Source organism: Medicago sativa, chromosome 8, assembly GCF_051527215.1.
Source record: "Medicago sativa cultivar Bolivia chromosome 8, Bolivia_mono, whole genome shotgun sequence".
Taxonomy (NCBI): domain Eukaryota; kingdom Viridiplantae; phylum Streptophyta; class Magnoliopsida; order Fabales; family Fabaceae; genus Medicago; species Medicago sativa.
Window position 1 is genome coordinate 21,447,663 of NC_140756.1, and position 144,179 is coordinate 21,591,841.

Genomic DNA, 144,179 nt, shown 5'->3' on the forward strand with positions numbered 1-144,179 from the left:
TAAAGTTGTGTCCTTTTAGTTATTCAAATGTGTTTCTTCCTACATTTTTTGTCGCAAAAAATTTGTTTATAAATAAGATTCTCTAAAAATCATTTTCAATAAAATTAATCAAAGCGAGTTAAAAAGGAATATATATATATATATATATATATATATATATATATATATATATATTACACACTACTAAATAAAATAATAATGTCCTCGTGAGTTTAGCTCAGTTGGTAGTGACAATGCATGAAATATGCAGGGTTCGGGGTTCGAACATCGGCCACCGCAAAAACAAAAAAAAATAATGTTACAAAAAAAATAATGTTGCTTCTTCAAAAAAAATAAATAATGTTGTTGCCCCTAAAAAAAGTGATGCCCTGTACGGCTTACCCATGCTCAGGGCCAACCTCGAATACAACCCTTCCCACATAATTCAAATTTAAAAACTAAATAAATAAAGAAGAATGAAGTTGCCAGCTCTGCTCTTTATTGATGAAACAATCTAAATTTACAAAAATGTAGTTAAATATTCTTTACTTGACAAAAAAATAATCTTCCAATTAAGAACTTTTCAATTACACTTTAACATGCTTCATTTGTTCCACTAAGACTAATTATTAATTAGAATTAGAATGACATGCAAGTTTTCTTGAGAGTGTGTGTGTGTGTGTGATATATCTGCATCTACAACAAATGCCACTATAACTCTTTATTCATGGCCCTTGTCTTCACTTGCCGTATTAAATTCTCCTTTTCTTGTAGAAATTCTTTACTTGACAAAAAAATAATCTTCCAATTAAGAACTTTTCAATTACACTTTAACATGCTTCATTTGTTCCACTAAGACTAATTATTAATTAGAATTAGAATGACATGCAAGTTTTCTTGAGAGTGTGTGTGTGTGTGTGTGTGATATATCTGCATCTACAACAAATGCCACTATAACTCTTTATTCATGGCCCTTGTCTTCACTTGCCGTATTAAATTCTCCTTTTCTTGTAGAAATTGATGAAGAGTTTGAGTTGTATAAGGAGAAGGCATTGTGCATGGAGGTGTATCACTTGGTGACATCACCATGCCCTCAACCATGAAATGTTTCCTTGCACCACGCAAGGAACATGCCATACTTTCAGAACAAATCTCAACTGCTCCTTCTGGTATTTTTGGTTTGAATCTCAAAAGCTTAGCATAACTATTTAATAGATGAAACATGTAATCATAAACAAACTTCATCTTCAAATTATCTATTATGTAGTTGGTTCCTCCTTCTCCAATTTTTTGTGCCTGCAGTTAATATTTACTGGTTAATACGGCAAGTGAAGACAAGGGCCATGAATAAAGAGTTATAGTGGCATTTAAATGTTTTAGGAAAAAAAGATTAGCGAAAGTAATTAACCAGTAAATATTGGCTAGAATGTAATTGAGTCCAATTAAACTAAGGTTATGTTTGTGTATGTAGGAACAAAGTGCATGGTTCAACCTCATTGTGGAACAAAACTTTTTTTTTTAAACTACGTATTCGATCTATGAACAGACTAATCCGAGTGTACCAATCCCACCGCCCACTTGTAGGTGCCCCATTAAAAGCCCGAGCAGGGCTTTGTATGGACTTGACCACTGAAATTGACACTAGAGGGAATCGAAACTGAGATCTTGAGAGAAGCAAACTCCAAGATCTCAAACCAACCACTAGGCCAACCCCAAATTGGTTATTGTGGAAGAAAACAATATTTTTTTTGAAGAAGTTAAATTAGCCCACCTAAATTGGCACCGGAGAGAATCGAACTTGAGACCTCAAGGAGGAGCACACTCCCAGATCCCAAACCAATACCACACTCCCAGAACAAAACTATATTATCAGCTATAAATAATGTTTTTTTTTAATCAAGCTATAAATAATGTGCAACAAAACTAGCATATGTTTAACTTAACACAAAGTATTTTCCTTCTAAATAAATAAATAATTTAGTAGAAAATTGAGAGAGAAGATGATTACTTTGTCAAGGTGAGCATTTCCCCAATCCACTGCAAACTTAATCTCTTCACACATGTTTTTGGCACTGATAGGCCAATAGTGGTGCAAAGGTAGCAAGCTTCTTGTAAAGAAATCATAGTACTTTGGCTCTATGAACATAGTCATGGAGTCACATGCTATTATGTACTTTTCACTCACAGACCATGTTGCCCCTTCTGCATAAATCTTGTACCTTAACATAAAACATGACACATAAATTTCATAGTTAAGCAAATAAAAATCTCAAACATTATGCAGCAAATTTAAAAATGAAATAAAATAATTCAAAAAATTTATGAATTTCGTCTTTGAAAAATTATTTGCATACCTATAGGTACATTGATTTTCCAATTTTGTGTCTTGGAAATTTTTTGATCTCTCCTGTTGCCATTGCTGAGAAGGAGCGAAAAAAAAAATATGAATTTCGTCTTTGAAAAATGGATGCAATTACTCGAAACAAAAGCGAGAGGCATAAGTTTATGTATTTACGATGTCATATATTCGAGCATTCCAATCATGTTCTTCAGTGGCGTTACACTTTTCGAGTTCTTTTCTAATGGGAGATACTGCTGGATTGCCCTTCCAAAATGCATAAGGTATTCTATCCTTCCATTTGACATTCTTGTTGCCTTCTTGTATATTGCGTAATGTTGTTTCCCATGGTCTTATGTGGAGCTCAGCCCTAACAAGAAAAAAAAAATGTAAACTATAAGTTTTGTTTTCCTTTTATTTCACTTTAATTAGATGAAACAACAATGACATAAGTACTTGCATGATAATTATGCTTCCATGCACAAATAATCATAAAAATTCAAGATTTATTAAAAAAATTAATAAAAAAAATACAAAGTTTGTGTTGAAATTATTTATGGTTATGCAATACAAATAATCCAAATTTTAAAATATTATATATTATTTAGTTCATTCTTCTTGTATTTGTGTGCCTGATCATTTTGATTTTAGGTGGTGACCGAGCAAATCTTAACTGCTTCTACACATCAAGATATTATAGTTTTTATTGTAACTAATATGACTTGCTAGTGTTGTACTAAAAAAAAAAAATATGACTTGCTAGTGATGCATTTAATTCCAATTAAAGGGAATAGAAGCTTTACCAACCCCAGAAGGTCCAATCAGGAAAAACAATGTCAATTGTATCTTCATCTCCACAATAATGAAAAATAGGTGGAGGTGACACATTTTCTGGCCCTTGAAATTTTTTCTTGTCCACCACATTTTTATCACCACATTGAAACATTAGCTCTAAATCAGGTATTTTTCCAGGGTATAACCTTAAAAGTTGTAAAATTCCCCATATTGTGAACACATCCCTTGTTTGATAAGATTTTGCATATTTATCTATGTATGCTTTTCCATCCACAACCACAAGCCTAAAATGTGACATGTTTTTTCCTCTTTCAACCATTTCTCTTGTGATTCCTGTTTTCTCCCATGGTTTAAGATCTTCATGGATCCATTTGAAGTAATGTGGACATGATGAGGATGGTGAATCATCATTGAGATGGATTGTTGTTGGGTAGGAAGATGGACAAGTTGAGTTTGAGGTTTCATTGTTGCAATCAAGTGGGAATTGAGGTTGTTGTTTAATGTTGTTGAAGACTTCTATTGTCTTGAAAATAGTAGTGCTTGTTACCTTGGACTGAAAGAACAAAAATAACACCGATTAGATTGATCAATCTCAAGAGAAATGCTAGCAACACTCATTTTTCAATACATACTTAGATTAAGTATATTTTGACAAAAAATGTTGAACTTACAAAATAATTGTTGAAAATTAAAAATTTAAGACTTGACTGAAATGCCACATCAAAAGGTAATGCTAATTTGAATTCAACCTTCGATCTATATATAGGTTACCATACTAATTAATAATCGCAACCATGACGAAATGGAAATAAAGAAATTGTAAATTTTGATGACAATTTTGTTTTTTTGTTTTTTTTTTTTTGGTAAATTTAGAACCTCTTATCTCTATCTCAGGGTTAGCCCGATCCCCACTCTCTGTTGGCCGTGAGATTTTTCAATCTGGTATCTGAAATACCCTCTCAGATTCCCCCAATAATATAATTCATCATTTCAATGGAGTAAAATGTAACATTAATTTTTAACACCTTCACTCTCTCTTCATCAATATGTCACATACTAATGGGAGAATTATGACAATTGAGGGAAAGGAAAGGACAAACCAACCAAGAAAAAGAATGTTAAAGATATGAATGAAGGGATAAAGTGAATAGAAACAAAAACAACCATGACCAAAGTGTTTAACATCTATAACAAGTACACATTTTAAATACACGAATTAATAGATATGTTTTGTGAAATATGATAGACTTACAAGGTCAATTTCCAAGATGAAAGAGCTTGCAACAAATATAATGAGGATGATAATGGAGAAGGCAATCCATCTCGTCATTATGTTCAACACAACTCATAATAGCCTCAGTGAATTGAATATGCGAAAGGTTAGCCTTAGAATTCTACAAGCTAATGGTGTGCCAATTGCATGATGTAACTGTTTTTATTTGTTTATTAGTTATTGGATTATTAAAAATTACTATTTTCAAAGGAAACTAAATATAGAATCTCTCTTTATCTTTCACTATTATCCTAACCCCAATGGTACTAATTGCTATGCATTCTTTATGGTGATATCACGGAGGTTGATTTACATATATATTATCTAAAAAGTTATTTCTAACACTAACATCTATTGAAATAAGTAATGAGGAGATAAATTTTTTTTTGAAGAGACTAAAATGAAATATATTACCACAACAAAAGGTCCTCCTAGCACAAGGTGTGCTAAAATAAGTGATAGATTTTGTTATAGTTTTAAAAACCTAAGGATGAAGAGAGGTTTGTGGGCTCGAAGTCGCATCAAAATACAACAAGCTCTTTATAGACTTATATCGTTTCAGCTTATGCAAAGACTCGACCAAAAGTGGGCTCCAGCCATCTTTGTAATAATAATAAAAAAAGAATCGATTCAAATTAATCAAATTTTAATATAAAAAAAAAAAAGATTCAACTCAAATTAATTAGAATTTAATTTAATTTGTAAATATCCATATTACAAATGAAAAAGTATTATTTTAAAAATAGCTTGGATGTCTCGTGAGCTTAAATCAATTATGAACAATGCATAATATATACAAGGTTTGAGGTACTGTTAGCCAATATATTTTACTAGCTGTAATAAATGTGGTCAAAGTATAGTTGACCTAGATTTAAAGAAGATTCGAACAGAGTGTTGTGTTGAAAGCAAATATGGGTTCGAAGATGGTAGAAGACTTCGATAAGGCAGTTTTCGAAGGTGGTTATCAGCAGTTATTCTTTAAGTCAGTTTTTATTTTAAGTTTGTTTTCAAATAAGTAAAACTGTCGACTTGTGGCAGTTGTAGTTTGAATTTCAAAGAAGTGTAGTTATTTCTAGACTTAGTATAAATAGTAGTTTTTCATAGGAAAAACCGGTCACAATTCCGTCATACAAACTTACACTCAAAGTATCCGTATGGAAGCGAGAAACGAGTCACAAGTTGCAATGTATGAATCTGTGTACCAACCTTTGTTTAATCAATGCAATTTACCCTTTGTTCTTTAAGTGTTCTTGCACTTTACTTTATTAAGTTCGATTGAGTTCAAGTGGATTGAATTCGATTGTTTTTATCATATTTCTTATATTTTTGACATCAAAAACGCAGAATTTCTAACAACAAGAACAAACACAATATGTCCTAAGATTTACTGGTTGATCTTGCAAGTTACCATTTGTAAACCAGCGGTTGTTTACGAAAATCCAACGTAAACAAATTGGCACGCCCAGTGGGACAGTTTGTGTTTTTTGTTTATAGTTTTTGTTAGAATTTCTTTTAATTCTGGTTTGTTTTGTTGTGTATGCAATTAAGAAACAAGAAATTGCTTCTTAATATGACACGCGCTAACAACCAAAAGAAAACAAATCCAACATCTTCAAATGAAGATGTGGATCAAGTGACGGTTGAAGATGATGTTTCATCCCCAGGGAATGTTAGAACATCACAGGCTGTTCCAACCAGTAATACAGTCACTCAAACATCGTCTCAGGCCATGCCTTCGATGGCCACAGTAATTTCTCAAGCCATGCCTTCGATGGTTACCCAAACTTCCCATGATTATCCAAATAATACTTCTATTCAAGGAGTTTGGGATCATAGATCAATGCCATATGGTATGCCATCATCATTGATGCAAGGCTTACAAACTAGTGGTAATATGTTTTCAGAGAATTTAAATGTTTCATTACCACAACTTTTTGGTCCTGGGGTATCTACAACATATAGAAGTCCCCAACAAAATTTAACCAACGCTTCTATGGCTGCCATTAGGCAAACTATGGAAGAAACTAATCATGATATGGTTAATATGATGACCCAACAAATTGGTACTGTCATAAATCCTTTAATTCGAGACACCAACACTAGTTATCAACGGTTGTCTGATCAAATGGAAAGAATTGCCAATTTCTTTGGCGCTCCACCAATCCAAAATAACCCATTGCCTCAAAATCGAAATGTGAGGGCAATTGAAATAATTGCTGATGAACCAGTGGTTCGAAATCATGAAAATATTGTCCAACCACAAGTAATACAACCACAAATTCAGGCAGAACCTGAAAGACAACCCATTTTGGTTAACAGAAACCAAGATGCCGATCAAGTAGTTTTACAAGCCCGTCGGAACAATTTCGATGGTCAGAATAATATAGCAGGTATTGTCGAGGCTTTGTTAGCCCAAAATGGTTTTAATATGGGTTTACATAGACCAAATTTTGTGTCTCCTTTGTCTGAGTATGTTTTAGATGCTGAATTGCCTAGAAATTGGAAAATTCCAAAGTTTACCAAATTTGCTGGAGAAACTGATGAATCTACTGTCGAACACATTGCTAGGTTTCTCGTGGAAGCAGGAAATATTGCAGAAAATGAAAATTTGAGAATGAAATATTTCCCAAGTTCTTTGACAAAAAATGCTTTTACTTGGTTTACAACTTTACCTCCTCATTCAATTTATAGTTGGAACCAATTAGAAAAAGCTTTTCATGAACAATTTTACATGGGTCAATCTAAGATTAGTTTGAAAGAATTGACCAGTGTTCGACGTAAAAGTCATGAGTCAATCGATGATTATCTCAATAGGTTTCGTCTCCTTAAGGCTAGATGTTTTACTTCTGTTCCAGAATATGAATTAGTCGAAATGGCTGCTGGTGGCCTCGATTATTCTGTTCGAAAGAAATTAGATACCCAGTACTTGAGAGACATGGCCCAATTGGCAGACAGAGTTCGACAAGTTGAAAGACTTAAAGCTGAAAAAACTAGAACTCATAACAAATTTTCTAAAAAAGAAAAAATTGCCTATATAGAAACAGGAGATAGTGAACCCGAATTCGATTGGGGTTTAGATATCGTTGAAGACAATGATATAAACCTGGCAGAATTAAAAGACGGACCTCCATATGCTTGTAAAATGTTGAGGCCATCCAATGGAAAAAATCCTGAAGATCCCAAGAGTGACAAATATCCTTCTAAAACTTATACTTTTGATATTACTAAAAGTGAAGAAATTTTTGATCTATTAGTTAATGATGGCATAATATTGGTGCCACCTAATATGAAGTTACCTCCTTTGGAACAAAGGAAGAAAAGAGGATTTTGTAAATTCCATGGTTTTTTAGGTCATAACCTATCTCGATGTACTCGTTTCAGGGATTCTGTACAAAAAGCTCTTGATGAAGGGAGGCTAAAATTCGGAGAAAAACCAAAACAACAAGTGGATGGAGATCCTATGAAAAAGGCAGAGTCCATGTTTGCTGATGTGTCTACCAATGTGGTAGAATCCATGTTTGCTGGTATTTCTATCAATATGGTGGAAATTTCAGATAATATTGATGTAGAAATGGTTACTGAGGACCATCGAATTGAAGAGCCAGTGGTTACTGAAGATCAATTGGCCAAGGAAATGGAGAAAGCATATCCAAAGGCTGAAGAAGATTTGGTTGATTTTTTAAACCGATGTAAAATATCTAACACCCATGCTATGCTTTGTCCTCGATGCAGTGCAGTGTTCGATAAAGAAGCTGCGAAATCAGTTGAAGGATATCAACCTCAAACAAAACGTAAAGGAGGGTGGTTCGAGAACCGTTCTAAGTTTGGCTTTAACAAAAGAGGTGTTCCTTACAAGATGAAAACTTCAGAGAAGTATCAAGTGAAGAACCATAAGAAGACGTTCGTTCCTTCATCGAAGTCTCCTATTGATACTTGGGTTTTCTCTGGAGGCAAGAAAACTGGTCATTCTGCGCCTCCAGCACCACCAACAAAATGGGTAAAAAGAGCTGTCAAAGTTCCAGACCAACCAGAGAGTTCTAATCCTAACAATTATGCTTACAAAAATAATTATAAAGGTAAGAATCCTATGACTAGAACTCAATGGCGCCGTTTTCAACGCCAGAAAAAGGAAGGAGTTTTAAAAGATGTCACTAATGGTGACAAAAGTAAGGGAAAACAACCAATAGTTTTCGAAATGGTTAAAAAACCAGCTACAGAAAGAATTTTCCCTCCATTATCTTCTGCTTTAAACATCCCTAAAGGGGATGATGATATTCTAACTTCTACTTTTTCAGATTCTGAACCAAGTCTTGATATTATATGTGTGGTTTCTGTACTACCAATTGAATATGCACATGATGTATCTTCGAAGGCCAATCATGATGATGAATGTGATTTCACGGAGGAAATGGCTCGTCATAGGCCTCTATGTTATTATGTTATGAATAATGGCTGCATCGAAGATCAACATGCAGTATTCGAGAAACCTGATGATAGCATGAAGCTTCATTTAAAGCCTTTGTTTATTCAAGCTAAATTAAATGGTGTTGGAATTAACAAAGTGTTGGTAGATGGTGGTGCTACTGTTAATCTCTTACCACAATCTTTTCTAAGGAAACTTGGTATTTCTGAATGTGATTTGAAACCACATAATGTAGTGCTCACTAATTATGAGGGATCTACTGGACAATCTCTTGGTGCTATCGAACTAGAATTGGTAGTAGGAAGCATAACCAGAGCAACTGTGTTTTTGGTAGTTCCTTCTAAAGCCAATTTCAATGCATTATTAGGAAGGGAATGGATCCATGCTGTAGGTGCAGTTCCTTCTACAATGCATCAAAGGATTGTGATTTGGAGGAAAGATGGTTTGGTAGAGAATATTGAGGCTGATCAGAGTTATTATTTTAAAGCTGAAGTTGATAATCAAGATATCAACAAAAAGAACTTTGACAAACAGCTTCAATTTATTGCACCATTTATGGAAAATGATGCATCAAGTTCTATGACTAAAGAAGAAAAATTCTTTGTAAAACTTGCACCAGAATGGGGTTTTCGTTGGAAAACTGCATTCGACGATGACTTCGTAGTGGTGAACAACGAAGATTGCCATGAGAAGATACCTGTAAAGGAAAAAGATTTGCTGAAGACAAGAAGTACTTCGTACAAGAGGGTCACTGATGACCAAGGATGTTCAGCAAATGGAATCTCACCAACTAGGTGGGATATCAATAAGTGATCAATGGTTGAGCCCAGCATATGGGAAAAGATTACGGCTTATGTAGCCGAGAAAAACTTCGATTTGGCTGAAACAGCCAAAGAAGAAGAGGTCTTCGATGCTTCAGTGGAAAATAATTCTGATGACATCATTGATGATAAAAAATTAGATTGTATTTATGATGATGAACCTTTGGGTTTTGAAGAAGATCCAATGGGATCTACAATAAAAATGAAGGCCCAAGATCCTCTTGAAGAAGTGGATATAGGAGATGGTTCTGTAAAAAGACCAACATACATAAGTTCAAAGATTCCTAAGAGCTTCAAAGATCGAATTGTGGCGCTTTTGAAAAATTACAAGGATTGCTTTGCTTGGGATTATCATGAAATGCCTGGTTTGAGTAGAAAGGTAGTAGAGTTGCAATTGCCAATCAGGACAGACAAGAAACCAGTGAAGCAAATTCCAAGAAGGTTTGCACCAGAGATTCTACCAAAAATAAAAAAAGAGATCGAAAGACTCCTCAAATGTGGCTTCATCAGACCTGCAAGGTGATTTTTTAGGATTTGTTGTCCATAAAAAGGGCATCGAAATCAATCAAAATAAGACTAAAGCTATAATGGAGGCTAAAGCACCCTCTACCAAAAAAGAGTTGCAGTCTTTATTAGGCAAAATAAATTTCCTCAGAAGATTTATCTCTAATCTCAGTGGCAGAGCGCAAGCATTCTCGTCATTACTTCGATTAAAGAAAGAGGAAACTTTTAGATGGGAGCCTGAACATCAAAAGGCATTTGAAGACATAAAGTCATATTTATCTAATCCTCCTATTCTTTCACCTTTGTTAAAAAACAAAAAGATGAAGTTATATATAGCATCATCTGAAAGAACTATAGGGAGTATGTTAGCACAAGAGGATGAAAATGGTATAGAAAGAGCCATTTATTATCTTAGTAGAGTTTTAAGTGATGTTGAAACAAGATATCATCCTAGTGAGAAACTATGTCTTTGTTTATATTTCTCATGTATGAAACTTAAACATTATATAAAGCCTTTTGATGTTTATGTTTATTCCCATTTCGATATTATTAAGCACATGTTATCTAAACCTATTCTGCATAGTAGAGTTGGTAAATGGGCTTTGGCACTCACAGAATATTCTTTAACTTATCAATCTTTGAAAACTGTGAAAGGCCAAATAGTGGCTGATTTTATTGCTGATCATTCCATTGAAGAACCTGTGACTGGGGGCATCGAAACATTTCCATGGACATTGTATTTCGATGGGTCTAGTCATAAAAATGGTTCTGGAATAGGTATAGTTATTGTTTCACCAACAAATGAGGTAACCAAATATAAATTTCGAATTAGCCAATATTGTTCGAATAATGAGGCAGAATATGAAGCCTTAATAAATGGTTTAGAGATTTTGCTCGGACTGGGGGCAAAATGTTTAATTATTAGAGGTGATTCTGAATTAGTAATAAAGCAAATAACAAAAGAGTATAAATGCCTCAAAGAAACTTTGATAATGTATTACACTATAGTTAATGCATTACTTAAACATTTTGTTCAAATTGAAGTTCAACATGTTCCTAGAGCAGAAAATCAAGAAGCTAATGATTTAGCTCAATTGGCTTCTGGGTACAAACTTTCGAAGGAACAAGAGCAAGAGGTTATTGAAATTAAAACAAAGCGTAATTCGATAGACATTGTGCCTAACAAATTGTTAAGACCAAAACTTGGGGGCATGGAAGCATCTCAAGGATACCTTCAGAGTGCAAAATTTTCTGAAATTTTGGTCATTAACAATTTGGATGATGATGATTGGCGAAAACCCATAGTCAATTTTTTGGAAAATCCAGATGGCACAACTTGTAGAAAAGTCAAATATAGAGCCTTGAGTTATGTGATAATAGGCAATGAATTATTTAAAAAGACTCCAGAAGGAGTTTTACTTAAATGCCTTAGTGAAGCAGAAGCATATTTGGCTGTATCGAATACTCATAGTGGTGCTTGTGGTACACATCAAGCAGGCCATAAAATAAAATGGCTTTTGTTTCGACAAGGTGTTTATTGGCCAACCATGTTAAAAGATTGCATAAACTTTGCTAAAGGTTGTAAAGAATGTCAAGAACATGCTGGAATTCAAAAAGTACCAGCTAGTGAATTACATTCAATAGTAAAACCTTGGCCATTCAGAGGATGGGCTTTAGATGTAATTGGGGAAATTAAACCTAAGTCATCCAAAGGCTACAAATATATTTTGGTTGGAATAGATTATTTCACTAAATGGATAGAAGCTGTTCCACTAAAAGATGTTACTCAAGATGAAGTTATAAACTTCATTCAAAAATTTATTATTTATAGATTTGGCATACCAGAAACTATTACTACAGATCAAGGATCTGTATTCACTGGTCGAAAGATGGTAAAATTTGCTGAAGAAATGGGATATAAATTGTTGACTTCAACACCATATTATGCTCAGGCAAATGGTCAGGTAGAAGCAGCAAATAAGAATTTGATTACTATAATCAAAAGAAAAGCTAGCCAAAAGAAAAAACCCAAAGAATGGCATGAGTTTCTTTATGAAGCTTTATGGGCAGTTCGAACTTCTCCTAAAGAATCTATAAATACTACTCCTTTTCGATTAACATATGGCCATGATGCTGTATTGCCAACAGAAATCTTACTTCAATCTACTCGAATTCAAAGACAAATCGAAATTCCAACAAATCAATATTTGGATATGATGTTGGATGAATTAGTAGATATTGATGAAGAAAGATTGATGGCTTTAGAAGTGCTTACAAAGCAAAAAGAAAGAATAGCAAAAGCCTATAACAAAAGAGTTAAATCGAAATTATTCCTGCAAGGAGACTTAGTTTGGAAAGTCATTTTGCCTATGGATAAAAAGGATCGATGTTTAGGAAAATGGTCTCCTAGTTGGGAAGGACCATGGAAAATTCTAAGAGTTTTTTTCGAATAATGCGTATGAGATCGAGGAACTACAAGAAGATCAGAGAATTCTACGCATAAACGGTAAATATTTGAAAAAATATAAACCGATGTTACAAGAAATTAAAATTACACAAGAGTAATTTGATTCGAAATAAAACTTGGCATTAATTTAAAAATGCCAACTGATGGGCAGGTTACATCGAAATGCTTAAAACGGAAAAACCATTACAAAAGAAAACACAAAGTACTTAAAGACAAAAAAGCATTTAGAAATGGTTTTCACCATTCAGTTACAATCCCAAAGCGATCGAGAAACCAGCGAATTTCTGTATCGAGACGACACCTGAAGCAAGCATTGACCAGGTAGTAGTCATGATCTGGCCCAGGTAGAAGTGAATACCAGCCTCCAATTCTCCCATCTCCTGCACAGTTGTGGTAGTTGTTGCAAAAACGACGCCTAGTAAGCCAAATAGGCATGGGCCTATTCCACCAAGGACAGCGAAATCGATAACTCGAAGTTCCTCCCAAAATGTCGCTTCGAAATTCTGCCAATCGATGTGTCCATGCAAGATCTTTGAAGTCTTCGAGGATGTTTTCTGGCATAGGCATGGAGAGCGCATTGATGAGAAGAAGGTAGTACCTTGCACTCAGAGAGCCAGTGGCATTGATAGCAGTAGTAAGGAGGCGTTTCATTTCTTCAACGTTTGGATTAGCATCCAACATGTGTTGAGTGCTTCGAAGAATACAGAACATGGCGTTGCCATGATTCCAGAGTCTAAGTTTAAAAGCAAACTTAGAATGAGCCACCATAGCATTGTTGTACCATTCATTGGGGTCGTAGAGGAAGTAGAGGACATCATTTCCAAAAGCCCTAGAAACTTCAGAATCCTCACTGATGCGCCAATGCCTGCTATTGGTATGGCGAAAGGCGAAAAGATCTTTCCTGCTTTGAGCAGCAATCTTTGCAGCAATCTTGACTAAAAGATCATCACTCAGATTATCAATGGTGGTCATGATGATTTAAGAAAGAAAAGCTTTGAGTAAGAAGGATTTTTTCAGACGAAGACGAAACAAAGAAAAAGAGTGATTTTTATAAAAGGGAAAATCATATTTATAATGGAGGGAAGTTGAAAGAAGTGGCTCAATCAAACGGTTCTTCTTGCTTTGAAGATGATGACACGTGGGAACGGTTATTCCGATGGCCAATGGTTACTTAACTTTGTAATCTGAGGGAAGTTTTAAAGGTTTTATTTTAAAAGGATTAATTTGTGTTAAAAGGTCATTTATTTGTTTTATTTCTTTTCAACTTCCTAGGCAAGTTTAACTTGTTGGGTTAAACAAAAAAGTTACTTTTTTGTTTCCTCATCATTAAAATGTCTTGGAAATTGTTCCAATCTTATTTGGATTTAAATAAAATTTAAATTCGATACAAGAAAATAAGAAAGGAATTTCGATGATTGAAAAGAAATTGTCGTTCGAAATAGAAAATGGTCCACAGATTGTTATAAAGACATTACAGACCAAGATATTCGATAAGGCTGAAATAAAATAAAAGTCTTAGAGAATAAAATAGAAACAGAACTAAATCTCAAATGATGAGATGAGTTTCTCAATTTGGCTTTTGTATTCAGCCAGTTGGGTATCGAGAGCATGGTTGTCATTTGCAAGTTGAGCAATGGTAGACTCTAGTTCCTTGGAGAGCTTGAATTTGTTAACAGCTTCATTGGCTTCTCGATTTCTGGCTTCATCCTTAGCCAAAATTTCAGCTTTCTGAGCTTCCAGTTCTTTAATCTTGGCATCGATGTCAACCACTTGCTGCTTCGCATTGTTTCTTTCTTGCTGAAGAGTTTTAAATTTCTCTTGGAAGGATGACAGTTCGATCACAATTTGATCATGATGCGCTTTCTTCTCTGCCATCTGAGCTTGACCAGTTTTCCTCTTCTGGAAATTTTGATTAGCACTCTCCAACATTGGTTCAAGATAATTAAACAGGTTTCGAAACTTCCAACCAGTTGGGAGAGCACCAAGTTTTTCAAATAAACTCTTGATTTCAGCAAGAGTTCCAGCATCCTTTTCAATCAACTCTAGCAAGTTGGCTTCGATGATCTTCTTTTGAAATTCTGCTAGCAGGTTGTTCTTTGAAGTCTCAGAGGGATTTCCCTTGGATGAATCAGAAGTTTGGCCAGTGCTAGTTGAGAAAAGAGTATTACTCTTAGCTATCAAGGCAAAGGCATTGAAAGGATCATCTTTGGCCAATCGATCGATTTCTTCCAGATCGATCATAGGGGCATCTTGTTGAGCAATCATCTCTGCATCACCAGGAGCATCTTGTTGAGTAGTTATGTTTGTATCTTCAGTAGCAAAGTTCGATACATTATCTCCAAGGGTGGGTGCAGAATGAGATTGGTCATTGTTGAGTGATTCATCATTTACCAAGTCATCAGTGGGTGTTTCTGCCTGTTGTTGTTGAGGAGGATCCACTTTAAGACCTTCTGGACTGCTAGCATCATCATGCTCATCCTCTTTGTCTTCAGCAATTGGTGAAGTGGTCTTCGAAGAAGGAAGAACTTGCCCATGTTGTGATGGTTTAGTTTGTTCTTGTTCGATACCCTAAAAAGAATAAGATAGATGCTTAAAAAACAAGACATTTAGAGATATTTCGTATAAAATATGGTTTCGATAAAATACCTTCGAACCATTATCACCAACATGTGAATGAGCACTAGAATGAGAAGTCTTTCGACGACGTTTGAATGGTTTAGATGGTGAGATGGGGGGAGAACTTTCAGAAGCTTCCACTTCGACTTCCTTTTCTTGGACAAGTGATATTTGTTCTTGTTTTCTTTTCCTTCTTCCTTCAGTATGGACATTGGGAAGTGTTACTTTGGAAGCTTCGATCTGTTCTTTAGTTATCTCCACCTCACTATCATCATCAGAGAGATCGACAGTTGCTTGTTATTTCTTGCTCTTCGATCTAGAATGTCCTTTTGATGAAGTTGTTTTCACTTTGGGTTCCTTTGATTTAGGAGGTTCCTTCGATGCAGCCTCAGATTTCTTCGATTCAACTTCTTTAGTTTGGGAAGCTTTCTTTTTCTTCTTGTCAGACTTGCTTTTCGAAGTGTTCTGGGTGCTGGCATCATCGAGCTTTGCTTCTCCTGGAGTTAAAGGCAAAGCTGAAATATGTGATTATACAGATAAGTACTATTTCTTTTAACAATAGTATTAATGTGTTTTAGCGAAAGAAAAAATCATACCCATGATACTGGGAGTTTCGATTCGAACTTGGGATAATTCATAGCCAAGTTCACCATTATATTGGTATAAATTGCATTTAGCATAGGTTACTAAATTATTTTGTGGGAATTTGAAATTATAAAGTAACCATTTTGGGTATGGTGGCCTGAAGGCCAAAGCAAGATTACAAGATGGAAGTCTTGCTAGTCTCATTTTCTTTTCTAAAACATAAAGATATTTATTGGGTGTTCCAGGGGGAAAAATTGTTTCTGAAATTTTCTCTCGAACTTTATCTCTCAGAGTTTGAGCAGCATAATATACTGTCCTCTTTGGATGTAAAGGGTCATATGTTGTTTGATAATATCTTTGAAATTGCTGAATTTCTTTAATGTGCATACCTCTAGTCTTCTTGTCTTTGTTCTGCAAAGTGTGAAAAGTACTGGTCAGTTGAGGCAGCAATTCATCGGGATTCCCTCGATTGGATTGGCGTATGTAATAATTTCGCCACCATCGAAAGAATGCTTCAGAGCATGCAAATGATGTTGAGAAATATGTAGGCTCGAACACAGTTGTTCTCTTGGCTTGAATTATGGATTTCCACACAGGTTCGATCAGAGGAATTTTCCATTCACTTATACTTTTGAACAAGGAGCTGGGTTTTGATTGAACCATACCAAACTGTCTAGCTACATGGTTAGGTTGATAACCATATACTCCATAAGGGCTACCAGGTGTAAGTCTGCTAGATAGATAGGTAGGGGTCAAATAAGCTTCCCATATAGCATTGATTTCTGTTTTATTGGCTTTTTTCGAAGTAGTGGGAAAGTCCTCTTTGAACCAGTTAGGTCCATATTTCCTAGTGGTAAATGGTGCCATCATAGGGGTGAAAATGGGACAATCAAGCAGGGTTGTATAAGCATTTTCAAAAAGTTGTTGTGAAGACTTGTTCCCATCGGGGTGAAACATAGCTAAGCCTATACCTTCAGTGGTCTTGTCTGAGTATGCTGATGTGTAAGAGGAAGGTAGGATCGAAGCAAGTTTTGATCCAAAAATGGCTAAAAGCCATAGTTGAAACAACCATATGGGTCCTGATACAACTAAATTTCCACCAGTTTGGGGATAATCTCTAAGATTATTAGTTGTTTGGTTAAGGGTTTCATATAAAGAACCTAGAATCAGTTTGCTTAAACAGATATCTGTTCCTTCATGCAACTGACTAGCTAGACACATGAATTTCTTAGGGACTTGTACTGACCTCGAGCAAAAAACATGCATAGATAACCAGTAGGTCAAAAAAGCTACATGTTCATCTGCAGATACTTCAGCACATTCGGTATCATGGTTGTTAGCTATAAATAAACCATAGGCAGGGCTATCGAAATTTACTGAGTATTGAGAAGTGGTAACATCTGGATTAAAGGTGTATCCAGTTGGTTTTAAGCTAGTAAGGCCAGCCACATCTAAAAGGGTAGGAGTGAGCATTCCACATTTCAAGTGAAGGCTGTTGTTCGATAGGTTCCAAAAATGTAAAGCAGCAAATATCAATTCATTATGGTATTTTGGACCATATCGAGATATTTGGATGAGATCAAAAATCCCTTTCTCCTTCCAGAACTGTCCCTTTTGTTTTTGAACTTTGTCTAACCAAGCAATATATTCTGGATAAGTTTTTGGTTCAGTCCTAATTTTGGATTTTACAAAACTTAGGTCAAAAGGACCTTTTGTGAAAATTAAAGGAGGTTGAGTTTCAATGCATGGGAAAAGAGAATTAATCTCTGGAGTTTCAGGTTCTAGAGAAATGGGGCCTAAAAATGCATGTGGAGTATCAGTACAAGGGATGATTACCTGGGTTTTCCAGATAGCTTTTTCAGCTTCATTGATCTCTGGTTCGTTCATAAAAGCAGGAGCAGCACTGGCGATTTCTTTAGTAAAATCAATGGGTTCTTCGCGATTCACATGAGAAGTTCCTGCTGCGTTCGTCATTGTTTAAGTATTTTTGTGAGAATTTGATGAATAGTTCGTGTGTAAAGATAGGAGTTGCAGAAAATTTAAAGTTTTTTCTTCGAGAGAACTTTTGGCGGAGAAGAGGAACAGTGAAAGTGAAAATGAAATGGTGAAAAGTGAAAAGAGTAAAGGTGAGTTTGCTTTTATATGGACTTTTGATCATGACACATGTCAAGATCTTATTTTGACAGTTTTACCATTAAAGTGTTGTCTTTTCCAATGTTAGAGAACGTGGCCCACTAACTAAGATTGTGGGGTCAGTATTTAAAGGAAATTTGAATTAGTTTTGAATTAAATACTGACATCATTCATTTCGGTGGAGAATGTTAGTTTTTTTTTCAAAAACGTCTTTTTCTTCTTCGATGAAATCGAAAATGGCGTTTCTGGGGGGCAATTTGTTAGCCAATATATTTTACTAGCTGTAATAAATGTGGTCAAAGTATAGTTGACCTAGATTTAAAGAAGATTCGAACAGAGTGTTGTGTTGAAAGCAAATATGGGTTCGAAGATGGTAGAAGACTTCGATAAGGCAGTTTTCGAAGGTGGTTATCAGCAGTTATTCTTTAAGTCAGTTTTTATTTTAAGTTTGTTTTCAAATAAGTAAAACTGTCGACTTGTGGCAGTTGTAGTTTGAATTTCAAAGAAGTGTAGTTATTTCTAGACTTAGTATAAATAGTAGTTTTTCATAGGAAAAACAGGTCACAATTCCGTCATACAAACTTACACTCAAAGTATCCGTATGGAAGCGAGAAACGAGTCACAAGTTGCAATGTATGAATCTGTGTACCAACCTTTGTTTAATCAATGCAATTTACCCTTTGTTCTTTAAGTGTTCTTGCACTTTACTTTATTAAGTTCGATTGAGTTCAAGTGGATTGAATTCGATTGTTTTTATCATATTTCTTATATTTTTGACATCAAAAACGCAGAATTTCTAACAACAAGAACAAACACAATATGTCCTAAGATTTACTGGTTGATCTTGCAAGTTACCATTTGTAAACCAGCGGTTGTTTACGAAAATCCAACGTAAACAGGTACAAACCCCGGCCACCGCCAAATAAACAACTTGGCTCCCTTTATATAAGCCAAATAATAATAATTGTACTAATAGAAAACGCTTACCTAAATCAAACCAAAAAAAAAAAAAAAAAGAGATGAGATGACCTAAATATGTGCCAAGCACACATCCTAACTTCAATATAGTTTGGTCATAAACAATACTACTCCCTCCGTCCCATTTTAAATGACTTACATTAAAAATGTGGACTATTCACATATACTTTGACTATATTTTTCTACTAATACACAAGAACAAATTAGAGCAGATGAGATGTTGTTCAATTTGTCTCGACGAATACTTTCAAAATATCAAATTTTCATAATTTTTTTAATATATTATTCAAAATATTTAAGCTCAAAAGTATGCATTGACATGTGTAATATGATCAACTGTGTCATGTATTATGGGACGGAGGGTGTAGTACTTTATTTCAAACTCAATCCTCAACCAAATAATTTTTCATCAAAAACAAAATCATAACCAAATAATTTTAGAAATTCAATCATGTTTAAAATTTCTTTTGTCAAATGCTCGTCCGACACATGTTAAATTATATTTGCAAACATTGGTCTATAACTAAAGGGGTTTTGTTATGCAAACATTGGTACACAATCAAAAAGTGATGACTGATTGTTGCTGCCAACCATTTATTCCTCATGATGTTTTCCTCTACACATCTACTGCTTTGCATCATGTACCATTGCTGCAACACCAAACTCCAACATTATTTCCTTGCTTTTCTAGATTTAGTACTCTAATTGTCATCCTTCAATCGACGGCCAACGCCGCGACTAACACCATAGACATGTGCTCCTTTTTTAGGCCGATCGCCGTAGTGTTTTACCCATTCGTCTCGCCATCATAGCTCTAATTTCCAACAATTTTCATATAGCTATGCAAACACTTAAATTATTATGTACTATAGTGTCATCTATTTTTTGTATAACTGTTTTACTCTTCACAAATGAATTCTTGCATGTAAAAAACATGGGATGGTCGCGCTATTATTTTAGGTATGATTGAAAGTCATAATAAATTGTTTACTATTTTCTTCAAAGCTCAATATTTTATAGTTATCAAGAAGGAATGAGAAATGAACAAACAAAACAGTTTAAAACTAAGTCATTAATCTGAGACTTTGAAATGAATACATTTCAAGATCTTAAACAAACATCATCTTACCAGGTTAAGTGAGTTATTTATTTATTTATTTGTTTTATTCCCTTTCTTAATATGTTTTTTGTTGCATGCCCAAAGTTGACTCGTACAAAAACTAAAGCAGTCCATCTTAAGAGAAATGTAAAGTATCCCCAAAATATTATATACAAACGTTCCAATAGTTTGGTTTATTCCCAACCTCTTACATGTTATTGTTCCTTTGACTTACTTTGACTTTTTCAACTAGATATATAAACGAGTTGAATTATACATGAATTAATTTATTTATATTAGGTGATGAAATAATTAGTACTTGTTCAATATTTGATAAATTAATTTGTTTAATTAATAAACAAATTAAAGATTGAGTTTGCTTAAATGAGCCAAATTCAAGTCATACAAGTTTGATGTTAACTACATGTCGAAGTGACCTTAGTGCACATATACCAAATAAAACCTTAGTGCACATATACCAAAAAAAAAAAAACTTTTGTATGATTTATTGTGTGTTCTCACTCTAGTTTTAACTTCTTCTTTTTTATAGTGTTCCAGTATAAGCAATCTTAATACTGTGAGTATGTTTGGATAAGAGAACTTAAGAGGTAAAGTATTTTTACAGAGTAATTAAAACATATAGCAATATAAAAAAAAAAATTGTTTCAGTATTAAATGTGTAAAAATATCAGAATGATCGAATCTATGTAGTAATTTCTTTAAAACTATAAAATGATATTTTCCTTACTGGACAAGAAATTAATTCAATCATTCATACCAACATAACTTAATTGTTCAAACCAACAAGTGAGTGTGTGTGAGAGAGAGACAAACAAAATTTGAGTTAGTACTTCCAAAAAAATCAGGAAGCAACTAGCAAATCATCAGAAGCTATAAACTAAAGGAAAATTAAATTGATGAAAAAAGAGCATGATTAAGAAGATGATTAAGAGATAGCATATGACTTACAAGGTCAATCCAATGGATGATCAAAGTGCTTAGAGCAAAGAAAAACAAGAAGATGAAGGATAATAAGGCTGAAGTTGAAACCCATCTTTTTGTTTTGTTGTATGCTTGATGAAAGCTTTGACTATTGGCCATAGATAGAGAGTTCCACTTCCACCCAAACTTATGTTAATTTATACATTGTTAAGACTAAATATATGCACCAACTACCTCAGATAATGGATCTTGACCATATTTTTATTTTATTAATCAAGGTTCAAAGCTTGCTTACGAACGACTTGGAGAGCGTGAAATAGTTTTTTTTTTTTTTAATGCATAATATAGTATAGTTTAAACATGTATGTTATATGGTGTTTAATTACATGCAATTTGGTTTAAGAAAAATTAGGCTACGGACTAAGTGCCAAATGGATTTCATTTTTATTAAAGATAAAAGGTTTGATTTTCTTTTTTTTGGGTACAGTGAAAGGTTTAATTTTTTTTTTTTTTTTGAGGGAAGTGAAAGATTTAATATCAGTTGTATTATTTGCACGCATAATATATACGTAGGAGCCCAAACCAACATTGTTGAATTTTTCCCCTAAAAAAAACATTCTTGAATTTTTAAATACATAATTTTGTTTTGAAGAATTTTAAATACATAAATTATAGATTATACATACATGTATATTTTTTTTTGAAGGAACATACATGTATATATTTTTTTTTTTGACAAGTATACATGTATATATTTATTCTCCCTAAAAAAAATGTATACACATGTATATATGAATGAGTGCCTATATATACATAATTTTTTTTTGTGTAAAACAAATATCATAATCCTTAAGTAGTAGTATCACTTGCAGGGCAAAGTTTTTTTAAGCGTTGAGATAATTGTTAATTTATGTAAGTACGACTCAGATAATAAAAGACAACATTTAATTTGATGGGGTTCGAGTTTGTACTTGCAATTCTCCACTTTAAGTAATAGTGTGTTTTTTGCCGCTAAACTTATTGCAATTAAAACGAAAAAATATAATAAACTTATGTTATTTTAAACGCTCTTAGCTTTATAATTTTTTGTTTAACTATCGTATGAAACATAAATTATAGCCTTTTCCCTCAAAAAGAAAAAACTTATAGCCTTTGTGATCTAATTTATGGATGACTGCTTTTTTAAAATAAGTTAAATTCCAACTTTGGTCACTGGTGTCTTATGCTTTTTTTTTTTTTTTGGTTCTATTTTTGTCATTCATAAGTTATAAACATTAAACACTTTAGTCCTTTAAGTTTACATTTTAGTCTCTTAAATTACAAATAGTAGACATTGAAGAAAAATATTATAGAGTCTAACGTTATGTAACTTAAGAAACAAAAATGTCTAATATTTATAATTTAAAATGATCAAATGGGATCATTTGTAAAACTAAGTGAGAATCAAAAGAAGAACTAAAAAATATCTTTTTCTTAAGTACACCCTTGTTATAATTCTAAATCTTAAGTGAGATCCGTCTTGGACTGGTGCACTAAAGCAAGGTATCCTTACGGTTATTTCACTTTTCCTCGTCAACATAATTTGTTTTTGTCAAAAAAGTTATATTTTGTTGAAGAGATCAAGTTGTGTGATATGCACTAATGAACCCCTCCGATAAAGACCTTAGCACTAACGGTTGAGTTGATCTTTCTAATGTCTTTAGATTTTCAATTGAGATTTGGTTTTTGTCTCTCTTTTCATCATGGATCATTAGTCTGCACCTCTCAAGACCCCCAATACCATATATATTTGATAGATACTCTTTCTAATTTTTTTATGGGGTGGGTCGTGGCTCACCCGAACCCTAACGTAGCTCCACCACATATTATTATCATTTTGTTTAAAAAATTTGTTTATGTAAGTTTCAACAAATATTGAAAATTGAAAACATAAATGAATATAGTATTTTTTTTTTTTTAAATTACATGGTCTTTGATTCTGAAAAAACATAATATAATATTCTTTCATTTAAGTTAAAATATAAAAACAATGAGTATAAAGTGTAGACCGCCAATATATTACAATAGTACACAATTTGTATAAATAAAAGACAATGTCTTTAATCGTTATTTGTCATTTCGTCTATCTATTAAAAGAAAATATAGCCTTGTGCATAATCATAATCAGAATATTGAAAAGCTGACCTCCTGCCAAAATATGATAAACAATATGTTAGACAACATTTTGATTTTGTACTATTGTTGTGTTACAATCAAAAACTGCTAATTAAAAAGATCTATTCAATCTAAGGTTTAAGTGGATGAGTAACAGAGTTGGGTGATAAGGTAATCAAAATTGACCATCACCTCCAATATAATAGATATTCAATTTTGAAGTGACGTACTATACTTACAATTAGTCACAAAGCTATCTTACCTTCTTACGCCTCTTCCATACAATATAGGTTCAGTTAATCATGTACCAAATGCTGGACTCTATTATCATCATATATTAAGCATCTTTGTCTCTAAAAAAAATAGAGTCTAATTAATTGACTAATTTCATTGCTTACCGATGTTAAAAAAGTATGTTGCTTAAAAGAAACTACACTACAGATTGCTAACTAGCACATAATATGGAATTGAACACATGCAAAATTTTAGTGCAACCTGTCTTAGACATCACTTTAAGGAAAGCTTCTCACATTAAACCTAATTTATTAGTAATTAACTATCTTAAGATGTAGACAAGTCTTAACGCAAAGGAACTTTGGGGTAAGTTGGCACATGGCACTTGGCAGAAACATCATATTCCACAAAGGAACATGCAGATTAGTTAATTTGAAGTTTACATGCAAAGACTTTGATTTCGTTTACTTTCTTGTAATTTTTTTTTGGTCAGGTACTTTCTTGTAATTTAATTAAAATTGATGTGAGTATTAGTTTGACATTTAGCTTTGCTTAACTACGAGCGTTAGTTTAATATTTTTATAGAAAATATTAAAGAGTGTTCAGAAACACTCTTTAAAGATCTTAAATGATAAATTTTAATAAAAGTTTGTGCATTCAATGTACTAAAAGCTGAAGTATTTGACTTTTTTTTAAAAATAATTCTTTAATTTTTAGTCGTTAAAGAGTATCTTGCAAATACTAGTTAGTAAGACACATATTTTATTCTAACGCCCCTTTTACGACTAAACAAGCAATTGATTCAGCTCCTTTTACGACTAAACAAGCAATTGATTCAGATCCTCTTAACAGAAAGGAAAAAAAAACTGATTTAGAAAGTTTTGAGGTTGATTAAATTTCATTTAAGTTCTGTTTTTCAAACAAATGAAAGTATACATTGAAATATGTTTGCCTCCTACTAGATATTTCCGGAATAACAGTTACTACTTCTCTTCTATTTTTACAGGAGAATAACTATTACTTGTTAAGTAAGGATGATGCATGTGTTTAGAATTTCCTACAATACTTTAGTAGTACATAGAATAAACCAATAATATATTTGCATTGGGAATTGTCATAAAAATTCTAGAATGTTGTATTTATAATATACCTCTCACACTTATAAATAGGTAAATTTATGTAGAATTGTATTCAAGTCTTTCAAATGTAATGACAATAACATTGAAGGCTTTAACATACTCATCTCTTAAGCATGGCCGGACCTTGGGATGTGCAAACCGCTCAATGGAACTGGACTTCTCTAAGGTATGGGCCTAAAAAAAAAATTATAGCCCAGTAGTACTACTAAGTACTACCCTACTACTCTCAGGTTTCCCCTTTCCTTTTCTGTTGTCTTGTTTTAGGCCTATTAGAATTGAGTCCTCTTGCTTTTGATGTTAAGAGGGTGGTTTTTTGGGATGGTGGTTTGAGGTTTCTCATGTGTACGGTAGTGATTTTCACCTTTTGGCGTACAACATATATACGGCACCATGTATTTATCTTTTGAAAAATTTAAATAGAACATTGTTCTTTTAAAAAAAAATACATTTTTATTTTATTACGGACCTTTTTTCACTTACAGAACCAAGCCTCCAGATTCGTAGAAACGGTCCTGCTCTTAAGATAAGTTAATCACTGATGTGTTGCCTCTAGTCTCATACTACATTTAATATCATAGTTGCTTTAGGTCATACACTACACATAGCAAAATATTTACTGTGGTCACCAACTACTTTCTTAAATTGTTAATTTTGCACGCTGACTTCTACTATACTATTAAACTAGAAAATGTGAGGTCTTAGGCTCAAATGCAAAAGAAATAAATGTCACGACTTTGACTATATTTAAGTTCAAACCCAAAACAAAAAGGGGAATGAGAAGTTCAGGTAGCCTAATATCTCGATCCTCTTCGGTTCAAATTCAAATATTGTCGCAAACTTTAGGCCCCTAAGACTCAATAAGTTTAGACATAGCAAACAAGCACGTGTGATTAATAATATTATGACTTGTAACCTATGATGTTCATCTTAAGTATACGCCCATGAAGAAAAGTGCAACTACTTGGGCAAGAAGGAGTCCATGTCATAAGTCTTCAACCAGAGCGACAAGGGGATTCATATGCAACTAAAAATAAAAAAGGGTTCATGTCAGAAATCTTGAGCAAAAGTAATAAGGAGACCCACAAACAAATTAAGAGAAATATGGAATTCTTACTAAAATTCTTCAACAAGATAAACAATGAAATTGCATGCAACTAAGCAGTCATTGTTAGAATTCACTAACAAAACTGACATGGAGGATCACAAGCACAACTAAGGAGCAAGAAGTCTTTATAAAGCTCACGGTTTTAAATAAGTGCGACAAGGAGACTAATAATTAATATTCTTGCAAGAGGTGTGACAAAATTATTATCCCGATGGAGTTAATATTTTTCAAACACAATTTAAGTGTGTTCATATCCTTGTTTTTAGCTTAATTGCGTTTTTGGTTCCCCTATTTTAACAATTTTGCAGATTGGTCACCATATTTTAAAATTTGACAGTTTTGCTTCCTCCATCAAAATCAAATGTTTAATCTTATATATTGTGATATGACATATTTTAAATGAAGTTTTTAAATTTTTTTTTTTTTTACAATTTTGTCTATGTTAATCTTTTTCCATCATCAAATCATATATCATGTCATTAAAATCATATTACATTACCAATTTTTTTAGTTCAAAAATACAATGGAGAGACCAAAATAGTCGTATTTTAAAATAGTTTTTCAAATCCGCAAAACAATGAAAATAAGAGGACTAAAATAACAATTGAGCCCGATTGCTTTTTTCTTGAATAGTGGCTCAAAATTAGAGTAGATCTTATAAAAATATTTATTTACGTTAAAATGAAAAATGAAGTAAAGTGCAGTAAAATGTTTATTCGATAAAAAAATTATTAAAAAAGAAATATTACAAACGAGCCAAAAGAACCTTACGTAAGATATAAATTGAAAAAAGAAAATAAAGAAGGGGTTAATGTATAATTGCATAAAATAGATCCACTATTCAATTTTCCTCTTTCACTTCACCTGAGTCAGACACACTCACACAGAGAGACAGTGGTAACGAAGAAGATGGCTAGCGGCTGTTTGAAGAAGATGTTAACCTCTGCAATCAACGGAGGTCTTACTTCTGCACGAGCAACGATATTCGGTCATCAATTGAATCCTACAGGGAAGAAATCTGCTCACAAGATTCTCCGTATGAAAATGTTTGGTGAAAAAGTTGCTCAATGGTACCCTCATGATATCAATGAAGATGATCCCAATGTTATGGCTCGTCAACAACAAGTGTAATTGCTCTTTTTCTTTCTTTTTATGATTGCTCACTATGTGTTTGTGTTTATGTCTCTGTGATGTTGTTTTTTGTTTTTTTTGGAGTTTTTTTTTATGTGGGGTTGCGTTATTTGGATTGATAAAGTGGGTAGTTTTATTAAATTTGGTCTATGATGGGGTTTGGTAATTCAAATTGCATTGAGTTATGTAGAATAGAAAAATCTGTTGGGGGTTGCTCACTATTTGTTTGTGTTTATGTCTTTGTGATGTACTTTTAATTGTTTTCGAGTTTCTTATGTGGGGTTGTTTTATTTTGATTAATGGGTAGAACAGTGTCGTAAAGTTTGTAAAGTTCAGTTTTTTTTTTTTTTTTTTTTTTAATTGGGTATATGATGGTGTTTGATAATTCAAATTGAAACGACATAGGATTAGAAATGACAACATTAGAGAAAGAGTTCGGATAACTCCTATCGTAGAATAGATGGTGGAAACTAAAGTTAAGTGGTTTGATCTTGTAGAGAGAATATTTGTAGATGTTGCAGTAATGAGAGTAGATCAGGTGGAGGATAGTCAGATCACTAGAGACTGAGGTAGACCTAGAAATACTACAAGAGAAACTATTAAGAAAAATCTAGAGATTAATGAGTTAGATAGAAATATGGTATATGATAGAGCATTATGGTGTCGTTTGAGCCATTAGCCAACCCCACTTAGTGGGATAAAATGTGGTTGTTGTTGATAATTCAAATTGAGTTATGCAGTTAATAGGAAAAATCTATTGCAATAAAAAATCTGTTGTGGATTGGTCACTGCGTGTTTGTGTTTATGTCTGTGACGTAGTTTCATTTGTTTTGAGAGTGTTTTTTTTTTTTTTTTATGCGGGGTTGTTTTATTTTGATTAATGGATGGCATAGCATCATAAAGTTCAATTTATTTAAATTGGGTACAGTATAGTGTTTGGTAATTCAAATTGAGTTATGCAGTTAACAGGGAAAATAGGTTGTAATGAACTGAAACCCAATGTAATGGTAAAGGGGTTGAGTGAGTTTAAAGGGCGACTATACTGTATATGTTATACCCTTCATTAAAACAACCCTCATATTATGTATTTTGAGCAAATCATCAATTGCTATTTCCATCTGGGCACGGTCTTTTTGCACCTCACTCCCACACGGTCTTTTTGCACCTCACTACCACAAATTTGAATAGGTCCACATGCCTTGACAATTCATACACGTCATAAAAGAAACAAAAACTCGGTAACTATTGTTGACATGAGGAGTGATAGGAACGCTCTCTTTTCAACACTCACTCTCTTATTGAGTGAAATCCATGTGGGTTACACCACTTTATGTGGGACCAATTTCTAGAGTGTGGGGATCTACATTGATTTCACCAAATAAGAGAGTGAATGTTATAGTGATTGTTGAAAAGAATGTTCCTAACACTCCTCTTGTTGACATTACCTTTTCTCGAAGAGAGCTTTGTGCTTATACTCATTGTCCATGAGATCATTTCTGGGGCTTTCGTTTTTTGAAAGAACAATAGGAAATGGACTCCATCATGTTGCCATTGATGATCTTAATCCCTCCCACATTAGGCTGAAAGTTCAGCTTAGTAAGTGCTATCTCTAGGCTGAACTTATTTCCTCGATCGAGGATTCATTGGTTTCATGGGATGATGGAGAATACGAAACCTGCTGGTTACTGAGTTGTTTTGTTAGCTCCTTTCCTTTGATCAGTTCATTTATCAGATCAACATGTATCATTTTAGTGGTCTCTTCCGTTGAGTATATGAATGAACTGATCACAACAATAATGGAATCTTCCACTTCTTTTATTGCATCTAAGGCCTTGAGTCCAATTATAGCTAAGGTCAATGAGTGGCTGAGTTGTCAAATGGGCAAAAATGTGAAGTGCTAGTGAAGATGGGTATGAGAGTGAAGTGAAAAAATGTAGGGAGGGTGGGAGCTAGCTAGCTAGGTGTTAACTGCTTAGTAGAGAAGGAAGTGGTGAAGCAAAGTGTGAAATAGAGAGAGGGGTTGCTTGAGGCCGTGAGCCAAAGAGGGATATATGTATAGTCTTAGTATATAATCACCTAATAAACTAAAATTACCTCATTCATGGATATTCTTAGTTTATTGTTTTTGTGGGAAACGGTAAAGTTTTCTCTATGATTGTTGGTTCCATTTTATTGATGTGTTCATTGATATCATCCATGTTCACTGTATGTTAGACTACTTTTTTTGTCAATGTCAGATCTTCTTCGATATTCAATTTAGGTGAAGTATGTATATGGTTTTCCCTATGAATTTGGCTATGTCGTCCTACACCAAATGCATTTTCTATTAATGGTAATTCATTTTAGAGTAGAAGTTTTGCTGCCAAAGTTTGTGAAGGATGTACTTTGGGTTACGATCATAATATTTGGCATATTTTGTACTGGTTATCTTACATATATTTCAACTCATTCAAGAATTTTGATACATTTGTTATTTTGTTCTATGTAGACGTTTATCGAAGCTTGAAATGTTGAAGCGTCGAGGTAAAGGCCCCCCTAAGAAGGGACAAGGAAAGCGTGCTAAAAAAAGCAACAAATAGATTATACTCTTACTTGTCTTGAATTCATCCTATGGGTATATTGGTTTAAATCAAAAACTAGTTGTTGTTTCTGCAAACACTTTGAATTTGATTTATTTGATCAGAATGACAGATTTCTTATTGACCTCTTCCTAGGAGAAAACTTCATGCATTTGAGAGTTAAAACCATCTAATTTGGTTGGAGATCTATCTCTTTTGTGCCATTAACTTTTCATAATTTGATGTAGTCTACCTTGAATGTTTATCACAAGGTTATGTATAAATAGCCTTTTTGATTTTGTTATTATAGTCTTAATGTATCTTTGGCTTACTGTTTGGAAACTCTAAACGTAAGTTAATGGTGTGTTTTGGTAAGCAGTTTAATTGCTTATTTAAGCGTTAATGTATGTTATTTCTATTATCAATTATCAAAGAGGATGTTTGAACTATTTTCACAATAGTTTTAAACTGCTTTCATAAGCTATGTTGGGGTGATTATTACTATAGTAAAATTGAAAATGGACATCTATTTTTTATAAGCTCTTCCAAACATATGAACAAGTGTCATAAATCCTACTCCTTTCGTTTCAAAATACATGTTGCAGTCAACCACTGCACACATGTCGATACATAGTTAAAAATTCTTAATCTGTTTCTTATCTAGGAGGTAATTTTATGTAGGAGGTAATATTTTAATGTCTTAAACGCGCCCACAATTTAAAAATTCAATGCTTGTGTCGCTTCTTTGAACTTTTTTGTCTATTGAAAAAAAAATGTAAATTATTTCTTTATTTCAGTACATGGATTAATGATAGGAAAAAAGTTTGAGTGAAAAATATATTTCAACTAAAAAAAACAATGTCACGTCGTCAACAAAATTCAAAACGGAAGAAGGCAACTTTATGTCAAGATTTCCTGACACATGAGCGTTCTGATTTGGTTGCTTAAAGACAAATATAGGAAGATTATCAAATTACACAGGTAAAATTTGTCTTTTAAATTATTACATGGATATTTTTCTGACTTCACCTATATTAAATAGGCAATTTGAACAAGTAACCCTATAAACAATTATTTTTCCAAATTTTCAAGGAATTTTTTTTGTAGTAAAGTAAGCAAATTTATTTTTGCATAAACCATGCCTATTTACTTAACAAATAACAATGTAAATATAATCTAATAATTTCACCACCAATAATAATAAAATATATTAATTTTAAATAAATCTAAATTTCAAACTATATATTATACAAATCAAGATAATTATAAATAAGATAATTTCCAAGTGGCACTCTCATATTAATTTAAATTTATGACAATTTATCTCTCTATGTTTTTAATTAATAATTTATAAATAAATTTTTAAAAAATATTATAGAATTTTTTAAATTAAAATTTATTTTCACATAAACATTCCTTCTTCACGTGTGAATTCAAATTAAATATAATTTTAAATGATGATAAACTTAATAATTAAAATTAAATTAATTAATTTCTAACAATATTAGTTTCGAATAATAGTATAAATTAATGATATTGAAATTAGTAAAAAACATTAATTTTTGACATAAGTCAAAAACATTAATTGATTGGGATATTATACTATTAATATATATAAAAATTTGTCCCATAATTTGACAAAAGTTTATTAATATTAATTGATATTTTCAAATTTTGACTTAACATTAATTATTTTTGTGTTTATTGATATTTTAAATTTTCAATATATTCTTAATTATTTTATGTCTATAACAAAAAATTAATAAACTTCATTTGGTAAAATTATTATACTCTTACCTTCATTTATATTTTTTTTTTTGTGTTAAATAATCTAATGTGACAATTTTTATGAGAATGAGGGAGTAGTTTATGATAAGGATAAGATTTTATTTTTTTTGAAAGAGGATAAGATTAATTATTTGATAAAATAAAGCATAATATGTATATGTGTGTGTGTGTATATATATATATATATATATATATATATATATTAAAGTTGGATAATTTTTTACTGTATATAGTGCAATAAATCTAATAATTATGATAAGACATGATACAGTATATAGTTAGATATATTACTTGGGGATTCAATTTAGCGGTTCTTATGGCTTAGAAATCATCATAATCATATGGTACAAACATCTGGTTTGGTAAAAACAGCGGATAGCTGATATGCTAGCTGATAGCTTTTAGCTGATAAGCTAGCTGATAGCTTTTAGCTGATAAGCTAGTTGAAGTGTTTGGTAAAATTAGCGGTTCAACTAGCTTATAAACGTAAAATGACATAAAAGGGTATTTTTAATGCATTATAAAATTTGTATCAAATGATATTTAAAATATTTAAAATTTCATAGTTTAAACATATTAATCTAATATGTCTTTCATATGTTATTTTTAAATTCATAAATTGGCTAATATTTTATTTAAAATTGATTTTATTTCAGTTTTTAGACTTTATAAAAAAATTAAACAAAACCTTTAAAAAAAAATTGTTACCCTCTAAAACAAAATTAATCGTATTGACCCAAAATCAAACAAAATTTTGTTTTTAGACTTAAAAAGAAATTTAAACATAACGTAATATGATTTATTTAGGTAAACGTAACATATATTTTTTTAAGGAAAAATGTAGTTTTTATTTTTGTAAACATGAGCATATATTTTGTAAAAAAAATAAAAGCATGAGCATATATATTTAGTTAAATGGAGGTATTTCGTCAAAAAAAAAAGATAAATGGAGTTATATATTGTCAACAACATAAGACAAAAGATAAATGGAGGTATATATATTGTCAGCAACATAAGGCAAGTGAGATAAATAATAACGAGGGATGTATTTGTCAAAAAAATAAATAATAACGAGGGATGTATATTTATTAGGGAAAAAAACGAGGGATGTATATTAGGGAATTGTAGGTTTGAATTAAATTATAATAAAAGGGTAAAAATGGATTTTAGATAAAACAATAGGGGTAAAAGTGGAAGAAAATATGAGAAGCTATAAGCTATAAGCTCAAACGCTACTTGGAATAGCTTCTGAAAAATAGCTTATAAGTTCGTGAAATAAGCTATAAGCTCATGATCAAAAAGTGTTATCAAACAGAGCTTTTTTTGTCAAATGAGCTTATAAGCTAGAAGCTAAGAGCTAAAAACTCTATTTTGGTGTTTACCAAACAGACCGAGAGTCACATCACACGGGGTTTTACAAAGAATCATATTGATTTTCGGTTTTCATAATCATACTAGTATTTAAAATTACATTCAATGCTTCTCCAATTTTAGGCTATTACATACATCCTATATTATTTTCCTGACTTTGTAAAAGATTCTCGATAATTTTCTTAAGCTCTAATATTACTCAACTACTATTTCAAGACATATACAACACTCATCATTATTACATCATTCATGAACAAAGATAACAATCTTTAAGAATGCAGACACACTTCTTTGCGAGATCCAATATCCTTCCTAGGGTTCCAACTAGTAGATCAGTTGGTTGATATAAACACATTATGTCATCTTTCAGACTGGTACCACCTATTGTTACCATAACTTGGATTTTCAAATGCTTTCCAAGCTCTTTGAACACTTGAGATGTTTGCAAAGCCAATTCTCTTGTTGGTACCAAGAGAATCAACTTTGTTAAAGACTAAACTTTAGCTATCGATTGGACTTCAAAGAGCATCTCAAGTCTTCAAAGAGCTTGAAAAACATTTGAAAATCCAAGTTATGGTAACAACATGTGGTACTAATCTGAAAGATGACATAATGCATTTGAATCAACCAGTTCATCTATTGGTTGGAACACCAGGAGTCTAGGAAGGATATTGGATCTCACAAAGAAGGGTGTCTGCTTTCTTGAAGATTGCTTCATGCTTGTCATGGATGAGGTAAATATATTAACCCTGAAATAAAGTACTATTATTCTCTCTATTTTTTTAAGGATATTCATTTAAATTCCTGACATTATTTAGTAATTTATAATTAAATTATTAAAAAATATTTTAGAAATTTTCTAAATTAAATTTTATTGTCACATAAATCTTCCTTCTTCGTGTGTGAATTCAAATTAAATATAATTTTAAATGATTATAAATTTAATAATTAAAATAAAATAAATTAATTTATAATAATATTTGTTTCTCCTCTATAAAAAACCAAAATTTGTTTCTAATAATAGTATACATTAATAGTATAAATTAATGATATTGAAATTAGTCAAAAACATTAAATTTTGACATAAGTCAAAAACATTAATTGATTGGTAATATTGTAATTTTAATATATATATATATATATATATATATATATATAAATTTGTCCCATAATTTGACAAACATTTATTAACATTAATTGATATTTTCAATTTTTCACTTAACATTAATTAATTTTATGTTTATTGATATTTTCTATTTTCAATATATTCTTAACTATTTTCTATTAACAAAAAATTAATATTCCTTAAAAAAAAATTAATATACTTCATTTGGTAAAATTATTATTCCCTTACCTTCATTTATAATTTTTTTCTTGTGTGAAATAATCTAATGTGACAATTTTTATGAGACGGTAAGAAACTTATGATAAGGATAAGATTAATTTTTTTAAAATGTTAATTATTTGATAAACTAAAGCATAATATGTGTGTGTTTATATATATGGTTTTGTTAGAAGACACCTTTTATGAAGGTCTCTTTTAGCAAGTTATTCTATGAGCATTTGCAAAAAGACATCAACTAATTTTTATGAAGGTGTCTTTTAGCAAAGTTATTACTAAAAAGTGAAAATCACACCTTGAGGTGTGAGTTGCTAAAAGACACATTCATGGGTGGCTTCTAACAAAACCCTTATATATAATAAAGTTAGATAGTTTTTTTACATTATATATAAAGCATTAGTAAAAAAAAAAGAAGTACTATTATTCTAATAATTATGATAAGACATGATAAAGTAAAACATATTAATAAATTTGTATTAATAGATAAATATGTATTTACATAAAGTTAAAAAGTGTACTCTAAGACAAGTTTTGATTAGGTAAGCATTTAAATTTTATAAGAATAAGAATAAAATACACAAGTTTAGAAGAGACATACAGATGTATTAAAAAGTAATTATAAATAAAAATATTTTTGTGGTGATAAAATAGATGAAATACAAATATACTAGAAAGAGATAAAAATTATCCATAAATATATTAATATAAAAAAAGCTTTTTTATTATTTAAATTTTCACCAAAAATCATTATACTAAACATGGGATGCAATTAAACAATGGGATCCTGGTAAATCAATTCAATGGCATAAAGACAATTACTATATTTTTCAAACCAAGTCATCTTTGCATTTCACTCAATGGGATCCAGGTGGGTGGTCTCTTGTTCGTTGGAAGAGTCAACATGGAAAGCTTCTTATCAGAATAAGAACTCGGGGTCGAGTTCTTTAGAGGTGGAGGAGACTGATGCAGGAGAGTTTTATTAGTAATTTAGTAGTATTTATTATTCAGCTCTTAGTAATTTTCTAGAACTTTATATTATTATTTCGTTTTATTTTATTTCGGCCCACATATTTGTTATTTCTTTCACTATATAAACAAAACTTATGTAGGTACACTTTTATTCATTACTACTATTAGAGACTTTTCTCTCAATTCTGTTGGATTCCGGAAACCCTTGTTTTGATAGGTTTGTCGCTTGCAAACTTGTTCTTTTCTATTACGCTTCCGTATTGCGTCACCTTTTCCCTTCTTGATTCTCTCCTCTCAGTTCTACAACTTCTCTTTGATTCTTTGTTTTCTTGTTTATGAAAAATTAATTGAATTTTTTAGTTTTTTTGTTTGTATTTTGGTGAATTGATTTGATGATTTATGATGCTGCTTGGTTTAATTGTTTATTATTCGACGATCTAATTGTTGTTGTTGTTGTTGTTGTAGTTGTTGATGTTATTGTTCTTGTTGATGATGTTCTTTTGAAATCAATAATCAAGGTAGATTTTGGTCTATGGTTCCTGAAGTAGTTGATTTTTGACTGTCTCGTGGGTTTTAATTAAGGTTGTGTGTGTTGTGTTTCATTTTTTTAGAAGAACCTAACTGAATTGAAATAAACTTCTGAGATTATGGTGCTAAAAACCAATTTCAACTTTTTTAAATCTTATTACCTTGACTGGATTTTTGGTTTAGAAATGTAAATTAGCATGTACAACAGACAACAGTGTGTTTTGGAACATGTTTATGCTCTAGTGAACTGGTTATAATTACTGATTCGTGTTCTTCAATTTGCAGAATGTCTGCTGTTAGGTTTTCCAATTTCAGTGTCCCAAATGTTCAAAATTATCACTCTAACCGTAATGGGTCATTGAAAATTTCAAGAATTTCATGTTTTTCTGGTGTAGCTGTACGTGTTGGTGTAGTAGGTAAGTATTAAATTTATTGAATTTTGATTTTACATTCTTAAAACACATTGTATTTTCTTGTGTTCCAATTGCTGACTAAGACATGTGAAGATCCAGATCCAGATCCAGATCCAGCCTATGAGTCTTACACCAACACGTGTGAAGATCTATGAGTTTTGCTCATTTTTTATAAACGTTTTATTCTGTTACTTATTTACTTTTCTGCTGAGAAAATAAGGTATGGAAAATTTTCATTGTTCTGTATTTTTATCTTTTTATCTTATACAGGACTTGCTACTGCTTTTGCTGCCAGACACATACTTGGCGATGTGTTCAGCGGTTTATCCTTGCCCTTCTCAATTGGAGATGCAATAAAAGTATGTTGATTTAGTAGATGACTAGATGCAAATTAGTAATTGTTCCCGGTGGTTTACTTTTTATGGGAAATATGATTTTCTGAACCATCGACTCACTATCTGTTTTACGCTTGTATGTCGTATTTGGAATTATGTTTTTTAGGGGAAGAATGGCAATTATTTGTTACATTCAGGGTAACAATCATATTATACTTATTATTTGTGCGTTGTTCTAAGTGTAGATTTTGTATTATAGAACTAGTATGTAGTGCATGTATAGATATTGCATGTACATCCAACGGTAGAGTCAAGGTTAAAACATTTGAGGGGCCAAAGTTAGAACAACATTAGGTAAGTTTTTTTTTTTTTTAAATTAAATAAAATAAAATTTGGAGGATACCAACAGATTTATTACTAGGATATGAGATTATTAGACTATCAGTGATAATGCAAAGAGAATTTTATGAAATTCGGAAATTTTGGAATATTTGGTGAGCTCTATTATGCTTCTTCAATAAAGATGTGATATTTCTTGAATGTGTCTGAGAAATTGTGAAAACTGCAGGATGGATCGATAGAGGGTCAAGTGGTGGATATTGGTCTTACTTACACATCATTGCTTAGTCCTGAGAACTTCCGAGTCATTGTGCCGAACTCATTATTTTCTAGCCAGGTAGGCCTTCCTTTTCGCCTCCTTTTTTATTTTTGAGGGATTCTGGCAGGCTCAATTTCCTGCAGTCGCTTCAGCAAAACAGAAAAGTAGGTCCCACAATTTAGAAGTAGTCAGTCCTACTTTATTGCTTTGCTTCTTTCTTTCTCTGACCGCATATATGCATTGACTTTGAAAGAGCCTTATCTGTTATGAACACTCAAACATTCCAAATCAATCATGTTGTTCTCCGGTACAAATTTATCATACAAAAATAGAAAATACAACTCGTTGCAAAATGCCCACTGCATGTCTGTTGTGCATGGTTGAGTCTAGTATTTAGACCAAGAGTATTCTCTATTCTCCAATGCCTCTTTGACTTATAGTTCTGTACTTCTGTTGTTTGACTTTCCAAGAAATAGTTTGAGCAGGCTTCTAGATTCCAGGGATCCTCTTCTCCTTGGTGTTTTTTAAATCACAATTTAATAGTTTGAGCAGGCTCATAGTTCTTATAATATAAATCTATGTATAAATCTGTTGTTCCATCTTACTAGATTCCAGGGATCCTTCTTCTCCTTGGTGTTTTTTAAATCACAATTTGTATGTTACTAAATATATGAATATGAATACATCATGGAAGAAAGAAGTGTTGTATGTGTATGTATTTCAAACAATATGTTTGTTACTTCTTATTTAGTGGAATAACATTGGTCAAATGATTCAACAATGCATTACCATCCGACGAAAAAAAAAATGCATTACCATGTTATGCTTCTTCATGGTCTGATTTTGATGTTGTCATTACTCTTGTCTCTTAATATTATTTTCATCAGTTTTTAAACTGAGGCTAAGTTATCTTATTGCACCTGTATTTTAAATTCATTTTATGATTCATTTATTTGGGGTTTCAATATATCTGTGAGGAAACTTATCCGGAGGATATGTAAATTTTGAAGCTGATACCTCACATTTACACGTCTGTATGAGCAAACTGATGCATAAGTTGTTGCCTTGTAATCTCAATAATCTTTTCCTTGCTTATGTTGTTGTTGATCTTGTGATTATGACAACTTGCCTCTTCAGTCATCATGGTTACAACTTACAACACTCTTTTCCATGCTAATTTTGTAGGTAATTGTGTACAAACCCGGTGCTGATTATCATGCCATTACTACCAAAATCCCTCTTCGAGCTAAGGATTTAAGTAAGATTTCCCATATATCGAATGATATAAAAGGCATGTTAAGATCAAATGCAAAAGTTTTCTTAGGAAAAGATGTTCCCCGTTGTTTCTTGTCACGCATAACAAGAAAATATGCAGAACTGACTCTTGAATACAACCTCAAGAACATGGTACGCCACTAATCTGAGTCTCTGAATTAATTTTTATCCATATTATGCTTGCTTCACACTAAACGACTCAATGATTCGTTTGTTTTTAAAATGCCTTGGGAATAATTATTCTCGAATTACTTTATGAAAGATTTAACGTAGAAGCATATTGATATTTGAAACGCCAACCTATTACCTCCGGGGTGTGCTAGTCAGAAAATAAACAACAGAGATATAATTTTCTTTCAATTTTCTTTTCTTCATCCTTTATTGCATTTGTTTGACTTTCCTGCTTGTTATTCTTTCCTAGTGAAAAGGAGTAATGCAAAAGATATCTCAGTGTATCTTAATTGGAATCATCAAATTCAGATAATAATATAGTTTATCTAATTGAAAAGCATCACGTAGAAGTAATGGCATTGCCAAGTGGCCAAGAAGGCATATAGAAGCATTGTGGTTTAGACATATATATAGAAAACTATTAGAAGCAAGGTATGGAGGTTTGATGATATGTTAAAGTTTATATTTTTAGTATGTTTTTTTATTTGACAAACACTCGATGTGTCATGTTACATCGTGAGTTTGAGTGGAAGTGTTGGATAGTAAATTATTGGGCCTATGCTATTGGGCCATTTAGGTTTCTAGTGGGCCCTATTCTATTGAAACCCTAGCCGTCATTGTTCTTTTATCTGAAACCCTAGATTGTTAACATGATATGAGAGGTTGAGGGAGACCATAGAAACAACAGACTAAACCATTTAATTTTTTTTAGAGGTAAATAGTCTATTTTAGGACCTCATATATAACATGAATTTTATAACATCGATTGCTCTACATGTCAGACTTTACCTAACAGGAAAAACCTAAAAAGTTAATTGTTGTGTTTATTGCTTTTTGAACAAAGGTCCGCTATCATGTTTTCTATGTTTTGCACTTTGCTATGTAGTTCTGTTATATGCACTGGTTTGTTTATGTCATACATCTTTATCCTTTAATTCCACCAGATTTGGTTCAACATCTTTTTAACTCGTTTTTCTCATATCATTCTTTCTTTCAGCGCAAAGATGAGTTAGGCTCTGCACAAGGGGATATTCTACTGCAAGCAATTGAGATCATTGAAAATCATGGTGGTGCTATTGGAAGCACACGGAATGACACTATTTAAGACGTGTCAAGCTTTAGTTTTAAAATGTACAAAGTCTGCAACTATACTAAGTGTGTGTTTGGTTTGGTTTGGATAAAATTGATTCTTGCAGAATTGATTCTGGCAGAATTGATTCTGATGGAATTGATTTATGTTTGGATACAATAATAAAGAATTGATTAAACAAATTGAATGTTGTTCGGATAGTTTTGATCAAAATTGCTTATGAAAGTATAATTACTAAAATGGACATAACTAAATACAAGTAAATGGACATAATTGAATGTATATTTAGATCAATACTAAATGTAGATATATAATTTAATTTAAATAAATAAATTTTCTATATATTAATTTAAAAAAATAATAAATACAATCATTAAACCAATTTTTTTACAAAATATTTGTTCATATATTTTATGATTTTTGATAAAATATATTTAAGTTAAATAATACTAGAGCTAGTTGCCAAAAATGATAAAATATAGCGTAATAAAAAGGTAATTTGGTTCGTTAAGTTTTCTGATTAAATTCGGTTCATCAAATTAATTACAAAGCAAAAAGAAGGAGAATTGATAAAATGCAATAAAGGAAAATAATAGGTTGCAATAATTAAAATATAAAATCTATTTGAGAATTGATTTTAGTTAAGCCAAAAGCTAGGAATTGTTGTAGCTTCAACCAGAATTGCTTTTGGAGGATAGAAGCAATTCTGTAAAGCCAAACCAAACAACTTTAAAAAATCAATTTTCACTTTTCAGGTCTATAAAAGCGTTTCTTGATGATGAAAAGTCAAAACAAACACACCCTAACTAGGCATCATTTGCAGCCAAATCAATTTTCTAACATTAATTGGGTCTGTGTAGTGGGATATCATTTGGCCTTAGATATTTTTAATTTTGATTTACTAAATGATATAAAAAAAGTTATACAATTATGCAAGTTATGTGAACCACTAAATCTACCAACTTAGTTAAAGTTGAAGAATGTTCAGGAAGGCTTTGAATGTTTGTGGTAGTTTGATACATCGGAGATACAAACACCAAAATGTAGTATGTACATGTTTAATGCAAATGTCAAATCAGTGACGGATTCAGAAATTTTTATTTGCGGGGGCAAGGTTTTATATGATAAATATTTATATAAAATTTTTAGCAATGGAAAATTGATAAAATAATAACATTATTATCATTGAGCAAAATACTTGGCATTATAAACATTATATTGTTATATATTGGAAAAATTAAAGACTTGTTGACATCTAAAAATTAAAATGTTATTTACGTGTCTTTATATTTAAAAAGTACGGTAAAAATCATTTAAAATTTCATCTCGAATGCATTTTCACATTTGATTTTATAAAATTCATAAAAAATACTCTTTTTACAGTATAATTTTCCATTTAATGGGGACAATATATTATTTTAAGAGGGGGCAATAACTAAAATATCAAAGATTTTACAAATAATATGGAACAAGTAGTGGGGGCAATTGCCCCCAATTTCCTCAATGTGTATCCGTGCCTGTGTCAAATAATATCTCACCATTTTATTTCAATGTAAAGCATAATTCAAAGATGAAGAAATATGATTGAACGAGTCTAAAATTTGATTACACTTTCAACACATATATAACCATTGTTGTTTGGTTTTTTAGAAACTTATTAATGTGCCATACGATGTGGGGAGAAGATTGTCCTAACATGAAAATAATAGATAGAAAATTTATAACCCCTTCAACTTCATATCTGGACAAATGCTGCTATGTAATGATCCTGATGCAGCTTCAAGTTTCCAACAATTGCAGCAGCTTATCTTGTCTTAACTCTGAGCTCCTCTTCTTCCTCCAACACCATTGCTTGTCTAAGCGATTTAGCGATTTCATATCTAGTGAATGTTCCATCTTCATTTCTTTTAACTTCAATAGCCAAACCCTTTTCCACCAAAAGCCTTGCATTGCATTAAGAAGCTGATCAACAATGAATGGTAACGCAACAAGGTTGTTTCCAAATTGCAACGTTTCAATTGCTGAACCCCATCCAGGAAGAAACAAAGAACGAGTGTGCTAGTATCTTTTGTTGTGGTATACATCCCATACAACCAAGCCCTCTATCACTCGTTCACTTGTCCTTTCATTAAAACCAATAGGTAGAAAATCTTCATCATTACATGCCCAATCAGGCTTTCTTAATCCCCATAAAAATGACATTTTACAATCTTCAAGTCCAAAAACTTGTTCCTTGCTCAATTTTCATATATTCACTCCCAAATCCTACAAAAACAACCGATTTTGTTGCCTGTACGTTAACGAAGCCACTGAAATATCGCAGTCTTCGATCCCGCTCCCAATCTTGTTATTGATCCCGATCCATCAAAATGGCCCTCTTTGTGGGATCTCTTCAGGCAACAAACCTATAGGAATCACAGGCTTCCCTACTAGTTTCTTGTATAGATTCAGATATTCACCTTTGATCTCATAGCAACTGCAACATATTACAGCTTTAACAGCATCAATTATCTTCACAAGCCTTTCAATACCATTAACCTTGGAAGTATTGTTTTGATGGACACTCTTAGAAAATGCAATTGCCTCATTTCTATTATAAGTAACAGATGATGGAAACGTCACCATTGCAGTGGTGATGTTAAACTATCCGGCGAGAAGCGAGCTTTGTGGACCAAGGAAAACTAATGATGGTATTCAAGTGTCAAAAGAATGAGGTGCATTCATTGACACTTCAATATCTTCATTTAAACCAGCCTAACAAGAATTTGAACTTCCGGGTGAAAGATGACAACATGTGGTACTAATCTGAAAGATGACATAATGCATTTGAATCAACCAGTTCATCTATTGGTTGGAACACCAGGAGTCTAGGAAAGGATATTGGATCTCACAAAGAAGGGTGTCTGCTTTCTTGAAGATTGCTTCATGCTTGTCATGGATGAGGTAAATATATTAACCCTGAAATAAAGTACTATTATTCTCTCTATTTTTTTAAGGATATTCATTTAAATTCCTGACATTATTTAGTAATTTATAATTAAATTATTAAAAAATATTTTAGAAATTTTCTAAATTAAAATTTATTGTCACATAAATCTTCCTTCTTCGTGTGTGAATTCAAATTAAATATAATTTTAAATGATTATAAATTTAATAATTAAAATAAAATAAATTAATTTATAATAATATTTGTTTCTCCTCTAAAAAAAACCAAAATTTGTTTCTAATAATAGTATACATTAATAGTATAAATTAATGATATTGAAATTAGTCAAAAACATTAAATTTTGACATAAGTCAAAAACATTAATTGATTGGTAATATTGTAATTTTAATATATATATATATATATATATATATATATATATAAATTTTTCCCATAATTTGACAAACATTTATTAACATTAATTGATATTTTCAATTTTTCACTTAACATTAATTAATTTTATGTTTATTGATATTTTCTATTTTCAATATATTCTTAACTATTTTCTATTAACAAAAAATTAATATTCCTTAAAAAAAAAATTAATAAACTTCATTTGGTAAAATTATTATTCCCTTACCTTCATTTATAATTTTTTTCTTGTGTGAAATAATCTAATGTGACAATTTTTATGAGACGGTAAGAAACTTATGATAAGGATAAGATTAATTTTTTTTAAAATGTTAATTATTTGATAAACTAAAGCATAATATGTGTGTGTTTATATATATGGTTTTGTTAGAAGACACCTTTTATGAAGGTCTCTTTTAGCAAGTTATTCTATGAGCATTTGCTAAAAGACACCAACTAATTTTTATGAAGGTGTCTTTTAGCAAAGTTATTACTAAAAAGTGAAAATCACACCTTGAGGTGTGAGTTGCTAAAAGACACATTCATGGGTGGCTTCTAACAAAACTCTTATATATAATAAAGTTAGATAGTTTTTTTACATTATATATAAAGCATTAGTAAAAAAATAAAATAAAGTACTATTATTCTAATAATTATGATAAGACATGATAATGTAAAACATATTAATAAATTTGTATTAATAGATAAATATGTATTTACATAAAGTTAAAAAGTGTACTCTAAGACAAGTTTTGATTAGGTAAGCATTTAAATTTTATAAGAATAAGAATAAAATACACAAGTTTAGAAGAGACATATAGATGTATTAAAAAGTAATTATAAATAAAAATATTTTTGTGGTGATAAAATAGATGAAATGCAAATATACTACAAAGAGATAAAAATTATCCATAAATATATTAATATAAAAAAAGTTTTTTTATTATTTAAATTTTCACCAAAAATCATTATACTAAACATGGGATGCAAGTAAACAATGGGATCCTGGTAAATCAATTCAATGGCATAAAGACAATTACTATATTTTTCAAACCAAGTCATCTTTACATTTCACTCAATGGGATCTAGGTGGGTGGTCTCTTGTTCGTTGGAAGAGTCAACATGGGAAACTTCTTATCAGAATACTCGGGGTCGAGTTCTTTAGAGGTGGAGGAGACTGATGCAGGAGAGTTTTATTAGTAATTTAGTAGTATTTATTATTTAGCTCTTAGTAATTTTCTAGAACTTTCTATTATTATTTCGTTTTATTTTATTTCGGCCCACATATTTGTTATTTCTTTAACTATATAAACAAAACTTATGTAGGTACACTTTTATTCATTACTACTGTTAGAGACTTTTCTCTCAATTCTGTTGGATTCCGGAAACCCTTATTTTGATAGGTTTGTCGCTTGCAAACTTGTTCTTTTCTATTTAGGTTTAGCGTTTGCTAACCTAAGCTTCCGTACTGCGTCACCTTTTCCCTTCTTGATTCTCTCCTCTCAGTTCTACAACTTCTCTTTGATTCTTTGTTTTCTTGTTTATGAAAAATTAATTGAATTTTTTAGTTTTTTCGTTTGTATTTTGGTGAATTGATTTGATGATTTATGATGCTGCTTGGTTTAATTGCTTATTATTCGACGATCTAGTTGTTGTTGTTGTTGTTGTTGTTGTAGTTGTTGATGTTATTGTTCTTGTTGATGATGTTCTTTTGAAATCAATAATCAAGGTAGATTTTGGTCTATGGTTCCTGAAGTAGTTGATTTTTGACTGTCTCGTGGGTTTTAATTAAGGTTGTGTGTGTTGTGTTTCAGATTTTTAGAAGAACCTAACTGAATTGAAATAAACTTATGAGATTATGGTGCTAAAAACCAATTTCAACTAATTTTTTAAATCTTATTACCTTGACTGGATTTTTGGTTTAGAAATGTAAATTAGCATGTACAACAGACAACAGTGGGTTTTGGAACATGTTTATGCTCTAGTGAACTGGTTATAATTACACTGATTCGTGTTCTTCAATTTGCAGAATGTCTGCCGTTAGGTTTTCCAATTTCAGTGTCCCAAATGTTCAAAATTATCACTCTAAACCTAATGGGTCATTGAAAATTTCAAGAATTTCATGTGTTTGTGGTGTGCCTTTGCAATCTACTGTAAGAGTTGCTGCTGTAGGAGTCGGTGAGTATCTTGTCAAGTTTGTTTTTAGTATCTTTCCTTTTACTAGACCTTTGGTTTTCTATAATGCTGATGGAGGCATGAATATTCTTGTTAAGATTCTAGATTTTAAGAAATAAGATTCTTGTTAAGATCCCATTAGGATTAGATTGTAGAAAGTGACATGTAGTATAGTGTGACAAGTTCCACTTTGCTTATATTAAAGAGCACCAAATCTGACAAATTAAGTTAAAATTGTTTTATAATCCTTTGGCGCATTCTATTTGTGTGAAATATTTCGTATTTCCTATTGAAGGATCGGATGAGAATGTGCTTGTCATGCTTTGATAGATAGATAGTTCTAGAGCGCTGTAAAAGAAGTCATAAAATTAATAATAGGAAAAATGAAGGAATAAAACACATTGTATTTTCTTGTGTTCCAATTGCTGACTAAGACATGTGAAGATCCAGATCCAGATCCAGCCTATGAGTCTTACACCAACACCTGTGAAGATCTATGAGTTTTGCTCATTTTTTATAAACGTTTTATTCTGTTACTTATTTACTTTTCTGCTGAGAAAATAAGGTATGGAAAATTTTCATTGTTCTGTATTTTTATCTTTTTATCTTATACAGGACTTGCTACTGCTTTTGCTGCCAGACACGTACTTGGCAATGTGTTCAGTGGTTTATTCTTGCCCTTCTCAATTGGAGATACAATAAAAGTACGTTGATTTAGTAGATTATTGATGACTAGATGCCGGTTTACTTTTTATGAGAAATTTGATTTTCTGAACCATGGACTCGCTATCTGTTTTACACTTGTATGCCGTATTTGGAATTAAGTTTTTTAGGGGAAGAATGGCAATTATTTGTTACATTCAGGGGTAACAATCATATTATACTCATTATTGGTGCCTTTTTCTAAGTGTAGATTTTGTATTATAGAACTAGTATGTAGTGCATGTATAGATATTGCATGTACATCCAACGGTAGAGTCAAGGTTAAAACATTTGAGGTTATAACAACGTTAGGTAAGGGTTTTTTTTTTTTAATTAAGTAAAATAAAATTTGGAGGATACCAACAGATTTATTACTAGGATATGAGACTATTAGACTATCAGTGATAATGCAAAGAGAATTTTATGAAATTTTGGAATATTTGGTGAGCTCTATTATGCTTCAATAAAGATGTGATATTTCTTGAATGTGTCTGAGAAATTGTGAAAACTGCAGGATGGATCGAGAGAGGGCCAAGTGGTGGATATTAATCTTTTTTACACATCATTGCTTAGTCCTGAGAACCTCCGAGTCATTGTGCCGAACTCGTTATTTTCTAGCCAGGTAGGCCTTCCTTTTCCCCTCCTTTTTTTTTAAGGGATTCTGACAGGCTCAATTTCCTGCAGTCGCTTCAGCAAAACAGAAAAGTAGGTCCCACAATTTAGAAGTAGTCAGTCCTACTTTATTGCTTTGCTTCTTTCTTTCTCTGACCGCATATATGCATTGAGTTGACTTTGAAAGAGCCTTATCTGTTATGAAAGCTCAAACATTCCAAATCAATCATGTTGTTCTCTGGTACAAATATATCATACAAAAATAGAAAATACAACTCGTTGCAAAATGCCCACTGCATGTCTGTTGTGCGTGGTTGAGTCTAGTATTTTGACCAAGTGTATTCTCTATTCTCCAATGCCTCTTTGACTTATAGTTCTGTTGTTTGACTTTGCAAGCAATAGTTTGAGCAGGCTTCTAGATTCCAGGGATCCTTCTTCTCCTTGGTGTTTTTTAAATCACAATTTGTATGTTACTAAATATATGAATATGAATTGTCTTCGAGTCTGACTCATCTACTCTAGTGCAAGCTCTATCGTCTCCGGGCCATGGTGATTCGGAATTCTATGCTATTGTTTCTAGTATTATTTATCAGTTATCTTTACATTCCAACTTCGAGGTGAAGTTTGTTAGGAGACAAGCGAACATGGTTGCTCATAGTTTAGCTAGGGCGGCTTGTTCTTGGGCTAGTCACCGTATTTTTGATTCTTATCCTTCTTGTATTGAACATTGGTTGATTAATGATAATAGTTAACTTTGTTTCGGTCAAAAAAAAATATATGAATATGAGTACATCATGGAAGAAAGAAGTGTTGTATGTGTATGTATTTCAAACAATATGTTTGTTACTTCTTATTTAGTGGAATAACATTGGTCAAATGATTCAACATTGCATTACCATTCGACGGAATTTTCATCTGTTTGATTTTGATGTTGATGAATATGAATACTTCATGGTCTGATTTTGATGTTGTCATTACTCGTCTCTGAACGTTATTTTCATCAGTTTTTAAACTGAGGCTAAGTTATATTATTGCACCTGTATTTTAAATTCATTTTATGATTCATTTACTTGGGGTTTGAATATATCTGTGAGGAAACTTATCCGGAGGATATGTAAATTTTGAAGCTGATACCTCACATTTACACGTCTGTATGCGCAAATTGATGCATAAGTTGTTGCCTTATAATCTCAATAATCTTTTCCTTGCTTATATTGTTGTTGATCTTGTGATTACGACAACTTGCCTCTTCAGTCATCATGGTTACAACTTACAACACTCTTTTCCATGCTAATTTTGTAGGTAATTGTGAACAAACCCCGTGTTTTTACTACCAAAATCCCTCTTCAAATTAAGGGTTTAAGTAAGATTTCCCATATAACGGATGATATAGAAGGCATGTTAACATCAAATGCAAAAGTTTTCTTAGGAAAAGATGTTCCCGTTTGTTTCTTGTCATGCATAACAAGTAAATATGCAGAACTGACTCTTGAATACAACCTCAAGAACATGGTACGCCACTAATCTGAGTCTCTGAATTAATTTTTATCCATATTATGCTTGCTTCACACTAAACGACTCAATGATTCGTTTGTTTTTAAAATGCCTTGGGAATAATTATTCTCGAATTACTTTATGAAAGAGTTAACGTAGAAGCATATTGATATTTGAAACACCAACCTATTACCTCCGGAGTGTGCTAGTCAGAAAATAATCAACAGAGATATAATTTTCTTTCAATTTTCTTTGCTTCATCCTTTATTGCATTTGTTTGACTTTCCTGCTTGTTATTCTTTCCTATTGAAAAGGAGTAATGCAAAAGATATCTCAGTGTATCTTAATTGGAATCATCAAATTCAGATAATAATATAGTTTATCTAATTGAAAAGCATCACGTAGAAGTAATGGCATTGCCAAGTGGCCAAGAAGGCATATAGAAGCATTGTGGTTTAGACATATATATATATATAGAAAACTATTAGAAGCAAGGTATGGAGGTTTGATGATATGTTAAAGTTTATATTTTTAGTATGTTTTTTTGTTTGACAAACACTCGATGTGTCATGTTGCATCGTGAGTTTGAGTGGAAGTGTTGGATAGTAAGTTATTGGGCCTATGCTATTGGGCCATTTAGGTTTCTATTGGGCCCTATTCTATTGAAACCCTAGCCGTCATTGTTCTTTTCTCTGAAACCCTAGATTGTTAACATGATGATAGAGGTTGAGGGAGACCATAGAAACAACAGACTAAACCATTTAATTTTTTTTAGAGGTAAATAGTCTATTTTAGGACCTAATATATAACATGAATTTTATAACATCGATTGCTCTACATGTCCGACTTTACCCAACCTAAAAAGTTAATTGTTGTGTTTATTACTTTTTGAACAAAGGTCCGCTATCATGTTTTCTATGTTTTGCAATTTGCTATGTAGTTCTGTTATATGCACTGGTTTGTTTATGTCATACATCTTTTTCCTTTAATTCCACCATATTTGGTTGTACATCTTTTTAACTCTTGTTTTTCTCATATGATTCTTTCTTTCAGCGAAAAGATGAGTTATACACTGCACAATGGTATATTCTGATGCAAGTAATTCGGATCATTCAAAATCATGGTGCTGCTATTGGAAGCAAGGACACAGAATGACACTATTTAAGACGATCTCTTTTTTAAAATTTCAGGTAATACATAAGATTGGAGGGAGGAAATTTGGGATTCTTAACCAACCATCCTTGGTTGTTCTCCAACCATCAAGGCATTTGTAAATGGAACTAAATCAGGTTCTTGCATTGAAGAGTTTGTGGAACTTGAGGATTTAACGAAACAGATCAAAGGATTTAAATATTCATATTTTGATCTCTATGATCTATTTTTTGAAGTCATAAACAACCCTTCCAAATTTGGTAGGTTATGACATATTTATTTTTAGCATTGTTTATTTCTAAAATTGAGTACTTACACACCATTCAATAACTTTTTTACGAATTTAATTTTTTTTTGAGTTTAATTTGTATGTACTACCATGTAAAAAAAATGGTGCTAGTATATCTTGTTGTGGTATCCATCCCATACAACCATGTCCTCTATCACTCATTCACTTGTCCTTTTATTTCTGTTATAAGTAACAGATGATGGAAACGTCACCATTGCGGTGGTGATGTTAAACTATCTGGCGAGAAGCGAGCTTTGTGGACCAAGGAATACTAATGTTGCGGTGGAGACAACAGAGTAGTATATTAGCTTTACATGAAACTCTTGTGCAACATCCACTATCCAATGAGGATTACAATCACATATTATCCAATTAGGCGACCAATTGGATACTAATTGTTTCACTGGATTTTTCGAGTTTATATATGCTTGTTCTAAGTATTGAATCTTATCAAATGGAATGTCCATAGTTGCTTCAGCACCTTCTGGCGAGAGATCTTTGTTTAATGATTCTTCCTGGGGTAAAAAGATTTAAATTGGATACAATCACATATTATCTGGTTTTTTTTTTTTACTCCAGAAACTTTTAAAAAAAAATTGAAAAAAAGGCCTAATTGAAAATAATTTAGTGCATAGGTTTTGTATGCACTAAATGCAGTCAAAAAACAATAAAAAAACCGTGTAAAACTCAATAAAATCAAGGTTGAATAACCGACCAAAGTCTAAAAAACGTGTTCTTGAGTTGTGACCACCGGCCAAACTGGCGTGAGTTAACTCACGCTAGTGTTAACATGGGCGTGAGTTAACTCACGCTAGTGTTAAACCTTGCGTGTGTTAAGCCACGCTACTGTGGCCGGTTGTTCATGCATTTTAATGCATTGTAAATGGTTTTTACACGCTTTTGTTAATTTTTTTGCATTTATTTTATGATTGCATATTGAATTAAAAATTCGAATAAAGTCAATAAATAAATTAGAATAAAATCAGCGTGAATTCAAATAAAAATTGCGGCAGCGTGAATTCAAATAAAAATTGCGGCAGCGTGAATTCAAATAAAAATTGCGACAGCGTGTATTGAATAAATTCGAATAAAAAGTCAATACATAACTTATATAGCTGATTCTCAATAATACATGTTCCTATCAGGGTAAGACAATTGCTGTAGTTGGAAGGTGCATTCCAACTACAACAATTATCTTACCTTTAAATGAGGCAAATTCAAACTTGCCAAACAACAGCTATCAAGCATTCACCCGGAAGGTTAAATTCTTGTTAGGCTTGGTTTAAATGATGGTATTCAAGTGTCAAAAGAATTAGGTGCATTCCTTGACGATTGCTTGGGACCAAGAGAATCAAGTTGATGCTCTTTGAAGTCCATATGATAGCTAAAATTTATTCTTTAACAAAGTTGATTCTCTTGATCCCATCAAGAGAAACATCTCAAGTGTGCAAAGAGCTTGGAAAACATTTGAAAATCCAAGTTATGGTAACAACAGGTGGTACGAGTCTGAAAGATGACATAATGTGTTTGAATCAACCAATTCATCTATTGGTTGGAACACCAGGAAGGATATTGGATCTCGCAAAGAAGGGTGTCTGCGTTCTTGAAGATTGCTTCATGCTTGTCATGGATGAGGTAAATATATTAATCATGAATTAAAGTACTATTATTCTCTCTATTTTTTTTGAAGGATATTCATTTAAATTCCTGACATTATTTAATAATTTATAATTAAATTATTAAAATATATTTTAGAAATTTTATAAATTAAAATTTTTTGTCACATAAACCTTTCTTCTTCGTGTGTGAATTCAAATTAAATATAATTTTAAATGATTATAAATTTAATAATTAAAATAAAATAAATTAATTTCTAACAATATTTGTTTCTCCTCTAAAAAAAACCAATATTTGTTTCTAATAATAGTATAAATTAATGATATTGAAATTAGTCAAAAACATTAATTGATTGGGAATATTGTAATATTAATATATATAAAAATTTGTCCCATAATTTGACAAAAATTTATTAACATTAATTGATATTTTCAACTTTTGACTTAACATTAATTAATTTTATGTTTATTGATATTTTCAATTTTCAAAATATTCTTAATTATTTTTATGTTTATAACAAAAAATTAATAAACTTCATTTGGTAAAATTATCATTCTCTTACCTTTATTCATAATTTTTTTGTGTGTGAAATAATTTAATGTGACAATTTTTATGAGATGGTAAGAAACTTATGATAAGGATAAGATTAATTTTTTAAAAGGTTAGTATTAATTATTTGATAAACTAAAGCATAATATGTGTGTGTGTATTATAAAGTTAGATAGTTTTTTACAGTATATATAAAGTATGAGTCAAAAAAAAAAAATAAAGTACTACTATTCTAATAATTATGATAAGACATGATAAAGTAAAACATATTAATAAATTTGTATTAATAGATAAATATGTATTTACATAAAGTTAAAAATTTTACTCTAGGATAAGTTTTGATTAGGTAAGCATTTAAATTTTATAAGAATAAATACACAAGTTTAGAAGAGACATATAGATGTATTAAAAAGTAATTATAAATAAAAATATTTTTGTGGTGATAAAATAGATGAAAGAAAAATATACTACAACAAAAATTATCCATAAATATATTAATATAAAAACATATTTTTTTATTATTTAAATTTTCACCAAAAATCATTATAATAATACAAAAAGTACTTAAACAATCGTTTAAATTGATGCATCGATGTAGGGATATTGCATATTATATGCGGAGGCCGTGGTTCGAACCCCGGATACCTCACTTCTCCACGTATAATGTGTGAGCTCTAGCCCTTAAACTCTGTGACAAAAAATTGATGCATCGATGTAAGGTATATATATATATATATATATATATATATATATATATATATATATATATATATATATATATTGCTTTTTTTTTTTTACAAAAGGTACATTGTTTTTTAAGTCTTTAAAACCCACTTATGTCATTAAATTGAGATTTTGGGTTTATACCATGGTTTGAAGCTGTGTTGGGATACTGAATTTAAGCATGTGATGTGTCACTCTGATTCAACTACTGTTGTTGACCTCATCCAAAAGGATTTGAATGTTCATCACAAATATGGAAATTTAATCATGACTATTAAACAACTTCTTCATAGAGATTGCGTGGTTAGTTTACAACATACTTTACGTGAGGGTAACGCTGCAGTTGATTTTCTAGTTAAAAAGGGTGCTCTTAGTGATAGATGTCTTGTTATTTTGAATGAAGCCTCTCCTGATATAGCCTATATCCTCTCAGCAAATGCAATGGGTGTTGAGTTTGTTCGACCCTACTATGGGTCTTTTTTAGCTTCTCTTTTTTCTTTTTTTTTCTTTCTCCTTTTTGTTTTTCCCTTTTGTTACCAATTTTTTTTTAAAGACATGTAGTAACAATCCAAATTGAATGCATAATTTGCACCCACTTATGTAATGACTTGTGCACATTACATTAACTTTTTTCATTCACAATTTATTATTCACGTTCTTCACCTCAATATTGGTTAAAATGGTGGATTTAACATCAATATTAAGTTATTTATATAATATGTTAATTACCCCAGGCTTACTTATCCTCAAAGAATGTCAAACTACAAGGAAACATCTAAATTTGCACTAATGTATTGATTCAATGATATAGTTAATCAATTCATCGTTGAACGAACTGATTTACTAATCTTTGTGAATCAATTCATATGAAAAGTTCCATTATAGGACCTCTCTAAATCATCGACGCATACATGCAAAAGACTAGAAAATACATTATTTTAACGCGAAATGATTCAAATCATCCACAAACCTTGTTAACTTAGAAATATTACTTGGGGATTCATTTTAACTTTTCTCATATCAAACCAAATGCAATGCAAGCCTAGGAGGGTTTCATAACTTTTAAAAAGGATTGAATCGATTCACAAAGTTCTTAAATCATTTCATCGGGTTTTACCTTCTCACAAATTAGTTTTGGGATTTATTTGAAATAATTTTCAGACAAGATTATCATCAAGATATGCTAAGATTAATGACTTAGACTTCATGGTCTTCAAAAGAAATGCATCTATGGATGTTATCTAACCAATTATTTGGTTTATTCTCAAAAGGTGGTTTGTAGCTCAAGTTATAATAAAAAACACTGATAAATGTCAAGCCAAAATATCAAAATATAAATATCATATTCATGACTTGACTAGATGTATAAGATGATTGAACTAGACGATTATAAACATAGAAGTTGTAAATTATCTTCATAGCTTTTTAAAGACGTTTTTTTTTTTGAGGGAAGCTTTTTAAAGACGTAAAACTTCAATTATACCTTACTTGCATTCTTGTGGATTAGATAGATGGATGACTCACGAAAGAGAACAAAAACATGAATAAATAACAAAAGTAGGACATATAGCAATGAGAGAAATTGTTATTAATGATGCACCTTTTTGTATTTTGACAATGATTAATAATGAAAAGTTATAATATATTTTCCCTTAAAAAAGAAAAGCAATGAGAGAAATGCCACTTAACCCTTCTTGTTTTTTTTTAAGAAGCAAAAATAAGATTTTAATGAAACGAACATTTCAAAACACAAGAAACGCTAAAAAGATGTTCAAAAACAACAATAATGTTTTTAGAGGACATGATCCATTGAGATAACCAAATACAACAAGGATGTCAAAGAGCTCCTAAAGAGAAATAAAATCTCGAACATCATTATAACCACCATAAGCCCCGATTCGAACAAGTTGCCAAAAATTGTATGGGAATCAAATTAGAAGAGACTTCTTAAGATCTCGTTCCAAGCCACTAACGAACTACTGAAAAACAGTAGGCAATGCAAGAAACATCAGTTACCACTTCAAAATCATACAGACAATAATTTTGAGACGTACCAAGAAAGCTCTGAACACGTAATCCCTTAACACACAACAAAATAATCACGGGTTTCTCAATTTTTTAAAATTAAAATGAATTTACCACCAAGATTTGAAAATCCCTTAATCACTTATGCACTTATGCGCCTAAACTTGGCAACCGACTTCCCTGTCATTCAATATTTCTTTCTCTCTCAAACCTCACCACCACTCACCCACCGCCTCTAATCACAACCGTTAAGCCAATCGATTCAAACTAAGTTTTATTCATAATAACACCCCCCTTCAATTACTGTTTATGAACAATCAATCAGCTTCTCGATGGCAAAGCCGTCGCCGGCGACGACAAGTTCCACGGCAACAGCAAGGAGGAGTATCGACGGTGACAGGCATGGTTTTTGTCTACGCCTCCATGAAGTGAATCTGAAATTATCTTCTAAATGGGTATTAATTTCTCGTAACTTTTTCAAATCAAAATGAGAAATTCTGGAAATGGGAAAATAGCTGGACAGGTTCCACCAAAACGAAAGTTATTTTTTTTCCTTTTTTTTCTTTTTTAGTTTGAATAAAAAGGTGTGTATGTTACATTATACTTTGTCCATAGCATTTCTCATAGCAATAATTAAAAAAAACTTCACACCTTCATTTCTCTCCTCTTCCCGTTTCTTCTTCCTCTCATTTCAAGGTTTTTTGAATCAGAGAGATGAACAATAACAACAATAGGGCCAGATTTCCACCTCCTGGAATCGCTCCTGGACGTGGTGGTATGAATTCAAACCAAAACCCGAACCAGAATCCAATTTCGAATGCGAATTTGAACAATCAGTTTCAACATAGGGCACCTTATTATCAGCATAACCAACAACAGCAGAACCAGCAGCAACAATTCTATGCTCATAGACAAATGGTGCAGCACCAGCTGAGAAGGGCGCAATTGGGTAGTTCGGAATCAAATGCTGTTGATGAGGTTAAGCAGACTGTGCAATCTGAATCCGCTGACACAAGGTTTGTTTTTTGTTTCTTTTTAATTGTAAATTATATAATTAGATCTGCTTAGCTTGTGTTTCATGGTTAGGTTTAGGGTTTTGATTAATTGGTTTTGATGGCATGACATGTTTTCAATGTATTTTATGATTTGGATTATTAGGGTTTTGGTTAATTGGTATTGATGGCATGACAACTTTTCAATGTGTTTTCTAATTAGGGTTTTGGTTAATTTGTATTGATGGCATGATATGTTTTTTGATGTGTTTTATGATTAGGATTATTAGGGTTTTGGATAATTGGTTCTGATGAAATGATTTGTTGTTATCAATGTGTTTTGTTATATAGATGATTGAGTTGTTAAGTATTTGGATAATAGTGAGTTTGTTGTGTATTTGTCCAAGATGTTATCTGTTGTTGTATATTTTTTTGTTTCGATGGCTTGATGATTATTAGGTTTGAAGTTTCAATTAGTGTAGTAGGTTCAATGTTTTGTTTTCTTGTTGTTGGTTATTATAACTTTTGTTTGGTATGTGTTTCATTGTTAGGGATAGGGCTTTGGTTAATTGATTTGATTAAATGAAATGATGTGTTATCGATGTGTTTTGTATATGGGTGATTGAGTTGTTAGGTGTTTGTGTGATAATGGGTTTGTTTGTTGATTCAAGATGTTATCTTTTGTTGTATATGCTGTGTCTCCTAAAGTTTTCTTGGTTTGATGGCTTGATGATTATTAGGTTTCAAGTTTTGACTAGTGTAGTTGGTTTGATGTTTTGTTTTGGTGTTGTTGTTGGTTATTATAACTTCTGTTTGATACGTGTTTCATTGTTTGGGTTTTAGTTATGATGAGATGAGATGAGATGATATGATATGTTATTAATGTGTTTGGTTTTATGAGTGAGTGAGGTCTTAAGTGTTTGCATAATAATAGGTTTGTGTATTGATTCAACATGTTATGTTTGACGTGTCGTGGGTCTTTGGTTTCCTTTGGCTTTATGATTATTAGGATTGAAGTTTTAATTAGTGTAGTAGGTAATGGAAAAAGATTAATTTGCATACACTGTTGACAAATCACAACCACACATATCTGTGACTTCAGAAGTAGTTATGGTTAAAACCATAAACGTTTTCAATGATCTAATGGTTATGACTGGTTGTGTAAAAAGCTTTAACATCGACAGTGTATTTAAATTAAATCCATGGAACAAGGAAAAAATCAGTCGTAATTTTCTAAGTGAAGAGTATTGGTCACAATTCTGCTATATCTGAGTTGGAGTGGAGCCTTGAGCTTTTATGCTACGGCTATTCCAATTTCCATGGCACAATAGCACAACCTTTGTGGCTTGATTAGTTGCTTCTGTTACAGTTGATGCATGTAGGTAGAATCAATTTTCTTGTCCCCACCCTCGTATCCGGATTTGAGATTGGAGAGAGCTCGTAGTTCATCTAGCCTAGTCATTAAGTTCTGGTGTGGGCCTTCACTTTATACGTGCTGAAGCATGCACCTTTTTCGCAATACAAATCCATGCAACTTTTTCCGCTTTTTTGCGTGATTTTTAATCTGATTGTACTTTTTTCTTTTTAAATTTAGTTGCCTTAATATCGTATCGAAGAGAAAATTGATTCCAAAAGGAAACCACACGACTGCTGTATTTTGGGGTGATTTGCATTAATCTTTCTGGATTTGATAATCAATGTTGTTGTCTGTTTTTTTGGTGTGATAAATCATGAGTGTACTTTTAGAGATTTGACGTATCTATGCTTGTTAACACTTAAACTAATGAACCCACTTGGGTTGGCCTGGTAGTGTTGGCTTGGGACCTTGGAGTGTGCTCCTCTCAAGGTCTCCCCGGTGCCAATTTCGGTGGGCTAGTTTGACTTCTTAAAAAAAAAAACTAATGCAATTGAAAAATGAATTTTAAATTATGACTCATTTATGTTGATTCTTGTAATCTTCTTGATTAGTTTACATCAATCTCTGGTTTCGGTAATCAATGATGGTGTTCTTTTTTGTTTTTGATAATTCGTGATTGTACGATTTTAGTTTCGACTTGGCGCAACGGTTAAGTTGTTGTCACATGACTGAAAGGTCACGAGTTCAAGTCCTGAAAATTGCCTCTTGTGTAAAAAACATGGCATAATATACCAAAATTGTGGGACCCCTACTCGCACCCTGCGTATGCAGGAGATTCAGTGCACTGGGCTGCCCTTTTATTTATGCCTGTAACACTTCTACTAATGTAATTGGTATGCATCTTAAGTTTTGAGTTATTTCTATGTTTTGGTGGTGGGGGTGTGGTTTAAACTTTTTGGTTTTGGTAGTCAATGGGTTGTCATTTTTTGTTTGTGAAATTCACGAGTGGACTTTTGACTTTATGCTTGTTAACACGTTAACTAGTGCAATTTATAAATACAATCTTCTTAGTTTTGGTTATCAAGGGGTTGTCATTTTTTTGTTTGCCAAAATTCACGAGCGTACTTTTGACTTTTAAACTAGTGCAATTGATCAATGCTTTTTAATATGTTACTTTTATATGTTTTTTTTGGAGTAAATTACATCAATCTTCTTGGTTTTGGTAATAAATACTGCTGTCTGTTTTTTTGTTTGCAATAATTCTCGAGTTCACTTTTTGAGTTTCAACTCATTTACGCTTCTTAACACTTTAACTAATGCCATTGACATACACATCTTAAATTGAGTACTGGCTTACATTTATGCTTGTTAGATTTTTGTTATTTGTATTTAAGGCTTTTTATAACCCCCTTCTTTCAGATGTTTATTATACTTCTTTGAAAAAGAAAGAAATTTTATTTTTAAAATATAATAATAGGCACAAGACATGCCAATGTCACGTGGGAGAATTCCTTGAGACACAAAACAATAGATCCATACAACAAACCAGTTTCTATTGTATTACTTACCAAACTGTACTGCAGTCCATCTATCACTGATAGCGGCTCTAGGGTTTTTCTGTAAATCAACATCATTTGGTTAATTTTTTGTGGAAGACCATGGTTTTGGTGATTTGATTTATGAATCACTTTTTTTCGCTGAACCTGTTGTACCCTCGCAATCTTTTGTATTTCTAGCTCAAATTCAAATCTAAGTTGATATTGTGCACAATCTTGGCTATTGCCTTCTTATTCCTATTCAAATGTTTTTTAAGTTATTTTACGAAGTGTTGTTATTATGACTTTGTTATAGTTTGGAAATTGGCTCAATGTAAAATTTTGTTCAAAAGGAAAGAAATTGTTCTCTTATTATCTTTGATGTGTTTGGTTTTCCTATATTAGTTCTCAAGACTGGAAGGCAAGGCTAAAGATTCCGCCAGCTGATACACGCTATAGGACAGAGGTATGTTACTGTTTATGAGTACTGTTATCTAATACTTCAAGTTGCTGGTTATATGCATATATTTTAATCATATATCATGTTGTCATTTCACACACTAGTATATCATAAATATTTGGTCTAGATTGTTCTTGTCTTAAAGTTTAATTGGCATTTTGTTGATTGATTTATGCCTTTTGAGTGCCCTGTACCCCATTAGGCATTTAAAATTGTTTTTAACAGTTATTTAGAGTACAATCATGCATATAAAACTTACAAACTACTTTAACTATGTATAATTTGTATCCACGCAATGACATTTACCGAAATTGTGTTTTGGATTTCCAATTGTGGTGTTGTTATGATAGAAATTGGTATGTTTATTGGAATATTCAGGGAAGAACTTCCCTTATAAAACTTAAGGGTCTGCACCTGCCAATACCTGAAGGCCCCAACTCTTAAATTACAAGACGCGTCTCCTTTTAATCCCCTCCTCATTTATAGGCTATGTTGCACATCCACTAGTATGTTCCAGGTATAGATTCAATCACGAGGTGGTGTGGGAGTTTTCAAAATCCTAGGGTGCGGCTTAGTTAATATATATTACTATCAGTATATATTATTAACATAGATTTAAGAGGAAAAAAGGACTAGAAATTATTAAAATAGGAGGCAAGAATTTGTACTGAATTGCTTAATTTCTTAATCGGTTCAACCCAATAGCTTTAATTTATAACAATCTATATACAAATTAAATCACTTCGTTGTAGAGATCTATTATCTTCTTAGCGCCTACACTTTTTCCTTATTTACTACAATTTCAATGGGGCAAGAATATTTGAATAATAGGAGGTTATGAAGGAATACACGAGGTAACAAAGAAAGTATGAACAATATCAACAAAATAGGGAACTTTTTTTTATAATTTTTTTTTAACAATATATTTCTTTAGTGGACTATGTACGGGCAGGTGCACATGGTAGTTAAAATCACAATCCAACTCATACAATTTTGGTGGCCTCGAGTGAGCATGAACAGGTGCAAAATTGTTTTTTTCTTTTTCTCGGAACAGTTGGAATCACTGCACTGGAGCCCATGTTAGTGGCATTTCCCAGTGCTGTAGAGGCAGAGTAGAGCGGTGCCGGTAGCTGCCCCTCCACACACAGGGTTTTCGCTAGCGTTAGTGCGTTACACTTAGCGGCGCTACAGTAGCATGAAGATTATGAATATAAGATATATAAAATAAGAATAACAAAACAGTAAATAACATTACAAAAATTGTAAATAATATAATGGAATAGTAGTAATCGGGGATAATAATTCCAATAGCGGCTGTCGCACTACTCCTATGTTGTTAATAATCCGCAATTGTGGAGTGGGCACATTCTATGCTGCAACTCGTTTTGCTTGCTATCTGCGTACAGTAGTTGTAGCGTTTTGGCTGCGAATTGCGGAAAAGTTGGGCTGAGTAGCCATTTGCAGCAAATTATCATTATGAAGAAGACTTTTTGGCCACAACGACTGTTTTGCAGCCACGGCCCTCACATGCTAAGAAGAAACAAGAAAAAAGATAAGGGCGAAAAGTGTAGGGGCGCAGCAAACGACAGTAGGGCGGTCGTTGGGAGAAGAGGCCGCTTGCCTTTTTGGAGAGCTTAAAGTTTCAGGCTTAGGGTCTGAAAGGTGCAGGGGTGCAGCAAACGACACACTAGGGTGGTGGTGGGAGAAGAGGGCCTTTTTTGAGAAAATTAAGTTTCACCCAGGTTTAGGGTTTGAGTTTGGACATCCCATTTTTAGGGTTTGTTTCACATAATGTTCCTATGATAAACCAAATTGTGAAATAAAAGTAATTAATAAAAAATACTCTAACATGTCTAATAAATGAAAAAAATGAAACAGAAAACTAAATTATTTATATACATATATAGTATAAATTGCTTAAATTATATTTTAATATAACTTATTTAATATATATGTACAGTATTATTAATAATTATTTAATAAAAATATAAAATTATCTTAGAGCAGCCGCTTTCTCGCTTTCTGTTGACATGTCTAATAAATAAAAAGTGAAACAGAAAATAAAATTATTTATATACATAATACATATATATTTTTTTTTTTGAAAGATAATACATATATATTTTAAATTACTTAAAATAAACATTTTATTATAACTTATTTAATATATTTGTAGTATTGATATTTATAGGATTAATTATTTAATAAATATATTATTCTAGTGGCTTTCCCGCTTTCTGCGCCATTTGAATTTTATCGTAGGCTGTTCTATGCTGCTATCCTAATTTGGGATGGCTTCTCGGTGAAGCTATTCAGGATTGATAACTACTTTCAGCACGAAATTGGTTGCCAAGCAGAAGTTTACTGAGAGAGGGATTGCGATTTTAACTACCTTGCTACCGACAACGTTCTGAAATTTTACCGAATTGCTCAGCTTGATCGGTTTGTGTGCACTATGGCCAAGAATTCAATTTTCTTTACAATATCCCAATCCTCCACAGATTTGGTCTTGGGCCACTACTACTGTCCAAAGGCCTGTCATCAGATGAATTTGGCCCATCAGGTCAATTAAGCACTTGATCCAACCATATCTCTCCTTCTCCTACACACTGCCTCTGGTTGTAGCAGCTTCATCTGCCAGATCCATCCTTTGCCCTCGATACAAAGGACTGGCTTGGCTCTTCTGGTTCCACTAGCATTCGAATCTCAGCCAGCATGCCAAAACTCCACCTTACCCTTGATTCAAAGGACTGGCTTGGCACTTGTGGTTCTAGCAGCGGATGCGCTGCCAGTTTGCCAAGAGTCCAACTTACTCTCCCATCTGATGACGACCCATCTTCCTCTCTGGCCATTTTCATGTCAGGTGGTGGCAGCGGAATGACCATACTCGCTGAAGTTTCAAGCTCCACGGCTGTCAAGTGCCCCGTTCAGATTTGTTCTGATGAGGTGCAACCCAAAAGACACTTGGTATCTCTCACTTTTTTGGCTTGTGCTAGGTTGTGCCTGACTTCTGTTTGATACATCTATACGCTAGAAGAGATACCCGAAAATGATATTGAACAACCATCATGGGTGAAGATTCTCCCGAAAAAGTCTTTGATATGGAAGAATTTACGGGCCCTCGAACTCCTCTTGTCACCGATCTGTCTTTGTCCAAGAGGGTTGATTCAATTCATCTTGATAAACCTTTAATTTGATTTCCAGATCGCTTTCATGCCTTTTCTTCACGTCACTGGATTCTTCTTTGGCTGCTGTTGATTCTTTTCATGGCCCATCAACCAATCTTGATTTTCTTTCTCACTGTTGTGACCTGTTGATTCTTCTACCTCCCTGTCGTGATCTGCATCTGTGTCTTCTTAAATTTTTGCTACTGTTTCCAACCCATCCTTCCAAAACGCTTTAAACTTTCTCAGCAAGTAGTTTCAGTGATTTGATTCCTCACAGTAAATAGAATAGACTGCATAACTTCAATGATCTGCACCTCCCAATACTCGAAGGCTCTAACCCTCTCAAATGACAAGATACCTCTCCTTTTCATCCTCCTTGTTGTCCATAGTACACATGCTTCATTTCTTCAATCATCCTAGTCCCCAACAACTACGAAATTAATTCTAACTCTCTCATCTTACAAACCTATCAAAATAGTTTTTTGTTGTATGATATCATTCATTGTATAGTTTTAATGAAGGCTGCAACACATGAGCTGCCTTATTTTATGTCTAGGCCTAATAAATGATATCGATGAATTAGTCATTAAAGCTGCTTTGATTTTTGTGTCATTCATTATTAACTTATAATTCTTGTTTGTAACATTTATCTTGTTGTTCTGCATTCTTTGTTCCCAGGATGTTACAGCAACTAAAGGAAATGAATTTGAGGATTACTTTTTGAAACGTGAGCTGCTCATGGGAATATATGAGAAGGGTTTTGAAAGACCTTCCCCCATCCAAGAAGAAAGCATTCCAATTGCTCTCACCGGCAGCGACATTCTTGCCAGGGCTAAAAATGGAACAGGCAAAACAGCTGCATTTTGCATTCCTGCACTGGAAAAAATTGATCAGGATAGCAATGTTATTCAAGGTTTGATATCCTCTTGCCTTCAGTGCTTTACATCTAAGAAATGTAGTTGAAAGGACTGTAGATAATGATGTATCTGTTTGTTAAGACATTTTGGTATCCTCATACTGATTAAAAGAAAATAAAACTTGTGACAAGTAAGGTTTAGCTATCGTATGGATTTCAAAGAGCATCAACTTGGTTACTTTTTAGTCTTTGACCTTCGTCTGACCTAAAAAAACCAACAGTAGTATGGTCAATTCATAATATGTTTCATATTTAGTATTAGGTATATTGGGATTAGGATTTAGGTGCCAAGTATGTGTTAATAACAAAATTTTGGAAATTTTGAAACAAACTGATATCTTGTTGATGAGTTGTTTCTCTTGCGAAGTTATTTTAGAAATCGTAGGTTATCTAGTTCTTGCCGAATATACCTGAAAATAATAGAAATATTTTGTAGGTGGTTACTTCTTTATTACTTTAGGGTTTAGGTTTTGTGTTTTTGAATAAGCATAATGATATGCTCTGTCCATGTTTTGACTATACGGTCTGTTATTATCACGCAGTTGTTATCTTGGTCCCAACAAGAGAATTGGCTTTGCAAACATCTCAAGTGTGCAAAGAGCTTGGAAAGCATTTAAAAATCCAAGTTATGGTAACAACAGGTGGTACCAGTCTGAAAGATGACATAATGCGTTTATATCAACCAGTTCATCTACTGGTTGGAACCCCAGGAAGGATATTGGATCTAACAAAGAAGGGTGTCTGCGTTCTTAAAGATTGCTCCATGCTTGTCATGGATGAGGTAAATATATTACCCTTGAAATTTTCATTTATATAATCCTGTTGAGAAATATGAAGAATGTGGAAAAACATTCACATATTTGAAGAGGTTTAAGAAAATGGGGGCTGGAAACATAATTGGATTTAACTAGACAAGTAGTCAAGTATGATCTGATGTACAGCTATGTTCCTTTAATTTGTTTGTCTGATTTGCTAGGATTAGGAATCTGTTTCCTAAATGTTAGCATTAAAGCAAATGCCTGTTTACTGATTTCTCATTTTTTTGCGTAAATATCCATGGCATTTCCATGTGTTTTGTCATTGACATTGTTAAGATTAATGCCTTCAGTAGTGCGTAGTTACAGTTATCATTCTACAGTTTTACATAGCTTTCTGTGTTTCTCAGGCTGATAAGCTTCTCTCCCCAGAGTTCCAACCCTCGATTCAGGAACTGATTCACTTTCTTCCTGCAAATCGTCAAATCCTGATGTTTTCTGCTACATATCCTGTTACTGTGAAGGACTTCAAAGATAGGTTTCTTCGTAAACCATATGTCATTAACCTTATGGATGAGCTCACTCTGAGGGGTATTACTCAATTTTATGCATTTGTGGAAGAGAGACAGAAAGTCCACTGCTTGAATACTCTCTTTTCTAAGGTTTGTTTATTTTTGTCCTCTTGATTTTCTTATATGCCTGCTGTGAATATTATTATGATAATAAGAATATTTGTTTCATTATAAAAGAATTAATAATAGTTGTTTCTATTCCAGCTGCAAATAAACCAGTCAATTATCTTCTGCAACTCTGTGAATCGGGTTGAACTCCTTGCCAAGAAAATCACCGAACTGGGGTATTCATGTTTCTATATTCATGCAAAGATGTTGCAAGATCATCGCAATAGAGTATTCCATGATTTCCGCAATGGTGCTTGCCGAAATCTTGTCTGTACTGGTATGTTGCTGACACTTTACCAACCTCTTATATAAGCAGGCAGTGTATTTCTTTTTCGGAAGTTGCTTGGAATGATATTTAACCGACAATATAGCTGTTTTCAATACTTAATTATTTGGGGTCCCAATTTCCTTTATTTTGATAGTATCTTCATGCCTTTGTTTTGTAGATGAATTCCGTAATCAAAAGTTGTATTATTCATATACGATTATTGTAGTTTACTATGCACATCAAGTGACAGTTTGTATATCAAGGAATCTTTAGTTTATTATGTAGTTAACTCAGTGAGAATTTGTATATAGATATATTGTCCTAATAATTCATTATTTTCATTTCTCTTCCTTTATGTGAAACATTTACAGATCTTTTTACTAGAGGAATAGACATCCAAGCAGTTAATGTTGTTATTAATTTTGATTTTCCGAAGAACTCGGAAACCTATTTGCACAGGGTATGTTTGATTTCTGCTAATTTTGAATCCAATTTGATTTGTATTTTGTACCAATTATGTGTACATATTCTGATGGATGTTCTGCTTTTGATAGGTTGGTCGGTCAGGGAGGTTTGGCCACCTTGGTTTAGCGGTGAACTTGATCACTTATGAGGACCGCTTTAATTTGTACGTGATGTACTTGGTGTTGAATGAGTTTTAGAGATTCTTGCTTTCGGTTGCTGATATATTCCATCTTTTATTCAGATATAGGATTGAACAAGAACTTGCCACTGAAATCAAGCAAATTCCGCCGCACATTGATCAAGCATTTTATTGCCGGTGACAGTGGTGGTTACAAGGGTTGTTTTTACAGATCTGATGAATAGCTATGGTGAGTAATCAGAAACTTTTTTTTTCGTATTAACAGTTGACATTTTGGATCTTGGCCTCTAGAATTGTTGATAAATTTGTATGTTTAAGTGCAGACACTTCATATTACTTGGAAACAAATTCATCTTTCTCATCAAAAACTTTGATGTTGTAATGCATTTTTGTTGTTTTTTGTGACTAACAAAAAACAAGTCTTCTATTGGATTTTTTTTTAATGTGACTTCAATTTTAATATTATTTCTATTGTTTGTTTTTCAAAATATTATTTGATGAAGATACCCGATGTACATTATTTGCTGTCATTCTAATTTCATGTAGTAGTTTTTTTGCAGTCATTTATGCTCAATTATTTTGTTTCATGATCTGTCAATGTGATTCAATTGTACAGTTGCCGTTGAAGTTGCTAACATGTACAATTTCTGCAGGTTAATGTGACTGTCACTCAAGCAGGTGCATATGCCGTGGCTTTAGAGGAAGCATTATGGAATTTGGAGTATTGTTGGAACCTTTGTTAAGTGTTTTTATTTTCCTTTGAATTTCTAGTTTAAAAACCCTGAAACATGAGAAGATCCATATGACCTTGCGTGAAAGGATGCACTATGGAAATTGGGTTATTGTCAGAACCTTCGTTTAGTGCTTTTCTTTAACGAAAAATTACTGGATGAGAGCCGTGAACCTGAAGATATTAGAACCTCCAGAGAGTTCAATATTGGCTTTTAACTGGGATATAGTTTGGTGGGTCCAATTGATATTTCCGTTGGTTACATTTGAATATGTTACTGCATGTTATCAGTACTTCAGTTTTTTTTTTTAATTAAATAAGTTTAAGGATAATTTACCTTGTTATGAATGCCCCTTCCCTTGCTATTTGGTCTGTTGTTGCCGATGAAGTTCATGTTTAGTTTGTTATTGTGTGTTCTGGTGTTTGGGGTGGATAATTTATTCGTTAGAACCCAACACTGATCAATAATAACATGAGAATGTGCAGGGAATTGTTGCCAAGTTGTATATGCTTGGCCGTGTTTGATCATGGATTTTGATCATTTTTGAGGTAGCTTTGGTGGGGATGCAACACCTAGATTATCAGATTATGACCCAAATTTCAGTAGTCAATGATGCATTTTGAAGCCATCTATATCCTGTTTAACGTTGCTGTTGCGCTTTCTCGGTTGCCTTTTACAAGAATGAAAGGCTCCATTCGAGTCATCGGACTTCATGTTTGCTCATTTGGGAGGTTGAATCCATCCCCCTGGCTCATTATAACTGATGCTCCACATCAATGCCCCAACTATCTATGGGAGCCATATTTGTCCGTTTAAATTTTGAAGAAAATTTATCCCGTGCTTGACTCATTTTGAGCCACTTAAATCTCAAAATAACCAATTTAGTTTGGTGAGTTATTTTCACTTTTAACTTAAAAGAAATTTCAACGAAATCTAATCTTCTGTGATATACTTTTATGTCACTCAGATTTTAATCTTCTAAGTTAAGGGGTAATACACCCAACACAAACTTAAGTGGTAAATAAATGGTAACATGTTTTATGAAAAATAAAAGTCACTTACCGTACATTTACTAAAATCAAAATACAAGAATACCATTGGAAACATTACGAAACAAATTGCAACAATGCAAAACAACCCATTGAAAACATGTCATCGGAGATTTTTGTTACAAACATGTAGAGGACAAAAGCTGAAATGAAAACATTTTAGAAAAGAGGAACCTTAAATTCTGCAACAAAAAACTGACCCCAACTACAAAGACGATAAAGATGGTCAGATTGGCGAAAAAGACAACAAGCTTTTGCCATACAAATAGAAGGAGTTATGGACAGGTTGGAAGAAAACTGGAATGAAAATGGCTTACAAAAGAAAGAAAACAGCGACTAGATCGGAAGGAAAGGGAGTGATCTGTTAGGGAAAGGATTGTTTGGAGAGGTCTTCGAACCAATGCAGTCTGATACCTGTCTTTTTTGCCTAGAAGCAGTAGCTGCTCATTGCCATGCCTTGTGCATCAGAAATCACTCTCCGTCCTCATCAGTCTCAGGCGTTACACAAAGTAGGTTGGGGTAGACTCTAACTATCTTGTGGATTTTATTTCTATTGCATGAGTAAACTTTCTGAAAAAACACAGTTTTTATGCTGTCCGGAAACGTGCAGGGTGGAAAAAGAAGATATCAAATTTTATTAGTGCAATCCACATTTTACATTTGGCTAACAGAACCCAGCATAAGACCCATTTTAACATGTTGGAACTCATTTATCGTAAACTCTACTTCATATCAGGCTTGAATTAGAGTTTTCATGTGTGGAATCTACACCAGTTTCTTCGGCATACGTCTCTTCCTCAAAAACTCTTGTTCTACCATAGTATGCTGGTTTCTTAGGTAAAACATCCACTTTAATTTTGTTTGTTAACATTGATATAACACTGTACATGGTGGGGCGATCATCTGCATTTTCTTCGACGCATAGTAAACCAGCATGAACACATCTTAGCACCTCATCCTCAGAAAACGACTCATTTAGCGATGGATCCACCAACCGAAAAACCATACCTTCTTTCCAAAGCTCCCATGCCTACGACATCAATGATTGTTTTTCATGTCAAAACTCAATCAACATGCATGCATGCAATGCTTAGATTAAGGTTAGAGAAAGTAATGACCACTTACATGTCCTACTAGATTAAGTGGTCTGTCTTCACTATAGAAGCCATTGTTTTTTTCACCACTGATATTTTCAAGGAGCAACACTCCAAAGCTGTATACATAAAACTTCGTAGAAAAAACACCTTCCATAGCATATTCTGGAGACATGTAACCACTGTATGAAACAAAATAGATTCAGTTTAACAAAATTCTCAATTGAACTTAGAAGAAAAAAAGAACACAAAAAACTCACAATGTCCCAACAATCCGTTGGTATTTGCTTCGGTTTCTTGTTTTGTGAACATTCTTGCCACACCAAAATCAGAAATTTTAGGGTTCATATTTTCATCAAGGAGGATATTACTAGCCTTCAAATCTCTGTGAATAACTCTGTCTTGAGTATTTGTGAAGATAAAGTAATCCTTGAGCAATTCCTTCTATTATGCCAAAGCGTTTGTTCCAATCTAGCAACTTTCTTCTAGTGGCATCTTTCCGCGCAAAATACAGAAAAGTATTAAAACAAACATGAAATTTATGTTAGATATACAAAATAGGTACATAGGTAACATTACTGATATTATTGTTCTCTAAGAAACTTATCATAATATAGAATCTATTAAAGAAACTACTTATATTCTCAGATTGGTGCAACTTATGAATTGAGAGTTATTATATTATTCTTCAGACACTACAATTATAATATTTCTCACCAAATAAAAATAAGTCCAAGCTTTTGTTGGGCATATACTAATAGATCAACATTCTCTCTTGTTCATGAATACAGTGACCAATTAGCTGAACCATATTTGTATGCTGAAGCTTAGAGATCAGTGTTAATTCATTTCTAAACTCAGTACCTCCTTGTCCAGAAGTTTTGGAATGTTTCTTCACAGCTACTTCTTGGCCTGAAGGCAAAATTCCCTAAATCCAACAATTAAAAAAACGGTAAATGCACAATTTCAGCTTGAAAAACAGTTAGTGTAATACCTATGGCAGTGGTTATCCATATCCACATGCGTTTACCTGCATAGATTAGAATATTAACAAAAGGAACCAATTCTCCTTCAATAGAATTTCATCTTCCTACTCTAGTTGTTGCAAGATTAGCCTTGAACCTAGGAGTGTTCTTAAGCCGAATATTAGTTAACACTTTCTACAAGTAATCATTGTATTAAACATTAGTTCATGAGCCTTATCACACTATATATAGTAAAAAACCAACTATATGCTTAAGTTGTTAGCTGAAAGTATAGAAATGATTTCATACCACGCTCACCCTCTCACGCAAGAAACTTTTGGTTCTTGAGAGTCTCAAATTTGATGTGATATCACACGAAAGTTTTTACAACAGATGGACGTCCTTCACCTTACAAGTCAGTTTTGTGGGGTTGAGCTTGACCTAACCCAAAGTCAAGCACCAAATGTCCACTCTTGGACGTGAGGGGTTGTCTTGATAGTTCCACAGTCGATCTCTCAGCTTACAAGACAGCTTCACAGGGTTGAGTTATACTCAACCCAAATTCGTAGAAGACTTGAAGCTTGGATGAAGTGTCTGTTGACTATTGATCCATAAAACGCTTCTAAATGATGTGTAATTGTTATAGCTAGATACATACCTTTGTTATGGGCGGCGCTCTTTACTAGAATATAAAAGTTGTCATCGCCACCGCTAGCAATGTTAAGACTATCCATTGACAGAATGAACATACAACCAGTTCCATTAATGTAAGAGTTTTTAAATCCAATGCAGCTGCAGTTGCTCCAACAGATAGTTTGACAATCATTTCCTATATCGTTCAACATTTCATTTCTGAGGTAACCTGCATTGTACTGACCAATTATGACCTGTTTTGTGATTCACTGCTAGCTTCATCCCAGGTAGCAAATTGTCAGTAGGATAGTCAAAAGTCAAAACTCTGCCACAACATAATCTTCATCCCATTTGGTTGAATATCTTGCAACACAAAGTTCCCTGTATCCAACAAGGTGGCTACCATAGTAGTGCTTTCGCTAAAAGGCTGAGGTGAAGAGTAAAGGATTTTCGAGTCATTTTTGGAGTCAATTTTGAGTACAACAGAGTTGTTTAGTAATAATACTGCAGAATCTATTTCAACTGGTTGGTCTCTATTACCAATCCACACTACCCAACCATCTTTTCTTTGGACATACATTTGGAGATAACCTAGGGTTTCAGAATCTCGACTTACGACAAAATTCATGCAATATGTACCTTGTTTAGAACACAACATGGAAATTGCATGTGGGAATGTAATGATCAATCTGTCATTAAAGAAGCTTTACCATTCATTTTTCTAATCAAAAGAAGCCGCATTGCTTTATGCCATAACATTGTATGTCTCACAATATATAGTTTATTCAGGTTATTATCCATGTGCAAAATAACCTCTATGCTTCTCTTAAAAAATAAAGCAAGAGAAATAAAACTAGAAGCTACATCAAACGGAGCTGATTTCTTTGAGGCAGGTTCTTTTAGGCTTGTTGATGTCTCCTCTGACTTATCGGATGTTGAGTGGTGGGCGACTCTGATCGTTTGTAGCTACTTATCATCGTCGGCTGCTTTTTTGAAAAATTGATTGTTATTGATTTTTCCATTGGTGTTTTGGTGTATTTTTTCTTTTTGGTGTTATATTTGGGATTTAATCCCTTTTTATATATAATATATTTTGCCATTCAAAAAAAAAAAAAAAAAGAAGCTACATCAAACATCCTAATGCTAGAGGCAAACTAAGGCTAAATTTGGCAAGACTATCAACAACTTGGTAATTGGACATTAAAGTGCATCTTTGTGTTTACATTTGCACCTGAACTACTCATAATTTTCCATGATTTAGGCTACTGATCCCAATGTGAAGAGTTCTCAAGTCTTAAACAAGGTCCTTCCATTAGTGATTGGTTAATTATCCGATACTTCCCGATACGCATCGGAAGAGTATCGAATAATATAAATTTTATTTTTTTATATTATTTTGATTTCTGTTTTTTTCTTTAAAAAGTAAGAAAAAACATTATATTACTATAACACTAACAATGTTCCTTTTGGATATAGTATAGCATTGATGGTGCTCTTTTTGGGATATATTATATATGTAATTGACTAATCACCACTCTCTTAATCGTCAATATTACTTATATTTATGTTGAAATGTTACGAGTCTATGACTGGTTTCTTGTGTTTGTTAATATATTTGCATATTAAAAAAATTGTTATAATTATATTGTACATTTAATTATAATTTTTTTATTAACGTATCCCGGCCGTATCGTATCTTGATTTTTGAAATTTTTCCATATCGGCGTATCGGTGCCGTATCGTATCTTGTATCCGGGCTTCATAGAAGCTATAGTAAGCAAACATTTAAAATACTCACGATTTACTTCAGTTTAGATGACTTCTAAAAAAATTGTCAATTTTATGCTGTTTAGTTTCAATAAGATTTTATTAGATACTTAAATTACAATTTTATGAAACAGTCTATTAAAAATATGGTTAGTTATTCCGAATATGAAACTTATTCGAATTGACTCTGTAATATACACGCGGAGTTTGAAAAATGTGTTTGTAAGAAAAAAAACACAAATTCTACCCTTTTAAATTAAGATTCTTCCTATTTTTGATCTCATATTTTTCCCAATAGACATAAGGTCCATAAACGTGACCTAGATGTTGAGTTTTTTTTATGATTTTTTGCAAACATGTTTAGGATGTTAAAATATGACGATCCGCAAAAATTAAAATTTCTGACAAGGCACAGATTAAAATATGAATTTTTAAAGCGCAAAAAACTCAGAAAATAAAACAACGGAAATCTCTGCCTAAAATTGAATTTTGAGTTCGTTTTTTACGGATACATATATAAAAATACATAGAGAGGATTTAAAAAAATTTGTAGCATTCTAAATATATCTCTATTTTTTTATTTTTCAACCAAAACGTATAAAATTGAAAAATAAAATATAATAAAACATAAATATTTTTTTTTCCAAAATAACACATAATAAAACACGGAGGAAGAATTATTTGTCAAAAAAAGAAACACAGATGGAGTATAACATGAGTGCATAATTTTTTTTTTTTTTGGAACATAAGATCATCCACAACATAGTACTCCAAATTGAGTGTTTAAATGAATCCCCTATGTTCAAATCGCTCATTTTTATGGTAATGCTGAATAAGCATTAATTTTCTCAAACCTAACACCTCAAATGAAATTATTAAATAGGTGCCACAAATAATTATATATCATTACATTTGAACAAAATTTATTTATTTTATTTAGATTTATTAAATGAGACCCGCGAAAAATGAAGAGAGTGTTTCCATAACCATTATTCTTCATAAACGCCCCTATATTATACTCAATAATGTGGGTGTCTATTTAATATTGTGTTAAATAGATAAAGGACCCACCATTGTAGATCATCTAACTATATAATTAGAAATTAAAACCATCACAACATAATAGGATTTATGTTTATGGAGAATTAACCTCAAACTTATCATCATCCCCTTTCACACGAAAATAATTAATTATCAATCAAAATGTGAGTAGTAGTAACTAATAACTTTTCCAAGTAAAAAACCTTCAAAAAGAAAAAATTGAGTAGTAATAATATGCTCCCTCTGTCCCAAATTGTATGTCGCTTTGGAAATTTTTTTTATCCCAAATTATATGTCGCTTTACAATACCAATGAGACATTAATGTTATTTTTTCTATTATATCCTTAACTATTTATTATTTTATCTTCTTTCAATTCTTTCATTTATCTTTCTCATATCATTTATTAAGGAAAATTTTATAAAACAACTCATAATTTCTCTTTCCCACACAATATTAATTACATTTCTTAATACGTGTGAAATACCCAAAACGTCATACAATTTGGAATGGAGGGAGTATAACATAAGTATATAATTAGAAACATCATGATATAATATGAATTATATTTATTGAGAATTAACCTCAAATTTATTATTGTCCCTTTTTCACATCAAAATTAAAATTAGGTAGTAGTTAGGGATGGCAACACACAACCCAATAACCCATCCTGTTTAGACTCAATCCGCTATTAGTCCAAAAAAAAAGGGGTGGAACGGGGCGAACCAACTTGAGATAGTGGATTCAAAACACACCATGTCCTGTCAAGAGATGGACTCACAAGTTGGCATTTCAATTTATCTAAATTGTTTTTTTTTTCTTCATATTTTTGTGACTGTCATTAAAAAAACATGTTGCTGTTATAAAAACTCATTTTTATTTTCTTCTCTTAATCATTTTATTCTCATTCTAATCCCACCTAAAGAGAAAAACACTTGTCTAATAGAAAATTGTTTAATAGTTTTTAAGGGAGAAATACTTAAAAACTAGGTTAATAAATACTTTTTATTAAGCCTGAGGGTCAGGCCAGCCCATCCCACCCCTTCACGTCTCGCTTTTTCTAGGTGTTAATTGGGGCGGATCAAATATAGTAAATGAATTCAAAACCTTAGCACGCCAATAGACGGGTTAGTATTACGGACCAAACCCGTTATGCCACACCTAGTAGTGGATGTTTGAGAAAAAATCGTTGCTCTCATGCATGAATGACTAATGATTCCAAATAAAAAATTTCCATAATGAAACCATTAACCTTTTAAGAAGGAAAAAAATGTGTTAATACTTGCAAAACATTTTTCTATAAATAGTGACACCTATTGTCACTCATTTTTCATCCTTGATCATTTTACTTATTATCACTTGCTCTCTTTAACCATGAAACCGATCATACTTTGCTTCCTTATGATCTTTGTTCTTTATGCACCCAATCATTCTGTAGCACAATATGATTTCCTCAAACTGGTCCTACAATGGCCTCCAACTACATGTCTTAAAAAACCATGCACAAGACACCAAAATAATTTCACTGTCCATGGGCTTTGGCCTACTAACACCACTGGCACTAATCCAATGGACTGCTGGCCTAAGCCTGTTCCCCCACAATTTAAAAGTACAATGGTGAGTACTTTAGTGATATTAAATTATGTATGTCCAACTGTTACATACTACTCCCTCCGTCCCGGAATAACTGACCCATTTTCTAAAAAAAAGTGTCCCAAAATAACTGACCCATTTCAATTTTCAATACAACTTTCATCATTCCCAATACAATATAACACTAAATAATACTACTACTTTTATCATTTCCAATACAATATATTCCACTTTCCCCTTTATTTATACATTTTTCTTAATATGTGTGAAAAACAAAATTGTGTCAATTAAATTGGGACGGAGGTAGTAATACTCTATAATCTCTATTATCTACTATATATTATATTATTTACATTAAATTCACACGTGTTTTTTTCTATCAAAAAAATTCAAAAATGTTTTTAAGTATATATATGTGATTCCTTCTTTAACAAGAGAATACCTTCTTTTTCTTTTTTTTTAAAGGAAGAGAATACCTTGATATTTAGGGGATGTAGTATGCATGTGATTCCTCTAAGACCTTTTATGCATGCAATTTTGTATCACAAATTTCTTTTCTCTGTGAAGTTTTTTCCTACGAGTTATGAGTAATGAAACTTAATTATGATGGTGACTTTTAAGGTACACAAGTGCTTAAATTTGTGTACCCATACACAAATGCTCATTTTACCATTGATTCAAGAGTTTAAAAATTCAATGGCTTAGATTTAAGAATGTCAATTTAGTAGTGAACTAGTGAGTCTTCAAGGAAATAAAAGTTGCACTTATATATACATAAAAAAAATCATGAATTAATTTTTTTTTTTTAAATAATTAGGGTAGTATTTGATTGGTGTTAGTGTCAAACTCATTTTTTTTTACAGATTAATAATTAAATAATTTTCTTTATTAAAAAGAATAATTGAATAATTTTCTTTTCAAAAAAATAATTCAATAATTAAATTTTTTTCCGAATTCATTTCTTTTACAAAACTATTGTTAATTTTTTTCTTCTTTTTTCTTTTTTTACATAAAGTTTTTTCTTCTTAATAAGTGGTACATCTTCCTTATAAATATGCAAAATAACAAAAAAGAAAAAGAAAAATATTATGAATATGCAAAATAACAAAAAAGAATATGCAAAAATAACAAAAAAGAATACATAACAAAAAATGTATCATTGATTAAGAAGGAAAAATATTATAATTTTTCTATCCAAAAAATTAATAATTGAAATAATAGTTTAATGTGTACCATTGGAAGGAAAAAAAAAAAAAAGAGGAAAGAATACTGCTATTTACAGCTTTAACGGTTCAGATTTAAAAGAATGACATTTAATTTTGAATAAATTTTATAATGGTTTAATATTTTAATGTTATGTGTGCCACTAGAAGAAATAAAAAAGGAAAGGAAAGAAGTAAGAAGTACATTGAATTGCACTAGCAAAATCTGGTTCATTGAATTTTAATACTATAGATCTATGGCTAATAATGCATTTGTGTATGGGTACACAAATTTATCAATTTGTGTACCCTAAAAGCCACCAATTATGATATCTCTTGTTGCACTGATTCTTCTTGCTGCTTATGGTACTGGATGTTCCTTCAAATTATTAGTTGTAAATTTATTATTTTTCTCTTCAATGATTTTAAACTAATCACTTTATTAGCTTATGTGAAACATTGACAATATTTATAAAGTTAAATAGTATATGTATTCATATTTATGATATTTGTGTATTTTTCTAGGTTCAAAGTTTATTTCCCCGAATCAATAATTCTTGGCCAGATCTAATAAAAGGGGATGAGGAAGGCTTTTGGAGACATGAATGGGTGAAACATGGCACTTGTTCTCTATCCACTTTTAAAATGTTGGACTATTTTACGCTTTCCCTAAATATCAAGGATAGGGTATATATTCTAAATGCATTGAGTAGCAAAAATATTCAACCTAATGCAGCGATCACCCATTATCATCAAGACGTTGAGACGGCCATAAGTAATGTTATCAATGGAAAAAATCCAGAACTTCGTTGTCGTGAACCACAATCTGGAGGACCGGTGTATTTGCATGAAGTTGGGTTGTGTCTAGAACGTGATGGAATTAACTTCAGAGACTGTCCTTCACCTCAAAAAACGAATGATCGAGCTGCACTTAAGTGTAGGAGTAAAAAAATTCACTTTCCTGTGTAAATGTGATTTTGTTACTCGTTTACAAATAAAATAATAAATAAAGTTATCGTCAGTGATCGTTTTATATCCTTGATTTCACTCTTTAGTTATGAGTTCGAATGTTTGATTCCTTTTCATCTAAAAAAAAATGATATCAATACACATTTTTCAACATATTAAAATTCACATGGAATCTATCAAATTTATATAGAACGACCCACATGATTTGGTGGAACTTACGTAAATTTTAACCAATTAAAATAATATGTTAAAATGTGTGTTGCTAATATTTTTTTTTCCTCCAAATTCTTGAAAATAATTCACTAGCAATGCTTCTTTTTCCAGTTCTACTATTTATAAAACATGAATTAGCTAAGTTTTGTAACTATCAACAATACACCACGAACAATTTTTTAACAACTTGGTGTCATGAAAATTGTATGTGAAATGGCTTATGTCTATAAAAAAAAAAGCTATTAAAAAATCTTTAAGTACAGACATGACTTTGTTAGGGATGTACTTTTTGATGTATTCAGACGGACGGGAGTATCAGTGAAGGAGGCATTTGTGAACTTCCTAATTGACCCACTAGACAGAAGATCTACACTCCGGTCTGCGGATGTTATGGTGTACCGACGAGTAGAAGGAAAACATGCATGTGTAAACTTGACTGTGGTTTCACCACTTGTGGGATTAGGTGTCGTGCCTTTCACAATAGGACATACAACTCTAAAATTATAAATGGTGTTTTAATGAAACTTTGATTAAAACTATAAATATAAATGCATGTTACTTTCAAATTATAATGAATTGTGTTTTAATGAAACTTTTATTTTGATTAAAAGTATAAACGTAAATGTTTGTTACTTTTAAATTATAACAAACTAAATTAACCATTCTTATCTATTTCAATGACACCAACAATATAACAAAAAAAATATAATATAAATTCTCTATTATAGAAAAAATTGTAAAAAAACATCAATAACAAAAATTAATCATCCTTGTAATTTAAATAAAATTAAGTTTGTACGGGAGTAACTAACTAACTTGTGTTGAGATTCATTAGCCACTAATTGCTCTAATATTAAAAATTGATCTCCTAATAAAAAGAAAGGAAATTCCACCAAACAAGAAACTTTTTTTTTTTTAAATTGTGCATTCAATGCATTGAAACTTTTAAAAAAGAACATTTTCTATATAAAATTTACAAATAATTTCCTCTTTTGAATCTTTAACAAGTGCCCTTTAACAAGTGCCCTCGCGGCACTTGTTAGCCAAACCCTAAACAGAAACACCAAAAACTCAAAAGAAACATCACTTATATAATACAAAATGGATCTTAAATATATCGGTCCTTGTTACTTATAGAAGGTGTATTGGTCCTTACTATCTAAATATAATGACGAGTAGGGGTGGGAATAGGCTAGGCCGAGCTAGGCTTTGCAAGGCCTGAGCCTGGCCTGCCAAATTTTATGAAGGTCTGCGGCCTATCATAGGCCTACTTTTTAGGTTTGAGTCTGGCCTTCTGGAAGCCTGATACGGTCTGCTAGCTTGTTTAAAAGCCTATTTCATATGAACATCTTTAAATAAGCAATGTAATCTAAGTTTAAATAGACTAACGTACTAATATATCAAATAGATTAAACTTTCTTTTGATAATCAACATGAGTTTTTAGGGAATTTGACTATATATTGTATCATATTTCAATTATGAGGGAGGATAATTTTGACTCCAAGAGTAAGTGTGTTAACTTACTCCAAATCATGACCTTTAATTCTAATATTGATTAATGGTTTAGATCGATTCATAATAATTGATATGGTATGCTTTAATTTTCATCTCTATTGGAGTCAACACTCATCGCTACAAAACAATTAATGTCTTTTATTTGGTTGATTTTTTTTTTATTCTTCTCCCTTGCTTTTTTTTTTCCCTTACGTTAAGAAAAAGGTAAAAGGATTATCAGTAGAACTTGAAAACCCTATGATGCCAAAAATGTTTATTAGCAAAATTTTTAAAGCTCCATGCCTTTCTTTTCTCTTACAAACACGTCATTCTTAACATATATTTTATTTTGTATAGTATTTTTACTTTATTCCTTGTTTGTTCAATATCTTTATTTTATTTCTCGACAAATTTGTACAAATAGGTTCTTTGCTTTTCAATTATCTGATAAAGATTTTGCCAAATAAACAAATAGGTGCAATAGTCAATTATGGATGCTATTGATGTGAAAATATCTCATGAAAAATATTTCAATGGGATCTCCAAATGTTGGCCAGGAATTAAATAGTAGTGAACTTTGTAATGGGATGAAATTCAAAACTTTTGAAAAAGTTAAAGAATTTTACAATTCATTTGCTAGAAAAATAGGTTTTGGAGCACATGTTCGTTCTACAGAACTCAAAAGAGCAATCTTGGTATCTACTAACTATTTATTAAAATTGATGTCTTATGAATTTCCAATTTTGCCCCTAGGAGGGGCAATTTGGTAATTCCATATTTCCTTAACCTTGGAGAGTGCCACCTCATCCAAATTATTTTCTTTTTTATTATTTTATAATTATATTCTTTTTTATTTATTTTTTTTATTTAATATTTTTTTTAGAAGAATAAAAATAATTCTAAATTCAGTTACTTCTACATTGCCGTTGTGGGAGATTAAGGTATCATTTGACCCGGCTTTTTTTCAACTTCTCTACATTTTTAAGGAGAAGTTAGGTCAAACACAATATCAATTAAGTACTTACTAAAAAAAATGCTTTTTTTAACGCCTAAAATTGAATGGAATAAATTGAATGGAATGACCCTTGGCCAAAAGTTGTTGAATGTTACTTTAAAAAACTACTTCTCGATAATTTATTTCACAAACACCGCTTTTCAACTCACGCTGGGAATCTTTTATTTTATTTTTTAATATTATATTTCAATATGTTTTTTTTATTCCATTTAACTTTATTTTATTTTATTTTAGAACCGTTCCATTTAATTTTTTAAGGAGGTTCCATTTAATTTTATTATCTTTTTATCAAAGGAATTTTATTATCTTTTTATCACTTGTATATTTAATTTCAATATCGTTTAATCATCACAACCTCACAAATATTTTTATTCACGCTGTCATTTAATGATACCAAATTTTTTTATTTCTTTTTTTCAACCTCGCGAATATATACACACACATTAACGTTTAGAGTAATATTTTATGTTCGTCTGTCTGTTTTTTTGTTACGCTAATGCATATAATTTTTTTTAGTGTTGCTTGGTTGAGTGCTACCTCACCTATTTTTTTTAACTATTTTCCAATTTTTATATTTTTAAAAACTTTTAACTACTTTCCAATTTTTTTTTTTTAACTATTTTCCAATTTTTTCTCTCAAATTCAGTTGTTTCTACATTGCCGTTGTGGGAGATTAAGATACCGTTTGACCCGGTTTTTTTTCCAGCTTCTCTACATTTTTAAGGAAAAATTAAGCCAAATACAATATCAATTAAATACTTACTAAAAAAGATACTTTTTTAATGCATAAAATTGAATGGAATGAGCTTTGGCCAAAAGTTGTTGAATGCTACTTTAAAAAACTACTTCTCGATAATTTATTTCAAAAGTATCTCCAATTCACGTTGGGAACCTATTCTTTAATTTTTTAATATTATATTTCAATTTTTTTTCTTCCATTTAATTTTTTTTTGAACCGTTAAATTTAATTTTATTACCTTTTTTTCAAAGGAATTTTATTATCTTTTTATCACTTATATATTTAATTTCAATATCGTTTAATCATCACAACCTCACAAATATTTTTATCCACGCTGTCATTTAATCATCACAACATCGCTAATACACACACACACACACACATTAGCGTTTAGAGTAATACTTTATGTGTGTCTGTTTTTTTGTTACGCTAATGCGTATCATTTTTTTTGGCGTTGCATAATGTGTTTGATTATTTTTATAAAATTTTGATTTTAATTAAAAGTAAAATTGTGGATGTCTTTTCTTCAAAAAAAGGCATAGATGCCTAAAAAGTTTATACTTATATATATATATATATATATATATATATATATATATATATATATTGCACCTTTATATTGTAACAAACTATGCATATCTTTTTCTTATTCCAAAAAACTAAACATATCTGTTTCCATGACACCAACAATGTACCAAATATAATATCATATAATATAAATTCTTATATTTTTTAATGACACCAGAAATATGGTATTCTTATAACGAAATTTGTTATAGAGTATAATTGAAATAGAAAAAACCAACTATTTTGATATTATTTATGTTATTATTTCAGGCTCCTTAAATTGTTTCTCCTATTCAAATATTTAACAAGTCATTTATATGATGATACAAATTTGTATTCATGTTACACAAAATAATCGTTATTGAGTAAATATAGTATTTGTAAAAAAAAAATATCTTTTGTTTCTTAACATCTTTAGCCTTCAGAAAATATTTTAAACATTTTTTTATTTATTATGTTAATTCATAATAAATTCAAAGTTTTGTCCTCGTGAGCTTAGCTCAGTTGATAGGAAGAATGCATAAATATACGCCAAGTCCGGGGTTCGAAACCCGGACACCGTAAAAAAAAAATTCAAAGTTTGTACAATATTTTGCCAAACAACATTTAACTTAAAAATAGCTTTAAAATTAAAAAAACTAAGAAACCAAACAACTTTAGCTTCTTTCTTAAAGGCCTTTATTTTAACTTTGTTTTGAATTAACTTTTAGACCGTAAAAAACCTTGGCCAAACGGTATCTAAGTTTAACTGGGAACACTGTTACACTTTCTTCTTCGTAAGAGATCATTTTCTTCCATTTTTCATGGTTCTGAGACCATGCATGACTTGAGTTGACTGATTTTTATGGCTTGAGGTGTTCATTTTTCGATACTGTTTTAGTTTTTGCTTCATCATGGGTGGTTTTCTTCATTTTTTTCACGATTCTGCATTTTAAGGGTTTTATTTTTTGTTTTTTTAATTGTTAGTGGATTATGTACCAGAAATTGTTATGTTGCATGGCTGTAGAAAAATTTTCCTTTGTTATGTGGAGTATAGTAGAGGTCATGATGATTGAATTTTAGCTTATGGTAAGGTTTTGACACAATTGTTATTTCAGCTTCTGGTACTGTAGTTGAAAATTTTTTGATGCATGTGAGTTATTTTAATTTTTGTGAGTAATCCTAAAGCTGTAACAGTTTTCATATTTGGTTTATTCTTTCCTATATCATTGAGCCGTACGAAAGTTGATTGGTGTAAATTTGTTTTAGTCACATCATTGAGGTCCATAAAGTTGATGATACAGAAATTTGTGCATTTAAGATCAGGTTGATTTGATGATACAAAAATTGATCACATAGAAATATGTTAGCTTCTTTCGATATAAGAATGAACAAAGTGAATAAAATTAAATGATGTATTATTGTATTTCCATATAGGACTTTCAATGTCAAGGGTCTATGACTACATTAAGGATCTCAAAAATGATTTGGACATTTGGAAAATAGGATTTGGACTGTTGGATTCTAGGATTGTGACTGGTAGTAATGAGAATCAACATATGAAGCTCATTATTTTTTATGCAAAGGTTAGATGAATTAATTGAGATTTGTTGTAATTTCCTTTATGATTTATCAATGTTACTTATTAGTGTACATTTTGATTTATTTATATTTTTTGGTTTCTTTCTCGAATTTAAGGTGATCGAGTTCATGTAATAACTCGATATAGAGAATTGGAGCATTGGAAGGCTTTGATCGAGGAAAACAGGATTTATAATTTGTATAATTGTCATGTGTTTGATAATGACATTGCATTTAATCCCTTTAAGGTTGTTTTTGGTTATGGTACAAAGGTGCAGAAGTATGACAAGTTAACTAATGTTCTTACTCATGAATTTCACTTTAAGTCATTTAAGGAAATTCAAGATGGAAAATTCAAAACTGACGTTTTATATGGTATAGTTATGTGCTTTAATTTATTTTTTTGTTTTCTTCGATTATAATGTTCTTATAGATGTAATTTTTTTTTTTAAGAAATCATCGGGTTTCTTCATGGGATTGTCAAGACAACGCCAATTGGGACTGGAAAGAATTTGTGTTGAAAGATAAAAGGTATTATTTTCTTATTTGTCAGCATCAGATGATAGGATTTTGTATAAGTTTGATAATGACCTGAAAGATGTATTTTCTTATGCAGTGGGAATATGATTGATGTTACACTATGGGAAAAATACTTCGTAGCTTCATCATTTACCATCTATTTACCTTGAGTTCTTTGCTTCCATTTTGTAGTCAATGACAACCTAAATATATGTAACAATTGGTCAGGTTCGAGGCTGCTCATCAACCTACATCATCCGGTTGTTGAAAAGTTTAAGACTTAGTAAGTTTGCATTATGATTTCACAATACAGTGTTAGAATAACTTATAATTTCACAATCTGATTTGATTGTTTTTTGACCATATTTCTTGAATTGTTGTCGTGACCTTAACACTTCTCAAGCTCAGAGTCAAAGCTTCAATCAGAACTTAAGTCAGATTTCAACTTCTTTTCAACGTACTTCGTACAACGATTTTTCCAATCTGTCTCAAGTTAGGCCAATTGCCGAATTTATAAACTTAGTCAAGGTTTGCTTTTTTTATGCACAAACATGCTTTGAGTTTTTTTGCGCACAAATTAAAAATACATATTGCATTATTCTTTATTTCATGTGCATAATTTGTGTTAGGATACATACTGCATCACTATTTGGAAAACAACTAAATTCAATCCTAACCAGTTTGGATGGTATTATGAGAGTTGCACCAAATGTTCGAAGACATCAATGTCAAATGGTGCTATCTATAAATGCACATGCGTGAGTGATGCTTAATTTCTATTTGTTTCAACAATTTTAACTGGTCAACGGGGTACATATAATCCACATGCATGCATTTATCTAGACTTTATAGGAAGATAATAGGAAGATAAATTAGAAGACATGGTACATTTTCTTTAGCTTAAAATCAGTTATGCTACCTTCATTTTATAAATTATATGTAACTATATTCGCATACATCTTATCCATGTTAATATGCATTAGACTAATATTGCAGTTATTTTCCTGTTTAGCATTTCCCAAACGAGATGTCAAGAACAATTCTGAAAGAAAAGCGCAAAACAATCACTCTCATTGATGACCAGACACAGAGAAAGTATAAGCGTCGCCTCATTACCGCTGAAAGAGGAAGCTATGAAAAATACTTGGGTGGGCAGTGGTTCAATTTATGCAGAGAACGTGTGATGGAAGAAGGTGGTAAGCTCATCTTTGATTTCGAAAAGTCACCGAAGAACTTACACGTTCGAGTTGTTCCAAAATAGATCTTTGCCGCTGAACTATTTGAACTTCTACTATTTTGGCGTATCGCTTTGGACTGTAATCGTAAACAATCTTGACTTTGGGATGTCATTTGTTTTTTTTTTTTTCATTTTGTTTGATGTAAATATTGGCAAAAATCCCTTTTTGGTTATTCTATGACACTTACAGTCTCTTTTATAAACCTAACTATTATGTAACGTTAATCTGCATATTGTTGGTTCCTTCATTGGTTCCAATTAGTATCATGTTAATTATAATGTTGGTTTCCTAATCTCTTGAACAAAATAGAACATGCTCTTTTCCTACAGCAAATCTTTATAATGTTTTGGTAAATTTTTTAGAAATGTACATATAGCTGAGATTTGTGCAATATGCTTGCTTGATTTTCACATTTAAGAACCGCAACAATTTCTTAGAAAAATGTAGCTATTTCCCTTAATTTGTTCATTTCTCCTTTATAACAAAGTTTTTTAAAAATACAGTAGTGATTTATTTAGAATATCCGAGTTTGTGCAATATTCATTAATTTACTCATTTTTCCTTTGGAACAATATTTTTACAAGATACGTTATTCAACCCGTGCGAAGCACGGGTTTGTAACTAGTGTTCTAAAAAATAATTAAAGGGAGAAGAATAAATATGCAATAATTTAAATTTTACAATTTTGTTTAGCGTAAGAAAAGAAAAACAATGGGAGAAGAATAAAAAAAATATCAATCAATATATAGGAGGGATCCATTGACTCCAAGAGTAAGTTTAAAGACTTACTCTCAATCTTGACCATTGCTTTTAAAATTAATTAATGGTTGTGATTAATTAATATAGATTCCTATGGTAAGATTTTTCCACACTTTCTTTCTCGCTATGCTACAACCACTCTTGAAAGAAAAAGCAACGCTAATACCTTAACATCATCAATTTTACTTAAATAGGTCGGTCTAATAGACCTAAAAGGCTTTTTGAATGGCCTGTGGTCTGGCCTTTTAAGCTAAATAGACTTCTAAAAAAGCCTAGACCTTCTCTGTTTAAGAAAAAAGTCTGGCTTGACCTGGTCTGTCGTAGGCTAGGCCGTAGGCCCCTGTAGGCCGGTCTGACCTATTCCTATCCCTAATGACGAGAAACTAGAACTGTTTTTGTGAGAAAGAAAAATACTAGTACTATGAATCTAGAATGCCAAGATTAAACTTAAAACATTTGAAAGAAATGGTAATTATTTAAGGGACTTAATTTCTGTTAACTTACAAGAAAAAAAGTGAATTCATCCAACTAACATTTATTTCTTTCATATATGTATGTCTGAATTAATTAATTGCTTTTATATATTCTAATTCTTTCAACAAAAAAATATATTCTAATAGAATTAATTAACCTTAATGCTATTTTTCGAAGAGCAGCACAGCGCAAAATCACCGTTTATTTATGGACTACAAAAGCGAATGTTTGTTCTATAAAAGCTAACTTGTAATTTTTTTAAGAAAGGTATTAACTTTGTGTTGTCGATTTGTCTCCTATTTTTTTTTTTTTTTGAAAAGCCTGTCTCCTAATTTATTATCATTCATCCTTGATAATAAGATCATTTGTGGAATTCCCTCAACAAAAAAAAAAAATCATTTGCCGAATAAAAATTAGACTCGTGCTAACTTGTGTTCTAAAGGCACATGTTAAGTAACTCAAAAATAAAAATATTCTCTTAATACTTGTGAATTCAATTAATTAAAAATTAAATTTATGCACAAATTTCAAAAAAAAAATATCTACAATTGACCTATTAACTTGTGGCTCAAAGGCACAAGTTACCCTATGATCTATATTATAAGTAAATTTTCAAAAAAAAAATTGTTTTTATTTATAAGAAAATGTCACAACTTTTAAGTTGTAGTTATTGATTAAAACACTTTTTTTTACCTTTCATTTAATAGTTCTCTTTTTAATGTTAGTAGGTGTATTTAATATTTCACAATTTTTTATAAGGGTATATTTGTAAAAAATTAAGCGCTTAAAATATTATACACTTTATAATATAGATATGCCAAGTAATTTTTTATTTTATCATGTGACATTTCAAGAGCTTAAAATATTATACACTTTATAATAAAATTATTTAATATTTTTTCAAATAAAAATTAAATTATCATGTTAATGATATTTTAAGATTTTAGTAACGAGTAAAAACAATTACTTGGTCCATGAATATGTAAAAAGTTGTTGGTCTATGAATGTCTCGAAATTAAAAACTTTAATGAATGTTTTTTTATTAGTCATTTTGGTCATCAAATGCGTTTTTAGTTTGTCAATTTATAATTTTCGAATATGTTTTACGTTATTTAATTTGATCTACGAAATTACTAACAAAATAGACACTAAAAATGTGTTTTCAATGTTTATAGGAATTATAGTAACAATTCCTACTACATTCAAATACTAAAATTGAATTATTATGAAGAAAAAGTTCAGTCACTTGATTGGGTAAAGAGAGCCAAAATTAACTAGGGAGAATGGAGTACCACGAAAATGATTAAACTTCCATGATGTAACAAATTAATGTTTGAAACTCCGGTAGAAATATATAATCATATTTGAGAAATGTTAAATTGCGTTCTTAAGACACACAATTTAAAAAGATAAAGATAGAAGTATTTTCTTAAGAACTTGTGTATTCAACGTTGTAAAAGTTTAATAATTTATATTTTCAATACAAGATTTATTTATTATTTCTTTTAATAGTTCCTTAACTTGTGCATTTAGACACAAGTTATAAATAGAAAAAAAATGACAAAATTAAGAACATACAAGAGTGAGACTAATCATAAGCCCAATCATCTATCATCGTGAGTTTATCTCAGTTAGTATAAACAATCTATAATATATGCGAGGTTCGGGGTTCAAACCCAAAAAAAAAAAAAATCATAACCCCAATCATCTCCATTCAATGAGGAATTAAGTTAATTTGGTATTGCAGAATGAATTAAGTTAGCATTTAATTGAAGTAAATGCACACGCTTAATGTGCAAGACTTGTTTATGTAAAAAATTGATTTTTATTTCCCTTTAGTTTTTTTTATACGCTGTCCACATTAAACAATTTTAGCTGGCAGTTTTTTTTATCATCAATGCACATTGATATCTTTGTTACTCGCTCTCAATTCACCACCAAAAAAATCACAAACACCATAAAAATGACGCTGTCCATTTTTCTCAACAATTGTGCTCTCAAAATTTGATTTGCATTTCCCTTTTCTTCTATTGTAGCATAACATTGGTTTTCACTGCATCTGTTTGTATGCAATTATCAATGGCACTCACTAAAAAAAAGGTTAGCAATTATATACCTCATGATATTTCTTTTGACATTCTATCCAAATTGCCCATGAAATCTCTCAAGAGATTTACATGTGTATGTAAATTTTGGGCTAATTTATTTGAAAAACCTCAGTTTATGAGCATTTTCAGGAACAATTTATTACTACCTAAATATGATGATTATCATAATTCACGTCTCCTCCTAAAGAAGACTCCTGCTTTTTCCGAAGACCATGATGATAATAATTATATATTTTTGCTTTCTGGTGAGACATTTGAGAATAGCGTCAAGTTAGATTGGCCACCTCCATTTGAAGAGAACCGGAACCGCGAAGATATTTTTATTGTTGGTTCTGTTGTTCATGGCATAATTTGTCTCTATCAAGGCAATGGAAATGGCAATACCAGTTGGATTGTGCAAAAAATAGTATTGTGGAATCCATATACACAGGAATTCAAAGTCATTCCTAGTGGCTCTTTTGAATCTACAATTCTCAAAGCCTTTCCTCCTGGCTCAGTTTTTGAAGATCTCCCTCTTACACCTACTTTTGTTAACATTCATGGTTTTGGATATGACTCTGTGACAGATGACTACAAGTTGATTCGATATTTTTGTATATGTAACGATGTTTTCAAGCATGGTCCAAATGATCAGACTTTATGGCAGGTTTATAGCCTAAAAAGTAATTATTGGAGGGATCTTCAAGTTGAAATGCCAAATCATTCACGGTATAACGGGTGGCAAGACACTGGTTATTCAGTCAACTTTCATGGGATGTGTCATTGGTGGGGTTACGAAGATTATTTTGGGGATCAAGTGTTGGTATCATTTAACTTGAGTGACGAGAACTTCGTCAAAACACCCTTCCCCTTGAGCCAAGATTATGATAAATTTGCTAAACACTTGGTGGTGTTGAAAGAATCCATTGCTATGATCGAGTATGGAGATCCTCTTTGTTTCTTCATATCAATTTTGGGTGAATTTGGTGTGGCAGACTCATGGACGAGGCTTTTTAGCATTGGACCCCTGCCAGAAGTGGTGGAACCTATTGGAGTTGCGAAGAATGGGGATATATTTTACTTAAATATAAACGAAGAAGTGCAAAGGTTTAATTTGAGTACCGATATGATTGAAAAGGTTGGTGTTAAAGGAAGGCATGAATGTTGTCAAATGGTTATTTATAATGAAAGTCTTCTTCCAATCGGAGGAATACATAGTTAATTGTTTTCCTATGCGTAAAGCTTTATCTAAGAGGTTGAAGATTATGGTTATTAAGAACTAACTACATAGATGAGTGTTTTGATTTATTTATTTTTATAATAAATGGATTGTAAACTTCCCAAGACATATTTTGTTAAATGTCCATCGTTTTATCAAGTAATTGTCTCATGTTTGAGAAACTTTATAGATGATTATAAAAGTGAAAAATCACTGCTTGAACTTAATTGAAGTATGTTTTATTTTTGAAAATGAAGCATATACTCCATACCATGTTTTTGTTCAATACATTTGTTAAGCTTAACTCTTTTGTTTGTGTTACAAATGAATTAGTTATAGTTATAGCTGTCAAACATGTAAATAGTTTCTGGAAGACCTTTTCCTTTGATAGTACCTTAGAACTGAGCAACCAATATAGGCTTGTAACTTACTGCTGCAAACCTAACAATGCAGGTAAAATGAATCAACTCACAATTATAAAGTTGCCTTGTTTATTTTACTTGTTGGATAATTATTACATCTTTTTCAAACCAGTGACCTTTTTTTATAAGCAAATTTTTTATTGAAAGAAAAACTAACACGAGAAATACAAGATGAAGAAAAACAATTTGTTGATCATCTGTAAAACATATATCACAACGTATATATAACAGCCTGAAGGAAAAAACGAATACTTTCATAATGCATCTTCAAAGAACTTTAGAGAGACACATACTTTGAAGTCTCGATCACACTGGACTGATATATAAGTCTCGATCACATACTTTGAAGGCAGGTAAGTGGGTTTAACCACCAATCTGAACAAAAAACAAAATTATTATTTCTACCATCCTAACAAAAATATCACGACCATGACATCCGCTTTTAGCAATTTTTCATTAAAAAGGATGTCGTTGCTTGGTACTCAAATACACCACATCATCCTTAACCAAATTAAATGAGACACTTTCAAGCAAATTAAAATATTACCTTTGCCTTTCACTAGAACCTTGGAATCATCGCCAATGAGACATTGTCACTTAATGATTCATCAAACTCCATGAACATGCTCTTTTTTTCACACATGATTGCTTGCACCAGTGTCCGATCCAAAGGTACCATGAATTTTCTTGGATTCTTTCATCACTTCCACGTGCTAGATTAAACATTGTTTCAAATAAGTGGTGTAGTCTAAAGAAAGTTGTAGAGTGGAAAGTTGTAGAGTGGTGTAGAACTAGATTGGTAGTATGAAAAAATAACATTAAATGTATGTAGTTGAAAGAAGTGTATAGAACTCTCTCTTGAAGTATGTCCAATATTTATTTACTTATTGAATAATTATTTATTTTCAATATTTATTTAATTATTGAATAATTAATGTATCTAACCCATAAATGTGACCAGATACATTAATTATTTAATGTACTTAAAAAGTCATTTTTTACTTATAAATGTGACCGGAGGGAGTACTTTTTAATGTTTTACAGAGTCTCTTTATTTGGAAAATGTCTATAACATTATTGAAAATAATCATTGTGACTTGTGAGTCTTATAAACAAAGAGCAGTTTTTTAATAGTAATAAACTAATTTAGAGACTCAGCGTTGCCCGAGTTAGATATTAAATAAGTTTGTATGAACGAATACACATGTAAGTATATTAATTGAATTTATTTAAATTTACAATTATAATAATATCTTAAAAATAAATATATATGGTGAGATGACTAACTGTGTAATTTACCACAGTTTAGGTTTTTTTTTTTAGAGAAACATGGTTTAGGGTTTGTTATATATAGCCGAGTTTGGATGAAAATTAGGGTAGCCGAGTTTGCATGGAAATTAGGGTATTCTGTTTGTAAACGTATTAAATAAGTGTACAACAACTTGTCAAAAAAAAAGTCTACAGAAACAATAGATATATACAAACGATGACACAACATGATAGGAATGAAAAACTCATCAGTGGGGAGAAATATTAGGGATTGCTACATTTTAGAGGGAATTTGTTGCGTTAAATTGGTGCGCTGCATTTTAGATGGAATTTGTTAGGTTAAATTGCTGCTAACCTAATGCAGCATTTTAGAGGGAAATTATTAGGTTAAGTTGCTGCAGACCTAATAAAATTAATAAATAAGGATTGGTGCGATACATTTTTTTAGTATTAAATAAGTGTACAAAATATTTCCTTCAAAAAAAAAAGTGTACAAAATATTGTCAAAAAAAGAAAGGTATGAAATTTGTGCGATGCGTTTTTTTAGTATTAAATAAGTGTACAAAATATTTGCTTAAAAAAAAGTGTACAAAATATTGTAAAAAAAAAGGCATGAAATTGGTGCGATGCATTTTTTTAGTATTAAATAAGTGTACAAAATATTTCCTTGAAAAAAAAAGTGTAACAAATATTGTAAAAAAAAAAGCATGAAATTGGTGCTATGCATTTTTTTAGTATTAAATAAGTGTACAAAATATTTCCTTAAAACAAAAAAGTGTACCAAATATTGTAAAAAAAAAAAGGAATGAAATTGGTGCGATGCATCCTTTATTATAAAAGCTAGACTTGGTTAGCTAACATGTTGCCCTAATTTGCCGTAATCCCTAGCATTTTTCCCTCATAAACATGCTAATCTAATCTCACCCGTTGATTCGATCTCTATTCTCAAACTCCTCATTTTCTCTCATATAACTTAGTTAATGCTAATTGAAAACTAATAACACACTTTTAATGCAATTGAAAACGAATAACACACTTTTAATGGCAATTGAAAACGTAGTTAATGCCGCTAAACTAATCTCACCCGTTGATTCGATCTCTATTCTCAAACTCCTTATTTTCTCTCATATAACTTAGTTAATGCTAATTGAAAATGAATAACACACTTTTAATGCAATTGAAAACGAATAACACACTTTTAATGCAATTGAAAACGAATAACACACTTTTAATGGCAATTGAAAACGTAGTTAATGCCAATTCTATTAACAACCCCCTACAAACTTTTAAGCCATATCCTCTCTTCATGTTAACTTGAGAAACTTTCAATATTAACGATTGCATACCAATTATCCTCTCCTACCATCATTTTTACGTCAAAACAGTTTAGACTTAAGAATGGACTGTGATGCACAAACTCTCTTAGCCTTGCACTGCTTTAAGGGTACAAATAACACAGCAAAATCTAATCATGTTTCATCTTCTTTCTTGATCTCTTATGTTTTGTTTCATATATATTTTTCAACTTGCACTAATTTCTTTGAATCTTTAATGTTTTTCAGCTCCATTGGATCCAAATCCTATAACTGATTTGGACAAGTTTGTTAACAGATTGCGAGTTCAATATAGAACTATTCGACTTGAGTTCCGTGTAATAGATGTGAGTGCAAGATTACTGATACTGTGTTTTTATAGATGCGACATTTCAAATTAAAAGTTCATTTGATCATTTTTCTCACTTACTAATTTCAGATATATATGTTTTCCAGGGTGCACTTATGTTGCCAAAAACCTTTGTCTCTGATTTTGGTGCATCACTAGGTGATTACGCAACTTTTATCGACCCTAACAACAACCAATTTGAGGTTATGATTGAAAGGATATGTGGTAGCGTGTTTTTTTATTCTCTCCATTTGTCTTTATGATGTAATTTTAAATTAAGCAGTGCAAGGCTATGTGCAATTCTGTTAACAAGCAATGTATATTATTTTGATATTCACATTTACATGCAAGGATGCACGTAAATGGTGTATGCGATTTGAAAGATACACTAAAACTTAAGACTATAGAGATGCATGATTTCTACTTAAAAAAAATATTTCAGTTCCCTCTATATCATAAATGTTGGTGCGCCTGGCATGCTCAAAAATGGGTAGTTATGAGTTTTGAAAGATAGACTAAAACTTAAGGCTATATAGATGCATGATTTCGGCCATAAATCAAAACTATTTCAATTCCCCCTATATCATAATTGTTGGTGCGCCATCCATGCTAAAAAATGGGCTGTTATGAGATTTGAAAGCTAAACTAAAACTTAAGACTATAAAGATGCATGATTTCAGCCCTAAATCAAAACAGACTTTCAATTCCCTCTATGTCATAAATGTTGGTGCGCCTGGTATGCCTAAAAATGGGCTGCCAATAATGATCGAGTAAACACATAAAAGGCAAGTCAACCTGTATGCATTTAAGGAAAACTTACTAACAATATCATTTAATTATTCTTTGTCTGCTTTTAATAGCGTTTAATCATATCAAAACAGATGTGATTAAAGAATTAAGTGATGTTATTGGCAATTTAACACTCATTCAATAATAAAGGATGTCTTTTTATTGAGTCACGTTAATTGTGCAAAATAGGAGTATTGTTACAAAGTCATCTCAATGAATGCATTTGGTGAAGAAAAAAGTAATGATATTTATGGAACTGGATGATATTTCATAAAGAATAAAAGGAAAATTAACACGTAGTTATTGCTAATCGAATGTGTTAAATCTTGACCCGTATGCTCATGATGTTTAACAAGTCAAATTTCAGATATTTATGAAACTTAATCATGTTTCATTGTGAATAAAAGAAACTTATTGCTCATACGAAATAGAAGAGGTTAGTAATGCTAATCGAATAAAAGAAAAAAGTAATGATATTTATGGAACTTAATGATATTTCATGAAGAATAAAAGAAAAATTAGCACGTAGTTTTTGCTAATCGAATTTGAAATTGTCATTCATCCATGTAACAGTCAAATTTCAAATATTAATTAAATTTAATGATATTTCATTGTGAATAAAAGAAACTTATTTCTCATTATTGTTAATAGAAAACAAGGTTTAAAAATACTAATCGTTGATGAGATGGAGAGAACACTAATATGACCTCAAATGTTGTTTATCACGAAGTCTTTCGAAATGTATCTTGATGTTTAATGTTCAAACCTTTTTGTTATGTATGCTACCATTTCATTTTGTTGCTATTGTTGTCTTAGAAGGGAACATATTTTTAAATTGTTATAAAACTTCTATTAACTATATATGTTTACATTTTTGCGACTGATTCGATTAACTTCTACGTGGTATGACCCGTGCGGTAGCACGGGTCAAGAGTCTAGTTTTTTTAGATGGAATTTGTTAGGTTAAATTACTGCTAACCTAATACTGCAAATGAGCGGGAAAATATTAGGTTAAATTGCTGCAAACCTAACAAAATTAATAGATAAGGAGATTTGCACAAATTTATTCATCTAACAACTTTTCATAATATACGTGATTTTTGTAAATTGATCATATAAAAATGGACAAAGAGCACAACTTTAAAACTTTTAGGGAATAGATCGGATGATTTGTTGCCTTATAACCGATGCATATACTTCAATACGAACACGTATAATCTCTGCTAACATCTGTGATGCAAGACATAAATATTGTAGGACTAACTTTTAATTATAGAAGGTAATTTAAGGCCTCTATTGCACGGGCAATTATTTATTTATTTTATTAATAGAAATTTGGGGTTAGTGGACAGAAAATATTTTTTGAATCAAAGAACATTTATAAAGATATTTTGCATTTTGTACCAAAAAAAAAAAAGAAGATATTTTGCATTTACCTACATTCAAAGACATCAATCAGCATGGATCAAAACCGAACTACCACTAGACAAAACTCTTGGAGTTCGTAGTTATTTTTTACTCCATTCGTTTCAAAATGAGTGTCGCTTTAACCAAAAAAAATTGTTTCAAAATGAGTGTCGCTTTCAGTTTCCAATGCAATAATAACTTTTTCTTTTCAATTGTACCCTCCAATTAATACTTTGCACACTACTTCCAAAGTATTACTTTTAAAACTAACCAATAGTTAATAAGGATAATTTGGTAAAATAACCATTCTCTTTCTTTTAATCATTGTATTTCTTAATATGTGTGTAAACACCTAAAACGACACTCATTTTAAAACGGAGGGAGTATTGTATAGGTACATATACCAAAAAATATTATATTTAAGAATCTTTATGGATACAAAATATTAAACAATTATTTTTTAGAATATTTGTTATTAAGTCCAAAAAGAAAAATTTATTTTAGAAACGATCCACTCAACTCAAAAGTTAAAACTTTATAAATCAATTTTCTATATAAATTGTGGGGGTGGGGGGTTGTGGGTGTGGGTGGAGTTGGAGGCGTAGGTTGTTTGCGTGAGAAGAGTAGTTAGTGGGGGATCTTAGGCTTTTACTTCAAAGTGTCACTTTGCAGGTTGACAAGGTGTCAGGGTCGATAGAAGACTTTGGTGGTTGAAAACATCTTTTGTATATACTGTTCGAAGTGCCTATAATTTTTTTACTGTTAATGCTCCTGTTGATGTTGAGGTGTCTGTGGCTCATTTGTGGCTTAAGAAAGTTCCCTTGAAGGTGGTGTTATTTGCTTGACGCCTGTTACGGGATAGGTTGCCTACTAAGGACAACCTTTATCGTCGTAATGTGGTTGGTGTTGATGACCAGCTTTGCGTTGGAGATTGTGGGGAGGTGGAAACATCTTCTCACTTATTTTTACATTGTAATGTTTTTGGGTCTGTTTGGATATTCACATGTGGATTGTTGTTTCTACTGTTATGCCTTGTGATGCATCAAGTCTTTTTTATCAGTTTAACTCCATTGGGGAGCTGCTAAGTCAAGGCGGTTCATCCTTCAGGTTATTTGGTTTGCAACTGTGTGGGAAATTTGGAAATAAAGAAATAACAGGATTTTCAAGAACAAAAATTCCTCTATATTGCAATTGACAAACAAAGGCCATTTGGTTGTGTTAACATAATTCATTTTAACTTTTTCAAAAAACAAAAATTCTATTAAAATATTTTTGTTGATTAAATGCATTTAAAGCGTTCGTTTATTTTTTATTTTTTGAAGGAAAGCGTTTGTTTATTTTCAAAATCTTGTTCAATATAAAGTTTTTATATTTTAAGATAAATTATTAATATTAATTACATCTAGCAATTTCTTTGGTAACAAAAACATCTACTACTAGTAATTCTTTTTAGGAAAAAATATTTAGAGCTCGTTTGTTATAGCTTTTTTGAGAAAAAAATTATTTTTTTTTAAAAAAAACAATCACTTTTAAGAGTATTGCATCCGTTTGTTACGACTTTTTAAAAAAATCATAATCTATTCTCTAAATATAAAACTTAATGTCTACCAAAAATACAATCTTACCCCTTCTTAATTTTTTGACACGTCATCTAAATTATATCCTTTTGTGTCTATTGCTTCAACTTCCCCCTATTTGTTCTCTCTTAAAAACAAATTAAAACAAACTCACTCGATAAAGCACACTAACTAAATCTTTTTTAAAGAAAAAACAAACTTCTATTCTCTAAATATAAAACTTAATGTCTACCAAAAATACAATCTTACCCCTTCTTAATTTTTTGACACGTCATCTAAATTATATCCTTTTGTGTCTATTGCTTCAACTTCCCCCTATTTTTTCTCTCTTAAAAACAAATTAAAACAAACTCACTCGATAAAGCACACTAACTAAATCTTTTTTAAAGAAAAAACAAACTTAATCTTAATTCCAATCAAAACAAATTTTTCTATAATTCAACTTTTAAATATCTAAAGAGTTAAAAAAAAATTACAATCTTCTATTCTCTATTCTCTAATCATGAAATTTAATTTTCTACCCAAAATAAAATCTTACCCCTTCTTAATCTTTTGACACGTCAACAAAATTATATAGTTTTGTGTCTTTTGATTCAACTTCCCCCTATTTTTTCTCTTTTAAAAACAAATTAAAACAAAATTATATAGTTTTGTGTCTTTTGTTTCAACTTCCCCCAATTTTTTCTCTTTTAAAAACAAATTAAAACAAATTCACTCATTAAAACACACTAACTTTTTTTTTTGTGGTGTCTGGGATTCGAACCTCAGACCTTACATATATTATGCATTATGCATTGTCATTACCATTCGAGCTAAGCTCGCGGGGACAATAAAACACACTAACTTAATCTATAAACAAACTTCTTCACCAAAAAAAATAAAATAAATTTTAATCCCAATCAAAATAAATTTTCTTATAATTCAACTTTAAAATATCTAAAGAGTTCAAAAAAAAAACAAATACAGTCTATTATCTTTCTCTAATTATGAAAGTTAATGATTAGTAAAAACACAATTTTGCCACATCTTAAGATTTTGACACCTCAAATTATATTTATCTTTGTGTCTTTTGTAACAAAAAATGTATTTAGCTGAGAGAGAACATAAATTTCAAAAGATTGATGTGATTTCGCAACAAAAAATTTCTTTTATATTGATGTATCTAAACAAACTACAATATATTATATTTTTAAAAATGATTTTATTACCATAAACAAACACAAAATAGATTATGATATTTTTATAAAAATTTTAAAAAATCACTAAATTTTTTAACGTTAATATTATTTTCATTTTTATTCGTAACAAATAAGCCCTACGGGGTTTGTCCTCGTGAGCTTAGCTCAGTTGGTAGGGACAATGCATAATATATGCAAGGTCAGGGGTTCAAACCCCGACCACCACCAAAAAAATAACTTTTTATAATTTTAAAAAAACTTTAAACAAGAAGATAATTTTGTAACACAAAATCCATTTTATATAGTTGTATCCAAACAATTTTTTTTAAGAAGTGATTTTGGTGGTGGTCGGGGTTTGAACCCCAGACCTTGCATATATTATGCATTGTCCCAACCAAATGAGCTTAGCTCACGATGACTTTTTAAGAAGTGATTGTTATTACGATAAACAAACACAACTAATTATGTTTTTTCAAAAATAATCTCTAAATAATTGAATATCAAAATATATATTTTTTTATTCAATATATATTTCACTTATCGATAAAATATGGTTGAGATAGTTATCTTCGATACTACAAAACACTGAAAAAAATTTCATTAAGAAAATAAAAATAAACATTCAATTATATCTGATTGATAATCACAAAATAACAAAACTTCATTCTTTTTTTGTAGTGGCCTTTTGTAGTGGCCAGGGTTTGAACCTCGGACCTTGCATATATTATGCATTGTCCATGCCAACTGAGCTAAGCTCACGAGAACAACAAAACTTCATTCTTAAAAAAAAAAAAACTTAACTTCAAGAAACTTACAAAATATTTATTACAAGGCATATATCTATTTTCCAAAAAAATAAACATTTTCAAGATTGTTTCTTTTCTAAAAATAATTTGCCTTTGTTTTTTCTATATTTTTTTCTTAGTCAAAAGAAAAATTATATTAAATAAAAAGAAATAGATAAAGAGTCTGAGGGTATTAGACCTGACTCAGGTACAACCCAAAACGGGGATACAACATAATAAATTGGATCAAGTGGATCGACTCAAATCTACCCTAATAAAAATTCACTAATCACGGGCGCAACCTAGCAAACCCATATACAGGCGCGAAACCCAGGTTACAAAAAAAATATGAAAAGGGAACCTCTGCAAAAAATAATTTATGGATCGACCGTCAGCACAATAAGTAATATTGTTGTACAATTTATACACGAAACTCATAACAACATCTTTATCAATAATGAAATCTTTACTATTTTAAATATTTTTACATATAATTACACTAACCTCCCTTAAGATCTTCTTAAATAACACAAACACCCGCTCAATTTTTTAACTAAATACTAATCTCCCTTTTTTTTTTTATCAAATTGACAAGTAGTTCTCTTATAATATAACATGGTTTAAACTTTGTTAATTCCATTAATTTTGAGAAATTATCTTCTTCATACAAGTATGAAACTCATATAATATTCGACCATTTTTCTTTCCATTTTTCACGTAGGTAATTTTTCCCAACTTATTGTTCCTGGGTCAAGGTGGTTTAATATTTAAACTCTAATGTAATAAAACAGATATATTGAAGATTATTTCCTTTTCATTGATCAACCACAATGTCCATCCACCAAAAAATTTCTCATTTCTATGTTCTCTTTTGATCTCTTTGTAATTGTTGATGTTAGATTCTATTTGGTGGTAAAAACAAATGTTGTTATTGTTTCTCCATTACGAGAAAAACACTTCATTTAACTTATTTGTGAAAAGAGAAAGCTGACACAAACAAACTAAAATGACTGATTAAATTGTATATTTACAAAGTTATTGAAATGGATAAAATGAAGGGAGATTGATGTGTTTGGAAAATTAGAAGGGGTGTCTGTGTTATCATTAACGTCGACTTTATCATTAGTTTTTTCTATCTTCTCAATTTATATAACATTGCAATATGATTTAATTCACACCCCCGCTTCGAATTAGCCTGTGCGGAGCACGGGGCCCGTGCTTAGCACAGGTTAGTTGCTAGTTTAAAAAAAACATAAACTTCAAATGAAAAGTTGTTAAGAGTAGCTTATCAAAAAATAGATTCTTTTTAAAGGAGAGAGAAAATATAATTCAAAAGATTGAACTAATTTTGTAACAAAAATTCCCTTTTATATAGTTGTATTCATACAAACTAAATTATTTGGTTTAAAAAAATGATTTTTATTACGTTAAACAAACACAAAATAGATTTTGATTTTTCATTAAATCTCTAAAGATTAATCTCTAAATTATTTTATGTCAAAATCACTTTTATTTTAATTCGTAACAAATAGACCGTTAGTAATTTTAAAGAGTTTACATTTACAATGATTTATTGATGATACTTATAATTTTTTTTTTTTTTGAGAAGATCATGATGCTTATAAATAAAATATACACATCAATACATATACAGATTAATTGCATTATGAGTTTGTTTTGGTTCTAAAGAGTCTAGTAACGAAATTCACATACTCTAAACTGAAGAAATGTTAGTTTGTACTAAATAAAGTATACACATTAATACTTATACAGATTAATTACATCTTGATCTTGTTTTGGTTCTTAATAGTCTAAGTACGAAGCTCACAAGTGAAGAAATGTTAGCTGTGCTTGCATGACACATCTTTTAATATCTCAATTGACAACATCGTTATTGTTTGACCGAACATCTTCCCTCAAATTCAAATCTAAAATCTCATAGTTGTGTATGAATTTTATACGGTATTTATCACTTCGTCTAGCTAAAAAAAAATAGAGTAAAGGTTTATACCAAGAGATTGAAGTTACCGATTGAGGTTGACACAAATGGTTAGACTTTCTCCTCATATTATCTGCAATTAGTAGATTATACATAAATGTTTTTGTAAATCATCAATAAAATTGGTTATTCTCCTTGATCTTGAATGATGTGTGTATCTTGATCTCATTAACTTCTTGCGGCCAAAAATGAAGTTGCTGAATGAGTCCGTACACTGCACAAATCAATAAATGCACCTTCCATTTCCATTAATGCTTTCGTTTCATCTCAGTCTTTCCCTTTGACGTATCTCAGAACGTCACTGTATGTGTTGTTGATTCATTGCTCCAATATTTTTCTTGACTCTCATTAATGCAGTCACTATCATATTCACTGCATCTGTTCTTCTCTCCCTACCATTTATGTGCAAATCAAAATCCTCAATTGTTCAATGCCACACTCTTTACCTCTTTGTGTAGGTTTTGTCCGACAATAATTCAATCTACTCAATTACAAGCAGAAAGACTATGCATTTGTAGTTTGCTTCCAACATTTTATGGACACATATTTTGTAACATTTATACTATTTTTTATAGGCCAATCAAAAGTGCATAGTGGTTGACAGCATGGTTGATATATCTAATATCCGATATGAATTTGACAATATCATAGCTAAATGTAGAGCCTTATCAAGGCCGTTCTTGAGCATATGCATCAAACTCTATAGAGCTAGGCCTATAATTTATGGGGGCCTCAGATATTTGTAGGGTGTAAGAGTATAATTGTTGGGATGTAGGATGTAATTTTCTTGTTATATATGATAGGTAAATTCAAATCAAACACTTATTATCTAATAAAAAAGAGCAAATGAACAAGGTAGGCTCAACCCAACTCACACACATTCACAAACAAACAAAAAATTGAAATTAAGATAACGTTTTTTTAAGGGAGAATAACACTTGTTGTTCAAATTACCTCAAATTTATTTTATTTTATTAAGAATCCATTTTTAATATGAGAGTTGGGACTCCAATTTGATTGGAACGGCCATGAGCCTTGTTATAACATTATCCAAACTTTAAGATAAATTTTGCAAGGAGACAATCAAATTATGTCGCCGATAGATAAGAAAGGGTGTCAAAGTTGTACGTTTGTCAGTGAATCTCTAATTTGATTCTGTACTGTGTTTTTAGTATTGCGATGAATGAAATAATATAAGTTACTTTTGGTAAAAAAAAAACTTTTTTTTTTGCTTTGATTCGGATCGAGAGAATCACCCTGAGAGAGGTGGTTGAGCAGCACTTCACATCTGTTGATGGGAGATACTACATGCAGACACTCTGACTCCCAGGTAAGTAAGAAAAATGGAAGTACGAGGTATGTTGAATAGAGATTGTGTCTCTTTCCCTCGTTTCAAGAGATTTAGAGTGGAATTGAGGAGCCTCCGATGAGCCAAGCGTTAATGGTTGAAATTATAATGGTAGTAACGTAGCCTTGATATTCACCCTTGTCCCTGCCTTTGTTTGGCAATTGTCCATGCTAGCCGTTGGTTGCTTGTCGAAGAAGCTTTGACCCTTTGTTGTGTGTGTTGTATTAGGTTAATGATGGATCGGGTTTAGGGTCAGTACTGCAAAACCTTAATCTTACTTTTGACTTTTCTAGTGAGTTGGTAAAGTGGATTAGTTCGACGAACTTGAATTTTAAGGTGACGTGAACTATAAAATGCATGAAAAACAATAATCATATCTTTTTAAAACATCTTAATTGACCCTTTAAAAAATAGATTGGGATGGACCGACTTATTCAAATATAGAAAAGAAAGAAAGAAAGAAAAAAACAAGTTTTAGCGGATTAAACACTATACAACTGTTGTTGTTTTTTCATGTCATTCATTTTTTAGAATATCAAAGAGATCCTTAATATTTTGTTTTAGTCATTGTAAAATCTATACATATTAAAATTGATACTTATAATGTTCATTTTAATTCTTATTTTGAGAGACTAGAATAAAAAATATCCTACATAATACAAGGGCATAAATTTTGTTCAGTGCTTTTGCCCTTTTCTCCCTTTGCGATCTTGGATCTTGCAGTACCTCTCCCAATTTTTCTCCTAATTTATGGTAATATGAAATTATTTGTTGACGTCACACCTACCTCTAATAATCAGCGGGACTTTTTTTAAAAATTAAAAAAAAGAAATTAAAGAGGTCCAAAAATTTGATTCCTAATTGAAGATTTCATTCACTATCACATGTCTGGTTGATTTTTGGCGTTTTTATTTTAAAGAAACGTTACGTTGCCAATAAGAGTCAATTGCCACTTCAATAAATGATTTCAAATTTTTGAAGTTGAGATAAGGACTACCAAATTACAAAAAAGAAAAAATATAAAGGGGTCAAAATTGCTCCAAAAACAATCGCGATACTTGATGGATCAAAAATGCATTATACATACAAAATATCAATCAACCTCAACAATAATTCGACCGACTATCTTAAGGAAGTCTCGTCTTCCAATTACATTATTTTCATCCACAACACTCAAATTAGAATATTACTTACTAGAATCTAAGTACATGTTTGGACTAACGATATAAATCATCTGAATCACAATAAGTCAATGTAATTTCAACGTAGTCATGTCATCGTGATTTTATCAAACTGAGCGCCGATTCGAACACAAATCTTATTACACTTGGACCAATATGTTGTTGATGTCTTGTAAGTTGTAACAGGATCCACCACCCTATCCCTAGTTTACATTTCTAAACATTAATATACTGCAAACATTAAATGCACAAAGCCAGGTTGAGACTACCTAACAGTTCTTACACAACGCCGTATAAATCAATAAATAATGCATCCTCCCTCAAATAGCTTCACACTCAGATAAATATCACACAAACTTTATTTCTCAACATTTAAATCCTTCCATTTTTATGTTATCATCCTCACTTTAAGACTTTCCAAGTGTTTTCCTAAGTCTTTTCAAGTGCTACAAACAAATCAACATTAATAATGCACCAGTGTGCATGATTGTTCTAAAGGTGTTAAATATTAAAACCATTTTTTGGTTTAGGTTATAGTTTTCATCGCATTTTTTGAGAGAGAAAGGAAAATGGGAAGAACACCTTGTTGTGATAGCAAAATGGGGTTGAAGAAAGGTCCATGGACTAGTGAAGAAGATGAAGTTCTTGTTAATTTTATCAAGAAAAATGGTGGTCATGGAAGCTGGCGTTCTCTTCCTAAGTTAGCAGGTTTTTTAAGCTTTCTTTTTTAAACTATTTTTTTCCCTCCTTATGTGTTTAGGAAGAAATATAAGGCTATGTTTGGATGAGCTTGTAACTTGTTCTAGTGATATAAGCACTTGTGAAACTGTTAAATAAAATTTATTAAAACAGGTTTATAAGTTGTTTTCAGCTTAGTTTCATAAGCTAACTAGGATAGCTTATAAAAACAGCTTATAGCTAATGGGAAAACAGTTAGATTTTAATAATTTTTTTTCTATGAAAATAACTTAATACATAAGCACTTATATGATAAGAGCTTATGATATAAGTGCTTAAGTAAGATGTTTATCCAAACTGATCATAAGTGTGCATTTTTTTTAACCTAACTTTTCATTGGCATAGATCATAAATTTGTGTTTCTTAAATATGTTTTTTTATGAAATAGGTTGTGTGTTTGTTAAACAAATGTGTTTGGTTGATTTTTTGTGACCCTTTATTGGTTTGTACTTTTTACCTAAGAAGTTATTATTAGGATAATAATATTGTCTTAAAGGACAAGAGAAAGTTCCAATCTTTATGGCTGTGTTTGTTTGTATTCAATATATTCATGGTGTTTATCTGCTTTTGTAACATATGCTACATTATAACTTTGAATCAAGTTAAGAGCTTTTTAACCTCTTTCTGCTCTTCTTTTTTAACTTATTGATTGAAGTAAAAAGCCAAGAATTTGAGAAGGGAAAAATTGCAATAGAAGGAAAGTTTACACCTTTACAAGCAGTATGTTATCTATGATTATATAACCATTATGTGTTCTAAATATGAGATTAAGGTTTTTATGAGGTTAAGGTTCTGAATCAAGTAGATTTATGGGATAAATTTTGCTTTTACTTGATACACATTGCATTCCTTTCTTTGATGATTTTAGGTTTTTACGTTTCTTTCAGGCCTTCTTCGTTGCGGTAAGAGTTGCCGGCTAAGATGGACCAACTACCTAAGACCTGATATTAAACGCGGTCCCTTTACACCTGAGGAAGAAAAACTAGTCATACAGCTTCATGCCATCCTTGGAAACAGGTACTTTCTTCAGTTCCCTTTAGACTCTTTCAGCAGAGAAGTGTTTCCACCATGTTTGTTAGGGGGCACGTTAGAGTGCTGAGTGGTCCTATTCCTTTTACTTTTGACTACCAAACCTATTTAGTGTCTGTTTGGATCGATGGTGAGTTAAGCGAAATCAAGTTGGAACTGTAATTTTGCCAAACTTATATGTGAAAATGAAGTCTAAAACTCAGTAAATGAGTATTTGGAAATTGAAAGTTTTTATCTATAGTCTTTGTTATGTCACAATCCTATTCCTTCAGTTTTGAACAGAAAAAAAACCAAAACTAATGGGAATTGTGCCTGCTTAGGCTCAGTTGAAATAAAAAATCCATACTGATATTGAATGACAGAAATCAAGTGGATATTTATGGCACAAGCATTTTTAAATAATCTGATTGTGCATCATATTATTATAGCCATTATGTTAGTACTCCCTCCGTCCCGTTTTATCTGAGCCAGTTTGGTTTTTCACACAGATTAAGAAAAATGTATAAATAAAGGGGAAAGTGGAATATATTGTATTGGGAATGATGAAAGTAGTATTAATTAGAGTTATATTGTATTGGGAATGATGAAAGTTGTATTGAAAATTGAAATGACTCAGTTATTTTGGGACACTTTTTTTTAGAAAATGGGTCAGATATTCCGGGACGGAGGGAGTATAAGTTTTTCATACTAGGGCTGTCACATGTGGTGGACTAATACTGTCCTTTATATACTTTCAGAACAACTTGTTTCTTGACCAATGAAATACCTTTTGGACCCTCAGTAGATTTACCATGTTCGACACGTGTTCAATGTTAGATACATGTGTGTCAGACACCGAAACGACACAAACACATGTGATATTTTCGATCACTTTCACTTTCTTAAATTATTACTGATGTTTATGTGTCAGTGTCAATGTTAATGTTGTATTTGATGACTGTGCATGTGTATGTGACAGTGCTTCATAGATTATCATCAAATTTCACTGCATTAACTTTCATGTCCATTTTCTCCATGGCTATATTTTAAGAATTTTAAAGCAAATGAAACAATTTCACAGGTGGGCTTCAATTGCCTCTCAGCTACCAGGAAGAACTGACAATGAGATCAAGAATTTATGGAACACACATTTAAAGAAACGTCTCATATGCATGGGAATTGATCCACAAACTCATGAACCAATAGCCTCATCACATTACTTCCCAATTTCCAAATCAAATTCGTCTATCGCCACGCGCCACATGGCTCAATGGGAAAGTGCAAGACTTGAAGCAGAAGCAAGGCTCTCAAAAGACACATCTTTAATCAACAATAACAACATTCCTTCTTTGGCAAGCAACAAAACTGATTCTGACTATTTCCTTAAGATATGGAACTCTGAAGTTGGACAATCTTTTCGCACCGGTCGCAAATCAGACGACGAGGACGATGATGATAAAACTAAGTGCCAAAGTTCAATGTCTCAAGAAGGGTCATCTTGTAATAACAACAACAAATGTGGATCAGTTTCTGTTACTACTACAACAAGCAATGTGATGGAGGATTTTGAATGGAGAAACTACAAGTCATTTGATGTAGGTTATGATGATTCATCAAGCTCTAATGATCTTGAAGATTCATCTGACACTGCACTGCAACTCTTGTTGGATTTTCCTTCCAACAATGATATGAGCTTCTTAGAATGAAGCTTTCTTTTGGCACCCTTTTTTTAGTGCTGGTTGTATGATGCTTTTGGCTAATTTTGTAGACTAAGTAGTGTTTTCTATGTAAGCCATTGGATTTGGACAAGTATGAGAAGATTGATTATGTAGTAATTTTGTGGGATGAATATGATGATGGCTATATTAAATATATATCCCCAACGAAGTACAGACACTCCTCGGATTAGGTGTGTCTCGGTGTCGGACATGTATCGTGTCCGACACCGACACATATAATTACACTGAATTATGTGATTTTCTAAAATTATTAGCGGTGTTGACGTGTCAGTGTCCATGTCATGTTCGGTTTCCGTATCCGTGCTTCAAAGATAACATTAATGATATTTTGAAATTTTAGGTTGTTAGGCTTATCAGCATCACTAAATGTAACTTTACACTCTTACAAGTATGTACCATGTCTACTACTACACATTTGAAGGTACACAAGACTATGTTGGGTGCACATGGGTATGTATTTAGAGAGTGAAGCTTAGAGACTATTATCTGTTTGTACTTTGTAGGGTAGAGACTTGGAATTGGACCATGTGGTCTTTGACTTTTGACTCTAAATTGGTAGTGAATAATATCTATAATTCTAAGTCTTGTCTATTCTAGTATGGTGTCATTATTGATTATTGTAGAGTCATTCTCACATCAAAATCATTTTTTTTTTCAGTTAGGTTTGTTAATTGTTGTTAGGCGACAAGTCCATCTAATTGCTCATTATGTCTTGTAATCATGTTATGGAAATTGGTAAAGTGATTTTCATTCTATCATGTATTAATCTCAGTTATGAATAAACATTGGCAAAATTAATAACATGTCATTTTAAGTGTATTGCAAAACCACATGATATATGTAGAAAATGTAGATCTATGTGAATGCTTGTGAGTTGTCTCAAATGAGACCGCACAAAGTGTTTATTTATATTCTCATATGAGTTGTACATGATCAATACTAATTATTCTAATTGATTCATAACACTCTCCATTAAGCTGAAGATTACTGTGTTTTAAGTTTGTTACAAGCAAAATATTTTCTCACAATACTTAAACCAAGTTTGACAATCATTAGGCTCTAGTGAGTCATAACCTTTAAGTCACCATCAGGATGATCATCAACGAGAAGAGGGGGCACAATTACTCATTCATCTGTAGGAAAAGAGTCTCCACTGGATTGTTCGTCGATGGGAAGAGAATGCACCGCTAATATGATCTATATGCGAGAAAATAGTCACCACCGGATTGATCATCAGTGGAAAGAAAATTCTCAGAAAAATATGATCAATATGTGGAAAAAGAGTCACAACCAAATTGATCGTCAGTGGGAACAGTAGTCACCACAAATATGATCCATATGTGGAAAAAGAATCATCACTATAACGATCGTTGACGAGAAGATAAGTCACCACAATAGAATCTAGGTATTCTTACACCGAAACTAAACACAAAGACGAAATATGAAACCAATGTATCGAGGCAACACCTGAGAGCACGATGTGAGATGGTTGTCGGCAGTGATCTTTCTTAGGGTAAACCAATTTTGAGGAGGCGGTCGTAGTGGTGTGGTTGATTGTTAGAAAGGTCGTTAGAGTTGACAGCAATAGATGATTGTATGTGGCCAAAATTGGAAAAACTTAAAGGCAGAGCTGTTGGCGGCAAAATCCGCCACCGACAGAGGTAGTGAAACACAAATACATAACACAAAATCATATAAAGACTATTGATTTGCGTGAATGGTTCAGCACCTGTTTGGCTTGGCAGCGGGACAGCCAAACATGCGTCTCAATAGGTCACTTTCGTGGAAATAAAGAAGCTAGTAGTTCAAGCTTTCACGTTGCGTTGATGTGGATTCATGCCGCAGTTTTGCAAAGCGTGACACCCTTCCAAACACATACCGAATGTTTATTCATAAACATATGAGTTGTACACACATGATTAGACTTGGTTGTTGTTGTATGAATTGTACACAATAAGGCAACATTGTGTACACAATAAATAACTAAACAATTATAATAATTCTAGTTGATTCTTACCAATAAAATAAATATAATCATAATCATACAGCAAGAAATAAAAAAATAAAAAACGTTGTAGTAGTTCAATACTAGTGTCTGTTGCTTATCAAATAACTTTTACATTTCTTCAAATGCAAAGAAAGAACAAAAGAAGAGAACAGAGTTAAAATATACATCATACAATGTATAGTTGGTAGATTGGTTGTGTAATAATGTAGTGGAAAGAATCAATGAAAGGAAATTTAGAAGTAGGTTAATAATACAACACTACAAATTTAATGATTAAATTGAATATTTTCTCTAAAGTATTAAGGCAATAACAACATACATCTTTCATCTTTGTCCCAATAGTTTTATATAGTAATTAAAAAGAAAACATTTTCTGACATTGGATACTTCAACAAAACCAAAGATCCTCTTTGCTGTCCAACATGTTCCTCCAATGTATTTTCCCTTTCCATAACTTTTACACTCACACACAAACAACATCAAAACAAAACAAGAATAATAATAACAACAATATAGACAAAATTTCATAATTGGTATGACATCATATTAAAAGCATCCAAGGAGTTTCTTTGGAACTGTTCCTGTTGCATTATGTTTTGCAGCTATTTCCTCTGCCTTGAGAATTGCTTCAGCACGTTGAGCTTCAACTATTGCTCTCTTCTCCTCTGCTTGTTTGTGAACCATTGCCACCTTGTTCTTGATTTTCTCACCATATTCTGCTTTCTTTTTCTCCAATTGCTCCTGCCAAAGTGTTCAAAAATTTAATTAAATTGTTCAAAATAACAAACTGTTCTAAGAGATTAATGGCGAAACTCGGATGAAGGTGTCCGACCTATCAATATTAGCGTTTTCAGTTGATATCAACATTGTCAGTTGAGTTAGGTATGAAGCACGGACGCTCCTAGGATTAGGCGTGTCCCGGTATCAGACATGTGTCGTGTCTGACACTGACAAGACTCCGACACATATAATTACACTGAATTATGTAATTTTCTCAAATTATTAATGATGTCAGCGTGTCGGTGTCTGTATTGTCTTCAGTGTCCGTATCCGTGCTTCATAGGGAGTTAGGTCTTACATACCATTTAGAGTTTCTTTTCTAATTTGATAAAAGCATAATTCTTTATAAAGAAGGATTCAATATATGGACTGCATAGGTATTTAAATTGATACTGTTTGACAAAAGCAAGACAATAATTGGATTGAAGGTTCCAAATGTCTGGTAAGAATATGACAAGAGTAAAGAAAAGACATCATTAAAAAGTAAAAGAATTTACTACTTCAAAAGTCTACATTTTTTGCTGTCAATAAAAGCATATACTATATCATGTATTTTATGCCATAAAATCTTATCTTTATCTTGATTATATTATGTTTAGTCCTTTAAAAAGATGTGCATTATCTGTTTGGTGGACCAACATACATCACAATTTATAGTGCTACCATCTTTTAATCAATAATAATAACTACTACTTTAATAAATAATTAAATAACAGATTAATTATTACCTCAATTTTTCTTAGTTGAGCTTCAAGAGCTGCTTTCTTGCTGTTTTCCCAAGCAGCAACAGTAGAGAGCTGCTTTTGTGCCCTGTAAAGATAACACAAAAATCCCTAAATTTTAGGATATTAAACATAAAAAGAAATTATTTTCAAATGATACTTTAAGAGTCTGTTTGGTATGTTCTCATTTTTAATTGCAAAAAACTGATCATTATTTTCACTCTATTTTTGAGTAAATGTCTAAAATGGTCATTGAAATAATATGATTGTATCAGTCTAGTCCCTCATGTTATCAATATTCCAAAATGATCCCTAAAATATTTTTATGCAATTAAACTAAGTTTTATGACTACAATAACTAACTGCAAAACAAACAATAAAATCAATTCTTACTTATTCTCTGCTTTGGTTTTTTGACTGTCTTCCCATGCCTTCACATTAGATAACCTTTTCTCTTTCCCTATTTCTGCAAGAGCAATATCTGTAGACCACAAAAAAAAAAACATATTTGAGGAGAGGTTTCATAAGAGGAGTTATTAAGTATAAGCACATATTCATGTTACCAAGGAAGATAGAGAATTGTGACAGCAAGAAACCTAGGCATATATTAGCACTGTGTCTTACAAGCTTGTTTGAATAAACAACTTAATTAAGCGTTTATAGAATAAGCGTGTGTCATATAAGTGTTTATGTATAAGCTATTTCTATAACAAAAGATAAAGTCAGACTATTTTCATGTAAGCTATAGGTTGTTTTCATAAGTTATCCTCGAGTTTTTGGAAATAAAGTTGAAAACATCTTATGAACATGTCTTAAATTGTTTGGATGCATAAACTCTCCCAAATACTCTATCAAGTACTTATGCCAGTAGATAAGCTCAAATAAGTCAATCCAGATAGACCTTTGATGGTTATGAAACAAGTAGCTCTAAATATTAATTGTAAATGTTAATATCAAATATCAATAAGGTAATGAAAAACAAAATGAAATCTGAGAAAGTTCAACAAGACTAACCTCTATCAAGGGATGCATTCTTTTTTACAGGTTCTGGTGCCTCTGTAAACCAAAAGAAAAATGGTAAAGATAAGAAATTATGTCTAAGATAATTACATCAAAGGTAAAGAATACATTTTTTTTTTTTTTGAGGGAAAAGGTAAAGAATACATGATTCCTTTCTTTATTGGATTCTAATTAGGATGCTAACTTTTTTATTATCTTATTAAAGATGCCAGTGAGATATGATAAATGTTTAGAATAACTTTTCCTACAAATCAAAGAATCATTTACACAATGAAAAAGACCTGTCATTGCAACATAGTGGGACAATATTTTGAAATCAGTTTAAGGTGATAATGAAAATCACTTTAATTTGGACAAAGGAGAAATTATTCATTGACGTATAGAACAAGAAATGATTTAAGGACTACTAAGCTTTGTTGAGTGAAAGTTTCCCAAGTCTAGTGTAAGGTACCTTTATTGGGGGGGATTTATGGTGAGGTACCTAATGATATGAGAGATATATTTGTGTAAGCACTATCTCTCACCTTTTGACACACTGGTCCCAAAGTAGCTTTTCAAAGAAAATGTATAATTTTCTAGGTGTAACAAATGTATACAAGCACGGATCATTTATTTTTTTGTCTTAACATTTGGTTCACAAGGGAATTAGACCACAGTAATCTAGAGTTCAATCAAAAGATAAGTAAAATCTTATTCGTATTATTTCAGATAGAGTTCAAATTCGAATATCACAGCTGATTTATATTTCGCCGATACTCTTTTTTCACTTGAGCCCAACTAAATCTAAGTGTACTTAGTTACTTAGTTAAGAATTTATCTATGGAGAATGCTAATGAATGCCCTAAAAGTATAATTATTATGGATTTTTTATTCATTGATTTCTTAACCAATGCATTTAGGCCACTCCGGTTCTAAGGAAAGGGGTCATGGTAATCTAGAGTTCGGTCAGGAGGTAAATAAAGTTTAGCTCTGAATTGTTCCAGGAATCGAATTCAGGTTCGACTGAACAATTCATTCTTAATGGAACTTATTAACCATGTGAGCCCTATTGGATGGTTAAACCCTTTATATATTTAGTTAGCTTGAAGAGCAAAAACTATAGTTAGCTAGATAATCATTTATGTTGCAATAATGAGCATTGAGAAAGAGTCAAACCAACTTTTGCAAGGCAAAGAAATTGAAGATACCCTACCCCATATTTAATATGTCACATCATAGAAAGCATCCAAGACCATAACTAATAATTGAAAAGGCATGCCTAACGAATCACTGATTGAAGATATGAACAAAGCATTTGGAAAATTCATGAGGGAAAAATAATTACTATTAGAAGAAGCTAGAAATTGAAAACTTTCCCAATTCATACAAAAATGGTTCTCAAAGAAACAATGAAAATCATAAGAATCCCAAAAACATATATCAGAATTATAAAACAAAAAAATGAAAGAAAAGTAAACTTTTTTTTTTTCCATTTTCTACAAAATTGAGAGCAGACATAAACAAACAGTCAAACACCACACTCTACAATTTAATCAAAATTAGAAAAGTAAGATTTTGATAAAAACCCATAATTAATTTTCAGGAAAAATAAGCACTTAATCAAAGCACAAAACATCAGAGCATAAAAAGCTTAAACATGAATCAATAGTATATTCAACAAAAAATTCAAATTAACTCAAACATTAAACAAATAAAAAACTCAAGCTCAAAGACAATTATCATAATACAAACATTAATTAATGATTAAACACAAGTTAAAGAACCATACTTTCATTAATTTTCACTCCTTCAATTTTTTCTTCCAAAACTATCACCCTATGAAACAATATTGATACAATTGTAAAAATTGAATTTTGATGACAACTCATGATTAAAACAAAGGAGAAATTAAAGAAGGAATTCACAAACTCACTCTCATTATCCACAACAACAAGTGCCTTTGTGTCATCTGCTACAGGTGGCGGTGCCGCCGCTTTCTTTTCAACAACATTAACCGGTGGAGCCTCAGCTAGAGGTGGCTCAACCGCAGCAGGAGCTGGAGTTGGAACCGGTGCCGGTGCCGGAGCAGGAGCAGGAACTGCTTCTTGCTTGGTTTGGAGTTCAGCCATAGGTTCAGACACAAAATGTTTAAGAGAGAGCAAGAAAGAAGAAGTTTAAGGTTTGTGTTATCTGAAAAGAACAAGAACAAAAACAACGTATTTATAGTAACGTTAAGATCAACAAAGAACTTGTGTTGTGTGGCTCTTCAACTCACAGACTGTCTTTTTGTTTTTTTTTTTTCCTTTCTCAAATATTATTTTAAAATTTATACTCTTTCTCAAAATAATAATAGTCTAAGGCTTGTATTCGATTTTTGAGAAAATGAATAATTATGTTGATTTCAAGGATGAAATTAGTATCATTTACTAAAATATTATTATTGATTGTAGTTTGTGAAATAGTTAAGTTGAATGAAATTTAATAAATAAAAGCATAATAATGAAAAAAAATTAATAAATGTTGTGTTGATATTTTAAAATGACAATTATTTTGAGATTGAAAATAAGATGTTAAGAAGACAGAAGGAGTAAATATTTTGGATTCACTAAAAATACATCATTGTTAAATTTTTTGAAAGAGAATTTTGTCGTATGTCGCGTTTTACTCAAATCGACATAGATGATATCTGATAGATTGTACTTGAATGACATTAACTTTTGTTGACATTGATGACATTGTTTCTATATCTCTTTTAATCCATTATTTTTTCTCATCTAAATAATTTATTCTAATCTTTTATCTAAAATGCATTAATTTCATCAAAGGTTTAATAAGTAAATGGTCTCCTAAATATATCAACATTTGATTTTAGTCCCCCTAATATATTTCTTAGACTTTTAGTCCCTCCAACATTTTTTATCCATGAAATTAGTCCATGTTCTCAATGTAGAGCAGAGATTAATTTCACAGATGAAAAATTTTAGATGGTCTAAAAATCTAAAAAATATTTTAGAAGAACTAAAATTAAATGTTGGTATATTTAAAAAAATTATTTACTTTTCATCAATGTCACCAAAATTAATTTCAGTCCAATGGAACCCATATCCGATTCACATAGTAAAGTGAAAAGGAAAGTAATGAAAATGCGTGTGTATGTGTGTGAGTAACGTGTTGTATCTTTTTGGCGGGTATGAAGGAATTTTGAGCCGTTGATTTAAGGTGAAGTTTGATCGAACGGTAAATGTGAAATACCGACAGGAAAGAAAGGGGATTATGACACGTAAGACTGAAATGTTGCATGGTGGACAACGCGCCTTCTTCTTCGGTTGGTAGGATCCACTAGATATGTCCTGTTTTAACGTGGGTCCATGTTTCAAACAGATTTCAATCTCAATAATATTATGGATAAAATCTTGAATTATGTGAGTATGAGAATGTCTAGCTCAACAATTAAATTGTATATTTTCATCCAAGTTTAAATCTAGAATTCTCTAAGTTGTGTCTATATTTTAAATAATAATTGACACTTCGTCGTTAGGCTCATAAAAATTATGAATTATAAAAAAGGAATTATGAATGATCAATGTATGTGTTGTGATACTCAGACATTGTGAGTTTCTTTGTATTTGATGACAATTTTTTTTGTGTGTCTATTATTAGATAGGATTTGGGTAGAATATTGTAAATAGTTGTCTTCTTACCTGTATTCTCGTTAAAAAGAATAGGGTTAATTATGTTTCTAGTCCCTATAAAATAGCGACCTTGTAAGTTTAGTCCTTACTTAATTTTAATAGCATTTTTAGTCCCTATAAAAAAAAATTTACTTATAATTTTAGTCCCTGCTAAAACAAAGTTTGATTAATTATCCTTAAACTCTTAAATTTTTGAACGATTTTTTTGAGACAAGATTGGAACACTATGAAAGGTTCGTTTACTAAAATTTAGAATTTTCAGACATGAAATGAATTAAATATGAATTTTTTAAAACGACAAAAGTTAAAGATAAAAAGTAATAAAATCTGAATGTAGAAATCAAATTTTGCGATAATTTTTTGCGGAGGAACTTTTAGTAATGTTCTAAACATGTCTGCAAAAATTGTTCAAAAATTTAAGAGTTTAAGCATAAATTAAACAAATTTGAATTGAGTAGGGACTAATACTCAGGGCAAAAAAACAAAATTAGGGACTAAAAATGCTATTAAAATTAAGTAAGGACTAAACTTACAAAGTCGCTATTTTATAGGGACTAGAAACATAATTAACCTAAAAGAATATATTTGCATGTCATTATATAAATATGTAATCTTTCTAAAAAAAAAAAAAACCTTTCTCCATTCAGTCCTCACATACCATAAAACCAAGAGTCACTGCATTAACGATAATTTCTTTTATGGTTTGATGACTGTTGCAATCATATTTTATGGCTTAAGCAAATTTCGTTTAAGGTCAATATTTTTATTTGATGTTTGTTCCAGGACAGATTAACAACTAAGATGAATATGTTTAAGAGATATCCCTTGAAAAAAAATGTTTAAGAGAAGTATCTTGAATTATAATGATTTTTTTGTTAGACCTTTTGTGGATTCGTTGAGGATCAAGATCATTTGTTATTTTCTTGTACTTTTTATGGTCAACTTTGGCTTTTAATATCGAGATGGTTAGACATCTCAACGACTCTTCAAGGTTCTTTATTTGAGCATTTTCTTTAGCTTGGAGGTCTAGGGGGTTTTTCCAACAAGTCTCGTCGGACTTTCAATTTTATTTGGATTTCAACTTTTTTTACTATTTGGAAGGACAGCAAAATGAGACATTTTAACGGTAAATCGGAACAACTCCTATCTTTATTGAAAAATGTTATTATGAGTATCCGTTTTGGAGGTTAAATTAAATCATTTACTATGTTTTCAGGTTGTAACATAATGTTATTTTTCTTAGAGAAGCTTGTGTTAGTTTCTTATAATTTGTTTAGCTTCTTTAAAAAACGATTATTTCTTTTACATGGGATTTTATATCATGTTGGGATTTTAAAACCTTATTGACCCGTTTTTTCGGTGATCCCCTTGTTTTGTTTTGGTTTTTACGACGTACGCCTGGTTGCATGTCTAGGATGTACTGTACTTGTTCTATTTTTGTTTACCTCTGGTCAAAATCTTACTATCTTCTCCTAGTTAAAATTCAACTCCAACATAGATGTACCATCACAGGCCTTTTCTCAAATGGATCTTCCTCCACATCATCCACAATCTATAAAAAGTTACAAAAGAATGTATCCCTAAAATAAAAGAGAATGTAGCATACCTCTAAATTTTGTTTGAAAAAGAGACATGACTAATATAAACTAATTAAAAGGTGTTATTATTCTTTTAATTTTAGGAGAATTCTTTAAAACTTTGAAGTTTGGTTGAATACCAATATCCAATAGACAAAAACTAATTTACAGTTTAAATTTATTTTAAAATAATTAAATATAAAAAATGACATATCACTAAATAATTACATGATGAATATGTAGGGAACCAAACTCCAGGTACCAACTGTTCGTCTTAATTTTATTGGCTTTAGCCCTAAATTTTAAAAGGTGGTGCCAACTAATTTTTTTTCTAAAGATAAGCCAGCTATCATAGTATCTTTCCTTTGGCTAGAGAACCATGTTTTTAAGGAAAAAATGTTAACTTTTTTATGTTTATTGATAATTCTTTTGACAAAATTGATTATTGATAATTAATTGGCCTTCCTAAAAATGAAAGAGTGGGGTTGGAGGACAGCAAAATTACGTTGGAAATGCGTGATTATGAGATGATATAAGATGCCATGAGTGTTTTCTTGCACTTTCCACTTGTCACACGTTGGAAATGCGTGATTATGAGATGATATAAGATGCCATGAGTGTTTTCTTGCACTTTCCACTTGTCACGGTGTGTCTTTTTATTTTTGCTTCATGTTGTCTTTTTTTTTTTTTTGGTACAATGCTTCATGTTGTCTTTACTTAAATCAAACGTGAAGTCCAATGGCTGATAAAGAAAATAGTTTTTCAATTAATTACATATTAATATTGCATGTGTACTTCACGTCTTTGTTGGTCTAATGACGTGCCATTTAGAGAGCAAGTACTATATTTAAGACATTTGTGATAGCACGATTTTTTCAAATATATATATGAGAAAACAAATGCCTACCAAAATTATATAACTGTCCCTGTTTCCAAAAATATTACATGACTATTTTTAAGGGTAATAATGGATATTCAAGTGTCAAGATGCAATGTCAAGTTTTTTACCAACATCGGACTTACACTACCCCTGACCCAATACCATTCCAACTTCTATACTGAAGGGCATATTTGACATTTTGTACAAGTGAGAAGTTTTTTCTACTTTTGTCCTTTTTTAACTTTACACCTTTTGTTAATTTGAATTTCAAATTCAAATTCAAATCTCATTCACTCATTTTCCCTCTCTTCTTTTTCATTATAATCCTATTTCTATCTACTTTTTCATTTACTCATTTTCTTATTTATCATCTTTACTCTTTCTCATCTATTCCTAACAACCTTTCTTTTCCTGCATATTTTTGTTGTTGTAGGTTTAACATGTTACAAAAGAAATACAAGCATGATGACTTCTTTCTTTAAATAATGGTAATATATTGTTAACTTTCTTTCTTTCTTCATTGACGAATTAATATTTTTCATATAATTTTCATATGTTGTTTATCATTTGTAGCAATTCACAAGTAAGTTCATGACAAATACAAGGGTAAGTTTATGAAATATCTCCAAAAAAAAGAAATACATGGTAAAAGCTCATCAAATATGTACTTTCTTTTTCTTTACATAAATCTAATTTTATCACGAGTGTTTTCTAATATGTTCTTTTGGTTTGTTTTCTCTAGGTTGAATATTCTACCTAAAAGAAGAAAAGTGATGTAGATGAATAAATGTTAGCAACAAGGTTTGTGCAAGTTCTTACTAATCTATATATAAACAAATGGAATATCATATCATTTAACAGCAACAATAGCTAACTTTCTTTCTTTCAACTTAATCAATTTTGTTTTACTTTTTGAAATACAAAATAAATCATAAAAAATAATATTCTACTATGTTTTTACAAATTGTTCAGATGCAAAAACCTATAATAATCATTCATAAAATGATCTTTCTTTTTTTGTTCAAACAAAGAAAGAAATATTTTTGCTTCAAAGCCATTCTAAAAACCTCACAACTTATGGTGGAAATACATATCATAATAAACTATTGCTTATGTTTTTTTACACGCAACATAATTTCATTTTTGTTAAATGGATAAAAACAAATCTTTTTTCATTGATCAACAAAAATATCTTATTCTAAATTTTTGCTTTATTAAATTTGCACATATCATAATTGTTTGTTGTTTTACCAATTTTTAAGATCAAAACAAAAAAAATCAAATAGATTCTAATCAACATAGATAATTCTAAGATGAAGAGTTTTTTTATCAACAATAATAAATTCAAAAAATCAACAAAAAAAATACAAAATATCTATCAACAGCAAATATAAAAATTTAAAAATAAATACAAACAGATCTTCACTAAAAAAATACATGTAATAAAACTAGAAGACAAGAGATCCAAACTCTGAACTCAAGTTTGTTGTTATTGCAGGATGACATGAGAGAAAGGAGACAATATTTGTGTATGCCCAGATTGAGTAACAAGTAGATTCAAATGAAAGCTTACAAGATCATGTTACAAATCTGACACTAAATCAATCGATATTAAAGCTTACAAGAGATCCTCAACACTGTTGCTTGCTTCAAAGCCATTCTAGAAACCTCACATTTGGGTAGAAGATGAGAATGACCCATTTTTCGAACTAACTCCTTTAATAAATCAGTTTGGGTAGAAATGTAGAGAAAGATGAGAGGATGAAAAATATGATTTTTGTTTTCAGAAAAGTGGCCGAAAATGATTGTTTGGTGGCCAAAGGTGTGGATTTTGGGGGGTGAAGTCTGGGAGTAAAATGACAGAACGAGGGAGACCAAAGAGAGAACGGCGATTGTGTATTGAGAGAGAGAATAGAAATGCTTTACTTTTGTAATTAATTAATAATTAATTAATGAAATATTAAATATAAAAATCTTTTTGTTATCTCTACAGATTTTGTACTCCCTCCGTTTCAAAATGACTGTCGCTTTAGCCAAAAAAATTTGTTTCAAAATGAATGTCGCTTTCAGTTTCCAATGCAATAATAACTTTTTCTTTTCAATTATACCCTCCAATTAATATTCTGCACACTACTTCCAAAGTATTACTTTTAAAACTAACCAATAGTTAATAAGGATAATTTGGTAAAATAACCATTCTCTTTCTTTTAATCATTGCATTTCTTAATATGTGTGTAAACACCTAAAACGACACTCATTTTGAAACGGATGGAGTAGTTGATATGGAGTTTCTTTCTTTTAAAAAAGAAGAGGGTAAGAAGATAGGAGTTGTAAATGAGAAAAATTGGTAAATAATATTTATTGACAACTTTTTAAAAGAGTGTATCCATTAAATAATACCAATTTTTTTAAAAAAATTTAACTTCATATAAAATTTTCACTACCAAAATTATCTAAAGAGTGTATCATTGATACACGGGATTCAATTTGAACACTAATCTAATGGATAGATATACATAAGAATGGATAGATATACCAAAATTATCTAATGGATTCAATTTGTCCTAACCTAATACTTTGGTTTGCTTTAATAACTCAATTTTGAGGATTAATCATGATATTTGCTAATAAGATGAACTAAGAGTTTATAAGAATACTATATAAAAAAAATCCATATAAAATTTCCACTACCAAAATCATCCGAAAAGTGTATAATTCATACACGGGACCAAATTTGAACACTAATATACATGTACATGAGAAACTTAACGACAGCAAAAATTATTGTATTGTCCTTGCCTAATATTTTGATTTGCTTTGATAACTCTGTTTTGAGGTGGATTCTAGGGTGAGGGTTCAGTTAAGTCCCTCACCGGTGGACCACCTTGAATAACAATAATAGCCATTAGATTAATTGAGGTCATATATCTTATTATACACCATACACACCGAATCACACTTATATTTTTCCTCTCTCCCCCTCCTCCTCCCCTTTATCCTATTCCTTCAATCTTTAAATTCGTAATCTCAACAAAAGGGATTTTGTGGAAATTAGGAATATAATAAAAAGAAAGTATAGAGAGAAGAAATTCAATTGTTAAACATATGATTATTTATACAATCATGTGCTTTGTTGATGGATTTTCATTGAATACACCATTTTTTGTTAGAATTTGCTAGAACATAATTATGGACAAGAACATATACAGCTTTCCACACATAATTATGTCCATGTCTATCTTCTCCAACTTGAGAATATGCATAGTGTGTGGTTTTGTTTTCCAGGTGAGACCAAATAAATATCCATTGATTTTCATCAAGTCAATAAATTAACTTGCAATTATCAACCGTCAACAAAGTGGAAAGTCAGGCTGTAATGGTTACTGATCATATGACAAAGGTCTAATGGGAATCAAAATTTAAACCTCTAAACACAACAAAAAAGCAACCATCGTTTTCATTCAATTTCACCATGGTGTGGCCAATGTCTATATTGACCCTAATTATCATCACGGGTTACATTTGATTTTCAACAACATCTTCTAAATATGTGTGGTGAATTGGAAAGGATGAAAATGGAAAAGATAGAACGGTAGGATTGTGTGTGGGAAGATACAGATATTCTCATTTTTATTTTTAACAAATCTTAACCATTCATTAAATCTAATGGTGTTTTTCTCGTGCTCCACCGGTGAGGGACTTAATTGAACCCTCACCCTAGAATCCACCCTGTTTTGAAAATTATTTTGATATTTGTAAATAAAATAAATTAAGATTTGATAGAAATTTTATATCAAAGTTTTTTTTTAAAGGACTATATCAAAATTAGTTAAAGTTAGTAACAAATGATAACGATGAAAAACAATTATAAATTTTTTATAGCATTATTTACTATTATATTTGTTCCCGCCGACACGCACCTCATCGTACAACGACACACGTTTCGCCGCGCGGCGCAGCCGCGCTACCCGTGCTCAGCACGGGTATCTCGACTAGTTGGACAAGAACTTAAAAAATGTATTGAGATTAATCAATAACATAGCTTGGACCAAAGGTCACTTGGTGGTGGAATCTGGACGAGTGCTTGGTGTATTATTTGATGTACTGAAGATCAGTTAGTGGTGGAATTTGAATGAGTGTTGGATTAAACGATTTTTGGGTGTTTGTGTGGGCTCATATGTGGAAGAGATTGTGAGGTGTTATTATAGGGGTTGTGGTCGGTTCGTGGGTTTTTGTGGAGGGGTTTTCGTGCGAGGAGCGGGAGATAGATGTTTGAAGCTCGTTTCTATGGTCATTCGCGATGGAGGTTGAATATTTGGCTCACATTTTTGTTTATAATGTGTGGGGGGTTTAGCTTTGATTTGAGTGTTGGTGGTTGGTTTTTGGTGGTAGCCCTGACTTGAGTGATATCTTTATTGGTGTTTTGATGTCCGAGGTGTATGAATTTTCTTTTGGGTGTTCCGCCTATATAAGGCGCTCTTTACTTGTTGTTTTAATCTTGTCGGTCTCAGTTCGTCTTGTACATAAACTTAATCATTAATAAATTTTGCCGTTAAAAAAAATAACATAGCTTGGACTATCGGAAAAAAAGGCGTAGCCTAAATTTAATTTTTTTTCCTTCTCAATTTTAAATTTTAATAAAGAATATAAACACTACTTATTATGAAAAAAGTGGATCAAATTTGGTTCTCTTCCAATTAAAAATTAACCAAATTGTGTTCATTATCAAAAAAAAATTCTTCTCAATTTTAAATTTTAATAAAGGATATAAAACACTACTTATTATGAAAAAAGTAGATCAAGTTTGGTTCACTTCCAATTAAAAATTAACCAAATTGTGTTCATTGATAGTTTATTGAGTTTGTAACAAAAAAAATACTCATAGTTTATTGAGTTGCAACACAATGTTATACTTATTTATTTACTATGCACTTAACATAATTAGCCACACAATTTAATTGCATTAACTATATAAAATATTGTTGAAATTTGTGTCAAAATATCATCTCTTCTATAATAAATTGTGTACAGGTGAGTACGTTGGTATTAAATATATTTTAGAGAGGAGTGTGAGTCTCAAATTTGAGGGTAGGGTAAGGTACCATTGAAAAATATATGGAGGCCTAGTCCAGAGTAAAAGCCAGAGAAAAAAGTACCAATTTATGAAGTTTAGGCCCATCGTAGAAGCTCAGAACCTTTTTTTTCCCTACCAAATTTCAATTTTTTAAGAGCATTTTTTTCCATCCTGCTCATTTCTCACACGTCCTCCGAAATACTCATTTTGTCTCAGTTTTAAATTAGATAATCTGAATTATTTTTGCAACAATTCGGATAATATAATAAGAATCTTGTAAAATTTAAGAAAACGAATTATAGTTGATACAAATGTCTCTGGTGACATTGACCATGATATCATAACTCACTCGCAATAGATCAGTAAGAAAGAAAAGAGAGTGACGAAAGAAGAAGGAAATTGCAAAGAAAATGGAGGAAAATGCAAGACTATTTATAGCCACAACACTAGTGGCGTTGCCAGGACCCTGGATCAGGGGTTCAAACTTTTAATCCTTAATTAATAATTGTAATAATAAATTATATTTTTTTTGTTACAATATAATAAATTATATATAAACAATATATATTCAAAAAATTATACTATACTAAAAAAAGAGAAATGATATTTTGACAACCACTTTTTGACAATTTTTGGACAACTTTCTCTATCATACTCACATGATGTTGTTATCCTCTCTCTTCCTTTTTCTCTCTCCATTGTTTTTGACCAATAAAAAATGAGAAAAACAAGGTTGTCAACAAATGGATGTCAAAATACCATTACTCCTAAAAAAAATTACATACATACTCTATGATAGAACCAAACCGCAAGTGCACGGTCTATCGAAGTAATAGTAGTAAGAAGAGTATCGTTCCGCTAGGGAGTTGTTCAACTTAATTAACTTAAAAAGAATGATTAGAGGAGAAGAAAGTTTGTAAAAAGGAGGTTTGATTGCTGAAGGTAAATAACAATAATATAAAGATGCATCGGGATTATTGGTTTGTCATAATAACAAATCTTTCACTAGACAAGATTTTAACTTCTAATTCCATGGTTTATACCTTAATTTCTAAAGACCGGTTTCCCTTTAGCCCCTCACCTTTCCGATGAAAGTCCGGTGAGAGTTTACTTCTAGTAACCAAACCTATTTCGCTGACTTGATTACTAGAAGATGCTTATAAGGATTGAAACTACTTGTGTCTCAATAATTGCAAAGACTATTTCGCTGCCTTTGCAATTATTGTCTAGATTCACTTGGTCCAACATCAAAACTCCGCTCTCGCTTTATGAATTGATGTTTGGGATGATGGATTAACAATTATCAAACCCTCCACTTTCGCTTCTACAGTTTGATAATGGTTAATCCACGTTAAAACGGTGAATCTAAATTAGAAATTATGGTTACATAGAATTAGGGTTAAAGCTTGGTTCGTTAGGATTATGTCATTAGACTTTCCCAACAATCCCAAGACAAGAAGAAGTCTACTCACTCATGTTCATCGTAGACATGGGGGAAGAAGAGAGAAAGCAGTAAAATAAATTGCGAGAAAGTAAAAGGAAGAAAGAATCTTTATTAAAATAATTGTATTGAAATATTCTAAAAAGAGGTGAATGTTTATGATGGAATGCTACTCTATTTATAGCTTTACAATTGACTTAAAATCTAAGCAACTATAAGGGCAAAGCAGTAAAGCTGCAACAGGGTAACTTGGGCTCGAAGAAAAGCAGCAAAAGAGCTCCTGGAGGGTGGCACGGCCGTGCCACATGTTGGCACTGGCCGTGCCAAGCTTCTGACTTGGTAGAGACATATTTTTGTCTCGTATCTTCGTATTTTTGCACTGTATTTGCTCCAGTCCTCTTTCTTTTGCTCCAAGACACCTTCCACCATATATTCGTTCCTAAAATAAAATAAAAAGCAATTTGTAGTAAAAGATTTAAAAAGGAAATAAATATGCAATAAAATAAAATCAAATCTTAATAAAACTAAACTAAATAATGTATTAAAATAGACTAATTAATGACTCATCACTCTACAATCACGCTTTACGCGGTTTTATGTTTTGAAATAATTGAATAATCAATTTATCATTAATATTGGTGAATACAGCTCTTACAATGTAAAGCACACCGCAATCATTCATCTCTCATTTATTATGCAATTTAGTTTTCACAATCTTCCCATTTGATTATGCAATTTAGTTTTCATAATCTTAATAGTGAAAATGATTGTTCAACAATTGTTGTGACAACAAACAAAATCATTGCTAATTTCAAAAATTGATAGACTAATAATACATAAACAATACTCCCTCCGGTCACTATTATAAACAAAATTTGACTTTTTAGATATATTGAATAATTAATGTATTTAATCTATAATAAAGTCTAGATACATTAATTATTTAATGTATCTAAAAAGTGAAATTTTGCTTATAATAGTGACCGGAGGGAGTACGTCTTTATGTTTAAACTAAATTCTTTTTAAAGATAATTTATTCTTGTCAAATATGCAAATTCAACACTCACGTACCCATATCAATGATGTAAGTCACTCACGTACCCATATCAATGATGTAAGTCGTAAGTTTATTAACAAGCATCGCCAAGTTGGACAAAATTCACTTCAATAAAACATTGCAAATTCAATCAGGTATGCCTTGTCAAAAGCAAATAACAAGTTTGGTTTGAAAACAAGCCATACCTATGAACAACTAACAATCTGTATCGTTAAAACGATTGTGAAGTTCTTAAAGATGCATGTTTGCACAATATAAGATAATTCAATGTAATATACAGTATTAATTAAATGGTTTATTGAAAATATAATTATATTATTACATTAAAACTTTTTGAATTTTTTTTAAGAAGTTAAACTAGTCGATTTAAATTGACATCAAGAAGAATTGAACTCAAAATCTTAAAGAGAAACACACTTCAACGTTTCAAGTCAACAATATCACCTCAATTTAAGTGGGTTTAAAAATAACATGATGAATTGTAAAGTAATACATAATATAAATAACCAAAATATTAATAACCAAAATCTTGTAAAAAAAAAATTAATTAAAATCACGTTTTTTTAGCAAGAAAAAAAACAAAAGTTTGATTTTATATATTATAATTCTCGTATACTCTGAACCAATCCCATATAAACTTAGAAAGTTGGTACACAAGTTTGATTTTATTGGTCAACATGTACAATTAGTTCAGCAGCAGCAGTAGGCTTCACTTCACAAAAGCAAATAGAGGGTGCATCACTTAATTCTCAGGGGATTCAATAACACACAAGTATAATATGTTAGGTGGGATTTTCATATTTTGAGGGGGTTCATGTGAATCCCCTGACCTCGATGTGGCTCCGCCTTTGCACAATACCATCCTATAGACCGTAACTAAAGTAAAAGGAAACGTTTAAAATGACCAAATCGACCAAAAATGAATTAAGCACACTACAAACTATCTAAACCTTGATTGTAATGCCATCATCCATATTGGTTCAATTTATACAATCTGAAACGTCCCAAACTGTGTTAAAATTTGTCCTTTGAAGGATTTGACACGTTTCAGATTATATGATCCAAACACGTTCAAAACATAGAAAACAAATTTTTGTTGCCATTAAACCAAATTCTACAACAACATACACTAAACATAATATTAAACATCTCAAAAAGCATACATTAAATATAACAATTTCAACAAAAAAAATTCAACAACAAAATACAATAATGTAAAACATCATAATTAAACACAAACGAGATCGCAGATCAGTCAAACTAAATCTTTCACCGGGTCTATACATGCAAGCCATGATATCTTCAAAGGTCCCTAGCTGAATCAAACTTTCTAAAATATGAAAATATTTGACCAAGGAAGTGTCAAACTCGATATGTCTCTTCGTTTAAGACAACCGTTAATTTGGTCTAGCTAATCCTTCAAGCCAAACAGCGTGATATTAGCACAGACCTTAAGCAGATTAGGTTTCTCCCTATTGTAGCAAACTGCAACTAACTTAGTGTCCATATAAATTGGATAAATGTTCATATTTGTGCGGTGTTGTTTGCAAATGAACTAAACACATCAATTTATAGAATGTTTTTTTCATCTTGGACCATAAAAAAATCATGTACTTGATTGGTTCATATTATATAGCCTGAAACATGCCAAACTCTCCAAAGCACTAGTTTTGACACAGTTTGAGAACGTTTTTGACTATATAATCCAAACCAATCAAGACATGATTTTAGATTATAAAATCTGAAACAATTCAGAATGTCGAAAGTGGCTTGGTCGACAAGGTTGGGCGATTTCATTCATACATATATTCATGCGTTTTTTTTTACCAACTTTGCCTGTCGTGATAGTTTATGTTTGCCCTTTTTTCCTGTAAATACTCACTCATTCTTTACATTATCTCATTTCAACTCACATCTTCTCATTTTCTTACTGACTTTTGTTTTAGGGGGTGGGATTAGGATGTGATGGTTTCACTGTTGACCTTTCATATAAAATGTCAAAATAGACCTTTGTAAGAGGAGTAGCTCTGAGATTAGTATGAATGGTCAAAGTGGGATGTAGCACATCAACCTGTATTTCGGATCAATTTGGATATGTGATTGTTCACTTCAATTTTCACCTTCTCCCGCTTCATCAACTCGTGTTCTCCAAGTCTTTCAAGGGTGCACAAGAGGGATTACAAGCCTTTTTCATCCTTCCACCTCCATATTCTTGTGCTACAAATTTAGTTATAGTTGCCAACATTTTGCACTGCATAGTGTTATGTTAATGTGAATGTAAATGTATTGTGAAATCATGTTCAATTAATAAAATGTGATAACTTAATAATTTTTTTTTGAAGGAGATAAATTAATAAATTTTGTTGTCAATTTTAAACTGTCTTTAATAAATTCTGTTGAACTAATAAACTAAACTGGTTTAAATCAGTTTGGATTATACAATCTGAAACTTGACTAACATGTTTCAGATTATATAATTCGAACGAGGATAAATCGTTCATTTGAAGGGCACACGAGAAGATCATAGGGTAAGAAAAGAAAACCTCATACTTTAATCAAAACCAATGAAAAATTTTAAATTTTTTATTTGAGGTTTCTCGATTTTACTTATTCAAATTAAACTTTTTATTTGGGGGTTTACGAATTGAAGGTTGTTGCACTTGGAACTGGAACAAAGTGTATTGGGCATTCTCTCTTGAACATTATTAATATAGAGTAATATAAATGTTCGAAATTCAGAAGTGTTATGAGAATATTAGGAAGGTAAATACTTCCTTGGTCATTTGCATTTTCCTTAAAATATGCTTTGTGCATTTTTCAGAAGTGTTTGAAGAAATGTAATGAGTCGGATTATTTGTTACGAACCGTAGCTCTTGCGTATAGAGAAATCGGTCGAAAAGGTAGAACTCATATTATGTGTCCAATAGTTTTTTCGGCAAAAATAGTTCTAATAAAATAAAAATAGGTAATGAATTGTGGACCAAAATTCTACAGTTATAGAATTTGAAAGTGTAACTAAACCAATGTTTGAAACTTTTTCTTACAAAAATTATTCAAATAATTAAGAACTTTTTGAACCGCAAATAATTTAGCCGCACCTTTTTATATATATATAAAAAATTTGTAGTAAGTAGATGATGTTCTGGTCCAAAGAAGGGAAGACCTTTGGACTCAGACCTTCTACAAATGAATTTTTATTTATCTCTTTCGTTTTACATTTACCTTCTTTCAAAGGTACTAACAGAACTCAAACCTTATTCGGGTCTAAGACATGTCTTTTACGATTAGAACAAACCGTTGAGTTAGTTGAAACACATCAAGGACTGGTCTGTTTTATGTTTCTAATTTAATGACGTTGCAATTTTCGTCGTAGTATTTTTACTTGTTCGTTTATTGGTATGCTTTTATAAAATTCCAGTTTTTTAGTCCCTTACCAAGATTTTTGGATCCAAAAGCCGTGAGCTGGTAAATTTCTTTGACGTCACAAAAAACTAGATTTTAAAAAGGGAGACCAATTCGATTAATGAGAATAGAGACACTAAAAACTAAAGTCTAAAATTTGCACATTTGTTAAGAAATTTTACCATATATATACATATTGCAAAATTTAGTATTAGACTACAAATTTATGTCTAGTAATTTGACATGTCAAGTATGTTAAAATTGTTCTCGTTTATGCTATGTTTGTTTCTGCGTTACGTTCACGTACCATATCACCAGACATGCGTTTTTTCTGAAGAAACAAATAAAAACTTATTTTCAAGGCAATCTCAGCCCTAGATGTTCGGCTGCGGCAAAAAAAAACTAAACCAAACACATGCTTAATATCTGACATATCTTAAATAACATTTAATATAATTTTAAATTTATGCAAAAAATTACAAACACAATGTATTGTAGATTCTAGTAAGTTTAAATCCAACATTGAGTTGTGCAAGTATCTGAAAAAATATATAATTGAATGATTTATAGTAGATGATATGAAATTTTGATATTTTCAGGTGAAAGATCTAAAGACTCAATTGACTTATTTCAAGAATGTTAAGCAAGTATTGAGGCAGAAACTACAACTCTGTTGGCCAAAGCGGTTTACTTGATTAACATTGGAAGTAATGATTATTTTTCAGAAAATTCCAGCTTATACACTCATGAAAAATACGTATCAATGGTAGTTGGTAATCTCACAGATGTGATCAAAGTATGTAAAAATTTATTTTCTTCTGCATTTTTAAATACATAAAAGTTCACTTGTTTTAACGACTTGTTTGAATTGACTTATTTGAATATCTACTGACATTAGTGTCTACGAGATAATTAATTAAACTGTTTATCCAAACACGGCCCAAATCTTCTAATTATCTATTCGAATACATTTCAGGGAATACATGAGATTGGAGGGAGGAAATTTGGGATTTTTAACCAACCATCTCTAATTGGTTGTTTTCCAACCATCAAGGCATTTGTAAATGGAACTAAATCAGGTTCTTGCATTGAAGAGTATTCAACACTTGCCAAACTGCATAACAATGTGCTTTTTGTGCAACTTCACAAGCTAAAGAAACAGATAAAAGGATTTAAATATTCATATTTCGATTTCTTTGATTTTTCTTATGAATTCATAAAAAACCCATCCAAATATGGTAGGTTATTTATATGATAATAACTTTCAATTTAGTGATGACTTTGATTCGTGGAACAATTCTTAGTCGCGATCGTTGACATAAACAAAAAAATGAACGGTCTAATAATATCTAAATATTACATCGATATAACTTGATTTTAATTATTTATATTTATCTAGTTCTAATATGTGTTGCTCAATTTAGGTTTGAAAGAAGGAGGAGTGGCATGCTGTGGTAGTGGCCCTTACAGAGGATATTGCAGTTGTGGAGGTAAAAGAGAAGTGAAAGATTATGACTTGTGTGAGAATCCTTCTGAATATTTGTTCTTTGATGCCATTCATCCTACTGAAAGTGGTAGTAGGATTATTTCCCAATTTATGTGGAGTGGAAATCAAAGTATCACTGGCTCATACAATCTCAAAACACTATTTGAAGAATAATTCAATCATATATATTCACATTAATTATCAAAGTTGTTTGCAGTAGAAGAAAAAAATATATGTACTGGTGTTTTCTTGATGAATAACTGAAAGAATACTATTCTTATACATTGTGTCATTAATTTCTTTGACAAAACAATGCGTCATTTTCTCCTTTTTTCTGCTCCTTTGTATTTCCCCCACTAGATTAGGATATTATCAAAAATATAAAATAAAAATAATTATATATAGTCAAGTTTCCATCCTTCTGGAAAAGTATTAGGGTGTCTTTGATCTTAAAGATGGTCATATACTCGTGTTATTGAAAATAGAAAAAGAGAAACACATAACAAAGTCAAAAACCCAAATTTTTGTTTCTCACACAAACTATGGACTTTTTTGTTGTCTCAAACAAAATGGTTCTTGTCAGGCGAATAGTTGGAAATGCAACTTCTTTGCTCTTTTGATTTGGCCTTTTACTCTTGACCTAAATTGCTACAAATGTGTTGGAAACAATGTTAAAGTACAAGGAATTCAGTGTTGACATGGATTTATAATTTATAATATGGGTTATGCTAACAAGTGTTCTTAGAAATAATTGTTAAGGATTTGTTAAGGATTCAAAAATAGAAATAATTGCTAAATTTTATGTAGAAAAAAAACTACTTTTTGTTGTTTCAATGTCTTGAATGCACAATTTTCTAGGTAAAATTCCACTTTAAACTTCTATTCAAGTGCCTTTAGGTCACTTGTTAGCATTTCTCTTATAATATTTACATGAATTGAGCATTTTTCATCTCGTTTCTTAAAAAAAGTTAAAAAGCACCCTAAAATATATAGCTATATTAACACCATTTTGGCACTTGTCGCATACCGGAGGGGCAAGACCCCTAATTATATTGATGTACTATGGTGATATTATGATTCACCCCACAATTCGGGATTACTTCCAGTCCTCTTGCACTTTCAAGAGATTTTTTTTACTATAATGAAGTCATGATTACAACAATAACACTAAGACAATCCCGTCTTAGATTTCCTTGCCTCAACCTAGAAGACTTCCTATTCTCAATCCAGAGATACAACATCAAGTTGTTCACCCAAGATAGTGTGTACACAAACTCTAGGAGTAGTAAACAGATATGAAGCACAATACACTTAGAGTATAGCCTTACAAATGTTTCTATTATTTTTGCTAGACAAGATATATACTATAAACAAGTGTGAATATAATTACAAGTATATAGGAATAGGTTAGACTTTGTATGTAATCTTGAATGCAGTATTATGTCGTAACCTTCTTCAAACAACCTTGGTCTCTTATATAGCAGTGATCTAGATGACTGTTGATGAAGAAATAATTGTCTTTGAATGCTTGAATAAATGCTGAGATATCTTGAAGATTTGGAGGCTAACGCTTCGGTCATTCAAATCCATCAATGATGATAATAAAGGATTTTTATTCAAATCCATCAACGTTGCGTGCATCAATGATGTTTCACTAGAGTCAGATGCTTGGTACAAAGGATCCTACTACATATGATTGTACATAAGAATTGACTTCCACAGATGACCTTATTCTTAGTCCAGAGCTTTGCCTTTACCTATGACAATGAACTCCATAAGGCATAGAGCTTCATAATACTTGGCGTGTGAAGCAACTCTTAGTTCAGAGCTTTAATTAGGTACATAGATTTGACTTCACGTCTAGAGCTTTGACTTGATCTAGAGTTTAGACTATATAAAGAGGTAGTACTTCATGTACTTAGAATTTCATGCACAATTAAACACATATTAGAAAATCATAATTGTTCTTAACAATGCTTCATATATTTCTTTGTTATCATTAAAACTCTAAGGGATTTGTTCTATTAACCAATTTTGGTTTAATAGTTACGAGATGCTCCTGTTTATTTAAGATAATTGAATTTGAGATAAGTGAGGGAGCATATCTGATTCAAATAAGGCCCATGTAAGTAGGAGCGACATGATTACTATCAAGAAGTTGGTTAAACATAAGGTGATAGAGCACATCGTCACTTTGTTTATTCCCGAGGTAGGAATGAAGTCATTCCTAAGGCGTTGCAAAAGGTTCTTATCATGTGTTATAGATCATTTTGAGACATGATGTCTCTTGAGGTGGTGCAGACGATAAGATCATGTGTCGCACCATGATGTAGACAAGGTGGTCACCTTGGTGGACTTGGATCTGGCCCATTTATTGGGCTTTCATGTCATTTCTTTAGAATTCTGCTCTTCTCCCAACACATTTTGCTCGTGCCCAACTGAATTACTGAAAATGCCCCACCATAAGTTAGCAAGTCTATTTTCACTTCTTTTTGCAAAAAAAACCAATTTTATCTATCTAAAATTAAGAGGGGGTAAACTTGCTAATTTACTCCTAAATTGATAGTAGACTTGCTAACCTACTCCTTTATGTTTTTGAGTTTGAGTATAAAAAGGTTTTTTTGGTCAAAAACAAATAGGGGTGGGCGTGCTAGCTTACTTTCAAAGTGGAAGTAGACTTACTAACACACTCTTCCATGCATGTTTTTTTTTTTTTTTTTTTCTAGGAATAAGTTAGCAGCCTTACTCCACCCAAAAACAAGAAGAAGTAAGTTAACAAGTTTACTCCTACTTGCATTTTACCAAAAACCCACGTCTTTCTTTTTGACAACTAGTTAAATATAGGGATATTAGTGCAATTGACATTTCTCCTATCGATTAATAATAATAAACTCAAAAACATGCTCTGTACTCGCACTGTCGTCCAAATTTCTTCTCCCTTCATAGTACAGCAACATAAATCTTAATTTATGAATAACTTTAAACTTTATACCATTGAAAATCGATGCTTCCAATTGAATTGTTTCGTAATTCTTCTCTTTCTTAGTTTCTTCCACGTCGAAAGTCTACCTAGAGTTTGAAAAGGTTGAAAAGAAAAAATTGTTTTCGAGCTCTTTTGTGAGAATGTTATGTCGTGATTTCAATGTAAATGTGAACAATGAAAATGCTAAGGTATCAAATTCTAAAACAGTTCTCAAGAGTGCGTAAAAAAAAAAACTATTTAGTTAAAAGTGTAAATGACATATATGTCCATACATTTAGGAAGTATTGTGAAAGGAAGTGTGGGTTTTTGGTAAAATGTAAGTGTGAGTAAACTTGCCAAGTGTTTGTGTATATAAGGTGATGTTAAGTGTTTGTGTAACTTCCTTAAAAAAAAAAAAAAAAGTGTTTGTGTAACTTGTTTTAAAATTTTACTCTTGTTTAAACTATTTTATTTGTAATTTTAAAAATTTTTCTTTGAAGTTTTTGTTAAACTATTTATCATTCTGCATAAATATTTTTTTCCCTTATTTTTTTTAAATATTAATTAGGCCATTTTGTTGACGATAGATAGTCTTAGGTAAGTGATTTTTTTTTTGTCAGGTAACCTAGTAGCTAGAATTCATCTTATAAAATGAATAAGTGGGGTGTCCGGGGTTTGAACCTCGACCCTGCATATAATAATGCATTATCCTACCATTTGAGTTATGCTCACGGGACAGGTAGGTGATGTTTTTACCATGCTTCTTGTAGTTTAAAAAAGTGTTTTTTAGAGGATAGTTAAAAAAAATAGTGATATTATTTCAACATCCATTTTGATACAATTTATACAACTAAAGATATACAAAGTAACGTGAATATTGACATAAAAATTAATGCAAACAAAAAATTATTAAAAAACCGCATTACCTAGTATATCATTAATCACTAAAGATATACAAAGCAATGTGAGTCTTGACATGTAATATATTTTAATGAGAAATGTTAACTTGTGCCCTTATGACACATGTTAAGATATCTAAAATAGAAATTATGCATTAGAAATTGTATCAACTTATTTGTTAAGAAGTTGAAAATTAATTTTTCATAATAAATATTTGTTATTTATGAAATTCAAAACATGTTCTCTAAAGGTACAAGTTATCATAACTCTATATTAATCAATATAATATAATTTCAAATGTTTAAATGTTGTTATCAGACTCATTCAATCATTTTCAGGTCCAATAAATACAATGGAACGACTGACTATAATATTTTGAGGTCCAATCAATTTTGTTGAATACTATTGAACGACTGGACTACAATTTTTTTTTGGTCAAGACTACAATATTACTTTATCACTATATTAATTGACAGACAAAGTAATTAGATGCACATTATTTTTCTCTTTGCTTACGTTTTTAAAGTTTTAAGACAATCACAACGAAATTTCAAGTTTTTCAAGTATATCTGAACTTTAATTTTTTTTTGTTGGAATACTAGTTCAAAAACATTTTCAGGCACCGAAGGGATTATTGGAATGAGTTAAGGAACTCTCTCTTTGAGACATTCTATGACACTTTTTAAAATCGTAAAAACAGGTTATCAACAACGACGTTCTTGTGATAAAATAGCGCAACTACCACTGTATCAGAGTCATACTGCAGTGTATTATTCGTTCTAAAAATACACTCTTAAATATGGTGTCAAGATCACTTTAATATGATAATAAGATCATTCTTGTATGATAATAAGATTACTCTAATATGGTACTAGGACTAACTCCTAAATCATAGGGACAAAGATACTCTGACCACTTTAAATTGGCATTATAACCAATATGGTACTAAGATCACTCATAAACTGAAGGGACAATGACACGATGACCATTTTAATATGGTACCATGACCACTCAATGAGACAAATTTCTCCAAAGAGACAAAATTTCTCAAAAGGGAAAAAATTACTTAAGGGACATAAAAGAAAGGAGAGAAGTGACTCAAAAGTGCATCGAGCAGAATAGAGAAAGGAGAACGTTTGGAAATGTCTAAAGCATTGATGCACTTTAGAAAGAGTCATGAGCACTCCTTACATTATGTTGGAAACTAACCAAGGTATATGCAATGTGAGACTTTATTATATTTTTCAAATTAGATGCACTAGTATACTCTATTATCCAATATGGAACTCTAGAGTTTTTATTTTCGGCTAAAATATGCTTTTAGTCCCTGCAAATATAGCGAGTTTGGGTTTTGGTCCCTGGTAAATTTTTTTTTTGAAATCCATCCCTGCACAATTTTTTGTTTTTTAAAAAAGTCCTTGGCCTTACTTTACTGATGATATGGCACATTTTTGCCTACGTGGCATTCGCTGATTGTGTAAATTTGAACAGTTGGCAGCCACGTGGCAATTATTTTAATTTACTTATTTAAAAACCTTTTTTTAAAAACAAAAAATATATTTTTGAAATTAAAATAAAACATTTAATTTTAATTGATTAAAAAAAATATAACTGAATAATTTGGGAGATTTTTGCCCTTTCTTCCTCTTCTTCGATCTACATCTTCAGTCCATCCTCAATCTTCTTCATTCATCCATCAATCTTCTGTTATGATTTTGATTAAACCCATTTAAGTAAAATTCAAGTAAGAGAGAGTGGGTTACTTGAAAGAGGAGGAAAAGAGGACCAAGCTGGAGAGGTTGTAGAAGAACAGTGTATAGGGCAGAGAAGACGTATAAGGAAGAAAGTACTATGACAACAATCTAGATCGTGAGGAAGAGAGGTCTTGAATGTGCAACTTCTTCACACGCCATCTGAAACGTGAGGAAGAGACGTATAGGGCATGGAGATTGTTTAGCTGTTTATCTTAGTGTTGTTGTTTGTAAGTTGCAATAAGATTGTTGTTGTAGTTGTTGCTGTTTTTAAGTGGATGGATGAGGATGAGGATGAGGGAAAAAATGGTGAAGATGGTGAAACATGTAGTTGTTGCAGCAGAAGAAGAAGAAGAAGAGGGTTGGAGAAGAAGAAGAGAGGAAGAGAACGATGCTGATTCTTCAAGTTTTAATTTAATTAAACCTTTTTTTTATTTTGAAAACCAAATTTAATTATAATTAAAATGATTTTTAAATATTTAAAATAAGACAATTGCCACTTGTGTGCCACGTGTACGTTTTTGCTCAGTCAGTGAATGCCACGTAGGCAAAAATGCGCCAAATCATTAGCAAAGTGGGACCAAGGACTTTTTTTAAAAAACAAAAAATTTTGCATGGATGAATTTCAAATTTTTTTTTACCAGGGAACCAAAATTTAAACTTACTATATTTGCAGGGACCAAAATCATATTTTAGCCTTTATTTTCAAGTCCCACACGCTATGTTCAAACTTTTTTAGTTAGACTTTTACACAATTCTTAGATGCAAGCCTGGTACTTCCAAGGTAGGGACCCTCCAATGTATTATTTTCTCTTTGAAAGGTACTTCCAACGAATTATATATACCATTATGTTATATGACCACATATCTTGATAGAATCAGAAGGGTATTCTGAGAAATTAACATAGATGGCAAGCAATAAAATCAGTTTTTGTTTCCTAATTTTCTTCCTAAGTTATGGAATGTTAATTCCAACACAGTGCCTTGGTGATATATGTCTACCAAAAGAACATGTTGCATTATTTGTATTTGGAGATTCATTATTTGATGTTGGAAACAATAATTACATCAATACTACTACTGATTATCAAGCTAATTTCTCACCATATGGTGAAACCTTTTTCAAGTTTCCAACTGGTAGATTTTCGAATGGACGTGTGATTCCAGACTTCATAGGTAAGAATAAATATATGTCTGTTTGGATTGACTTATTTGCCTTTTTTTTTTTTTTTATGAAGATATCTTATGCATAAGCACTTAGCTATAAGTTCTTAATTAAGTTGTTTATCCAAAATCTGATCAGAATTAATTTATTGCAGCTGAGTATGCTAAGTTGCCATTAATTCAACCATATCTATTTCCTGATTCTCAACAATATATTAATGGAATCAATTTTGCATCTGCTGGAGCTGGGGCTTTAGTAGAAACCTATCAAGGAATGGTATGTTTTATTTGTTAATTTAATGATGTGCAATTGTTAAAATTTTAGCTTAATTGCAGTTTTTGTCCCGGACGTTTTCACTTGCACACCTAATTGGCCTGATCTTTTAAAAATATAGCTTTTTGTTCCCTCACCAAGACTTTTTGACCAAAAAATGGTTGGTCACGTTTTTTTCACTTGACATAAGACCTTATCTATGCTTATTATATAAAGGGATTTGTTAGAACACACCCACTAGTTTTTATGTAGGAGTATTTTAGCAAGCTACACCTTAAGGTGTGTTTAACTACTTTTTAGTTATAACTTGCTAAAACACACCTTCTAAAAAATTAGTGGGTGTATCTTAGCAAATGCCTATATGAGTTGCTAACATACACCCAGTTATTTTTTAGAAGGTGTGTTTTAGCAACATTCACCTTAAGGTGTATTTAACAACTTTTTAGTTATATCTTTGCTAAAACACATCTTAATAAAAACTAGTGGGTGTATCCTAGCAAACCCCTTATATAAATCCATCATAATGATTCCACGTCAGTAAGTTTTATGCTGCATCAATAAAAATTTTGGTGCAGTCATTTTTTGATTCAATTCAAAAGTAACGACGGACCAAAAAATTATATATTTTATAAAAGGGACCAATTTTATAAATGAGTGAGAAATGAATAATCAAAATTGCAGTTAAACCTAAACTTTTATCTGCTATGAATTATGAGGATTGCACGACGGTAATATTTAGATAATGTTGTTATTTGTTTGATAAAAACTCTCTCTTTAATTAAATTTATACCTCAATCTACTTGATATGTCATTGAAATACGTTAAGTTAAATGCGGTTTAATATTTGACATATTTTAAATAATATGTAGAATGATTTAGATTTATGTGAAAAATTATAAACACGATTTCAAAAAATGATGTAGAATGATTTAGATTTATGTGAAAAATTATAAACACGATTTCAAAAAATGTCTTGTAGCTAGATTACAGTAACTTCGAATCCAACGGATTTGAGTTGTTTAAGTTTCTGATAAAAAATTATTGAAAGATTATGTAGTAGCATATAAAATTTATGTACAAGAGAGTTTGATGATATGGTGATTATATATTTCCAGGTGATTGATCTTGAGACACAATTGACTTATTTCAAGAATGTCAAGAACGTACTAAGGCAGAAATTAGGAGATGAAGAAACCACAACTCTGCTCGCCAAAGCTGTTTACTTGATTAACATCGGTGGCAATGATTATTTTGCAGAAAATTCCAGCTTATACACTCATGAAAAATATGTATCGATGGTGGTTGGTAATATTACAACTTGGATCAAAGTATGTAAAAGTCACTTTACTTCTATATTTTTTTAATATTAAAGTTCATTTGGTTATAATAAAAGCATGTTTGGATTAACTTATTTAAGTTTATCGACCGGTATAAATATTTGTCAGACTTATTGAGAGAACTTATGAAAACAACTCATGACATTTTTATACGTTATTTTCAACTTATTTTTGTAAGCTCTCAATAATATCTTATGAAAATTTCAGGGAGTACATGAGATTGGAGGGAGAAAATTTGGGCTTCTTAACACACCATCAATAGGTTGTTTTCCATTTGTCAATGCTCTTGTAAATGGGACTAAAATAGGTTCTTGCCTTGAAGAGTTTTCAGCACCAGCTCAAGTGCACAACACTATGTTTTCTGAGGAACTTCAAAAGTTAACCAAAGAGATCAAAGGATTTAAATATTCATTATTCGATCTCTTTAATTTTACTCTTGACGCCTCAAGCAACCCTACCAAATATGGTAAGTAATGACATTTTTTTAGGAATGCATTTTTTAGAGATTTTTAGGGATGCATTATTTATTATTGTTACACTTTGATAAATATTTTTTTACCGGTAAAATCATAATTGTTACACTTTGATAAATATTTTTTTACCGGTAAAATCATAAATAGGACTAACGTGTATACTAAACTACTTGCCAATTTTTTTTTTTTAATTGATGAGTTTTATAAATAGGACTAACGTGTACACTATTCACTATCTTTTGAATATGATTCCTTTTGAAAACCCTCCTTTTCAAGCTCTAGAGGTTCCAAATTCAATGTCATTCAGATTTCTAAGAATCTTATCCCATATTAAATGATTTTATGGACAATTTATATGATAGTTAATTTGTTGTGAATTCGAACAATAAAAGCACATCAATAAATTTAAATGTGTGAAGCAAAAAGAAAGGAATAATAATCAAGAGTAAAGTAGTCTAAAATAACAACAACAAATATACTTAGATCTAAGTATGAAGCAACACCACAAGCATAACCAAAACAACCAAAGATAAGAAAGAAGAAAGAAACAACACACCAATATTTGTTTACATCGAGGGGAGAGATCAACTTTACAATCCACCATGATAAGAGTGATACAAAGAGGTTAAAAGAAATTAGTTTACAAGCTCACAAAGAACATATCCTAATTTCTACTCATTTTTCAAGTCACTCAAACAAACCCACAATGAATCCTCAGAGAAAACAATAAATAATTTTTTTTAGATCTTTCTCAATGAGATCTCACTATACAAGGTGTTTGTGAAGTGTTTTCAAACCCAAGAACCTCTCACCAATGACTATCAACCCTAAAGTTACCTCTCCTTTGATTTTTCAAGATTCTCTCTCTTGAAGCCACTAAAAAATTGAAGAATAAAGTCTTATATAGTCTTCAAACCTAGGCAAACTCGCGCCACTATTTACGTCAATCGTGCCACGATTTGGAGCTCGTAAATAGTATTGTACTACACCTGATTCTTAAAATCACACCACGATTTACTCCATTCGTGCCTCCAAAAAACATGAACCAAAATCTGAACCAAAATTGCACCACAATTTGTCCAAATCGTGCCACGGTTTTTGACGAATTTCAACATCAATTTTGAGTCAATTTTCAACAGATTCAACTGTGAATTTTGTAATATAAATATATATTCTTCAAAACTTTTTTTTTCACTATTCATTAAAAGTTATTGAACAATATAATGATATCCAAATATTACACTGATGTCACTTGATGTCGCTGTTTATATTTATCTAGTTCTAGTATATGTTGCTTAATTTATTTTGATGATATAAAGGTTTGAAAGAAGGAGCGGTGGCATGCTGTGGTAGTGGCCCTTACAATGGAAATTACAGTTGTGGAGATAAAAGACTAGTGAAAGGTTATGACTTGTGCGAGAATCCTTCTGAATATTTGTTCTTTGACTCTACTCATCCTACTGAAACTGGTAGTAGGATTATTTCCCAATTAATGTGGAGTGGAAATCAAAGTATCATTGGTCCTTACAATCTCAAAGCTCTATTTGAAGAATAATTCAACTATATATAGATACACACACACGAATAAAGTTGTTTGTATATAAGACAAAATAAATGTACTGTTGTTTTCTTGAGATGTAAAAATAAGAGTACAACGTCCCCTTGAGAATACTATCTCATTGGTAGAGACATTGTGATATGTATAAGCCGGAGTTCGAGTCTCAGATTATCTATTTATTTATCTAAGTTTATTGAGAATACTTGATGTGTTTGATCAGCATAAAAGTTTAATCAAGGGACTGAGACATGATTGTCTCTTGTCTCGTGTTTTGATTTTAAAAAATTTCATATTATTGAAAAAATAGAAAACAAGAAGGAAAGACAAGAAAAGAAAGGAAAAAAAACAAATTTTGGTTTCTCAATAAACTTTGAACTACCTTTTCTCAAGATTTTTATTTTGTATACTAATAAAATACATCCCGACTAAGTATTTCAATTTTACAAATTGACGAATGCAAATTTTATTCAAATTGATCTCTACAAATACATTTATGAAATTTTGTTTAAATTGACCTCTGTATTAACTATTAGCATGTGAAGAAAAAGAGGATGAAATAATAAAAGGAACTTAGCTTGGAACACAAGTTACCTACTAACTAGTTTGCATTTCATTTGTAATTTCATTTTACATTTGACTCTCATTTAGTTAGTTCAGGTAGTTACAATGAGCTGGAATGTAGCCAATTGTATGTAAGCTCCTTTCATGTACCATTGCAAGCTAATGAATGATAATTGATTTTTCTGGTTCTAACCGTTTTTCTCTTCCTTCTCCCAAGGCGGGATTTTACTCTGATGGTATCAGAGCAGGTTCAAACCTGCTCTGCTTCCGCTATGTCAATTTCGAATAATCTTTGTGCTTCTTTCTTTGACTCGTTATCAATTATTTTCAAGTCCAATCAATTTTGTTGAATGTATATTTTTTAATGGAATTACCTGACCATAATATTATTTTATTATTCCATTAGTTGTTTTTTTTTTGAAGAAGAATATTCCATTAGTTGTTATAAAATACCGGATAAGAGTTTGATTTTGTAATTTTAATGGATAAAATTCAACAAACATTAATGTCATTGTTATTAATAAAAAAATTAGTTGACAAAGTAAGTAAATTTCCAACGAATTTCGTCACAAATTTCTGTCGCAAAGTAGTGATTATTGTCATTGTTATTAATAAAAAAAATTATTCTTAGATAGGGCAGTAATTTTCGTTATATTAGTTGACAAAGTAAGTAAATTTCCAACGAAATTTAAAAACAATCACAACGGAAATTCCAATATAAATTTCAATTATTCTTAGTTAGACTTTTTACACAATTCTTAGATCATTTGCTTGGGGATGAAGTTAATGAATAGTTACATGTATTAAAGAAAAAATGCAAACCTCATACTTCCAATGTTATATATATATATATATATATATATATATATATATATATATATATATATATATATATATTTTGATAGAATGCGAAGAGTATTCATCACCCAAAAAAAAAAAAAGAATCCGAAAAGTATTCTGAGAAATTAACTTCCATGGCAAGCAAAAAAATCAATTTTTGTTTCCTAATTTTCTTCTTATGTTATGGAATGCTAATTCCAACACTTGGTAACATATGTCTACCACAAGAACATGTTGCATTATTTGTATTTGGAGATTCATCTTTTGATGTTGGAAACAATAATTATATCAATACTACTACCGATTATCAAGCTAATTACCCACCATATGGTGAAACCTTCTTCAAGTATCCATCTGGTTTCTGATGGACGTGTGGTTCCAGATTTCATAGGTAAGATTATGTGTCTGCTTGTGAAACTGTTTGAGATGTTATCGAATAGCTTATGATGTAAGTTGTTCTTAACTTATTTTCATAATTACTTACTTATCAATCCAGCGCTTATAACTTGTATGCAAACAATTTGACTTTATTTTATCTTTTGGTATAAAATTATCTTATACATATTTAGCACTACATTAAATAAACACCCTCATTGTGGAGTATAACATATGGGTGGCTATGGAGGGAGAAATTCTAGTATGGTCATAAGATCAAACAAATAGTGTTTGGTCACACACACATAAACAAGTATTTTTTTAATGATGAAAAGAAAATTGATAAAAAAATAATTAAATATTTGGAAGATAATATCTTTATGGGATTGTGCCCAAAGACTATTTATTTGGTCTTGCGACGATGGAAGAATAGCTCGGAGGAGGGTGGCTATGGAAGCACCCTCTCTCTCTTCATTTTTCATGGTCCCATTTAATAAATCTTAGTAGAATGAATAAATTTTGTTAAAAATGTAACGATATAGAGTTATATGTGAGACCTATTTAATAATTTCTTTTTAGGTGCAGATTGGAGAAAATTAGCGCTTATTAAGTATTACCATAAAATTAGTGATGTAGATATAGGGGACCCACTTAAACACTCAATATTAGATGCTCTATTCTGGATGATCTAAGCACCTCTATTGTTTGTTAATTTAATTAATTTTACCTTAATGCTTTTCAATTTATATATAAGTACCAATTAACAACTTGTTCATAAGTAATTTGTTGCAGCTGAGTATGCTAAGTTGCCGTTAATTCAACCATACCTATTTCCTGGTTCTCAACAATATATTAATGGAATCAATTTTGCATCGGTTGGAGCTGGTGCTTTAGTAGAAACCAATCAAGGACTGGTCTGTTTATGTTGTTAATTACTTAATTTAATGACGTTGTGCTTGTTAATTTTTGGCTTAATTGCAATTTATGCCCCGTGTTTTTACTTGTGGACAAAACCTCCAATTTTTTGGTCACTCGTGGGGAGGAGAATAGGTTAGGTTAGTCTAGCCTACGACAGGTCAGGTCATATTTTTTTTCTTAAATAGAGAAGACCTAGACTTTTTTAGAAGTCTATTAGCTTAAAAGGTCATACCACTTGCTATTAGAAAAGCCTTTTAGGCCTATTAGGCCGACCTACTTAGGTAAATATGATTAATATTATTGATTATTATATTATATACTCTACTTTGAATTAAATTATAATTTTGTCAATCTTTAAAGTAATTTAAGCTTATTGGTTTATATTATTTTTTCGCATATTTAAATGTATTATTATAAATTAGAACTGAAATATGATATAATATATAGTAAAGTTTTCCAAAACATCATGTTAAATACGGAAAGAGATTTTAATATCACTGATCTATTATCTTGCTAGTCTATTTAAGCTTAGATCACATTACTTATTTAAAGATGTTCATATAAAATAGACTTTTAAACAGGCTAGCAGGTCTAATAGGCTTTCAGAAGACCAGACTCAGACCTAAAAAGTAAGTGTATGACAGGCCGCATGTCAGGCTTAGGCCTTAAAAAAAATTGACAGATCATGCTTAGCCTTGCAATGCCCAGCTCGACCTAACCTATTCCCATCTCTAGTCACTCGCAAGACTTTTAAAACCAAAAATGATGATGTAACTTTTTTTTAAAAGGTATAAAATTAAACATGACAGTGAAATCTGTATACGTGGGTACCCACTCTGGTTTGATCAGTTTCCTTCCTTTGATTGAGTTTAGGTAAGAGTTTGTATTTTACAAGATTTCAAAACATGGGTACGAAACAGGTAATAGAGATATAGATACCACATCGAACCCATACTTCAAACCTGCCCCTGAATGATTGATAGTTGCCGTATTATAAAAATCGTCATTGATATTTAAGAAGAAATCAAATCATTCGGTCAAAAAAATGTTAAAGGGAGCATATTGTTGAATAATGTATTACAACATCATCCCCACTTTGCCTCATTATCATGCTTACATAAAATCTATATATTATATATTTACTTTAATCATTTCACATTAGTAGGTTTTATGCTAGGTCAATAAAAAAAATTGGTACATCGCCATTTTTAGACCCAAAAATCTGAGTAAGGGATAAAAAAACTACATTTTAAAAAAGGGAACTCATTTCAAGAGTGAGAAATGGAGAATCAAAACTGCAATTCAGCCGAAATTTTTTATCTACTATAAATTATCAAGATTGCAAGGTGGTAATATTTAGACACTACTGTTACATTGTTTGATAAATTTCCTAGATAGATGTACTATAAAACATTCTATTGGATTAAAATTTATATCTCAAGTCATTTGATATCTCACTTAAATACGTTAATGTGGTTCAATATTTAACATATCTTAAATAATATATAAAATGATTTTAAATTTATGTAAAATTTTATAAACATGATGTACCTTAGATGATAGTAACTTTAAATCCAACGGATCCGAGTTCTTTAGTTATCTGACAAAAAAATTAGTTAAAGATTATGTATAAGAGAGTTTGATGATACGGTGTTCTTATATTTCCAGGTGATAGATCTGAAGACACAACTGACTTATTTCAAGAATGTCAACAAAGTACTAAGGCAGAAACTAGGAGATGAAGAAACAACAACTCTGCTGGCCAAAGCTGTTTACTTGATTAACATCGGTGGCAATGATTATTTTGCAGAAAATTCCAGCTTATACACTCATGAAAAATACGTATCCATGGTAGTTGGTAATCTTACAACTGTGATCAAAGTACGTATAAGTTACTTGACTTCTGTATTTTATAATATCAAAGTTCATTTGGTTATGATAAAAAGATTAAAGACATATTTGGATTGACTTATTTAAACGGTTTTAGGTTGTTTGAGAGAATTTACGAAAACAACTTATGACATAGATGTCTATAACCTCCTTTCAACTCTATAACCTCCTTTCAACTTATCTATATCAATAGTATATATAAAGATAATAGTCTATTTTGGTTCTTTTGAGCTGACTCTCTCCTTTCAAAATTGTCTTCAATTTTCAATACAAATAACACATATATAACAAATAGATAAGAGTAAATTCAAATATTAAAAAAATGTAACAAACTATTCACGAAAAAATCACGATAACTAAGAACCTCAAATTATTTATTAAAAAAGTGTAACAAACATATATATTTTTTTTGTTACCACAAAATATATCGAGTGTAACAAACATGATATAAATATATGTCAACAAACTAGATCAAGTATATCTATATTTATACTATAAATATGAGATTTTAAGCTGGTTTTTTCATTATCTCAAACAACTTTTCTATACTATGAAGATAAAATTTTCGTTAGTGAGAACTTATGAAAGTATAAAGAAAATATGAGATTTTGGGCTGAATTTTTTCATCACCCCAATTATACACTTAAACAATTTTTACTATAATAATGATTGTTGTTTGTCATTAAAAAGTTAAGTTTTTTATTTTTATTTTTATATTGCAGTTAAGAATTTATATTTTTTTTGTTATATTGTTTGTGTCATTGAAATAGATAAACATGTTTGGTTTGATTTGTTATAATTTGAATGAAACAAACATTTATATTTATACTTTTAATCAAAATCAAAATTTTATCAAAATCACCGTTCATAATTTTCAAACGTTAACGCAATAAAAAGAGCGGAAATACGAGCACATGAATACCCATCTTTTCGCTAGTTTTTATAAATTATATAAACATAATTTGAGTTTACTAACATTTTTATTGAAATAACTTGTACATAAACACTTATATAATAAGTGCTTATGCTACAAGCAATTAATTAATTTTGGACCGTCAATATATAATTAGGGGAACAACGCCCTACAGAAGGGCCAAAAAACGGCCTTAGGCGCGTCCTCTCAAGGGTGCCGTCTGAAAGGGCTTCTAGAAACATTTAGAATGCTCAGAAGCATCCTATACGATCGACCTTACAGATTCATCAATTCTCCTTGTCCCAAGACTCGTGCTTGGGAGGCTGTGGACCATCAATATATTCCTAAGGCTTAGGCGGCCCCCAGAAAGGCTTAGGCGGCCTCCGGAAGGGCTCCGGAAGCCTAGGCGTGCCCTTCCAAAGGCGACGCCTTAACCGGCTTCTAGAAGCATCTAGAACCGGATAAAAAGACCTAAAAACACAGCTTGCTTGGGGCTTAAGTCACACTACAACAAGCTCATAGAGGGCTATAAATACCACCCTTGGGATCATT

General features: G+C 31.3%; 11 protein-coding genes, 1 long non-coding RNA gene and 3 pseudogenes across 17 annotated transcripts in view; 10 read left to right on the forward strand and 5 right to left on the reverse strand.

Moving 5' to 3' along the window:
- Positions 1-456: 456 nt before the first annotated feature.
- Positions 457-21,142, reverse strand: LOC146897782 (uncharacterized). Of its 2 annotated transcripts, none has more exons than XM_085734780.1 (6): positions 20,981-21,142; positions 3,121-3,665; positions 2,495-2,687; positions 2,334-2,398; positions 1,988-2,198; positions 457-1,275 (listed from the first exon to the last, which is right to left on the reverse strand). In XM_085734780.1, the coding sequence occupies exons 1-6, from the start codon at positions 21,110-21,112 to the stop codon at positions 931-933; spliced, it is 1,491 nt and encodes a 496-aa protein (XP_085590906.1). In that variant the 5' UTR covers positions 21,113-21,142; the 3' UTR covers positions 457-930. The 2 variants fall into 2 exon arrangements, with proteins under 2 accessions (XP_085590906.1, XP_085590907.1); XM_085734781.1 differs by lacking the exon at positions 20,981-21,142 and adding an exon at positions 4,365-5,195.
- LOC146897783 (uncharacterized) lies at positions 14,016-15,715 on the reverse strand. The gene is made up of 2 exons (XM_085734783.1): positions 15,247-15,715; positions 14,016-15,168 (listed from the first exon to the last, which is right to left on the reverse strand). The coding sequence occupies exon 2, from the start codon at positions 14,863-14,865 to the stop codon at positions 14,140-14,142; it is 726 nt and encodes a 241-aa protein (XP_085590909.1). The 5' UTR covers positions 14,866-15,168; positions 15,247-15,715; the 3' UTR covers positions 14,016-14,139.
- Positions 21,143-26,426: 5,284 nt separating the features above from the next.
- On the forward strand, positions 26,427-29,578 carry LOC146897784 (37S ribosomal protein S27). Its single transcript, XM_085734784.1, has 2 exons — positions 26,427-26,712; positions 29,205-29,578. The coding sequence occupies exons 1-2, from the start codon at positions 26,495-26,497 to the stop codon at positions 29,293-29,295; spliced, it is 309 nt and encodes a 102-aa protein (XP_085590910.1). The 5' UTR covers positions 26,427-26,494; the 3' UTR covers positions 29,296-29,578.
- A 5,339-nt stretch (positions 29,579-34,917) lies between these two features.
- LOC146897785 (mechanosensitive ion channel protein 1, mitochondrial-like) lies at positions 34,918-49,060 on the forward strand. The gene is made up of 6 exons (XM_085734785.1): positions 34,918-34,961; positions 44,521-44,669; positions 45,282-45,370; positions 45,883-45,990; positions 47,283-47,492; positions 48,528-49,060. The coding sequence occupies exons 2-6, from the start codon at positions 44,522-44,524 to the stop codon at positions 48,627-48,629; spliced, it is 657 nt and encodes a 218-aa protein (XP_085590911.1). The 5' UTR covers positions 34,918-34,961; position 44,521; the 3' UTR covers positions 48,630-49,060.
- LOC146897786 (mechanosensitive ion channel protein 1, mitochondrial-like) lies at positions 34,960-39,336 on the forward strand. Its single transcript, XM_085734786.1, has 6 exons — positions 34,960-35,262; positions 35,558-35,688; positions 35,956-36,044; positions 36,589-36,696; positions 37,804-38,025; positions 39,062-39,336. The coding sequence occupies exons 2-6, from the start codon at positions 35,559-35,561 to the stop codon at positions 39,167-39,169; spliced, it is 657 nt and encodes a 218-aa protein (XP_085590912.1). The 5' UTR covers positions 34,960-35,262; position 35,558; the 3' UTR covers positions 39,170-39,336.
- LOC146897787 (UDP-glycosyltransferase 91A1-like) lies at positions 40,749-50,163 on the reverse strand (annotated as a pseudogene).
- A 3,806-nt stretch (positions 50,164-53,969) lies between these two features.
- LOC146897788 (DEAD-box ATP-dependent RNA helicase 8-like) lies at positions 53,970-65,625 on the forward strand. Of its 3 annotated transcripts, none has more exons than XM_085734787.1 (11): positions 53,970-54,369; positions 54,540-54,845; positions 58,119-58,179; positions 62,019-62,253; positions 62,799-63,037; positions 63,422-63,673; positions 63,788-63,968; positions 64,331-64,419; positions 64,514-64,587; positions 64,666-64,792; positions 65,217-65,625. In XM_085734787.1, the coding sequence occupies exons 1-10, from the start codon at positions 54,317-54,319 to the stop codon at positions 64,742-64,744; spliced, it is 1,569 nt and encodes a 522-aa protein (XP_085590913.1). In that variant the 5' UTR covers positions 53,970-54,316; the 3' UTR covers positions 64,745-64,792; positions 65,217-65,625. The 3 variants fall into 3 exon arrangements, with proteins under 3 accessions (XP_085590913.1, XP_085590914.1, XP_085590915.1); XM_085734788.1 differs by having other exon boundaries at positions 53,970-54,284; XM_085734789.1 differs by having other exon boundaries at positions 54,135-54,352.
- A 1,325-nt stretch (positions 65,626-66,950) lies between these two features.
- LOC146897789 (cysteine-rich receptor-like protein kinase 34) lies at positions 66,951-69,752 on the reverse strand (annotated as a pseudogene). Its single transcript, XR_015023142.1, has 7 exons — positions 69,280-69,752; positions 68,940-69,236; positions 68,532-68,559; positions 68,155-68,365; positions 67,698-67,932; positions 67,469-67,619; positions 66,951-67,373 (listed from the first exon to the last, which is right to left on the reverse strand). The product of XR_015023142.1 is annotated as a cysteine-rich receptor-like protein kinase 34 (transcript).
- Positions 69,753-73,216: 3,464 nt separating this feature from the next.
- Positions 73,217-75,606, forward strand: LOC146897790 (ribonuclease MC-like). The gene is made up of 2 exons (XM_085736466.1): positions 73,217-73,459; positions 75,163-75,606. The coding sequence occupies exons 1-2, from the start codon at positions 73,217-73,219 to the stop codon at positions 75,604-75,606; spliced, it is 687 nt and encodes a 228-aa protein (XP_085592592.1).
- A 10,493-nt stretch (positions 75,607-86,099) lies between these two features.
- Positions 86,100-87,678, forward strand: LOC146897791 (F-box/kelch-repeat protein At3g06240-like). Its single transcript, XM_085734591.1, has one exon. It carries the CDS (start codon positions 86,253-86,255, stop codon positions 87,492-87,494), a length of 1,242 nt encoding a protein of 413 aa, XP_085590717.1. The 5' UTR covers positions 86,100-86,252; the 3' UTR covers positions 87,495-87,678.
- Positions 87,679-101,282: 13,604 nt separating this feature from the next.
- On the forward strand, positions 101,283-104,689 carry MYB17 (myb domain protein 17). The gene is made up of 3 exons (XM_085734790.1): positions 101,283-101,816; positions 102,734-102,863; positions 103,936-104,689. The coding sequence occupies exons 1-3, from the start codon at positions 101,678-101,680 to the stop codon at positions 104,558-104,560; spliced, it is 894 nt and encodes a 297-aa protein (XP_085590916.1). The 5' UTR covers positions 101,283-101,677; the 3' UTR covers positions 104,561-104,689.
- Positions 104,690-106,866: 2,177 nt separating this feature from the next.
- Positions 106,867-111,294, reverse strand: LOC146897793 (remorin-like). The gene is made up of 5 exons (XM_085734792.1): positions 111,036-111,294; positions 109,118-109,159; positions 108,497-108,584; positions 108,110-108,191; positions 106,867-107,342 (listed from the first exon to the last, which is right to left on the reverse strand). The coding sequence occupies exons 1-5, from the start codon at positions 111,229-111,231 to the stop codon at positions 107,148-107,150; spliced, it is 603 nt and encodes a 200-aa protein (XP_085590918.1). The 5' UTR covers positions 111,232-111,294; the 3' UTR covers positions 106,867-107,147.
- Positions 111,295-115,634: 4,340 nt separating this feature from the next.
- Positions 115,635-117,129, forward strand: LOC146897794 (uncharacterized). The gene is made up of 2 exons (XR_015022978.1): positions 115,635-116,052; positions 116,750-117,129. It is a non-coding gene; the product is annotated as an uncharacterized LOC146897794 (long non-coding RNA).
- Positions 117,130-134,220: 17,091 nt separating this feature from the next.
- Positions 134,221-138,332, forward strand: LOC146897795 (GDSL lipase-like). The gene is made up of 5 exons (XM_085734793.1): positions 134,221-134,500; positions 134,644-134,765; positions 135,878-136,090; positions 136,307-136,565; positions 137,892-138,332. The coding sequence occupies exons 1-5, from the start codon at positions 134,233-134,235 to the stop codon at positions 138,125-138,127; spliced, it is 1,098 nt and encodes a 365-aa protein (XP_085590919.1). The 5' UTR covers positions 134,221-134,232; the 3' UTR covers positions 138,128-138,332.
- A 1,322-nt stretch (positions 138,333-139,654) lies between these two features.
- Positions 139,655-144,179, forward strand: part of LOC146897796 (GDSL esterase/lipase 1-like) — a 6,253-nt pseudogene continuing 1,728 nt past the window's right edge. Inside the window, exons 1-3 of the transcript XR_015022414.1 lie at positions 139,655-139,922; positions 140,699-140,820; positions 142,493-142,705. The product of XR_015022414.1 is annotated as a GDSL esterase/lipase 1-like (transcript). The remainder of the gene's footprint in view (positions 139,923-140,698; positions 140,821-142,492; positions 142,706-144,179) is intronic.

Coding starts and splice junctions, on each gene's coding strand:
- LOC146897783 (XM_085734783.1), bottom strand. CDS start 14,865: ATGATTGCTCAACAAGATGCCCCTATGATCGATCTGGAAGAAATCGAT.
- LOC146897782 (XM_085734780.1), bottom strand. CDS start 21,112: ATGGCCAATAGTCAAAGCTTTCATCAAGCATACAACAAAACAAAAAGA. Junction 3,666..20,980: donor TCATCCATTGGATTGACCTT/GTAAGTCATATG, acceptor TTGTTCTTTCAG/TCCAAGGTAACAAGCACTAC. Junction 2,688..3,120: donor GATTGGACCTTCTGGGGTTG/GTAAAGCTTCTA, acceptor TTTTCTTGTTAG/GGCTGAGCTCCACATAAGAC.
- LOC146897784 (XM_085734784.1), top strand. CDS start 26,495: ATGGCTAGCGGCTGTTTGAAGAAGATGTTAACCTCTGCAATCAACGGA. Junction 26,713..29,204: donor ATGGCTCGTCAACAACAAGT/GTAATTGCTCTT, acceptor TGTTCTATGTAG/ACGTTTATCGAAGCTTGAAA.
- LOC146897786 (XM_085734786.1), top strand. CDS start 35,559: ATGTCTGCTGTTAGGTTTTCCAATTTCAGTGTCCCAAATGTTCAAAAT. Junction 36,045..36,588: donor CAATTGGAGATGCAATAAAA/GTATGTTGATTT, acceptor TGAAAACTGCAG/GATGGATCGATAGAGGGTCA. Junction 36,697..37,803: donor ACTCATTATTTTCTAGCCAG/GTAGGCCTTCCT, acceptor CTAATTTTGTAG/GTAATTGTGTACAAACCCGG.
- LOC146897785 (XM_085734785.1), top strand. CDS start 44,522: ATGTCTGCCGTTAGGTTTTCCAATTTCAGTGTCCCAAATGTTCAAAAT. Junction 45,991..47,282: donor ACTCGTTATTTTCTAGCCAG/GTAGGCCTTCCT, acceptor CTAATTTTGTAG/GTAATTGTGAACAAACCCCG. Junction 47,493..48,527: donor AATACAACCTCAAGAACATG/GTACGCCACTAA, acceptor TCTTTCTTTCAG/CGAAAAGATGAGTTATACAC.
- LOC146897788 (XM_085734787.1), top strand. CDS start 54,317: ATGAGAAATTCTGGAAATGGGAAAATAGCTGGACAGGTTCCACCAAAA. Junction 54,370..54,539: donor CAGGTTCCACCAAAACGAAA/GTTATTTTTTTT, acceptor TTTTTGAATCAG/AGAGATGAACAATAACAACA. Junction 62,254..62,798: donor GGATAGCAATGTTATTCAAG/GTTTGATATCCT, acceptor ATTATCACGCAG/TTGTTATCTTGGTCCCAACA.
- LOC146897790 (XM_085736466.1), top strand. CDS start 73,217: ATGAAACCGATCATACTTTGCTTCCTTATGATCTTTGTTCTTTATGCA. Junction 73,460..75,162: donor CACAATTTAAAAGTACAATG/GTGAGTACTTTA, acceptor GTATTTTTCTAG/GTTCAAAGTTTATTTCCCCG.
- LOC146897791 (XM_085734591.1), top strand. CDS start 86,253: ATGCAATTATCAATGGCACTCACTAAAAAAAAGGTTAGCAATTATATA.
- MYB17 (XM_085734790.1), top strand. CDS start 101,678: ATGGGAAGAACACCTTGTTGTGATAGCAAAATGGGGTTGAAGAAAGGT. Junction 101,817..102,733: donor TTCTCTTCCTAAGTTAGCAG/GTTTTTTAAGCT, acceptor CGTTTCTTTCAG/GCCTTCTTCGTTGCGGTAAG. Junction 102,864..103,935: donor CATGCCATCCTTGGAAACAG/GTACTTTCTTCA, acceptor ACAATTTCACAG/GTGGGCTTCAATTGCCTCTC.
- LOC146897793 (XM_085734792.1), bottom strand. CDS start 111,231: ATGGCTGAACTCCAAACCAAGCAAGAAGCAGTTCCTGCTCCTGCTCCG. Junction 108,585..109,117: donor GAATGCATCCCTTGATAGAG/GTTAGTCTTGTT, acceptor TGTGGTCTACAG/ATATTGCTCTTGCAGAAATA. Junction 108,192..108,496: donor AAAACCAAAGCAGAGAATAA/GTAAGAATTGAT, acceptor TTATCTTTACAG/GGCACAAAAGCAGCTCTCTA.
- LOC146897795 (XM_085734793.1), top strand. CDS start 134,233: ATGGCAAGCAATAAAATCAGTTTTTGTTTCCTAATTTTCTTCCTAAGT. Junction 136,091..136,306: donor ATATTACAACTTGGATCAAA/GTATGTAAAAGT, acceptor TGAAAATTTCAG/GGAGTACATGAGATTGGAGG. Junction 136,566..137,891: donor AAGCAACCCTACCAAATATG/GTAAGTAATGAC, acceptor GATGATATAAAG/GTTTGAAAGAAGGAGCGGTG.